Source organism: Mustela putorius, unplaced genomic scaffold (assembly GCF_011764305.1).
Source record: "Mustela putorius furo isolate JIRA1106 unplaced genomic scaffold, ASM1176430v1.1 tig00000578_pilon_pilon_pilon, whole genome shotgun sequence".
Taxonomy (NCBI): domain Eukaryota; kingdom Metazoa; phylum Chordata; class Mammalia; order Carnivora; family Mustelidae; genus Mustela; species Mustela putorius.
Genome location: NW_025421422.1, coordinates 4066403 through 4206733, shown reverse-complemented (window position 1 = coordinate 4206733; position 140331 = coordinate 4066403). Strand labels below are relative to the sequence as shown.

Sequence of the window (140331 nt, the reverse complement as noted above, 5' to 3'; positions counted from 1 at the left end):
TCAGGGTCCTGGGATCGAGTCCCGCATCGGGCTCTCTGCTCGGCGGGGAGCCTGCTTCCTCCTCTCTCTCTCTGCCTGCCTCTCTGCCTACTTGTGATCTCTCTCTGTCAAATAAATAAATAAAATCTTTAAAAAAAAAAAAAAAAAAAAAAAAAAGAATCACATAATCTACCAACTAAACCAGAGAAAAGCCCCTATACCATAGAACCTTCGAAGGAATCCCAAAGTTCTAAACCACATGAGCTAAAAACTGGCTCTCTGATCCAACGCAAGGTATCAAGTGGGTTTTGTTGTTTTTTGAGTTTAAGATTTTATTTATTTATTTATTTATTTGAGAGAGAGAGAGAACGCACAGGGGCAGAGGGACAAACAGAGTCCCTGCCGAGTGGGGAGCCCTATCTAGGGCTGGATCTCAAGACCCTGAGATCATGACCTAAGCTAAAGTCAGAAACTTAATCAACTGAGCTGAGCCACTCAGGCACCCCCTCAAGTAGCCTTTAATAACTAATGTTATCAACCATCACAACTTCTTTCCCCCATTTCAGCAGTCATAGACAATTAAAGACACACTTCATTATCTCAACAAATATCTGAGAGCACAGTATACGCTGTGGGAACTATGGCAGACACTGGAGACACCCTGAAAACAAAACAGCCTCTAGCTCTCAAACTGGACAGTAGGATACACTTCTCTAAAACACTATTCCATGATTTGACAGGATATTTACCAAACTCCTTCACTACTCTACATAACTATGATTTTTTTTTTTAAAGATTTTGTTTTATTTATTTGACAGAGATCACAAGTAAGCAGAGAGGCAGGCAGGGGCAGAGTGGGGGGAGGAAGCAGGCTTCCTGCTGAGCAGAGAGACCGATGTAGGGCTCAATCCCAGGACCCTAAGATCATGACCTGAGCTGAAAGCAGAGACTCAACCCACTGAGCCACCCAGGTGCCCCAACTATGACACTTCTCCCAATTCTTCCAAACTTATAACAAACTTCACAACATGAATACTTCTTGGGTAATTCACCACTCTGCTTTACCACAGAAGGTGTTAACCATAACTACAACAGATTTAAAAACTGACTTTACTACTCCTCATGGCCTGGGGCAAATTTCAAGAACTTTTCATAATCCACAATAAACCTTCCAGGTGCACAACCCTCATCTCAAATGACTGCTAACCCACCCACCCTACCCTCACTTTACTAGATACCTGAGTCAGCTGGTTTAGGAGCAAGTATGTTGAGATGTTGGGAAGCACCTTCCATGGACCTCTTTGTGAGCCAAAAGCAGATCTACTGCTTCTCCCTCTCCTTTTCATTCCTCTAGATTCTTTTATGTATCTCTAGATATACCTCCAATCAAGCAGCATCTAATTTTATCACATGTGTTCCCAAAGACTGGCACAAATAACTTCTAGCAACAAATCTAATTCCCCTACCTAAATCCATTATATTTTAAGAGATGTTCAATCTTCAGTTTTAAATTTCCCAGGCTTCCCCTTCTTCCCTATCAAATTCTTAAAGCTCTATAAAGAACTAAAAGCACTCTCAGAAGTCATAATTAATGGGAACCTTATGGAATACCAAAGGTGACCTAAAGCTGACTTTCACAGGTTCACAAACCTGGCTGACCAGAATCATTCAGGGAGCTTTGTAAGGATGAATTCCCAGGCCCCACCCTCAAAGATTTTAATTCACCAGGCCCTCCTGAATGGAGTTCAGGGTAATCTATACTATTTCTTATGACCATATTGAAGTAACCACTGAACTAAAGAACCTAGCCTACAAGTTGAGAAAGAGGGGTTCTCCTATGGCTTGCTATTAACTACAAGTGGGTCTGCACCACTGTGCTGGTCACTTGAATTTCTCTGGGTCATCTGAAAATGAGGGAAGTAATTACAGCTGAAAGAGGCCTTCATAGGCAGCTAATCTAAAATTCTAGAATCCTCCAAATTTAGTTTAATATCACATACCGTACGAGGCTTACTCAAAACTTGGTCATTTTGTAAGCTCTTCTACCCACGCAAGTCACAGACCCTAGAGGGAAGACTTTTTGCATGGCACCAATCCACCTTATTGGGGTCTCCCAGTAAAAATAACACATATCATGTCTCTAGCCCTACAGAAACACTCTTTAAAAAGGAGAAAGTCCCTGTCACCTCTCCATGTAAAAATCACAAACGTTTTACAAAAAAAAAAAAACTCGTGTAATTCAACCCAAGCCTTCGATAGAATCACCATTCAAATTGTGAGAACAGTTGAACCTCAACTAGAAGAGTATGAATATTCTTTTTTCATTATGAAAAATTAGGTTGTGAGATAAGCAAAGTGGATGTCAATATATTCAATCAGTCAAGAATTCAGCCTCTGACCGGAGAAGACACCTGCACATCAATAGGTAACTGAAGACCAAGTGCAAAACTCAAGCAAGATTATCAGACCCCGAGAAGTTTATTAAAGTGCCATAAAATCGATCCCATTATTTTGAGGTAAGTTTTCCAGCCCAAAGTACAAGCAACAATATTATCGCAAGGGTCCTACGCCGCACTATTTCCACCTGAGAAATAATCTCTCCCAGAGCAGCTAGACCAGTGTTCACTGAACTCTCAACCGCCTCCAAACCATCCTTCCCACCCAAGTACTACCAGGTCAGGAGGATGCCCGGCTGCACAGTCAGTCGGCCACTCCTCCTTCCCACAAGTCCTGGGCCCGCACCACTCGCCCCGGGGGCTCTCCTGGCCCCCGACCTCCGGCCTCTCGCCACAGTGGACTCCCACAGACCTGGTCGTGCGCGATGGAGGCACACTCACCTCCCGGGGTCCGCGGGCACTTGTCGGGACGCTCCGGGGGCAGCACTTCACAACCCCAGCCCCATGGGCCCGTCCCTGCCAGGTTCGGGACGGCCGCCCGGGACCCCGCCTCCCCCTCGCCGAGCCCGGCCGCTACGCTCCCACTCCCCACGCCTCCCCCTGGCGGCCGCGGCCGCCACCCAGGACTCCCGTCCCCGGGCCACGCACGCTGTCCCCAGCCCCCCACGGGCCGCCGCCTCCTCAGAGGGTGACAGCCACTGCGCCGGGGCCGAGGCCGGCCCCTCCTCCAGCCCCTCCTCACCCCCAGAGGAAGGGGAGGGGGGGCGTCCTTACCGGGCGGCAAGACATGGCGAGGCCCGCCACGGCACGGCCACCTCCGCCACCCCACTAGGCTCCCAGCCAGGGCCGGCGGGGGTCAGCGCCTGAGCCGCTGGAGCCTCTCCTCCGGCTGCTCCTCCGCTGCCGCCGCCGCCTTCTCACAACCACAACAACATGGCGGCAGCGGCCACACAGAGCGCGCTCCCGACGCCGAGCCGGGCCGCGAGCGGGGGCGCGCGCGCACGCTCCGGCCCTCAGTCCGCGGTCTGGAGAAAGGAGGCAGGCCTTCGCGGGTTCGGCAGAGGCGGGGCCCGGACCGGTGGCCACGCCCCGGTTGTGGGCGGGGCTACAGACCAGCAGAATGCCCTCCGCGGGAAAAGCTGGAAGAGCAGCTCAGGTGGAGAAAGAATTAGAAACAGGTGGGAAATAGACAAGGAAGAAAACCAATGGTGGCCCTAAGATTTGGGGGAGGCATCTTTTCCCTGCCCTATAGCCCTGAGCAAGACAAAGCCTCACTCTACTTAACCAGTACAATGGAACAACAGTAGTATTTTTTTTTTAAGATTTTATTTATTTGACAGAGACCACAAGTAGGCAGAGAGGCAGGCAGAGAGAGAGAGGAGGAAGCAGGCTCCCTGCAGAGCAGAGAGCCTGATGCGGGGCTCGATTCCAGGACCGCTGGGATCATAACCTGAGCTGAAGGCAGAGGCCTTTAACCCACTGAGCCACCCGGGGCGCCCCAACAACAGTAGTATTTTTCACCTGTAGTTATGGTGAGGCTAAAACTAATTTAACATAACGCATATAAGTTTTGTGTGCTCAAGGCTCTCAGAAATACAATTTCAAACTGCTTCAGCTGAACCTCAGCTACAAGAAATGAGTTTTCAAACACACAAAAATTGTACCCTACCCACAATAGCCTGAATGGAATTATTTTAGGCCCTTAACAGATTAACTTCTTCAGAGTTGCATTTCAACATTATACCATTGACTTTTCTGGAAAATAGCTAAGAGAACCAGCCAAATGAAATCTGTGTTTGCAATGTTATATTTTTTAACCCCACAGCACTCCCTGCACTTATTTATCCATCTTTCATGTTTATTGTGTTTCTATCCCATTCCAATGTAAAAGCTACTTTAGAATAAAATTCTTGTTTTGCTCATTACTTTATCCCCAGCACCGGGAACTGCCCATGGCAAGTAGTAGACAAATGTCTTTTTTATTTAGTTATTTTTATATTGTATTTATTCAGAGAGTGAGCGCTGGTGGGCTCCCGGGGCTCCAGATTGCAGGAATAGGGGTGAGGGGCAGAGGGGGAGAAGCAGACTCCCCTCTGAACAGGAAGCCCTTGCAGGGCTGGATCCCAGGACCCTGAGCTCACGATCTGAGCCAAATGCAGATCTTAACTGACTGAGCCATCCAGGCACCCCTGAAATTTCTTAACAGCTAATATTTAGTTATACAATTCATCTAATTGAATCTTCAACAGCTTTAATAGGCAGATACTGTTATCTCCATTTTACAGATCAAGAAACTGCAGCCCAGAATAAGATGCACTAAAACAAAATTCAAACTCAACCCCAACTGACAACAAAAATTACCCCTAAAATAGAATCCCAAGTAAAAAGTCACATTAGAATTCAAAGTTAGGAACAGCTTTGCTCTATTCCCATAGAATGAGGTATGCTTCCTTTCTCATAATTAGTGTTATGCAGCTAATTGTGTATCTTTTCACCTTGGCTTCCCAAAACCCCAAGGCTAAATCTGAAGTTCAGTGGTAGCCTACTGTTGGCCCTTCCAGTCTGCATATTTTTTTCTTTTTTTTTTTTTTAAGATTTTATTTATTTATTTGACACAGAGAGAGCGGGGGGGGGGTGGGCGGCGGGGGGGAAAGCATGCTCCCCGATCAGAGAGCCCGATGCAGGGCTCGATCCCAGGACCTTGAGCCGGAGGCAGAGGCTTAACCCACTGAGTCACCCAGGCGCGCTCCAGTCTGCATATTATCTGTGGTTTTCTCTCCCGCCTCAACTTTGCCCTTTTATTTATATTTTAATGTCTTGATTTCTCCTTTCCGTTATGATTATAGCCTTTACCGAATGAGAGAGGAAACAGTAGGTACATAGAATAAAAGAATGATCACACACACACACAGAGAGAGAGGTTTCTCACCTGTTTTTCCAATTGTCTGATAAAATAAGGCTCCCAACAGGTTTGACCTCTCTCTGTGCATATTCGGCTTCACAGGCCTCTCTGTTCAGGCAAAGACTAAAGGATGGGTTTCTATAGTTGGGTGGCCTCTGATTGGATTGAAGCTAGCACCTGACTCCAGTACAGCCTGCCCATTGGCTGGCTAGCTTCCAATGAGGTGTGGCTAGGGGCAAAGATTCAGCCAATGCGACAGCTTCCCTGAATCCACAGGGAAAGAGGTGCCTTTGGTGTACCGCTTGGTTTTCTGTTTTAGGCAGAATATCACTGTTATTTGTCCTTTAACATGGGCTAAGGAATTTTAAGCTAGGTCCTCAGCTCATACATAGGACAGAGAAGGAGTTTCTCTGTGCCCATGAAATCACTATTTGTGTCTCCTCGTTCTCAAAATGGCTAACATGGATTGAATCTTAAGACGTGCTGACGCGATATGAGTGCTTTACATGTGTGTGTAATGTAATCTTAACAACCCTAGGCGCAGGTATTGTTACTCTACCTGATTTTACACAGGAGGCAGTATAAAAGGCAGAATTTGAACCCAACACAATTCCGATTCGGAGAGTATGCTTTTAAGCTTCAGCTACTTGTCATCCTCCACCACTGCCCACCTGCTTTTCATTAAGCAGACCTTAGTAAATTGTCTTTAAATGAGAAAGAGAAAACTACTGCATGGCCTTTAGAACTCACTTCAAGGGGAAAGGCCTAAAAAAGGAAAAATAATAGAAAACTGCTTTGGGCCTAAAGATGAATTTGAATCCTGGCCCCTCCACATACTTGTTCTTTATTACCTTTTCTATGCCTCAGTTTCCTCATTGGTCTTCTGAGGTCCTAATCACTATTCGGCTCACCTCACAGAGGTGTGTAAGGGTTCTTTAAGGTAATGAGTTTGAAAACTTCTTGTAATTTATGGAAAGCTAAACCAGTGCATGGAATTCCTCTTGGGCTTTGGCTGAAAACAAAGCCTTAAATTTGTGCAATGAGTCAAGAAGAGAGAGAGAAAACCAATCCAGGCTCAGTGAGGGCTCATCACTGCCCTATTTCTCATGTGAGGTGCCCTCTTCTACCCGCCTGCCCTCCCTCCCCTCCTCCTGCTACCCTTTCAGCCTCCTTCCCCCCACCCCTGCTATCTTCAAAGTTGAAAATGGTCTTCCAGCTATTCAGGGACTCTTTGAAGTAGCCTAAGACAGATGGAAAGGTTGATTGATAGAGGCCTCCTGAGGTCACAAAGGGCCCCTGAAAGGAGGAGTCCCTCAAGTACCTCCAAATGCAGGCTTTTCAAAGCTAGATCCTGCTGCTTCATGATAAAAGTCACTTCTTCTGTGAGCTCTTTTGTGAGGATTATCCCCAAAGGGTTACAACTGCAGCATCTCCTTGGCCTCCTCACCCACCTAGCAGACAGGGATAACCGGGGGTCTCAGATTTGGAGGAACTGGTTGCCCAGGGTCAGCTAGAAACTAGAATTGAACTCAAGTTTATGTGATTCAACATCTCCAGGGTTTCCGGTGTCCACATTGTACCCTGAGAGCTGGGGTGGATCAGCTCAACGACAATTCAGCATAGAGCAGTGGTCCTCAAAGTGTGGCTCACGAATTTCTTTGGGGTCCTGAGATTTTTCAGGGGCCCATATGGGTCAAAATTATTTTAATAATAAATCATTTACCTCTTTTTTTTAACCATGATGCCATTTGCACTGGTGATACAAAAGCAGTGGTAGGAAGATTGCTGGCACAAATCAAGGCAGTGGTACCACCTGTATTAGGAGTCATGGTAGTCTTCACTTAATGTGTACTGGTAGTAAACAAAACAAAATGCCAGTTTCACTTAAGAAGATCCTCAAGGGGCGCCTGGCTGGCTCAGTCGGTGCAGCATGCAGCTCTTATTCTTTTATTTTTTTTTTTTAAGATTTTATTTATTTGACAGAGAGAGATCACAAGGAGAGAGGGGGGGGGTGGGGGGAGGAGGAAGCAGGTTCCCTGCCTAGCAGAGAGCCCAGTGCGGGACTCAATCCCCAGGACCCTGAGATCATGACCCGAGCCGAAGGCAGAGGCTTTAACCCACTGAGCCACCCAGGCGTCCCTCACATAAAGCACTTTTAAACTTTTTGCTGAAGTAAAATTCACGTACATAAAATCAGCCATTTTAAAGTAGCCAGTTCTGGGGGGCCTAGCTTGCTCAGTTGGTGAAGCATGGGAGTCTTGATCTTAGGTAGTGAGTTCAAGTCCTACATTGGATGTAGAGATTACTTAAAAAGAGAGAGAGGGGAAAAAAATAAATTTAAAAAAATAAAGTGACCAGGGCGCCTGGGTGGCTCAGTGGGTTAAGCCTCTGCCTTCGGCTCAGGGTCCTGGGATCAAGTCCCGCATCGGGCTCTCTGCTCATCAGGGAGCCTACTTCCCCCTCTCTCTCTGCCTGCCTCTCTGCCTACTTGTGATCTCTCTCTCTCTGTGTCAAATAAATAAATAAATAAATAATCTTTTAAAAAGTGCATTAAAAAAATAAAGTAACCAATTCTGTGTTGTTTGTTTGTTTGTTTGTTTGTTTGTTTTAAGTAATCTCTATAGGCCACATGGGGCTTGGAACTCACAATCCCGGATTCAAGGGTTACATACTCTGCAGCACCTGGGTGGCTCAGTTATTAAGCGCCTGCCTTGGGCTCAGGTCATGATCCCTGGGGTTGAGCCCTTCATCAGGCTCCCCATTCTGGGGAAAGAGCGGGGAACCTTCTTCTCCCTCTCCCACTCCCCCTGCTTGTGCTCCCTCTCTTGCTGTCTCTCTCTCTGTCGAATAAATAAATAAAATCTTATTAAAAAAAGAAGTTACACACTCTTCCAAGTGAGCCCTGGCCAATTCTGTGTTATTTAATACATTCACAGTGTTGTGTAACACCTCTATCCAGTTCCAAAACACGTTCATAGCTCTAAAATAAATCCCATACCCGTTAATAAGTTATTCCCCACACAAAAAGCACTTCTGCTATGTGTAGAAGTAGAATGGATGTTGCAAGGGAAAGCATTTATATGATCTTTGAGTTGCAAGCTAAACTAGCCTCTTTTTTTTCAAGGGGAGGGAGGAGTGTAAAAAAACCCCACTATTTTTACTTTACCTGAAAGAATGGTCAACATACAAACTACAGTTATTTAGATTTGGGTATTTGGCAAACTTTTCTCAAAAATGTATGAAATGAGGAGTGCCCAACTGGCTGAGTCAATGGAGTATGCAACTTGTGATCTTGGGGTTGTAAATTCAAGCCCCATGTTGGGTATAGATATTACTTAAAATCTTTTTTTAAAAAATGTATTGGGACGCCTGGGTGGCTCAGTTGGTTAAGCAGCTGCCTTCGGCTCAGGTCATGATCCCAGCGTCCTGGGATCGAGTCCCACATTGGGCTCCTTGCTCCGCAGGGAGCCTGCTTCTCCCTCTGACTCTGCCTTCCACTCTGTCTGCCTGTGCTCGCTCTCCCTTGCTCTCTCTCTGACAAATAAATAAATAAAATCTTAAAAAAAAATGTATTAAATGAGTTGTCATGCCAAGTAAAATAACTGCTAGTATTTGTTACAAATTATAGCATTTCAGATTAATTAGAATTTTGGAAAAATTAGAGGGGTACCTGGGTGGCTCAGTCGGTTAAGCATCTGCCTTCGGCTCAGGTCATGATCCCAGCGTTCTGGGACTGAGTCTTGTGTTGGGCTCCCTGCTCAGTTGGGAATCTGCTTCTCCTTCTCCCTCTGCTCTTCCCTCCTGATAGTTCTCTCCTCTCTCTCTCTTACTCTCTCTCAAATGAATAAATAAAATCTGAAAAAGAAGAGAAAATTTGAACATCCCACTATGAATTTGACAACTTCCCAATCCCTAACATCTTTTCTACTCAGATGGGTAGTAATATTTAACAAGTGGATTTTTTGATATTGTATCATGAACTGTGCTGAAAACTGGAAGAGCTGCATAACCCACTGAACCAATATTTTCCAAATGACCAATGCATGATGTTACCATATCACATGCATGAATAAAAAATCCTTTCACAATGCAAGATAAACCAATGGATTTTAGGAAAAATTCATTCATGTGACTTATGCAACTAAATTTGAAGAAACTTCCACTTATGTTTTAGTGTAGGATCAGAAAAGAATCTGCTCATTTATCTGAATTGTATGATGCTGGATTGTCCTCATGTACTTCAACTAAAACAAATTGCCACAGACTGAATGCAGAAGCAGATATGAGAAAGCAGAATTTTCCTATTAAGTCCAACTTTAAGGAGACCTGCAACTGTGTAAACAATGCCATTCTTCTCACTAAAATGTTTGTTTTAGAAAACAGAGTTTAATTATTTTTCATAAAGATACGTTATTTATGTCAAGGGTCATGTGTTTATAATTTTTTTTTATTTTTTATTGTTTTTTATTTTTTAAAGATTTTATTTATTTATTTGTCAGAGAGAGCGAGCGGGAGCGAGCACAGGCAGACAGAGTGGAAGGCAGAGTCAGAGGGAGAAGCAGGCTCCCTGCGGAGCAAGGAGCCCGATGTGGGACTCAATCCCAGGACGCTGGGATCATGACCTGAGCCGAAGGCAGCTGCTTAACCAACTGAGCCACCCAGGCATCCCTATAATTTTTTTAAAATCATGCTTATTTTTTTATGCATTTAAAACAAATTTTTAAGTAAGTTCTACAGATCAAGAGTCCCTAACTGAGCAGGCCAGGCTATTTTTGTATTGCTATTTTTGTAAATTAATATATAATTTAATATTTTGTCAGTTTTATTTCCTAACAAGATAAATATCAATTGACATAACTTACATAAACAAAATCTCTTTACGGTCTTCAATAATTTTAAAGAAACTAACAAGTTTGAGAACCACAAGTACAAAGTATTCATTGGTATTTCTCAAATGGAAAGGCATTTTTAGTCCCTACTTGGATTTTTTGTTTAAATAGTTATTTAATACATATGGTAAAATATAGCCAACCAAATTCAGTCGTCACAGGTATCATTGCTTGGGAATGAGGCTAAATTTATTTATATAAAATTATGAACTGCTTTAAGGAAAAATATGAAGTGTTAAAAAAAGAAACAAGCCCAGAATGAAGTCATTTGCCCCGCACAACAGAAAACCAGACTGTGTTACAGTTTCAGCCTCTCCCAGGAATGTGACCTTTTATTAATTTTTGTTTATTGTTTTTTGGTGCCAAAACAAAAATTGAACAGAAATGTGACTTTTTTTTTTTTTTTTTTTTTTAAAGTAAGCTCTACACCTAATGTGGTACTTGAATCCATGACCCAGAGATCAATAGTCACAGGGTCTACAGACTGAACCAGCCAGGTGCCCAGGAACATGATCTTTTATTTATTTATTTGTTTGTTTGTTTGTTTGTTTGTTTGTTTATTCGACTCTTAGGTCGTGATCCCAGTTCCTGGGGTCAAGCCCTGGGTCAGGCTCCCCGCTCAGGGTAGCCTGCTTCTCCCTCTCCCTCTGCCTGCCGCTCTGCCTACTTGTGCTGTCAAATAAACAAATAAAATCCTTTTGAAAAAAGATTTTATTTATTTATTTGGAGCGGGAGCGGAGAGAACATCAGCGGAGGAGGCGGGGAGTGGGCAAGGGCAGCAGACTCCTCGTTGAGCAGGGGACCTGAAGCCGCCCAGTCTCCCAACCAGAAAATCATGATCTGCAGCTGAAACAAGAGTTGGCCACTTAACCAATTGAGCCAAAGTCTGAAATGTTCTTAACAGGGCTACTGAAATTAATCTGAATAGTAAAAACTCTGCATTCCCTTCTTCCAAAAAAGTCTGCGGTCCTGGCAGAACAATCTTTTCTTTTGCTAATAACTTCCGCGCCCCACCCTTCTTCCTATAAAACCTTCCATTTTGTAGCGTTCCTCTGAGTACCTCTCTCCGTGCTAAACGGGCTGTTTCCCAATTCTGAATTGCTTAATAAAGCCAATTGGATCTTTAAATTTACTCAGTTGAATTTTGTTTTTTAACAAAGGTAAATATTAGTACAAAGCTGATGGTGTCAAAAATTCATGAGGCTGTGGGGCGCCTGGGCGGCTCAGTCGGTTATGATCTCAGGGTCAAGAGATGGAGCCCTTAGGTCTGGCTCTGTGCTCAGCGTGGAATCTGCTTGAGACTGTCTCCCTCTCCCTCCTATTCTGCCCCTCCCCCTGCTCGCATGCATTCTCTCTCTCTCTCTCTCTCTAATAAATAAATAAATAAAATTATTAAAAATTTCATGAGGATAGTACCCAAATGACTGGACTCTGAGAAACCCTCAAACAGTGATGGAGTTTTTGAATAGACAAACCTGCCACCATACCTTACTACGTGGGTAACTTCATCTGGAAAATGAATTATTGTCTAGGTTAAATGAGTTAACGCATGTGCGGTAGAGCTCAGGAGATGTGCTTCCTATCCTCCTCCCAGGGAAAGGTACCTGGTAGTCCAGTGTTCTGGAAGCCTGCTGCAATGAGAGGTAGGAAGCCCAGATTCCTGACACAGCTGAGCCACTGACTCACTGACCTGACTCCACCCTCCCGGCCTCAGTTTTCTCATCCAGAAAATGACGGGGTGGGATGTCATCCTCTCCGGAGCCTCCCAGTTCTACCAACCATCCTCTGATTAAAGGAGCCAGCCTTAACCTCTTTGATCATTGTGTCAGAGAATCACAGAACCGCAGCTGGAAAGGATTCTGTACCTCTCCCTGGCATGCCCCCCACCAATTCCAAAAACAGAGAAATTTGAAGCCCAGAGAGGTGGAGAAGTCAAGCCACCTGCTTAGCCACATGGGGGAGGGGCAAGGGAGGCAGTAATGCCTCAGGGTCCAGTGGGGAAATATGAATGCTTCCTCTTCACTTTGATAAATGATATAGGCATTTGGTGGTTTAGACACCATTCACGCCTTAACAAATACCCTGCAATTACACTGGGGGATACAAATCCCACTTCAGCTTGAGAAAAATCGATGCTGTGGGCTGGGAACACTGTGTTAACTGGATTGATGGACTGCTTGGTGTTACTAACTAAATCCACCTTTGAAAAGTCAGTCGCCCCCCAGAGAAAGCAAAGGAGATGAAATTGGCAAGAAGAGGCTAGAAAGGGAAAGGGTGGTGGGGGTTGATGAGGAAGACTCAGAGAGGGAAGGGGCAGCCTTCCCTTCTTCTCTCCATTTCCCCTCCTTTCTTTCTCCTCCCCCTCCTCTCACCACCTTCTCCTCTGTAAGACAACACACCCCTCTCAGTGGCCAGCTTTCTCTACCCAAAGCTTCCCTGCAGCCTGGGCCAATTCGCAGACACAAATAGAACCAGAACCCACTGAAAATAGCTCCTCCTCCCTCCTACCCAGAGTTTCCAAATGCTGGCAGGGATGCCTTGCCCCTACCAGCCAGGCCCCAAGCAGGGAATTCAGGTAGAGTGACACCAAGGCTAAGGTTGGGGACCACCTAAGGAGCAGCAGCCCCAATAACAGACTCTTATTAAGTGCTGGCTCCGTGCCAGTACCACCAGGAGCTTTTGTCCCCAGCAACCCAATGAAGAAAGTCTATAGGGAGGTGGGGAGTTTGCCTAGAGCCACATAGCCAGTGGGAAGTGGACCCAGAGTCCCCGTGGTTAAACACTTCACTATACTCCAAGGCCGCTGTACCATCTAGCTCCACATTCCTGAGGCTGCGGGGAGCTCAAGGCATCCAGATTCTCCTTAGCCAGTTGGGGAAACTGAGACCCAGAGAGAGGAGAAGCACTCAGTAAACACATAAAGCAAGCACCTAGGTCTCTCAGCACAGAGCATGTGGTTTTTGCAGAGGTTGAAGCAAACAGAGACTCCCTTGTTCCTTTTCTGTGAAAGCCCCATGGGTCTTTTTCTTTCTTTCTTTCTTTCTTTTTTTTTTTCCATATTTCAACCTCCTCTCCTTTACCCCCAGAGGAGAAAGCCCACCCCAGACACCCGTCTGGCAGCCAGGCATCCCGAGATAACCTCTTCTTCCCCCTCTGCTCAGGGTGTTTAATGTTCTAGGGGAAGAGAGCAAACAGCAGGGCATAAATCATGGGTGACGCAGGCTGGCTTTCTCCTTTGCTAAATATGAAGCAGACGGGACCCAGCAAGGGAAGAGAATTAGCAGGGATTTGCTGGCTCATTTAAATCCGAGGTCCAAAGGCACACATTTCTCCAACTCCTGAGAGTGAGATAAATTTTCTTCTGCCTCAAGATCCCATTTGTTATAAAATAATTCTCCAAAACAGTCTTAACCTCTACAGCGATGACAAGAAAAACTGAAATAGGCTGTGGAAGCTCTGTTGGCAAGGAAGGAAGTTATTTAAAAGAAGTGGTTGAGGGGTATTTGAGCACCTGGCTGGCTCCGGAAGTACAGCATGAGACTCTTGATCTCAGGGTTGTGGGTTCAAGCCCCACATCGGGTATAGAGATTACTTAAAAATAAAATCTTAAAAAAAGAAAGAAAGAAATGGTTGAGGGGTATGAAATAGAGCCTCACATCTAGTGTCAAAGAATCTCAGTTCCATTCTGAGCTTTGCCACACCTCTACAAAGTCTGTCAAGCTGCCTCGGTTTCTCCAATGTGTCTGAGAACCAAGGAGTTCAAAGAGTATACACACTCAGTCAATCTCTGTTGCAAGTGTATCCCCCTTTGTCTAGCCTCAGGCCAAGCTCTACAGATGAAAGAGTGACAACAGTGACAAGAGAAAACCAAACTCACAGTCTATTTGGAATAGACTCACAGTCTATTTGGAAAGACAAAGTCAACAGAAGGTCGGCTGAGTGCTCTGATGGAGAAGATAGAGGACTTATGGCAGCAGTCATGTAGGGAACCTACCCCACACTTACAGGGTGGGGGCAGGTAACATTGAAGCACAGACTAGAAGGAAAGGTAGAACTTAATCAGACAAAAGAGAAAGGATGACTCAGGAAGATGGAACAGCATATGAAAAGACCTAAAGGCAGAAGAGAACTGACCTATTCATTAGACCAACCAACTGGAGCAAGTACGGGTTTATTTGGACATCTCTCTGTGAGACAAGCTTACCATTCATTCTAAGGCTAGAATCTTGCTGAAATTCAATGATTTAATGTTGTGTTAATCATAGAGTGCAGGCAGGATCCCATAATGGTTGCATTCTTTTAATATGACAAATTTCTCCATCAGCACCCCTAGGAAATAATCAACCTTGTTCCATCAAGTCTCTGGATGTTAACAAATCCTTTTTATTGGATGTGTTCCATCTGTCTCCCTGAGTCCTATGTTCTTGACTTTTTAAGGTCAAGTATTCTAGAACCTGACCCACTCCATCCTCCTTTATCAGAACATACATGACATAAAGGGGCAGTGAGTATAATCCAGAGGCCTCTATTATTCTGGGAAATCACAGAATTTTTACCCAACCAGAGAGAAAAAATAAAGTCCAAACCTCCTCTACCAGGAGCACAACAGCATGGCAGATTGCCAATGAATGCCTTGGTGAGAAACGTGCCTCCAAAGGCAGGAAACAGGATCAGAGATGTCTATGTATGTGGAAATGAGCTTTCACTTCTGAGGCTCAGAAAAGCTGGATCACTTGCTCAAGTTTCTACAACCGAGAAGGGGCCTGCCTGGTCAGTTTTCAAACCAAGTGATTGGCCTACAACTTCAGAATTTCCCGAATGTTTCAGGTGAGTGATATTACACCACTATCATTGAAATAAATAGAACAAAATAAGAGTTTTCTAGGCTGATAAATTGGGGAATATGCTGAGTTCAACAAAGGTAACCAGGTTATTTTCTCTGCTGTTGAACTTCTCAGAGCTTGGTATGCTGATAGACCTGGTGACGTTCTAAGAGGAAGTTAAAGAGTTTTCAGTTTCCAGAAGTCATTTGAGTGGAGGACATGTTGTTTCTGGGCAATTCCTGGAATCTGGGCTCCTTGGAATTCACGTTGAAAATTACTGCCCTGGGGCACCTGGGTGGTTCAGTCTGTTAAGCATCTGCCTTCAGCTCAAGTCGTGATCCCAGGGTCCCGAGATCAAGCCCTGCATTGAGCTCCCTGATCAGCAGGGAACCTGCTTCTCCTCTCCTGCTCCCCCCTTCTTGTTCTCTCTCTGTTGAATACATGCATTTTTTTAAAAGATTTTATTTATTTATTTGACAGACAAAGATCACAAGTTTGCAGAGAGGCAGGCAGAGAGAGAGAGAGAGAGAGAAGAAGAAGAAGAAGCAGGCTCCCCACTGGGCAGAGAGCCCGATGCGGGACTCGATCCCAGGACCCTGGGACCATGACCTGAGCCGAAGGCAGAGGCTTTAACCCACTGAGCCACCCAGGCGCCCACATGCATTTTTTTTAACCTTAAAAAAAAAAAAGAAAAATGCTGCACCATCCCATGATTTTGGGAGCATGTTATCCTTATACAGAAAGGGAGTCCAAATCTATTGTTGAATGACAACACTGATACAATTTAATAATGAGTTGAATGTCCTTTATTCAAGAGGAAATAATCCATGGATTGGGAAAGTACAATGCCTCACAAGCAGTGGAGCTCTCTTCCCAAAGAGCAAATTTTATAGAACGTTATAAGCAATAACATGGAAATAGGGCACGATGGACTAGGAAGTCAGGGATTTCCTGGTAAGGGTAGCAGGTCCTATTTTCTAGGGTAAGGGGAGCTAGCTTAAACTGAACTGGAGGATTGTGATTGGTGTGTGTTAGGGTTCCAAGCCAGTTTTGAAATATTTTTCGTTTAAGTGGGGGTTGACTTAAGTTTAGGTTTATGATGTGGCTCAGGCCACTGGGACAGCCTCCATTTTGTGAGTCCCAATACACAAATCTCCTTTATCACTATATATTTTGGAAGGATGGATGAACACATAGCTTGACTATTTCCTTGTTGTGTGACCAAGGTATGTGACATCCTTCTCTTCTTGGAGCCTCGGTTTTATTCTCTATAGCAGGGGCCAGCAATTTTTTTTCTGTAAAGGGCCACATAGTAAATATTTGGGGATTTACGAACCACATACATCTTTGTGGGCCTTCCCTTCCTTCCTTCCTTCCTCCCTTCTTCTTTTGAACAATCCCTTAAAATTTGGGGGACCTGGGTGTCTCAGTTGGTTAAACATCTTACTCTTGGTTTCAGCTCAGGTCATGATTTTGGGTTGTGGGATCAATTCCCACACTGGGCTCCGGGCTCAGAGGGAAGTCTGCTTCTCCCTCTCTCTCCTCCTCCCCTCCCCCTGCCCACACATCTGTTCTACCCCTCTGTGTGTCTCAAATACATAAATCTTAAAAGAAAAAAAAAAAAAACAGGGGCAGCTGGTTGGCTCAGTTGGTTGAGCATCTGACTCTTGATTTCAGCTCAGGTCATGATCTCAGGTCATGGGATTGAGCCCTGCATGGGGCTGCATGCTCAGTGCAGAGTCTGCTTGTCCCTCTCCCTCTGCTCCTCCCCAGCTCACTCTCTCTCTCTCTCAAATAAATAAATAAATGGAATCTTTTTTAAAAAATCAAAATGTAAAAATCATTCTCAGCTCTCAGGCCATACAAAAACAGGCTGAGGGGAGAGAGGAGGGCAGAACTGGGGCCTAAGCCATAGTTTACGACCACTGGTGAACAGTGTTTAACACAAAGAAGGTATGAAGAAGGCACTAGGTATTCTCCATTTTGTTTTTTATTGGTTCTCCTAAACAACCTTAGGAGATGGGCATCAAGTTTCTACCCCTTTCCAGGGAATAGCTGATGTCCAGAGAAAGATGATCAACCTCATTTGGAGAGTGAGTCAGTGGCCAGATAAAGTTGAAATGGGGACCTTTGAATGCCAATCCTGAGGACAATCCCACCACATTCTGATATTCTGGGGAAAAGATGTCCAGTGTATATAGTATGCTGTACTATGTACTGTATGTAATTGTATGTATACCGTACATGTATAGAATCTTTGCAGTTTCTATAAGAGGAGAATTTAAGAACAGTAGCTTGGTTGAAGGGAGGGACTCAGTGCTGTATTTGGAAGGAATATTGACAAAGTACACACACTTTTTACTTAGAGTGGATGAGTGGGTTAGGGTTGATAGAGAATGTGAGATAAGACCTCCAACCCATCCCTCAGATTTGTCTCTGACATAGCTATTGTGGACCGAGTTCATTGTCAACCATTCTTCAGACCCCCATCTCACTGGTTTACAAACTAGTCCTGAGAGGCAGGTAACATGATCTCCATGAAGAAGGGGAAAGGCGAGGCCCCAGGTTAACTTGCTTATCTGCTCAATGTCTCTCAGATGATAAATGATGGACTCACAGTCTGATTGCAGAGCTCTGGGACCCAAAGTCAGGGCCTGTTTCAATACACCCTGCTGCTTTGGATCACTTTCCTGAGCCTGTGTTTGAATGATCAGGGTACTTACAGCCAATTTCTTCCAGTGTCACGCTTAATTACATAGAGCATTAGGTTGTTTGATAAATGCATCACATGTTAGTCTTCATTCAGTCTTTGTATGGATTGGTTTCTTGTGTGTTTCTTGTATTGTTTTTGGTTCTGGGCCCAGAAATAGATAGTTGCACAAATATGGCAACTGATTTTTGTAAAAGCAATTCAATAGGGAAAAAAATAGCCTTTAAAAAAAAATGTCCTGGAGGAATTGGTCATCAATAGGCAGAAAAATTGAACAGTGACCTAAACCACACACCAAATACAGAAATTAACTCAAAACAGATCAAGGACTTAAACATAAAACGTAAAACCATAAAATTTTTAGAAAAAATATGGGAGAAAATCTTTGAGATCTAGGACTAGGAAAATGACTTGACACTAAAAGCATAAGCCCCAAAATGAAGAGTTGAGAAGTTGGACCACATCAAAACAAAAAACTTGTGCTCTTTGAAAGACCCTGTGAAGAAGATGAAAAGGCAAGGTACAGACTGGGAGAAAATATTTACAAATTACATTCCTAACAAAAAACTCAAATTCAACAGTAAATGTGAAAAATTAGAAAATAGGCAAAAGACCTGAACAGATATCCCACTGAAGGGACATATATGGATGACAAATAAGCAGAGTTTCCACATCATTCATCAGCAGAGAAATGCAAATTGAAACCAAAATGAGATATAACCACACATGTATAAGAATGACTAAAATATAAACTAATGAACCCCAAATGCTGATGAGGATGTGGAGAAACTGGATCACTTAAACACTGCAGGTGGAAATGTAGAATGGCAGAGTTCCTCTGCGAAAAAGTATGGCAGTTTCTTACAAAACTAAGTGTATGCTTATCACTACTCAGCAATTTTGCTCTTGGACATTGATTCCAGAGAAATGGAAACTTATGTTCACCAAAGCCTGTGTGTGATCATCCAGAGCTTTCTTTATAATAGCCCCAAACTGAAACAAATGAATGTCATTCAGTGGGTGAATTTAAAGCAAACTGTGATACATTCACACTATAGAATACAACTCAGCAATGAAAAGGAAGTAAGTATTGATCCATGTAATAACTCCAGGGGATCTCAAGGGACTTATGCTTGAGTGAGAAGGAATAACCTCAAAAGGGCTACATACTGCATGATTTTGTATATATGCATAACATTCTTTAAAGGATAAAATGCAAAATTAAATACATGGAGAATAGATTAGTGGTTGCCAAAAGGTTAGGGAAGTGAAGAGGAAGGGAAAGGCTATGACTATGAAGTGTGACCCAAGCAACCCTTGAACTGCAATAATTGGAAGTGTTCCATATCTTTTTTTTTAGTTTATTTATTCATTCAAGTAATCTCTACATGTAACGTGGGGCTCGAACTCACGACCTGAAGATCAACAGTTGCGTGCTCTTCTGACTGAACCTAGAAGTGTTCTGTATCTTGATTGTGGTAATGGTTAAACAAATCTACACATGTGATAAAATTGCAGAGAACTAAGCACACACACATACACAAATGAGTGCGTGTGAAACTGGTGAAATCCAAATAAGATAGATGGGTTGTATCAACATCCATTTCCTGGCTGTGATAGTGTACTATAGTTAGATAAGTTGCGATCATTAGGGACAAATGGGTGAAGGGCATAGGGAATCTCTGTTGCTACTATTTCTTACAATTAGCATGTAAATCTATGATTGTCTTAAAATAGGTGTTTGGGGTTTTTTGTTGTTTGTTTGTTTTGTTTTGTTTTTAATTCTTTTGACTGCTTGACCCAAGATGGTTTCTTTCTGGAGAAGATGCATTTACCCAATATAGGGGCACCTGGATGGCTCAGTTGTTAAGCAGCTGCCTTTAGCTCAAGTCATGATCCCAGGGTCCTGGGACCAAGCCCTGCTTGATGGGAGCCTGCTTCTCTCTCTCTCACTTCCCCTGCTTGTGTTCCTTGTCCCACTGTCTAACTCTCATTCTCTCTCTCTCAAATAAATAAATAAATAAAATATTTTAAAAAAAGAATGGTCTATATATGTCAGGCACTGGGCTCTGTGCTCTCTCCATAGATTATCTCTTTTAACTGAACCTAGCAAGAAGAAGACACTGTTATTAGATCTCCATTTAACAGATGAGGACATGGAGATTCAGTAGAATAAAGTTTCATTTGTCCAATCCATGTAGTATTACAAGCCAGTAATTAATCCAGAGCCTGAGTTCAAGACTCATACCCTTAAACTCTACGTAACTCCTTTCTTGGAGTAGAAGCAACATGGCCTTGATCTTTGAGCTAAGCTGGCTTAAACCTGGGACAAAAGGCCAGGGCTGAGTAACAACCAGGTATGACAGTATAGTGGAAAGACCACTAGATCCTTCCACTAGATTCCTCTAGACCGTCCTAATTCCCAAGACTACGTTTAAGAACCAACACCATCACTTGCGAGCTGTGTAGCCTTAGAAAAGTCACTTCTGTCTGAGCTTTCTCACCCTCACATCAGAGCTTGTCATTCTAGCACTGTCGGTGGATCAAATGAAGTAAAGCATTTCAAAAGGCTATGGACACTCCAAAGGGGGGCAGTTATTATTAATAACAGGGCACCATGAAATAAATTCTAAATATAGGCCACTCGTTCCTATTTATCCTCCAGCTTGATGATAAATGCTCTGAGGACATGGGCTGAGTTTTAGCTTTTTATTTGATCCTACCCTCCCTTATAAAGTGCTCACACAAATGGTAGATTTCTTTAAGAGTCCTTGTTAACTGCTATATTGGTGGAAATGTGATCAGAATGCAAAAAGAAAAAGCGAAGTGTTGACAGTAAAAATAAAGAACCCTGTGCTTTAACTGCATTTTTCTTGAAAATTGCAAAAAGAACCATGAATGAACTCAGCCAAAAATCGGTCCCTGAATTTCCTGCCTTCTAACCCCAGGTAACTCCTTGTTTTCAACTTTGGAAGTGTGGGTTCTATCTTTTAGGGGCATGGAAGAATATGAAATTTGTGAAGTCCTTTGAGGTACAACATGTTCTTGCTATTTATACAGACCAACCAGGATCTGTGGCTGGTTTTGGGCAAGGTTTTTCCACATAAAATCAACTTTTTTTCCCCCTCTCCCAGTTATGACAATCTTGCAAACTCACAAACAAATTCCTCAGCTTTATTACTAATGCCCATAACATGGACTTTGAAAATTGCCTTTCATCTCAACATCTTAAGCAATGCTGCAAACAGTAATTAAAGTTCAACACCCTAGTGAGGTAGGCATCTATTATTCAACCCATTTCCCAAACAGGTAAACCCAGACTTACAAATTAGAGACCTGGCCATAGGTTACTAGGGGTCGGAGGAGGGAGGAGGGTGAAATGAAGAGTTCTAGGCTCCCCAGCTCTTGGATTCAGCAAGTGGATAGTAAGATGTTATGAAGATGTCTTCTCAGGGAAGGTATTCACCAAGGTGGGGTGATACAGAAGGGGCAGAAAAGAGGAACAGGCCAGGAACAATGACACTCAAAAAATAGGGGGTGCCTGCGTGGCTCAATGGGTTAAGCCTCTGCCTTTGGCCCAGGTCATGGTCTCAGGGTCCTGGGATAGAGCCCTGCAGCAGGCTCTCTGCTCAGCAGGGAGTCTGCTCTCCCCCCCCCCCCCCGCCGCCTACCTCTCTGCCTACTTGGGATCTTTGTCAAATAAATAAATAAAACCTTATTTAAAAAAAAAAAAAAAAAGGAAAGGAAGAGGGGCACCTGGCTGGCTCAGACGGTGGAGTGGGCAACTCTTGATCTCAAAGTCACAAGTTTAAGCCCCATGTTGGGAGATAAGCCTCCTTAAAAAAGAGGGGGGGGGCGTGTCTCAGTGACTCGGTCATTAAGTGTCTGCCTCCTGCTCAGGTCATGATGCCAGCGTCCTGGGATTGAGCCCCACATTGGGCTCCCTGTTCATTGGGAAGCCTGCTTCTCCCTCTCCTGCTCCCCCTGCTTGTGTTACTGCTCTTGCTCTCTCTCTCTGTCAAATAAATAAATAAAATCTTAAAAAAAAAAAAAAAAAAGGTGGGGGGAGGGAGAAGAGGGCCTAAAACTACTTGGAAAAGAAAATAAATTTATTTGATTCATAAGTTTGGTTTAAGGTAAGAAGGAGGGTGATTGAAAAAAATATATATGTTTTTTAAAAAAGTAATATATTGGGATGCCTGGGTGGCTCCGTCTTTTAAGTGTCCGCCTTTGGCTCACGTCATGATCCCAGGTCCTGGGATCAAGCCCCATGTTAGACTCTGCTTGACAGGGAGCCTGCTTCTCCCTCTCCCTCTGCCTATCACTCCCCCTGCTCGTGCTTTCTCTCTCTCTCTGACAAATAAATAAAATCTTAAAAAAAAAAAGTAATATATTTACAATGTCTGATTTTGTAATGGAAGTAGGGAGCATACGAATTTTTTTTTTACTTTCATATTTTGAAATCATTACAGGCTCACAAGAAGTTGCAAAAATAGTGCAGAGAGAGTCTACGTACTTCTCCAGCTTCCCCAATGGCAACATCTCATGCAACTACAGTGCATTTTCAAAAACAGGACATTAATAAGACTGCCTACCTTACTCAGATTGCACCAGTTTGGGGAGCATAATATATTTTTAAAATTTTATTTCACAGAGAAAATACACAAATTTTTTTAACTACATTTTTTTTTAAAGATCCCACTTATTTATTTAACAGAGAGAGAGATTACAAGTAGGCAGAGAGGCAAGCAGAGAGAGAGAGAGAGGAGGAAGCAGGATCTGGCAGAGCAGGGAGCCCAATGTGGGGCTCGATTCCAGGACCCTGGGATCATGGCCTGAGCCGAAGGCAGAGGCTTTAACCCACTGAGCCACCCAGGTGCCCTGAGAATACACAAATTTTAAGTGTCCAGCCCAATGAAGTTTTACGTATCTAATCATTAATGTAACTAACATCTCTATAAAGGTATAGAATGTTATCAGCCTCCAAACCTACCTAAGTACTTTCTAAGTAAACAGTAATGACCCCTCTAAGTAAATAGCCTTCCCCATAACCTATTTTGTGTAAACTTTTTATGTAAACCTATTTTAAACTTTATGTAAGTAGAATCATATAGGGATGCCTAGGTAGCTCAGTGGGTTAAACCTCTGCCTTCAGCTCAGGTCATGATCCCAGGGTCCTGGGATTGAGTCCTGCATTGGGCTCCCTGCTCAGTGGGGAGCCTGCTTCTCCCTCTCCCTCTGCCTGCTGCTCCCCCTGCTTGTGCTCACTCTCTCCCTCTGTCAAATAAATAAATAAAATGTTTTAAAATAATAATAAGATAAATAAATAGAATCATACAGCATATTCTCCTTTATGTCTATCTGGCTTTTTCACTTAACATTGAGCTCATGAGATTCATCCATCATTTGACACATAGTAGAGCTTTGTTGGTTTTCATCGCTGTGTAGTATTTTATTCTATGATGATACTGCAATTATTTCTCCATTCTACTGTGAATGGACATTTAGGTTGATTCTAATTTTGAGTTACTATGAATAAGGCTGCTGTGAATCTCCTTATACGTCTCATTTGATGGACCCAAGCACTCATTTCTCTTTTTTTATGATTTTATTTATTTATTTGACAGAAAGAGACACAGTGAGAGAGGGAACGCAAGCAAGGGGAGTGGGAGAGGGAGAAGCAGGCTTCCCGCTGAGCAGGAACCCGGCTGGATCCCAGGACACTGGGGTCATGACCTGAGCCAAAGGCAAATGCCTAACAATTGAGCCAAGCACTCATTTCTTTTTTTTTTTTTTTTAAAGATTTTATTTATTTATTTGACAGGCAGAGATCACAAGTAGGCGGAGAGGCAGGCAGAGAGAGAGGAGGAAGCAGGCTCCCTGATGAGCAGAGAGCCCGATGCGGGGCTCGATCCCAGGACCCTGGGATCATGACCTGAGCCGAAGGCAGAGGCTTTAACCCACTGAGCCACCCAGGTGCCCCCAAGCACTCATTTCTGATGGGAGTGTATGTAGGAGAATTTGGGGTTATAGGTGGATGTGCAGCTCTGGGAAGTAATCTCAGCAAGTTTCCCGAAGTGGTTGTACCAGTGTCATTTACCCTCCCACCAGCCGTGTGGGAGAGCTCCAGCAGAAGTAAAAAACTATATGTCATTAAATCCTGAAAAGCAATTGCATACAAGTCCAATTATGATCCATCCGTGCTTCCAAATCCTCTTTTCAGAGTATTTTCCTGTTTAGATCCAGAAGTAGAGAGTACCTGAGAAAATCTCAAAGGCTATGGGGCAGGAAATTGACATCACATATCAGGAAGTTTAGAAACTAGAGTTGTCATTTTGTTAGGTGATTCTGAGCCAGTCATGGCTCCAGGCCTCAGTTCCTTTCTCTGAAAATGAAACAGATGGATGAAACCATTTCTTAAGTTCCTTTTAGCTCCAAAGGCAGTGATTCCAAGATGAAAAAATGTTGATGCTGTAATGTTAAGTGAAGGGTAGAAATAGCTCTTGCTGTAATTGGGGTAAATATGCCTGCCCAAAGGCGAAGACTGGAGGAAAATACACAATGCTCGTGTTGTTAGGTAGTTGCGTATTTATTTACTTTCTGTTTTTAACAGTGTTTTTTTTTTTAATTTGTGGCCATATGAGTTTTAAAATATGTGTCTGTACAAATATATATTTGACATATGAATATAACTTAGTAATTCTTTTTTTTTTTAAAGATTTTATTTATTTATTTGACAGACAGAGATCACAAGTAGGCAGAGAGGCAGGCCGGGGGGGCGGGGGGGGGAAAAGGAAGCAGGCTCCCCGCTGAGCAGAGAGCCCAACGTGGGGCTCGATCCCAGAACACTGGGATCGTGACATGAGCCGAAGGCAGAGGCTTTAACCCACTGAGCCAGCCAGGTGCCCCTAACTTAGTAATTCTTTTTAAAACTTTTTAAAGATTTTATTTCTTTATTTGACAGAGAGAGAAACAGCAAGAGAGGGACACACAAGCAGAGTAGGAGAGGGAGAAGCAGACTTCCTGTTGAGCAGGGAATCCAATGCAGGGCTCAATCCCAGGACCCTGGGATCTTGACCTGAGCTGAAGGCAGATGCTTAACCAGCTGAACCACCCAGGCGCCCCTTAACTTGGTAATTTTTTTAAAAGATTTTATTTATTTGAGAAAGAGAACATGAGCAAGGAGAAGGGCAGAGAGAGAGAGAGACTATCTGCTAAGAAGGGAGCCCAATGTGGGGCTTGATCACAGGACCTCAGGATCAAAATCTGAGCTGAAGGAAGACTCTTAACCAATTGAGCCATGTAGATGCCCCTGTAACTAGGTAATATTATTAATACTCCCTATTAATGCATGAATTATTTTTCTACTTTTAAGTGTTATATAAAACCTGAAATTTTATTGCCTTTAATAAACTCTCAACTCAAATTATGAGACACTTTGAAGTCTCCTAATATTTATTCAACAAAACTTACTTAGCACCTTCTCTGTGTCAGGCATAGTGCTTGGCCCTGACGGAATGATGGTAAACTAGGGATAGTACTTGAATGTCAAGGAATTTATTGCCTGTTGTAAGAAACAAACACATAAATAGGTATAGGGCAATGTGCTAAAGTTTATGTGGGGTAATTTGGGGGCCTCCAGGAGAAACCTTGCTCAGTTTGAGAAAGTAAGGAATGCTTCCTGGAGGAGGTGGCAGTCAACTGAGACCTGGAAAATGGTTCAAAGTAAGCCAAGTAATAGGGGACTAGGAGTGAAAATGCCTCCTGTGCAGTGGGGCCAGCTGAGGGATAAGCATGGGAACTAGAGGGAGTGTGGGATGGTCATGGAGCTCACTGGTTGGAGGTTATGCGACACAGATGAGACAAGGCTTGAATACCCTACACAGGCTCTTGAACTACCATGGGCTGCCGCTGAAAATTATGAAGCCAAGAAGTGGCACAGTCAGATTGGGGTTAATCAGTAACCGTTCAATCCTGCCCCAGATTCCTCTGATAGGCCTGTCCATAATCTGAGATACGGCCAAATATGTGTAAATTGGTCTGCTTTTGTGCCCTGTCGACTCTGCTATGTGTTTCTGTTAGGGAGGTAGAGAATTGTGAAAAGACAAGATGCACTGGGCCTGTTGACCTTATTGGCAGCCAGGAGCAAGGGTTGAGCCCAGGAGAGGTGGATGAAGGCCCTATGGGAGGGGGGTGTGGAGCAGAGCAAGTATTGGGGCAAGGGCCAGAGGATCAAGAAAGAGAGGTGTTCATCCAAATGATCTCAGGGATTGTCAGTGGGCATCAGTGGAGGAAACTGAGCCCCGGGGAGCAGGAAGCAGAGACATATGATGACAAGTCTGTAGCCAGCTATGCAGAGGCAAGGCTGCTAGAGAAAGGGAGACAACCCATTCTCCAGGCCCTTCTCACCGTCTCTGCAAAGGTTTGTTTTGTGCCTTGTTTCTGGCAGGCCACCCCAAGAGAGCACTTCAAGCTCTAGTGGAGGTGGGGATGTGTCAGTGTCCTGCCACATCAGTCAGAATCATAGGGTCTCAGCTGAGGCAGGGCAGCCTTCCCAGTTTGCCTGGTAACATCTTGATATAGTTCCCAAGGCCTCCGGTCAGCCTCTGACAGCTCCTCGGGAAAACAGTTTCATCTTGGGCTGCTCTTGCTGCCTGCCTGCCCACCTAGCTGTCAGGCTGCTGTCTCCTGCCAGCAAAGGCTTAGGACTCACTGGGTTTCAAGAGTTTTTTGACTTTCAGTCCCTGAGTGCATTTTCTTCTGTGTGGGCTCCCAATCAGCAGGCAGGAGGTTAATGTAAAGGCATGAAACTTACTTTTGTTAATGTCTCACATGTTGCCTAAACATCATAAAGCCTTAAATCTAAATCTTGGACTAGCTCAAATCTTTGACTTATCTTGGGTTCCCCTAGAATTAGAGTCTGAGATAAAGGTTTCTGTGTGCATAGTTTATTTAGGAAGTAGCCCCAGGGAGCAGGAGTGAAGGACAAGCAAGGAACTCAAGCCAGAACAAGGATGAATCATGAGTATCCCTCGGGATCTTTTGAAATCCCTTAGGAAATATATCTCAGGAGCATCGACTCCAAGAACAAAGGGGGAAGACTTTAAATATTTTATTTTAATTAATTAATTTTTTTAAGTAAGCTCCATGCCCAACATGGAGCCCAGTTCAGGGCTTGAATTCACGACCCTGAGATCAAGACCTGAGCTGAGATTGAGAGTCAGACACTTAACCAACGGAGCTACTCAGGCACCCCATAAAAACTTTATTCAGGGGCGCCTGGGTGGCTCAGTGGGTTAAGCTGCTGCCTTTGGCTCAGGTCATGATCTCAGGGTCCTGGGATCGAGTCCCGCATCGGGCTCTCTGCTCAGCAGGGAGCCTGCTTCCTCCTCTCTCTCTGCCTGCCTCTCTGCCTACTTGTGATCTCTCTCTGTCAAATAAATAAATAAAATCTTTAAAAAAAAAACTTTATTCATAAGTAATCTCTACACCCAACATGGGGCTCTAACTTACAACTCTGAGATCAGGAGTCCCATGCTCCACTAACAGAGCCAACCAGTGCGGAAATATTTAACCATCAGCTCCCATTCCCCATGGTCAAGAGCTGATTCACGGAGCATTAACATCTCACACTTTTGGGCTATACATGGTGAGTACCAAGCCTGACAAGTACCCCCCATCCCTTGTGGCAGAAGAGAGAGTGGTGAGGTGTTGTCAAGCTGCACCTGGGATCATCTATCACAGGTCAGAATAAAAGGTGAGCCCAAGAGGACCTGAAAAGGTACACAGAGATGTTTGATCTACTCTATAGATATACAAACATCCCCCCTTCCACCACCATCCACGGGCCCTCTCTTAACCACCTGCAGTAGACATCTTGCATTCTTGCCTGCTCGGCACCTAGTCCTCCTTTTCTGGTAGCAGCATCCCTATTTGGGGATTGGAAAACCAAGCCTCCCCCATTTTCAGTTCTTATAACTGGGTGAAGGTGACCTCCCCACCTCCAGACACCCTCAGCTCCAAAGTTTGGTCAAGTCCCAGGTCCAGCCAATATGCATGGTCTGTTCCTCCCCTCTAGCTAGAATGATTGGTTCAGGAATGGTTACTAGATCCTATCCATGCTTAGATCTTCATTTGGGTATCTGCATGGCCATATACTGGGGGAGGTGATTCCAAGTTCCAGAGGTGGGACTTAAAGGGCTTAAGCCAACCTACACCCCCATTCCATTAGATGTAGATGCTAATTTCAGAGTGGGCTTGTGACTAAGTGGCCCAGCCAGGCTGACACCAAGGGTTCAGTCATGGAAAGCAGGAACAGATGTGTTCTTCTGGACACTAAAATGAATAAGAAGGCCACAGTGCCAACTACTGCTGGAGGTCATTCTGGATCCTGAGGCCCCAGTACCAGTTCTCACTTGTATACACAGAAACACAGGAAACACAGAAAAAAACTGGTCTCTGAGGATGAGGACATGTGCGAGTTGTCAAATCAACCAAACCTGAAACTCCACCTACTTCTGGTTCTCAGTTACCGGAACCCCTTGCTCTCCTTCACTGCCAAGTCAGGTTAAGGTGGCTGTCCCATTATTTGCATGTGAGCGCAATCCTAACCAGGACTTTGACTTCAGCATAAAAAACCATCAGTTCACGCAGCAGACAAGTCCCAGGGTGGAGACACTCTGATTAAACCAACACTTGACATCTGTGATCTCCTGTGATCACCATACTGCACCCTTGCAACTACTACTCTGATCCCCACTTAAAAGACAAGGAAAAAAAAAAAGGCTCAAGGAAGAGAAAACGCTAACCCAGTGGCTCTCAAGTGGGAGCAACTTCCTCCCCACTCCCTCTGCCCAAGGAACACTTGATAATGTCTAGAGACATTTTTGGTTGCCACAACCAGGAGGAGAGGAAGGTGTGCCACTGGCATTGAGTGGGTAGAGGTCAGGAATGCTGCTCAACATCCTACAGAACAGTCCCCAGCAAAGAACTATCTGGGCCAAATGCCAATAGTACTGAGGCTGAGAAGCCCTGCTGGACTACTCTGGGACCACTGGGATTCTAGGTTCAGAATCAAACTCAAGTCACTCTGCCAAATGTCCCTGAGCCCACTCTGGACATGCAGGGCAGCCCAGCCCTGGACCCAGGCAGGAGGGCCACAGCTAAGACCCAGTAAAGCCAGGGGCCTGAGAGTCAGGGGAGAATGGAGCCCAGTCATTTCATGGGCACCATGATCTTGTGCAAACTTTGCCCTCAGTCAAGTGCATTCCAGGAAGAGCCCCTTGCAGATTCCTGCATAATTTCCTGGACCTGGTGGCCTTGTTGCTTCAGGGGACCTGGGGAGGTCTGTGGCTCCATGCCCAGGGTCTCAACTCCATTTCTACCTGTTTGCCAGGCATTTGCTGTACAGAATTGGAAATTAATAATTTATCTTGCAGGATGAATAATTCATCAGAGGGGACAAAGGGCCGCCAGCGATGATTGTCATCACAGAAACAACCCGTATTGCCTCCTAAAGGAAGAGGGAAAACAGGATTCTACAGCTAGGCTGGTGTCTGGACCAAAACAACTCTGATACTGAGCAGTTTAAACAAGCCTTCCTTTGGGGAATGGGGAGTTGATGAGGACACTGGGGCCACCAGAAGGGAATCTCGGACCCTATCCTCTTCCCATCTTCCCAGTCTCTCAAACTTTCACAGTTCATTATAGGCCACCTATTCCAGGACACTCTCCCTGATATCCCCACCCAACTGAAGCTGAACATCTACGTATTTATTTATTTATCTATCTATTTATTTACTTATTCAGAAAGCCACTTTCCCTGAACACTGCTGACCCCACAGCCTCACATTAAGCCATGTTTCTGCTACCAGAGATTCTTGGGCTGTGGAGTGACTTTTCCAGCTAGAAGGAGATGAAAGGTTTAGCAGAGAGCTGGTGTGCAGGATTCTTAGCATTTGGGGGATCTTATTCTTTTGAGGATCAGAAGAGAGTGTTGCAGCCTCACTACTGAGAAAAGAAAAAAAACTACATCTGTATGCAATTCAGGAGGTACATAGATCTTCGGAGCCCCTCCATGGACCCATCTTTAGAATTCCTACCTCAAAGGGAGTCATCTCTTGAGGAGAGGGACAGACTACAACGGTCCAGGGCATGGAAAACAGCTCAGCCCCTCAGCTTTGCATTTCCCTGAAATAGCCCTGTTTTAGGCACTACTCTAAGTGAATAAATAGCAAGGAGCTATTAGACACTTCTTCTGTAAGCCTGGCCCATCTCTCTGCCATATTTTCTTCACTTGGAACTGGAAGAGTTGGTCTAGATTAACTTGTTGCTTTGATTCAATCATTCCTTCTGCAAATATGTGTTTTTTTATTTTATTATTATTATTATTATTTTTTATTTATTTATTTGACAGAGAGAAATCACAAGTAGATGGAGAGGCAGCCAGAGAGAGAGAGAGAGAGAGATAGGGAAGCAGGCTCCCTGCTAAGCAGAGAGCCCGACGCGGGAACTCGATCCCAGGACCCTGAGATCATGACCTGAGCCGAAGGCAGCGGCTTAACCCACTGAGCCACCCAGGCGCCCCAAATATGTGTTTTTAAACGTTCATTTTAAGTAAGCTCTGCACCCAACATGGGGCTCAAACTTACAACCTAGAGATCAAAAGTCAGATGTTCCACCAACTCAGCCAGCCAGTACCCATCCTTTTGCAAATATATATATATATATATATATATATATATATATATATATATATAATTTATTTATTTATTTATATGACAGAGATCACAAGTAGTCAGAGAGGCAGGCAGAGAGAGAGGAGGAAGCAGGTTCCCTGCCAAGGAGAGAGCCCGATATGGGACTTGAACCCAGGACCCTGGAATCACAGCCTGAGCCGAAGGCAGAGGCTTTAACCCACTGAGCCACCCAGGTGCCCTGCAAATATATTTTTTTAAGGTTTTATTTATTTACTTCACAGAGAGGGAAAGAGAGCACACACAGAGGGGGAGCAGCAGGCAGAGGAAGAGGGAGAAACAGGCCCCCCGCTGAGCAAGGAGTCAGATGCGGGATTTGATTCCAGGACCCTGGGATCACAACTGGAGTTGGAGGTTAACTGACTGAGCTACTCAAGTGCCTCTCCTTCCACAAGTATTTATTGCACTCTATCAGGTGCCAGTTACCAAGCTAAGAACTGGGGATGAGGTTGGGAAACAAAACAGAGGAGGTCCCTAACTTGTTAGAATGCATAGTCCAAAGAGGGAGGTGGTCACTAAGCAATCACACAAGAAATATAAGATGATGAAATGTGATCAGTGCTGCACAAGGGAAGAGCAGGGAGCTAGCTAGGAATGTGTATGTCAGGGAATAATTATAACCTGGCTGCATTCTGGAGTCCTCTGGGTTCTATGCTTGGAAACATGAGAAGGCTAGGGTTTCCCTCTTTTTGTGATGATCAAGGCATATAGCTTCTAGTAACTTCGTTTTCATGCCCTCCCTAGGAAAGCTAAAGAGCGGGCAATATTGCGTGGCATGTAAACCCCAGGTTCAATGGTTAAGAACGTTAAGTACTAACCTCTCTCATCTCTAAGTAGCTGAAACACCTTCTTCTCAGGTCCTATATGAGAAGCACAACATGGTACTAGATAAAAATTGTTTAATCTTAAAGTAGCAAAGATCTCCCTGCCCCAGCCCCCTCTGCAATTTAAACCATGTCCCACCCTTTGAGAAATTATTTCCACCTCCTGGTTGTGTGGTTCCATCGTCCTACACTGATGATTATGGAGAAGCCCGGACGTGCCAATTGCCACTTTGATGGGTGGTCTGAGCGCAGTCTCCAGGCTGCATGGGGCAGACAGAGCTACCCTTTCATCTCCTTGGGTGGAGTTTTAGGTTGGAGCCTGCACAGAAATTTTGGTTCCAGTGCCCATTCTGCCACCCACCAGTTACAGGGCAACTCTAAGCAAGTTTCCTCTTTGGGCCTCAGTTTCCTTATCCATAAAATAAGAAATTTAGACTATGTGTTTAATAAGATTCTTTCTTTGACTTGGGGATTCTCTAACCTCTTCTTTCAAAAATGGGCTAAATCAAACATTTTTTTCCCCCATCTTTTCAACTACCGTTCACAGACCAGCAACAGAAGGCAAGACAACAACTATTTGTAAATGATCATGAGTGGATAATTAGTGGCCTTCAAATTAGTCCTCCCTTCTTGGAAGCCAGGAGGCTTAGTTTCTAAGTTGTTTATCATTATCATCATTTAACACTGTTTTCTCACTAAAACCCAGAGGGGGAGAGGAGAATGACAAGCAGATGTTTTGTTATTAGGGGCCCTGGGGGATGATTTGAGACTTTTCACTGCAGCGATCATTCTCTAGATTCTTCTCGAGTCAGCAGAAGCTTTGATGCTTTGATCAACTCAACAGAGGGCAGGGGGATTGGACAGGCACAGTGCAGAGGCCTGTTGAGAGAAAGCCCAGCTTAGCAGAAAGCTGCTGGGGACAGCAGTTCCTGGCTGGGGACAGCATGGATTATGAAATTAGTATTTTTATGTAACACTTTGCAAAGAGATTTCACTGCTATTGTTTCATTTTCTCCTGGGGAAACTGCTACTGCCTGAGCTCCAACCACTATCACCTCCCACGTGAATCTCTCTCATTGTGTAGTCTCCCTGGCGGTGGTAGATTGCCTGGAAAAAAAAAATGGCTACCCCAAATCAGTAGAGGCAGGAAGTAGATTAGTGGTTGCCCATGGATGGGGGAGGAGGGCTCATTCCAATCTCCTTGAATCAGAGCTGGCCTTGAAGCTTGCTTTGACCATTAGAACGTGGAGGAAATAATTCATGAGTTTCAGAATCCAGGCCTCAGAAGATCTGGCAACTCCCACTATTACCATCTAGAGGTCCAGTCACCACGTAAAGAAGCTTGGGCTAAGACTAAGGTCTCTCAGCCTTGGCGCTATTGACGTTTTGGGCCGAACGGTTCTTTGTGGTGGTTCTTCTATGATGGGCTATCTGATGCAATGTCAGAGGGTTAGCAGCCCCTTTGGCCTCTGCCTTCTAGATGCTCCACTTGTGACAACCAAAGTGTTTCAAGGCATTACCATGCATCCCCTGTGGGAGAAAAATCACCCCTGCTTGAAAACCGCTGGGCTAGACTAGTGAAGAATGAGAGGCTATGTTGCCAGAAAGGCCCAGCCAGCCACCAGCTGCTCCAGCCACCCCAGTCAGACATAGGAGTGAAACTTCTTGGATGTTCCACCTTCGAGTGAACACCCAGCTGAATGTAACCAAATGATAACCTTAGCCAACAGCACGTGAAGCAGAAGAACTGAGCCTAGTCAATTCACAAAATCACAAGAAATAATATGTCATTGGAAGCCATGAAGATTTGGAGTCACGTGTTCTGTAGCAACGGATAGTGGCAATACAAGCCTATGTCTGTTCTTGCTACCATTCATTCTCTGCACTTTCAAAGCTGCTAGAATGGCCTTTCTAAAATACATTTGTGGGGGTGCCTGGCTAAGTTGGTGAAGCATCTGCCTATGTTTCAAGTCATGATCCCGGGTCCTAGAATCGAGGAGCCCTGTATCAGGCTCCCTGCTCAGTGGGGAGTCTGCTTCTCCCTCTCCTACTACCATCCCCCCTGCTTGTGCTCTCTGGTTTTCTCTATATCAAATAAGTAAATTAATAAATAAAATAAAATACATTTGTGAAATTCCTCAATTCTATTCAGACCCTTCAGGGCCTTCACCACCATCAACAGGAGGAGGTCCAAACTCCTCAGCATGGTCCACAGAGCCCTTTATAATCTGGTCTTTCCTTATGATACCCACAAACCCTGAGATTCAAGCTATACAGGTCTGCTTGCAATTTCTTACTAGTCCATTCTTTTTTATACCTCTAAGTCCTTTCCCAGGCTGTGCTCTTTGCCTGTTATCCTCGTCCAACCTGTAAATTCCCACACTCCCTGAGAATTCAGATTAAATAGCATCCTTTTCAGAAAGTCCAAGCAGATCCCACCATCTGAGACACTTTCTCCTTTGTGACCTCAAAATAACCATGTATATATCTCACATTATGTACATTTACCTCAAAACACATTACATTTCATGTTTTAATCATACTTTTTAAAAAAGATTTTATTTTTAAGTAATCTTTACATCCAATGTGGAGCTCTAACTCATAACCCAAGGTCAAGAGTCACACGGTCTACTGACTGAACTAGCCACATGCTCCATGTCTTATTCATACTTCTGAGGAGACTGTGGAAACCTTGAAAACTAGAACTGAGTTTTTTGTTGCTTTGTTGACAGTACCTGGGACATCCTAGGTCCTCAATGAATGTTTGCTGCATGGACATAGTGGGTTGAATAAGTATTACTATTTCTATTATGTAGATAAGGAAATGGAGAGTCAGAAAAGCTGAACATCTTGTCCAAAGTTGCCTAGCGAGTAGGCGGCCCAAATCAGGTCTTCAGGCTCCACCATCAAGCTATTTCCCACATTTTCTTAACCAGCTTTACTCCTGAACACACTTGGTCTACTTAAAGGACACCAGATGGCACATACCCAAAGTGTACCTGGTCAATCCACAAGCTGGATCTCATTACTATGCCGTGACTTGTAAAGCTAGCAACTTGCAAGCTTGAAAGTTAACAAGCAACCTCTCCTTCTTGTCCCAGAGGGTGCCAATCATAATCTTCAGAAAAAGCTAATGAACTAGACACAAGAAGGACTCTGCATCTAGAAATTGTGTAGAATGGAAACCCAACTCAAAATGGCTTAGGGAAAGCAGGAATGAACAAAGTCTGGGGAATCTGGGTTCAGGTGCACCTGCATCCAGGTGCACCTGGATCCAGGGATCAAATGACATCATCAGGCTCTTTCATCTCCCTCCACCCCACTCCCCACTTGCCATTTCTTTTCCCAGCTCTGCTTCCTTTGTAGCAGTTTCATTCTTAAGTTCCAGGTAGTAGCCAGCTCTAGGCTTAGCTCTTTCTTACTGTCATCAATCTCAACAGAAAGAGAGTTTTCTATCACTTTGGCTCCAACAAAGATCCCAGAATTAGTATCATTGGAGAGGCGTGGATTACATATCCATTCTTGAGCCAATCACTATGTCTGCAGGTTTGGAAAATGACAATTGGCCAGACTCATCTGAGATGGATGTGATGGCCAGCTTCTGAATTGGCCCACAGCAACCTTGTCTTCCGATATTCATGCCCTAAACCAAGGCTGGCCTATGTGACCAATAGAAATACAGCTGAAGTGATACCATGTGACTTCCCAGGCTGGGTCATACAGGTGTTGCTGCTGCTGCTGCTTTTTCTTTTTAAGATTTTATTTATTTATTTATCTGAAAGAGAGAGAGAACGCACATGCAAGTGGGAGAGGAGCAGAAGAAGAGGGAGAGAGAAAGTTTCAAGAAAACTCCCCACTGAGTTGGAGCTTGACACAGGTTCTGGCTTGAACCCAGAACCTTGAGATCGTGACCTGGGCCAAAATCAAGAGTCAGACACTTAACTGACTGCACCACCCAGGTGCCCCAAGGAGAGAGAGAATCTTAAGCAGCCACCATGCCCAGCATGAGCCTGACACAGGGCTAGATCTCACAACCTTGAGATCATTACCTGAGACAAAATCCAGAGTTGGATGCTTAACCAACTGAGCCACCCAGGTACCGCTGTATTTTATTCTTTTTGATGTTATTGTAAAAAGAATTGTTTTCTCAATTTCCTTAGGGCTCAAACTCACAACCCTGAGAGCGAGTCACGTTTTCTTCTGACCTAGCCAGCCAGGTACCCCATGACTATTATTGTCTTAAGTCACAGAGTTTTGGGGTGATTTGTTGCACAGTAAGACATAACAGGCACAATTTCTTATCCCTCAACCCTGGGTAAGGAATCAGTTCTACTCCATGTGGACTGAAGTGGAAGGAATGATTCCCTGAGGAGTAATCAAGTTGCTGTTAATGGGAAGGTGAACAGAGGAAATGAACTTTGGGTGGGCCACACAACAGCTAACCCAACTATGGGTTCTCCATAGACACATACTTGCTGGAAGAGTGAAGCATTAAGATGATACTAATTCATTTTAGGTGGCTCTGAGCACCTGGGTCAGGGGGATTCAGGCCCAGATATGCCTATGCCAATTTTCCAGCTCCAACTACTAACAGGTTTTCTTCCAAGTTATCCCAAGACTTGATTGGTTATGGGCAACACAGGTGATTTGCCTTCATTGTCAACCCAAATATTTGCTCTTAAAGTAAGCTACCTGTTTTTTTTTTTTTTTCTTTAAGATTTCATTTATTTATTTGACAGAGGGAGACATTGAGAGAGGGAGTACAAGCAGGGGGGAGGGGGAAGGGAGAAGCAGGCTTCCCACAGAGCAGAGAGCAGAAGCAAGGCTCCATCCCAGGAGGCCAGGATCACTGCTGGATTGCAACAGGAGCCAAAGGCAGACGCCCAAGACTGAGCTACCCAGGCATCCTGTTGTTTTTCTTTTAATCTAGAGAATCGAAGCCCCCAGATTCCTCGGTATTGTGACTAATGTATGGCTTAAGGCTTCTTCTGTTACAATGACTTTCTAGTTTAATTTCAATTGGACACATGTAGGTTTAGACAAAGATGTCTCCCTTGAAAGTTCACATTCCTTATTAATCTCTTCTGGCAAAGAAAAGAAAACAGAGATAAAGGAAACATAAGGGTTAACACTCCACCTGATAGGGAGTCTCCTTTCTTCCTTCCTCTCCTATACATTTCTTGAGCATCTATCCTGTGCCCGGAATTGTCTGTATTGTCTCATTAAACTTCTTGATGATGATGAAGTAGGTATTAATGACCCCTTTTAACAACTGAAGAAACAGACGCCTTTGGAGAAGTTAGTTGTCTTATTGGCTGATTTGTCCTTTTACAGGTCTGTTATTTAGCTTGTTGATATTAATACCCATAAGTAAAGATGAAACTCACCCATACATTTTTGCCAGAAGTCTTATTTTAAGTTTTCTCTGCGCCACAGACTGCTATTCATGATTTCCTTCCAACCAATCACCAAGATACAGATTATATTTCCTGTGTGTCCAATGTGTGTGGTGCCAGAGGGAAAAAAACATGGTGTTTCTGGCAACTTTTTCTGCCCCTTCTGTTACCAGACCGAAGTGGGTCTACTCCTTGGCGAGTTACAAATCAGAGACTACATCAAAAGGAGTTGTCATACACGTCATCTGTATTTGTACAAATAAGGAGATTATAGGGAACAACTTCCAAAACTGTGACTCTCCAAACAAGGGAAAGTAGGGTCCTTTGTTTTTTTTTTTTTTTTTTTTTTTTTTTTAATTTTTTTTTTTTAATTTTTTTTTTAATTTTTTATTTTTTATAAACATATATTTTTATCCCCAGGGGTTATTTTTTTTTTTAATTTTTTATTTTTTATAAACATATATTTTTATCCCCAGGGGTGGTCCTTTGATTAAGGCTTGGGATGAATACTCAGAAGGGGATTTCAACATTATAAGGAGGCTGAGGTAACTGTTGGTCACTTTTGGCACTTTCTGATTCATCACTGCAGGCATCTTCCTCAAATGTTTCTTTTTCTGTCCTGGCAGTTTGTTAGTTTGTTTCTAAAAAGTAAGGTAGACAGAAGAAGCTAGGAGTTTAGTTCCTAAGAGGTAAGATGGACAGTGACGCAGGCCCTTCTACTAGAAACTTCCTGAGTTCCTGGGTCAGTCTGGTGTCATTTCCATTTATTAGATGGTCAGCCTTGTTTGAAAAATGACAGCAATTAAGGGACACACCCACTCTTTGTGATGAAGTCCCAGAACCTAAGTCAGGTTCGGTGGGGTGAGGAAGTTCGGAGCCGACGACTAAAGAAAGAATTCTTAAGACGTCATTGGTGCAAAATGGTGGTTTATTAAAGCACGGGGACAGGGCCCGTGGGCAGGCAGAGATGCGGCTGCCCCGGGTTGTTAGGAGTGGTTGGTTATATACACAGGAGTTGGGTAAGTGAGGACAAAGGGGTGTTCAGAAGGGCTATTGGGGCAAAGAATACTATCAGGATATTGAAGGCTTAGTTGCTATCAAGTAAAGACAATTGGAAGTCTGGTGGAATGTTACATTCCTGCTATCAAGCATCCTTGTTAATGAGATTTAGGTTTAGATGAAATTTAACTTTATTTACTTTTCCTTCTACCTCCACCTCCTTCGGTTTTTCATGGAGGGGAAGGTGACATTAGGGCTTGAGGAACTGAGTTCTGTGTCTTTGGAAATTGGGCTATTGATAAGGTAACTTCTTTGTTGTAATCTCAAGGACATTTGCAAACCAAGGGAGACTCCTATCGTGCAGGATTGTGATCTCAGCAAGTTAACTATTTATCATTTTATGGCAGTCAGGGGTGCCTGAGCAATGCTACACCTATGGAGGGGAGCGGATGAAGGGGGGGGGGTTGCAAGGCGCCAGCTCTTGCTTTGTCCTCAGCCAGCCTCCTGCTCCCTCATCATTTGGACTCAGTCTGCAGCATTTGGTCACAGAATTCTTCCTGGACTGGAGACCCCCAAACTTGTTTCATGGAGCCTGGGCAAGTCCTTGGTACAGAGCTTATGAGAGCAAGCTCTGGAGCTAGACAAAGCTGGGTTAAAATCCCCAGTCCATCAATTTATAAGCATTGTGACCCTGTTTTAATCTCTAAACCCCTCTATAAAATGGTACAATAGTTTTTATCACTTACAATTCTTTTTTTTATTTTATTTTATTTTTAAGTAATCTTTACACCCAACATGGGCCTCAAACTTACAACCAAGATCAAGAGTCACATGCTCTACCAACTGAGCCAGCCAGGCATCCCTTGTAATTCTCTCTCTCTCTTTTTATTAAAAGATTTTATTTATTTATTTGATAGAGCACAAGCAAGGGGAGCAGCAGGCAGAGGGAGAGGGAGAAGCAGGCTCTCCACTGGGCCAGGACCCTGGGGATCATGACCTGAGAAGAAGGCAGATGCTTAATCAACTGAGTCACCCAGGTACCCTTCTGGGTTTCTTTTCTTTTCTTTCTTTTTTTTTTTTTTTTAAGATTTTATTTATTTATTTGAGAGAGGGAGAGAAAGAGAGACAGTGCGTGTGCACACATGCAACACACACACACACGAGTAGGGGGAGAGGCAGAGGGAGAGGGAGAAGCAGACTCTTCACTGAGTAGGGTGTGCAACATGGGCCCAATCCCAGGACCCCAAGATTATGACCTGACCAGAAGGCAGACAGTTAACCAACTGAGCTACTCCAGTACCCTGGCAGTGGTGGTTTTTGAATCCTTACTGTGTGCTAGGCACAGAGAGAAAGCCAGGGTTGTGTATTTTTAACTAGCTTTCTGTGATGATTCCGATGCGCAGCGGGACTTGGGAATACCAACCTTATACTTATACCACCTAAGACATTCTGTGGAAAATTTGCATTTTGCTTTTAAGATAGCTATACCACATGGGGGCTCAGCCTCCACAGCTGAGCCTAGAGCCTGCTTCTCCCTCTATGTGCCACTCCCCCTACTTGTGCTCTCTTTTTCTGTGTCTGTCAAATGAATAAAATCTTAAAAAAAAAAAAAAAAAGATAGCTATAGCACAGCCTTCTTGATTTAAAACAAACAAAAAACAAAAACAAAACCTATTTGTATTGCATACACACACCAATGTGCACAGCTCATAGGTGTACAATTTGATGACTTTTCCAAGTTGAACACATTTATGTAGCTACCCAAAGATGAAGACATGCAATGTCCCAGTCTCACTTGTGGCCACTTCCAGTCACCAGCCCCAGAGGTAACCACCATTCGAATCCCATCACCGCTCACTAGTCTTGCCGGTTCTAGAAATTCCTGTAAACAAAATTGCAGTCTGTACTATTTTCCTTTTTTTTTTTTTTGCTCAACATCATGTTCATGCTTCTGGCTTATTAAAACTACTCTTTTGGATGAAATGTGTAAAACGATGATTGAGAAGGTTAGTAAGGAGATGGAAGTCTGAGATTCTGAGAGACCAGGTACAATACTTGCGTTTTCCAAGAGGTGGAATCTCTTGAAAGAAAGGATAGGGAAGGGGGCGTGGTTACCGTCCTGCCTGTTCCTGGTGGGGGCGAAGTCTTTAGGCTGGGGGCGTGGCCATGGGCCCGGCTTCCCGGCGGCTGTTAGCACCGGGGGCGGGGCCGGTCGGGGCTTCCTGTCTGCGCCTGCGGAATCGCCGTTTGACCCCGGAAGTGCCAGCACACTGGGAGCTGTCACCGTGGACCGCGGCAGCGGCGGCGGCGGCGGCGGCGGTGGCGGCGGCACAGCGCCGGTAGTGGAGCCGCCGAGGTGAGTGCGCGGCTGGGCCCTGCCGAATAGGTGGCATCGGGCCTGGGACGAGCCGCAGCCATGCCCCCGGCGGCCACGATCCTCCTCGCCTGCTTGGCGGGGCCGAGACTGATGATGCCAGAGGGACTGTTAGTCGCACCTGAGGCCAGGCCGCTAGAGCTGGGAGTCTCGGGTTCGAGGTTCAACCCCAGAGTGACCTTGGACGAGTCACAATCCTCCTACCGGCACTCCGGGTTTCTGTTTCCTTGGTGTTCATTCATTCGTTCAACAAATGCAGGTCCATCGCCTCCTACGTGTCAGCCACAGATCTAGGCACTGGGGATACAAACAGCCAGACAGATAATGTACCCTCCTTCATGGAGCATACAGTCCAGTGGGAGGAGACCGTTAACGACAAATAAAGGCACAATATAATTAAAGATATGACAATAACTGCGGAGTGAATACTTTAGACTGGGGAGTCTGGGAAGGCCTTTGAGGAAATTAATATTGAATTGAGACCAGAAAGGTGATGACAGTTAGAGAAAGTGAGGCAGCAATGGCCCTGGAAATGCTCCCAGGCATCCTTGTTTGCACCAAGCTCGCCTTCTAAAGAAAGCCCTTTTCTAAGTTTTAGGCTTCTGCTGCCCTGCTTGGCATGAAAGATGCAGTGGTGGACATAGATGTCATCGTGATCAGTGTCCTTTACCTTTTGGAACTTAGAGTCTCATCTTTGCCTAATTTCTACCTGTACTTTAGATGAAAACTCGGATCTTCCTTGCTTGACATGCTCCCTCCCTCAAATCTGTTCTGTTAAATGCTGTCACAGCCCCATGTGCCTGATCTACATAGCATACACCATGGTACTCTTTTTGATTCATATCTGTCTTTCCCATAAAGACTGTAAGCTCTGTGAACGGCAGGACCAAATCTGTAATTTGCCCACTTTGGTATTCTCCAGGCTTCAGTGCCTGGCACATAGTAGGTGCTCAAAAAACTTTTTGAATGGCTGAGTGAAATTATTAACATGGTCTTTGCTCTCCAGTGGTTCATAGGCAGTGTCTCTGCCACTGGGTTGTTGTCTTTTCTTTCTGATTATATCTCTTTTCTACTTAAATGACTCCTCATTGCCTTTAGATGAAAGACCAAAATCTTTAGCATCACACTGGATGTTCTTTTTAAAATGGCTTCATCTTTCCTATCCAACCTCCCCTCTCAAGTTCTATCATCCCCCCTACCTGACCTTGTGTTTTCAGCCATACCAGATGTCTCCCTCTTCCTTCAAAGCCACTGGTTCTGAGCCTGTGTTCCCACTTGCTCTTTGCTTTGAATGCCCTTCCTCCCCATCTTTTCCTCCTATCCTTCAACAATCAGGTTGTGGGTCACCTTCTCAGAGACTTCCTCCCTTTCTCTATTGTGCTTGCTTTGAAAATTCCCTGTTACAGCTCTGATCACACTGAATGACAGTCATTTACATGCCCAAGACCCAGAATGTATTCAGTCAGCCTTTGCTGAGTAAATGAGGAAGTCCAAAGTGTTCTGCCTATGGTTGGGACTTGAAATCACAAGTAAACTTTATTGAGTGCTTATTATGTGCCAACTACTGTGTTGAACACTTAGCATTGATTACTTCTCAAGTCTCAGTTTTATAGATGAGGAAAGCAAGGCTTAGAGAGTTTAAGGAACTGTCTCCAGGTCTCAAAGATGGGTAGGAAAAGGTGGAGCTGGGATGTGAATCCAGACTGAAGAACTATAAAGCTCTCTTTTAACCATCATGCCCGCCTGAGTCGGAACCGCCTTTACAAGCACTGGCTTGTAGGAGTGGATTTCTTCTGAAATCAGGTGCTGTGTCTACCTGTCTAAGCCTGGCCTCTGGGGCCTGGAAGTTAAAAGGTTGAAGAGGCACCACCTACTATGGCTCTTTCCCCAACCTAGGTCCCTTCACTGGACACTCCCACAACCCTCTTTGGCAGGTGAACATGGAAAGAACTGGACCCATGAGTCATTTAGACTTCTGGACTGGTGAGCAGACCCTCTGGTGTTCCCAGCTGCCCTCCCAGCATCACTGGGTGGTTAGGAAAGAAGTATTTTTAGTCTGTTGAGCACAAGAGATCCAGGTGCCAAAGCAGACAGGCTGGGCTTCAATTTCAACTTGGTCACTAACGTGTCTGTCCCTCTTTGGACCTCTGAGCATCAATAATCCTTGTTGTCTGTAGCTAGGTTGTTGTGATATGCTAGTACAATCATAACTTGATTCAAACTAACATCTGTGCAATATGTGCACAGATTACCTATGTTCTGGAAAGCTGAAAGGTGAAAAGTCACCCCAGTCCCATTCATTACCTCATACCTTATAATTTTTGGCAGGCTACCTCACATGTACAGGGACCTTGTGGCTGACCCGCGGAGATCCTAGAGTTGGCATTGAGGATTAGACATAGTGGTCCTGTCTCTTTTACATCCTTCTAGAATGGATATCTTCACAGTCTTTTAAAAAGCCCATGAACTAAGGTTCCTTTTGTACCAAGCTGCTTCCAACTTCCTTACCTTTGCTCCTGCTCTGTCCTCTGCTTGCAGCACCCTCCTTCCTGGCTACCCTCCACTACCAAGACTCAAGGCAGGCTCTCCTGATCATTTAGGCTCCCCAGAAACATTTTCCTGACAGCAGCACTCCCTACAAGCTCAAGTACACTAGACTCAATACAGCAAATGGTTAAGAGCCGGCGAGCTTCACCAACTACGAACTAAGTCCCTAAGTCCGAGGGCAAGTTTCTTATCTTCTCCGCATCTCTTATTTCCTCACTGATAAAATGAAGATAAAAATAGACCTAACCTTAGAGTTTTTCTGAGCACTAATACATGCATAGCAGGTTAATGCTGAGAAAAGCCCTAGGGACAGTACTAGCACATGTTAGAAGTGTGTTGCTACTACTGCCATTATCATAATTATTGGGTTGTAAATTCCTGTGGGGCAGAAACCCTGCACTATCGCTCTGTCTTCATAACACCAGGGCCTGGCCTGATATCCGAGATATGGGACATCCCATAACTCAGTGGCTGACCGTGCCTCCTCAGCTCATCTGTGAGGTTCTCAGGAGGTGACGGATGGTTTCCTCATTCCAGCCTCAGTATGTCTTTGTGCTGGCCTCATATGGCATGTGTTTTAAGGGGCCTGATTCACTTTCACTCTGTGATCCAGCCAGTATGTGTGTCCCTTTCTGTGGGGCAGGCGAAGTAGCATTGTGGAAAGAACATTGGATGGGAAGACGAGAGATGTGGCATCTACCACTCACTGGCTTGGAGGTGCTTTTGGGCCTCTGCAGAAAAGAGCTCACACTGGCTGTTTTCTGTGAATTCTGTCATCCTCTCTGGTCCTTCTGTTCATTCACATCCTTCTTCCCTGAAGCCTAGGGAGGTTGTAAAATCTTAAAACCCCCTACAAGTGAGGAATGGCGGGGCACCTGCGTGGCTCAGTCGATTAAGCAGCTGCCTTCGGCTCAGGTCGTGATCCCAGGGTCCTGGGATCAAGCCCCACATTGGGCTTCTTGCTCAGTGGAGAGTCGGCTTCTCCCTCTCCCTCTGCCTGCCGCTCTGCCTACTTGTGCTCTCTATCTCTCTGTCAAATAAATAAATAAAATCTTAAAAAAAAAAAAAGTGAGGAAAAGCCCATTCCTCCATCCCTGAAAAGACTGCAGATCTGCTTAGAATTTTAAGAAAAATGTCCTTATATTCAGTCATTCATCAAACATTTGATGAGGCCGACTCTGCACCAGGCCTGTGCTGGTCACAGAAAAGATAATAAGAGGAGAGACCAGGCATTGTCTTCACAGAGTTCACAGGCCAAGTAGGGTACAGAGCTGGAGCCATAATAAAAATAACCTAGGTCCCCTTAGCCAGTACTTACAAAGAGGGCGGGAGTATTTCAGGAGTCACCTGGTGAGTGTTTTCCTCCTCAGCTGAGAGCTCTTGCTTTAGGCAAAGTCAGCACCATCTGGACTGTAGGTGCAGGCTCTGGGTCTTCAGGGCTCAAGTCAGGAGCCTCCTGAGACCAGAGGGTGAAGCTTCTCTCCTGGCTCTGGGATCAGTTCCAGGGCAGGCCCCTTCCACCAGGAGCCTATGTGTCTGCTCTCTTCTTCCCATCCATATTCCTTTCAGGAGGGTCACGCAGCACAATGCCAGCTCTGCCCTTGGACCAACTTCAGATCACCCACACGGACCTGAAGACAGGAAAACTGAGGACTTCCCCAGCGCTGGTGAGCCGGGACCTTGAGGCCGTTCAGCCTGATACTATCGTTCTTGCAATTTCAGAAGCAAAAAGCAAATTCCTCCTTTATCTGTTCCAAGAATGACCCGAGGGCCACAGTCAGCAATTCAGAAGCTGGGACACTACTAGGTCCTCCCACACCCAGTGCAGAAGTTTCCTTTCTGAGAGCAGCAGCTTGAATTTGAGTCCTATTTTCCATGTTGCCACCCCATACCTTGCCCCCAAAGCATTTCATTTTGAATCAGAGTCTGATGGCAGTTGTGGCTCAACCTGAGCTGGCCTAGAAAAGGATCCAGCCCAAAGCCGGGTTTGGGGATTTGACCCTGCGGGAAGCGTTCAGGTTTCAAATAGGCCTTGTTTCAGAGCTATCTCACCTGCTATCCACACTTCAGGGGGGAACACCAGTTTCAGAGGTCAGGCTGTCTTTTATCGCACCAGGCCACGAAGCGCCACCTGCCACATACCGACTCTGCAGGGCTTGGGAGACTGAAAAATAAGGAGGCTGTGAGCGTGCTGATTACCAGCTGCAGGGTAAGATTAGGGCTACGGAGAGGTGCCAGACTGCTGAAGGAGACAGACGTGGGGACCGGAGTCCCCACACCCATTTACTGTTTTCCCAAGAATATGAGCTTACTTGAGCAAGGTGGGAGGAAGTATTTTCTAGGGGGGCTTGAGTAAAGTCGTGGGAAACAAGAGCTTGGTGTTGGGTTTCCTGCTCTCTGGATGGCTTCTTATTACTTCCTAACTCCTCTCTGATAATAGGACTTAATGTTTATAGAGCACTTGCTCTGGGCCAAATCTTTCTAAACACTTCACCTGGATTATCTCTTTAAGCCCCGTGAGGAGGTATTTTGATTGTCCCCACTTTACAGATGAGGAAACTGAAAGTTCAAGGTCACAGAACTAGGAAATTAAGGGAGCAGGAATGGGAAGCCAGCTAGACTGACTCTGGATCTCATACCCTTAACCTTTCTGCTATAAGCCTGCCGTTTCTTTTTCTTTTATTACCTTTTTATGTGAGAAGGTATTTATCAGAAAATCCAGATCTGTTCTGCTCAGCCTGGTAGCCACCTCGTGCAGTAGTCATTCGCCACAAATAGGGGTTACACATTTGAGTTGTAGACATTTGAAGGAGCTATATTTTATATTTAATTTTAGTTAATTTGAATTAAAATAGTCCATGTGGTGAGTGCCTACTGTATTTGCCAGCACAGATAGGGAACAGTTCCATTAACACAGAAACTCTGATTTTCCACCTCAGTCCTTCCCTGTGTACTTAATACCCGGGTTGCTAGGGTGTGGGCTCCACAAGAACAGGATCCTGGTCCCTTCTCTTCATTCTGGTTTCCCGGGTGCCAGGTGCTTTTCTTTCAGGAAACATTCAGTAAATGAGTCAAGGACTCCAGCCAGCCCTTGTGCCAGATCCTGGAGCTACAGAGAAAAAAGACATGGTTCCTGCCTTTGAGGAGTCTATGAGAAGACCAGCAGTGAAGAGAAAAGCAGACCAGTAGTTTCTCTACGGTGTGATCAAGGTGGTGTTAGAAGTGGCTACTTGAATGCAGAGCCCAGGGCACTGATCCAGACTGAATGGGGTCTAAGGGGCAGGGATGCCCTGAGGCTGGTGGGAGGGCATGTGCAGCTAGGGAAGGCTTCATGAAGGAGGGGAGGGACCCCAGACTGGGTATTGAAGGGGGAATAATCAGTAGCCATGAGAACAATGGGAGAGGATGAAGCTGGCAGGCGGACCCAAGTATACCATCCCAGAGTCCTGAGAGCCCGAGTCCTACCCAACCACCACTTCCTTGGGGTGGAAGCAGTATCATTCAGTTGGAGCACAAACTTTGTGTTAAATCTCACACATACTTAACCACATAACTAGAACATTGTAAGCACTCAGTGACAGTGATGGTAGCAGTGACAGTGGCAGAAGGTTCGAATGGGGAATAAGGTGGGAAAAAGATGAGCTGAGGGAGACAGCTGCCTGATGAAGGAGCGGTCTTGTGGAAGAGATCTGTACTCTATTTGTCTCGTTAGTCCCAACTTAAGACAAGGAGATCTCTAGCAAAGGGACAGCCACCATGTTGCCTTTGCAGGGTGATAGGTGGAGCTAATGTTTATTGAGTAGCTACTGTGCACACAGCTCACAATTAGTGCTATTGAAAACCCAAAGGAAATAAAGTCTTGAGCCACAATGAGTGAATGAGCTCTTGGGGAAGACAAGACTCATGTAAGTGGAACATGGAACAGGCAGAGAACAGGGCGAAATGGTTTCTTATCGAGATCGGCAGAACAGAAGTTTGATGGGCAGAGAATGTCCAGAAAGCCTCACAGAGCAAGTAGGACCTGAGCCAAGCTTGAAGGGTGGAAGATAGAGCTGGGCCTGGTAGTCTCTGCCCTGACATCTCCCACGGCTTCTGCTACCTACAAAATTAAGTCCCCACTCTTGACTTTGGCATTCAAGGTCCTTCAGAGAACTTGGTGGGATCTGGTCCTTCTTTACCCGCATCGATGCTTTGTCCAACCAGCATGTAGATGGAGAGTCTGCTCCATGCCAAATGCTCATCCAGGGACTGGGAATGCCATGGTGAGCAAGGCCCAGACTGCCTCTGCAGACCTATAGGCTAGGAGGGGAGACAGAGAAGGCAGGCCCTTCCTTTTCATATAACTTGATGGGGGCATGATTGAAAGACAGTCCAACTGCACATACTGAAAGTATACAATTTGGCTGGTGTTGACATTAGTATGCACCCAGGGTACTGTCATCATAGTCAAGGTAATGAACATTTCTACCCCTCCCAGAAAGATTCCTTGTGCCCTTCAGTGACCCAACCTTTCTTCTGCCCCCATGGGCAGCACCCACTGATCTGAAGGTACTTTTGATTCAGTTCGACAGTTGCCGTGATTGGGGGAGCCCAAGTGCACACCCTGCCTGGTCAGGGTTGGGAGCTGGGAAGACTTCCTGGAGTAGATGAGGTCAGAGCTGGGATCAGCAGGCCAAGCAGAGGGAGCAGGAGAGCACATGGTTACTGTGGGTCATTGAGTAGGTCTGCAGCACAAGCTTTGGTTTAAATCCTGCCTCAGTGGCCTCCTTAGCCCTGTGACCTTAGCAAAATTCCTGCCCCTTACTGATCATTTCCTCCTCTGTAAAATGGGGAGAATACTATCTCCCTTTTAAATAGTTATTAATGAAAAAGAACTAGCCTGTGGGGCATTCGCACCCAGCAGCCAGCACAGAGCAGGTCTTGTCAAGTGGTGGCCTTTATTTTCACCATTCCAGTGTTCTCTCCCTCCATATCTGTTTCCCACCACCCAGTGCAATCCTGGCCCCTTTTTTTGGTTCTCGACCCATTTTTATGCTCCATAATGTACCATTTTTTCCATCAAAAAAAAAATCCTTCTCATTTCCCAAGGCCCAGCTTAGATGCTGCTTGCTTGCTCTGGGAAGTTCTCCCTTGTCCTCTGGGTGCAGATAATCACCTTTGCCTCCCCGCCCTCCATGGTCCCTCTGCCAGATTTGGGCTGTCACTTTCTCTGCTTTGTGCCCACTTGCTGGCTTAGATGTGCATCTCCTCTCTGGAGCATAGTCTCCATGAGCATGCTGATGTTTTCTTCATGTGCCTTGCCACACCTGGCCTAACGTTGTGCCTGTAAATGTTTGTAGGAATGCAAGGACGGTAGAATCTTGGGTCGGGGTTGTCTGTCTGTCTGTCTGTCTGTCAGAGGAATAGGGGGTGATGAGGATCCCTGATTGAGAAGTAACCTAAGAGATGAGGTGTCGACAGAAAGACGAGGGGAGGAGCTTGGAAACCAAGGAGATAATTTAGGTCCAAGAAAGTAGTTTTGAACTTGTTTCAATTGGCAGGAGTCCCTTTTTCAAAAAGCTTGTCCCTGGAAGCCCACTATATAAATTCTGATTTCCATGGGGGCGGGGTCCCGAAGACCCACCTGATGGGGACCCCCTTCCCGAGGAATCCTTATGGAACCCAAAGACTCCACAGTTTGAAAACTCTTATCAGGCTGTACTGAGGCATAGGGGGTTCTTGAGGAAACTGACCAATCCATCATGATTTTCCTGTCCCACTGGACTGACAGACCTGGAAGTAGGTGGATTGTGGTTGATAACCACTGAGACCTTGCCCAGCCTTCCTCCTCTTTCCACTTCCCCCGGAGAAAGCAGCCGTTATGTAGTCAGAGGAGAAAACTGAGCTCATCATCTCATCTTAATGGTGAACAAAGTAAGGTTTGTTCATGGCAAGGTAAGGGTTGGGAGAGAGAACTTGTGATTCTAAGCTGAGACCTGCAATTACTTGATTAGCGTTCTTTTCTTTAAAAGAGAAAAGTTACCAAGTTTTTTTTTTTCCCCCAATTCTAAGAAGGATATAGCATGATACATACAGTATGGTCCTATTTATATAAGAGAGAAAATAGATCTCACATATTTATATGGGCATATTTTTCCCGTAAAAGCCTAGAAAAGGTTTGCAAGGACACTCACCTGATGCTGAGTGGTCACTCCTGGGAGGATGTAGGGACTGGGCGTGTGGCCCCAGGAATCTCACCTTCTCTACAGGGTTGTAAGTTTTGAAAGAAAAGATGTGCATGCCTGCCTTGTAGAATTGCAAAATAACTTAAAAAATAATACGTGTATGTGTTTTTTAAACTGGAAAATGTATTCCAGTCATAATATGGTCATAATCTCCTCCACCAAAGATAACCACTATTAGCTTTGGTATCTTGAGCCCCCCACCCCGCGCAGGTCGGTTGTTTTTTTTTTTTAATCTGTGTTAAAAATATATACTTCTTTAAAAATTCCCCAAACTGGTTTTATTAAATAGGTTTATATCCCTGCTTTCTCTTGCCTTGACCTTTCCCCATGGCATTAAAATATCCTCCAAAACACATGGTTTTTAATGCCTGCCTAGTGTTCCCTGGGTGCAACCAAGCCCCCTTTGTTAAAGACACTTGGTTCTTTATGCTTAAAAACTCCTTGGAGGGTCACCGGTTGGAACAGCCAAGTGTTGTCATTGCTGTGGGTTGGCAAATGGGCCCTCGCTGACTAACCTCTGCCACGTTAACACGTGGTTTTTGGATCCGTAGCACCCCGAGCAGAAGGCAGACCGGTATTTTGTGTTATACAAACCGCCCCCTAAAGACAACATTCCCGCCCTAGTGGAGGAGTACCTGGAACGCGCCACCTTCGTAGCCAATGACCTCGACTGGCTCCTGGCCTTGCCTCACGATAAATTCTGGTGCCAGGTAACATTCTATCAAAATTAACACTAAGACAAAGCACATGACATGCCGTTGGTTGGTTGCTGTTGTTGTTTTTCTCCCCCCTAGGAGATGCTTTTTTCCCTACTTCTTACACTGGATCCTTAACAGCAAATTGTGGTTTGGATTGCTCTGTCTTGTATCACAATCTTAACGATGTTTACACAACGCCTTCCCACGTGTTTAGAAATTTGTGTTTAGCCCTCATTCATACCTCCTTAGTCCCTCGGGGTTGGAGTGTTTGCCTTAGGCCAGGGCTGGTAGGCCTGTGAGCCCCTGCACAGTCCACCCACAAGCCCTTGCGCCTCAGTGACAAATCCTCGCTCTGATCTGTTGTCTGGCACAGGTTATCTTCGATGAAACCCTGCAGAAGTGCCTGGACTCCTATCTGCGCTATGTCCCCCGAAAGTTCGATGAGTGGGTGGCCCCGGCCCCTGAAGTTGTTGACATGCAGAAACGCCTCCATCGAAGTGTTTTCCTCACTTTCCTCCGCATGTCCACTCACAAGGAATCCAAAGTAAGCCCCTGGCCCCACGACAGGGTGCTGCCAGACACCCAGCACCTCTGTGCCAGACTCTCCCGCCCCTGGGAAGGAAGGCTCTGGAAGTATCGAGTTTCCTCTTCGTCTCCCCTCTGCCTTCATTTCCACCTTTAGGGAAGAAATCTGTGGCCACCCCCCTTATCTGTGAATTCACTGGGTCTGCGTTACATCCGGTGTTTTCATCAATGGGAGCTGAGGGCCCTTTGCCAGTTGATGTGTGACTGTGCCATTTTTCATGCGTCAGAGGGTGAAAACATTGATTCTGATTTGTTAAAGGAACTTTTATGTGCTTTTTAAAAACCTTTACTTTTCTCCCCCCAGTTTTCAAAATAATGTGCTCTCTAAACAACTCAAACATTGCAGAAATATTTTGTAGGTAGTGAAAGCCACCAGAAAATCCCTTTCCCCAAATATAACCACCGTTATGGTATGTGTTCCTTCATGGAATTATTTTCCTTTCAATATGCTTGTGTGTGTTTGAGTCCATATTTATTTTTACAATAAGATCTTGCTTTTTTTCCCCAAAAAAACTTATTGTAGTGTGGAAACTTTCAAATATATGCAAAGGCATAATGAACCCCATGTACCTACCTATCACCCAACTTCAACAATTATCAGTATTTTGCCACTTTTATTTTCTTTCTTCCCCTGAGGGTCCCCCCATCCTGGAATTTTTTTGTTGTTGTTTTTTGGTTTTTTTTTGAAGGAGAGAGAGAGAGCATGAGAGTGCAGGGGCAGGGTAGGGGAAGGGCAGAGGGAGAGAGAGAATCTTTTTTTTTTTTTTAAAGATTTTATTTATTTATTTGACAGAGAGAGAGAGATCACAAGTAGGCAGAGAGGCAGACAGAGAGAGGGGGAAGCAGGCTCCCTTCGGGCAGAGAGCCCGAAGTGGGGCTCGATCCCAGTACCCTGAGATCATGACCTGAGCCGAAGGCAGAGGCTTTAACCCACTGAGCCACCCAGGCGCCCCTTAAGCAGATTCTACACCCAGCACAGAGCCTAACACAGGGCTCAGTCTCACCACCCTGAGATCATGACCTGAGCCAAAATCAATAGTAGATGCTTAACTGACTGAGCCAGCCACTTAGGCACCCCTTTCCTGGAGTATTTTATTTTATTTATTTATATATTTTAAAGATTTTATCTATTTATTTGACACACAGAGAGAGATCACAAGTAGGCAGAGAGGCAGGCAGAGAGAGAGGGGTAAACAGGCTCCCTGCTGAGGAAGAGAGACCAACTCAGGGCTTGATCCCAAGACCCCAGGATCATGACCTGAGCTGAAGGCAGAGGCTTTAACCCACTGAACCACCCAGGCGCCCCTCCTGGAGTATTTTAAAGCAATTCCAAACATCATAGTAATTTATCCACAAATATATATATATATATATATATATATATTTTTTTTTTTTTTTTTTAGTAAGCTCTATGCCCTATGTGGGGCTTGAACTCAAGACCCCAAGATCAAGAGTTGCATGCTCTACTGTCTGAGCCAGCCAGGCGCCCCAACCCATAAATATTTTAGAATGAATGCCCAACCAACTATTTAATAGCGTGTTTTTGCCTCTTTTTACATTAAAATGAACAGCTGTTGCTTCAGGTCAATATATGAGGCTCAGACATGCCCGCAGTATGGATGGACCTTCATTTATTAGCCAGTCCCCCATTGTTCCTTGTGAGCTTGCTATTACTTTACCAAGAGTATGCTTTTGAAAGGTCTCTCATCCTCTCTCTCTGCACTGTTCCTTAGGATCACTTCATTTCCCCCTCTGCATTTGGAGAAATCCTCTACAATAACTTCTTGTTTGACATCCCAAAGATCCTGGACCTCTGCGTGCTCTTTGGAAAAGGGAACTCCCCTTTGCTCCAGAAGATGATAGGTATGTAGGGCACAGGGCCTGGAGGGCTGCACAGAGCTGGCCCCCACAGGCCAAACTAGAGCATCTAGATGAGCACAGGGGAATTCAGAACTGCAGTGGCAAATGGGGTTTGGACCTGACTTAGCAGGTATGTGTCTTTCAACTCCGAAAGACACAACTAGGTGGCCATGGGAGAGTGGAGACCATACTGGACCCCACGGTCCCTCAAGGGTCTTAGTATTAGGCCACATGTCAAACTGTTGAAGGAGTGGGCAGGTTTGTTTCTGTGGTGACAATAAGAATAGCAGTGATTGCTCACCTTTAGGTGAGCACTCACTGGGGGCCTGTCACTCTGCCGAGCTCCTTGTATGTGATCTTAATTAATCCTCACGGCAGTCCTGGGATTGGCTCTGTAATCATCCCTCTTTACAGACAAGGAAACTGGGGTTAAAATGTAAGGCACTTGCCCGAGAGCTCATGACTGATAAGTGGCCAAGCTGGGATTTATGTCACAGAGGCCTGACTCTCCAGCTCTTCCTCTTTGTCACTCCCTGCCTCAGGGATATTGGGGCTGCCTCAGAAGTCTCATGATTTGCATTGTTGCTGAGATCAGTTGGAGACTGAGTTCAGAGAGGACTCTTTTGGGTTGAGAAAGGAATGACTTCAGCAGTTGGATCCCATCATGAGGAAGTGGGCTGGAGGGGGTCAGTCAGAGACTGAAGCTTGGTTGGGATGCTGCAGAGGGAACAACACCCTAGCGTTAGGCAGGACACCACTGTCAGCCCTCCTCACCCTGAGATTATAGGACATAGTCTTCCCAAATGCCCAATTTCAAAGCTAACTTGTCCCTTAAAATGGTTTCCTTTCTTCCTCCTAATGAAAAAGTAATAATAAAGGTAATACAGGTTAGTTTAAAAAGTTTGGGGAGAATATAAAGTAAAAAGAAGCAGGAAAACGATTACCAAATTCTGGCACCCATAGACAATCATTGGGTGATAATTTCCTTCCAGTCTTTTCTCTGCGTGTTTTTGAAAACCATGTCAGAGCATAACGTATATGAAATTTCACATCCAGCCTTTTCATTGAAATGGTGTCTGGTTTTTCATTCAAATCTAATTGTTCCCTGATCATCAGTTCAATTCTTTTATTTTCCCAGAGAAAAGCTCTTCATAATGTTACTATAGACAGAGAGCATGGAGTGAGTGAGTAAAATCAGGCATGAAAGATAGTTAGCAACAACAGGAGATGGGGAAAGAGGGCAACAACAGGAGATGGGGAAGGGGAAGCTGGGGCCGGATCGGGGAGGACTCTATGCCAGCCGTTAGCACTGAGGGAACGGTATCGCATGGTGGTTCAGAAGGCAGGCTCTGCCCAGTTCACACCCCAACCCTATTCCTGGCTGTGTTACTTTGTCCAGATCAGTCAACCACTAGAGCCTCAGTTTTTACATCTGAAAAATGGGAAGACGAATTCCCTACCTATCTGATAGGATGGTTGTGAGGATTAGTATAGTGCCTGGCTCGTTATAAGTTCCGGGTTACTGTGAGCTCTTACTGGAATGAGGCCACGGGAGCTGTGGAGAAGAGCTGTCTGATGGTATAGTTAATTTGGCAGCGTGCCAGTGGGAAGGGTGGTGACAGGAGACTGAGGAGGAGGCTAGTACTTCAGCGTGGGTTTGAAGGTGAGAGCCTGGGTTGACTGAAGAGGACATCCTGGAGGTAGAATAAAGCAGAGTTTAGGGAGGTGAGCTAGAGCAAGACATCAACAATTCTAGAGAAAACTGGTGTCAGGTGCAGGAAAAGTGGAGGGTGGAGGTGGGGGGGGCCGTGTTGCAAGTGGAGGTACAGTCAGTGTTAGATCTGTGGGGTGTGAGATACTGTGCAGATTTAGGGGGAAAGGACTTCTGCCTGCAATTCCAGGTGGGCAAGGGTGGGTGAGAAAGGTCCTAGTTTTTTGAGTCAATGACTTCTTTGAGAATTAAATGAAAGTTTGTCCCTAGAAGAACATACTCCCTTATAAATTTTGAAGTGTTGTAGAATGTTTTTGTCCCACAGATTGAGAACCCTTAATTGCCTCATTTAGGAGAGTCTTTTCTTTGGCTCTTAGAGGGTGGTTCATGGAAAAGAAGGCAGACCAGGCATCAGGAGCCCCTTCATCATGTGTGCATTGGGGGGGGGTGTTGGTGTGGAGGAGGGGCCTGGAGACACACGTGCACATACACGCCCCCCACCACACACACACACATACAGCAGCTGTCTTTCCAGCCCTTGAGCGGAAGGCACAACAAGGGGCAGCCTCCAATGTCTCTACTTCAGAAGCTTTTGAGCCAAGCAAATCAGCTGTAGTAAGAGTGTTGACAAGGGAGAGAAGGAGGGAACAAAGGGACTGGACATTTGTCCTGTGGGCAGAAACCCAGTCCTTACCGGGTACCCTCCCACCCCCCTCAACCTTCCTACACAAACACACCTTACTTTTTTTTTTTTTTAACCTCAAGATTAGTGTACTAAATCAGGAAGTGTGATTTTGAAAGCAGGGCCTTCCAGTTAGACTCTTGGAGGTATTTTGTGAAAGCAGGAGTACGTCAGGCCTTGGCCCCATCAAGGACTACACTGATCTCTTTGGCAATCCCTTCCCTTCACCCTGCATTACTTAACTGCTTTAGTCTGAGAAGGATGCTACCATTGTCCCTTACTTCTTAATTGTTTCTTTAAGAGATCTCAAGTCAGATCTTCACCATCACCGGATCAGATAAAGGAGAGGAAAGGGTTAGTTGTGAAATGTTATCTGTTTTAATGCTTGTAAAACATCCCTGTTACTCAGACACAAGCACTAGAAGGATTATGAAAGAGTGCCCTACCCCGGGTCAGGTGGTTAGGGTGCAGTGGGGTCTACTGTATGGTACTGTGGGGGGAGACTGGCTCCTGACGCCAGAGTCAGGAGGCACTGCCTGAAGGAGGTGACACCTGCCTTATGGTGGACTCAACTCTGGGAGGTCACTCCAGGCAAGGGGAGGGGACAGGGCTTGTTCTCTGAGGTTGAGGAGGTACAAGAGAGAATTAAGCCCAGGAAATGGAGAGAGGGTGCGTGGAGGTGCTTTCTGGGCCAGATCTCATATGGCCCTCTGTGCTCTGGTCAGGAGTTCAGACTTGACCTTGAGGATGCCATTGGCTGGGAGGGTTTTATGAGAAAGAACAGAAGTTGGTGGGGAGACAGCTCAGTCCCTGCTTGCTGTTAAGAGTAGGAGGTGGCCACAGATGGTCAGGGACTACCTTCACAGGTTGAGGGATCAGCACCCTTCTGAAGGTGGGATACCCTGAGCAAGCTCGTGCTTGGAAAACTCTGCTTTGTGGAGTCAAGGAATGAAGGGGCATCCAAGAAATCATTAACAGAAAGTTCAGCTACATAGTGACTTGCTTCCTCACCCAGTCCCATCTGGCCTTTGATCCCATGGATTTTCAAATCCTCAAGGATGGGGCAAGGGCGTCCCTTGGTTTTCATTAAGGAAACCAAGGACAGACCTGCCCAAAGACAAAGGATGGCTAGAATTCAGCACAGCCTGACAGCCAGCCTTTGCCATTAGGATTGTGGTGGGCTGAAGAACCCTGGCCTCTTCTTAAGGGTGTTGGTATTTTGCATTAGCATGTCTCCTGGCTAGCTATGATTTTCCCTTCCCCCCGCGCCATTTGGGCAGCCGGAACACTTGGTCTCTGTTCCAGTTACCATATGCTCTAACCTACGCACTCACAGCAACAGCAGTGCTCGGAGGTAGTAAACATTTGGAAAGGAGCTTTGTTTTATAGGAGCAACTGCAAATGCGTGGTAAACCTGTCTCTAGGTCCCTTCCAGGCCTCTCCCCTTGGAGGAAGGTAGGTTAATATGGCTAACATATTCAAAAACAGAGGGTAAGAGAATTTCCAGACAAATTTCTCCGTAGAGTCTCCTCACATTATTAGAGGTGTGGCCTGCAAGAGTCCTGGATTGTAGCATCCAGGTTTCTTGAGCAAAGAGATCATATCTCCTGATTTTCCTGGATGACTAACTCCCACTTCCAAAGCCAATGCTGTCATCTAAGGCACGGTGCCCAAGTATGATAACTCCCTGGGGATTTCAGCATGAGCTGGTTTGACCAGGGCAGACCTTTTTTTTTAAATTTTCCCTCTTTCTTTCTTTCTTTTTTTTTTAAATTAGAGAATGAGAGAGAATGCAAGCAGGGGCAGAAGCAGAGGGAGAAGCAGACTCCCCACTGGGCAGGGAGCCCGAAAAGGAGCTCAATCCCAGGGCCCCAGGATCATGACCTGAGCCACCCAGTTGCTCCCAGAGTAGGCCTTTGATGTAATTCGCTAGGCAGAGGTGCTTAAAAGGTTAAATTGTACTGAGTTGGGCCAAAGCTCTGTGCCAGCAGGGCCTGGGGCCAGGACTGCTCTAGTGCAGACAGGCTTAAGAAAGGGGAGAAAGGTCACAGAACATGCTGGCAACCATTTGTAATGTGTCCTCCCCTCCCCCACCCTCTTTTCCGAATCCCTACCTTTCTTTTCTCTTTTCAGGAAACATCTTTACGCAGCAGCCCAGTTACTATAATGACCTGGATGAAACCATGCCCACCATCCTTCAGGTACCAGCTCTCATCCCTGCCCACATCCCCTCCCCAACCCTATGGCATGGCCCTGGACTTTCTTAGAATAGCGTGGAGAAATATTTACTCCCCACCCCTCTCTAGCCCCATCTCCAGACAGTCTCTGGTCTTGTGCCTCAGCACACCCTTTCAAATTTGCCCTTTTCCCCACTTGAACAGAACTGGAATCTAAGGGCTGTCTAGCATTCATACAAAAAGAGCTTAAATTGTGTGCTGTTTACCAACAGCCACAAGCCTCTAAGGACACCCCTTTAAGAGGCCTGTGTTGCTCAAATAAGAGTTTTAAAAGTCTATAAAACTATTTTAGAATATAATAATGTTCACTGTAGAAAATTTAGAAAATATAAACAACCAATAAGAAACAAAAACTCGAAGATTAACCCATCATCCCACCACCAAGAGACTCTACTATTCATGATAACATTTAGGGTAGTTATGTGCTAGCTTCCTTACAGATGGTACAGTGAATTCAGGACTTATGTGATTTTACGATGGGCTGTTTTCTTCACACCATTGATTTGTTTTTTATTTCAATATATTTCCATAAATTGCCATCTCCAGAGGATCCAAAACATATATTGTTGAAAGTGTATCTTAAATGTTCATTACCATATACTTGCCCAGCATATTCATTCAGATAATTTCTGAATAATTTGATAAATTCTGATAATTTCTGGGGGCTTTTCATACATGTGTTGTTTGTTTGTTTGTTTGTTTGTTTTTTAGTTTTACTTAAGTAAAATAAATTTTTTTTATTTGAGCCCCCATCATGGGACTTAAACTCACAACCCCAAGATCAAGAGCCATAAGCTCTTCCGAACTGAGCCAGCCATATGCCCCTCTACATTTTGTGTTTTTAATCCTCTCCACAATCCTGTAAGAAGAATAACCCCTATCATCCCGATTTTAGTGTTTCCACTCTAACCCAGTGTCCTGGCATTCTCTCAGCTGGTTTCTTGGAAACACTGGCCCATACTCGAAAGATTCTAAGGCAGCTTCCAGATCTCCCATCCCCGATTGCAGGTCAAGGGTCCTAGCTGCTGGTTCGACAGGATGTAGGAGGACCCCTTCTTGTGTTTCACAGGTTTTCAGCAATATCCTCCAGCACTGTGGTTTGCAAGGGGACGGGGCCAGCGCCACGCCCCAGAAACTCGAGGAGAGGGGCCGGTTGACCCCCAGCGACATGCCTCTCCTGGTGAGGTTGCCCTTCAGCCCAGCCTGGTTTGGGCCAGCAGAGGACCCCACAGCTCCTTCCCCTGCTTGTGACCCTTTTCCCCAACTCCAGAAGCAGCTAGTCCCATCACATAGGCTTAGAGCATTTTAGTAGGCTTTGTATTTTTCCCTGGGAGCTTCTTTATGAGGCAGTGGAAGGAACAGGGAACTAGAGTTCTGAGAGGGAGGTTCAGTCTTCACATAGCTCAGCACAATGAGCTCATTCGTGTTATTCATCGAGCCCTGTGTTGGGTCCACAAATTTGTACTGAGGAGGCTCCAGCAGGTGCTGAGCCTTCAGGGTAATGCAGCAGGGCAGAAGCAGGCATGGGATTTGCAGTCTAAGCCAGAGGTGAATAAGGAACACAGACCTGTGTCAGGCCTTACGCTAAACACTGGCGATAGAGCAAGAAAGAGGCAGCCATCGGCTGCCCTCTTGGAACTCACAGCCTCGTGGGAAAATGGGCATTAAACAGGTATTTCAGAAGGAGGCACACCAAGTTCTGTGGGAACAAGTCATTTTACCTGCTGAAACCTCAGTTTCCTAATCTGTACGATAGAGATCCGAATAGCTGCTCAGCCTACCTTTCAGAGTGGTCAAGAGACTCCAGAACACATGTAAGAATGTACTCCGTGTTCTGTATGGACTTGATATTCTTGTCGTCAGTGGGACGTACCTTCTGTGTAGGAGCACAAGCGTTGTCTTCAGGTCTTTCAGCTCAGAAGAGAGAACTCTATTACGCTAGAATTAGAAGTAATTGGCTGCCCGTCGGAGCTAAGGTAGCAAGACCTGAGGTAGGAAGGTTGAGTAACTGGTCCAGATCGTGCTTCTAGAGACGGACCAGCCAGTCTTCACACAGATCTCCACTGATCTCTCCCCCTCCCGCCTCCCTGCCCGCCCAAGGCAGCTGCCTTTTGGCTCCCACTAGTTTTGTCAACTTTGTCTCATACCCACCACAGAGCTGTGTATGGGGGTGGAGGAAAATAATGCAGTGTTTTCTTTTGGCAACAGGAATTAAAAGACATTGTTCTCTACCTTTGTGATACCTGCACAACGCTCTGGGCCTTTCTGGATATCTTCCCCTTGGCTTGCCAAACCTTCCAGAAACACGACTTCTGTTACAGGTACAGCGGTAATTCCAACTCCTCAAGTAGAGGTGCTAGTTGACATCCTCATTCAGCAGATATTTAGTGGGTACTTAGAATGTGCCAGGCGTTCTTCCAGCCTGGAGATACAGTAGTGAAGAAGACAGGTAAGGCTCCTGCTTGTGTGGAACCTGCATTTTATCTTTTTTTTTCTCCTAAAACTTTTAAAAATTTATTTGAGAGAAGAGAGCAAGAGCAAGCACGAGCAGGGGGTAGGATCAGAGAGAGAGGGAGAAGCAGACTTTTTGCTGAGCAGAGAGCCTGATGCAGGGCTTGATCATAGGACCCTATGATCATGACCTGAGCAGAAGGTACACACTTAGCGACTGAGCCACCCAGGTGCCATGGAACCTGCATTTTAGAAGCATTCTCCCCCCTTTTTTTAATAAGATTTTATTTATTTATTTGACAGAGAGAGCAAGAGACACAAGCAGGGAGAGCAGCAGAGGGAGAGGGAGAAGCAGGATCCCCACTGAGCAGGGAGCCCAATGTGGGGCTTGATCCCAGAACCCTGGGATCATGACCTGAACCGAAGGCAGTCGCTTAACCAACTGAGCCACCCAGGCGCCCCAAGAGTTCCCATTTTTGGCTAAGAACTAGATAAGGGAGAAAAAAAACCCAAGTTCAGTTCCTTGATTTCAAAGCCCCTCTCATGGGCAGGCACAAAGGGTAACAGATCATAAGAAGTGGTCTGAGGTGGGCGTCTGGGGGGCTCAAATGGTTAAGCGTCTGCCTTTGGCTTGAGTCATGATCCCAGGGTCCTGGGATCGAGTTCCTGCATTGGGCACCCTGCTCAGCGGGGGGCCTGCTTCTTCCTCTCTCTCTGCCTGCTGCTCCCCCTGCTTGTGCTCTCTCTTGCTCTTTCTCTCTCCCTATCAAATAAATAAATAAAATCTTAAAAAAAAAAATGGGTCTGAGGACTTCAGCATCTGGTCTCGAGCAGAGCACACTCAAAGAAACAAGCAGATAAGCTCACATGTGGGTCTGGCTGCTGTGGCCATATTATGAAGCACTCTGGGAACACAGAGGAGGGAGGCAAAATTCCACCTGGTGAAGTAAGAGATTTCATGATGGCCTTTAAGTTAGAATGGACAGGAACCTTCCAGATGGAAGGATTACTCCAGCAGGCAGAACAAGGGTAAGAAACCCCAGAGGGTGTTCAGGGAGAGCCAGGGAGTGGAGTGGGATGAGGCAGGGCCCAAAGCAGCAGGAAAAGGAGCAGCTAACAAGAGACACTCTGGAGAGGTTGGTAAAAGCTGGATTGTGAGGATCCCTGACGTCACTGGCAGGGAGTGGGGCCTCTGTTCTTTAGGCAATAGGGAGCCACTGGGAGCTTTTATCCAAAGGAGTTATAGAAAGATCCTGCCAGGATGAGGAAAGATGTAGGGAGGGAGACCCTCCTTGCACACTTAGCTTCACAGGCATCTGTCTGTTCCTTGTGCAGCGAGAAAGGGGTGCACAGGCCTGGGCTGGTAACCTGCATGTTGCCAGGGAACGATGTGGGGGTAGTGCTGGCCTGTTCTCAGTGGCCTCTGGCTGTTACTCTTGCCAGACATCTCCCCAGCGTTTGCAGGAGCTCCTGGGAGCTGCCCAACTCTATGTGCTCAGCCACCAGTCCATTCAGTCGTTTTACTCACCCACTCAACAAAACTTATCTAGCACTGACCTGTGTCAGAGAGGGCAGCTGGTGTTCTGACCCCTCCTGGGTCCCCTCAGCTCGAGAAGGTCGCATGTGAGGACTAATCAGCCTCCCAGAGGTTGTTAGAATAAAGCACCAGTCAGCACTCCTCCTGAAGAAAGGTGTTAGGATAGGCCTGTGGCAATCCCCACTCCCCTTTTTTTAAGATTTTATTTATTTATTTGACAGAGGCACAGCGAGGGAGGGAACACAAGCAGGGGGAGTGGAAGAGGGAGAAGCAGGCTTCCAGCTGAGCAGGAAGACCTGATGCGGGGCTTGATCCCTGGACCCTGGGATCATGACCTGAGCAGAAGGCAGAGGCTTAACAACCTTGCCACCCAGGTGCTCTGCCATCCCCTTTTTGAAAAGGTATCTTTTCTCATGGTTAAAATGGCAAATGCTCATAGGAAATTTGGGAAATCTCCAAAGGTAAAAAATTAAAATCACTATGAGGGATCATGCTATTTTTAGGATTTTGTATCCTGCTTATCTTCACTTACATAGGCATTTTCTTTTCTTTTCTTTTCTTTTTTTTTTTTAAGTAAACTACCCCTAGTGTGGTGTTCAAACTCACAACCCCACGATCAAGAATCACATGCTCTACCGACTGAGCTATCCAGGTGCCCCCATAGGCATTTTCCTGTTTTGTTAAAGCATCTTCCCAAACATGGTAACAGATTGCTTTTGAAAGGGTCTGTGTAAACAGAGGGTAATTTTTGGAAGAACTGACTTTCCTGCAAGGAACAGTAAAGGCCGGGGAGCGGCTCCACCCATGTCAGAGTGAGGAGGGAGGAAGAAAGGAAAACAGGGTTGGCTACAAGTGACACTGCCTTTGACCCACAAACAGCTCCGGGCTGGCCCAGAGTGTTCTCACTGTGTCGGAGGCCAGGAACGCCCGGTGAGCAAACGCAGCCATCTCAGTGCCCGCAACTTTCTAGAAGGGTCTACAGCCACCAAATAGCTCTGTGGCTAATCCTCTCAGGACAACCTCCTTCCTCCCAGATATCCTCAAGTATATCTGAGTAACTCTTTGTCATGTAATCTTACGAAAAAGTAATACATTCACGTGGCTCAAAACTCAAAATATATAATGAGGGGCTTCTGGCTCAGTCAGTAGAGCATGAAACTCTTAATCTCTAGGTCCTGAGTTCAAGCCCCACATTTGGCGTAGAGCTTACTTAAAATAAGTAAAACCAATAATAATAAAAGTAAAGTGTATATATGAATACATAAAATGCAGTCTACCTCTTCCCCTTCCCCAGTCCCGTTTTCACACACCACCATTGTTGTTAGGGATTTTTGGTGGCATTTTCCAGAGATATACATATTACATATTACCCCCGTCATCCTTTCATTTATTTATTTTTTGAAGATTTTATTTATTTTATGGAGAGCACAAGCAGGGGTGGAGGCAGAGGGAGAGAGAGAATCTCAAGGAGACTCCCTGCTGGGCGCAAAGCTCCGTGTGGGGCTCGACCCCACACTCCTGCAAATGAGACCTGAGCTGAAACCAAGAGTCAGATGCTTAACGGACTGAGCCACCCAGGTGCCCACCCCCACCCCCTGCCTTTTTTTTTTAAAGATTTTATTTATTTATCAGAGAGAGGGGGGGAGGAGAGCAAGCACAGGCAGACAGAATGGCAGGCAGAGGCAGAGGGAGAAGCAGGCTCCCCACTGAGCAAGGAGCCCGATGTGGGACTCAATCCCAGGACGCTGGGATCATGACCTGAGCCAAAGGCAGCTGCTTAACCAACTGAGCCACCCAGGCGTCCCCACTCCCTGCCTTTTAAATTAACTGCTGACCTATTATGAGTACTATATGTACTGTTTGCATTTTATTTAATTAAATAATTCATTTGTTCAGCGATAGAAGTTTATTTCTCACAGTTCTAGAGGCTGGATACATTTTATTTTTCAAATTAATGTGTGTCAGGACACAAAACAACCTCCATCTTTGGTGCAGCTGGATAGAATTCTGTTGTACTGTATGGAACACCAGACCCCATAGACTGACCTTCAGATTTTTTTCAGTTGTTTGCTATTCCAGAAAAATGTTACAAAGAATAGCTGCACATACATCATTTTGCACCTTTGCAAGTACATCTGAGGAATATATTCCTAGAAGTAGAAACACAAGAACAGATGGTTTGTATATTTTAAATTCTCCTTGATCTCACCAAATGGCCCCCCAAAAGGGTTGTTCCAGTTTACACTCCCACCAGCCATGTATCCTGGCAACACCTGAATCTGCTTGGGCCAGACTGCCCCCTCTGTCTTTTTCTGGGTGCCATGCCATGGGCCTAGAAACCCTGCCTCTTTGGGCCCAGTTACCCTCTGCTGCGTACGGGACTACACTAGCGTAGAAGCTGCCAGAATCCAGCCAGTGGGTAGTAAAGTGTTTGCAGAGTGCCTGCCACAAATTCAGCAGCGGTTCTAGGCCCTGAGGTTACAGTTCTGCCTTCGGGAAGCCTAAGATGTTCAGAGGAAGAATTTGACCACAGAAGAGAGGCGGCTACATTTTAAGTTGTAAGGGTAACATATATCGGGTGCTGGGCACCTAGTTCCAGGAAGGAGTTATCACATGGGTGAGCATCACCAGGAAGCGTGTGGCTGGGACAGGGAGTTGGAATCTGAGTTGGGAAGAGGGTAGGTGTGATGTAGCTGAGGTGAGAAGCAAGGTTGGCTGCTCCGTGCCAGCTATGCATGGTACCAGAGAGAGTTGTTAAGAGTTCGATGTCATGGGAGGTGGGGAGCTCCTGGCAGGGTTGAGCAAACAAAAAGAGTGATCTCATTTGTTTTGCAAATCTCAGTAGTTCTGAGGAGCTCTCTCATTGCTCTGTGAGAAGGAGCCTATCTGGGCCTCAGTTTCCCAGGTGAAAGGGGACAGGAGCTACAGGTCACTTCTCACGTGGCTCTTCCTGGACCAGCCACAGTGGGGCCCAATCTGGGGTGAGCTTGGGGGAAGAGCCGGGCTGGTTCTGGGAGCAAATTGCTGTGGTGACAACTCGGGAGCAAGAAATGGGCCTTTCCCCTTCCCATGGGTTGCTGTTGATTTTTCTGAAGAAGTGTGGTATTTAGGAATTAACCCCACCCTCTCCCCATGTGTGCCTTCACAGACTGGCTTCCTTTTATGAAATCGCAATTCCTGAACTGGAGTCCGCAATGAAGAAGAGGAGGCTTGAAGACAGCAAGTGAGCAGGGGACAAAACTAAGTGCCTTGTCATCAGGGAGAGAGAGGCCCTGCTTTCCCCGGGCTTCAGCATCCCCATCTCTAAGAACGAGGGGGTAGCCCCATGGAGTGTCCCTGCCTAGCAGCCTCCCAGCCCCAGCATCCTAGGCTTTTCCCCTCCACTGTTGCTCCAACCTCTTAGTAATCGGTGGGCCGGTTTCCCACCCACTGTTTACAGAGAAGCAGCCGGGGAATCCACTGGGCTCTGGGGGCCTGTAGCCTTTTGCCAACTGCTATCCAGAGCACATTGTGATGCATTCTCAGCCCTAGGGAGGGACACCTGCTACTGTTGAGAATAAGCTCCCTCTGGGCCTTTTTAATCTCCTTAATCTCTCTATATATTTTTCCTTCCCTCTCTCTCTCCGGCCTTCAAAGGCTGCTAGGGGACCTGTGGCAGAGGCTATCCCATTCTAGGAAGAAGCTACTGGAGATTTTTCACATCCTCATAAACCAGATCTGCCTTCTCCCTGTCCTGGAAAGCAGGTAAGTCCTTGGTGGCAGCTGCCTAGGTGGCTAGCCCAGCAGAGGTATCCCCCTCTCTTCCTCTGCCCTCTTCCTCGTTGAGCCGAGATGGGAAAAAGAGACCCGTGCCTCTTTCCTCTCACTGGCCTGAGGCCTTGCAGAGGAGCAGGGAGGGAAGTTCCAGATCATTTGCATCGAGCGAGCTCATCTGCCCTACTGTCCTGTTCCAGCTGTGACAACATTCAGGGCTTCATTGAAGAGTTCCTTCAGATCTTCAGCTCCTTGCTGCAGGAGAAGAGGTGAGTGCAGCCGAGCTGGGACCGGTCGGCATGAGGCCTTACATACTACAGCCTCTGCCAAATGCTTATCCTGGTCTGAGGTTCTTGGTTGGGCAGCAGACCAGTGCCCCTGTTGCCCCAGCCTTGTCCCTTCTGTCTGCTCCCTGGCCAACAGGTTCCTCCGGGACTACGATGCACTCTTCCCTGTGGCCGATGATGTCAGCTTGCTCCAGCAGGCCTCGGCAGTCTTGTATCCTTCTCCCACAGCCTCTGGGACAGGACCTGGCCTGACCAAGTTGGAGATGGGCTGCGAGGACTCTGGGGAGCAGAGGGAGGTTTAGCTCCAGAACCCATGGGTCTCCAGAATGCCCGCCAAAGTCCCAGCCCCTGTCTCTGGAGGAGATGACTACTCTGGTCCTCAGAGCTGAGTGGGGTCAGAGGCCTGCGTTCTGCAGGTGTTTACTGAGTGTCTGGGCCTGTGTGACCAACATGGACTCAGCCCTGCTCTCACAGACCTCATAGCAGGAGGGGAGACAGACAAGGAAATAAGCAAGCTCGGGGTAAGGCTATGAGACAGAAGTGCTGTCCAAGCTGAGAATAGCAGAAGAGAATGGAGGAGGCCAAGACCAGGGCTAAGTGTTCCCAGTAGATGGAGGACAGAGAGGCCCTTCTGAGGAGTTCTGAGACATTTTATGTGGCTTAGGGGTGTGGGGTTTGGGGGACCGGGGTCTAGCAGGAAGAAACTATGATGTGGTAGGTGAGCAGACCTGCATGGCTGGTCTGCATGGCTCTGTCCTACAAGCACTGGGGTGTCATCGAAAGGTGTGAAACGGGGAGTAACAGGGTCAGTTTTATACTTTGGAAAAGCTCTGTCTGGCACAGGGAAGAGAACAGACTGGCCTGGGACCTCTGTGAGGCCCAGGGACTGGTGGGGATGCTGTGGCTGGCATCCAGGTGTGGCCAATGGGAGTGCGGTTTAGAAGGGGTGGGAGGGCATCTAGGGCAACACCCAGACGTCGGGCTTGGCAGTGCTGGAGTGGTAGAGAGTGAGGAAGGGCAGGGAAGAGGGCCTGTGGGCCATGTTGGAGGCTGGGTTAGGTGGCTCAGGCTCGCGTCAGGGATACCCGCTGGGCCCCCAACCTTTTTTTTTTTTAAGATTTTATTTATTTGACAGATCACAAGCAGACAGAGCAGCAGGCAGAGAGAGAGGCAGAAGCAGGCTCTCTGCTGAGCGGAGAGCCAGGCCCCCAGCCTTTGTAGGAAGCCCTCAGCTAGTTGGACAGGAAGCCGGGTGGCAGGACCCACATTAGGCCCTCCTCCTAGGGGTCAGTGCAGAGGAGGAGCTGCTGGCTCCCCCAGATATCACATCCCAGAGTGCCCCTGGCCCTGTCTTCATCCAGACCTGCTCTCTGCTGAGTGTGAGGCACTGGGTTTTAAGGCCAGGATGGTCGTGGCCTGACCTGCTTCCCCACGCAGCCCAGGTGCCCATGATGCCCACTGGGTACAGTTCAGATAGCCCCTAACACAAGTCACAGGGTCAGGTGCCAGAAAGGGATTGAGAAACTATGCTGCCTCAGAGCAAGGGAGGCAGCGAAGGCCCCCGCCCCCAAGAGAGAGACACCTTAACCCGTGTCAACAGGGACGAAACGCGGACTGCCTACATCCTCCAGGCCGTCGAAGGTGCATGGGAAGGGGTGGACCGTCGGAAAGCCACAGATGCTAAAGACCCGCCAGCGGCTGAGGATCCTAATGGGGTCATTGCACTGGCAGAGCCCGTTGAGGGACCGTCCTCACATCTGGAAAACTCAGAGGAAGACGAGGTGTGTGTCCGCAGCGGCGTTTTCACCGGCTTCCCTTGCCCTTTCCGGGAAATCTCTCCCCCTACTCTGTTACCGCTCTCAGAGAAAAGGGTTTCTTTTGGAATTGACAGCCTCGAGCTGCCTGTGGAGAGTCCTGCAAGTTACTTCAGCTGCCAAAACCCCAGTTTTTCCCCTCTGAAGTGAAGTGCTGGAGCTTTGGGAAATCCTTCCTGGAGCGCTCCTCTGAGCAGATCGCCGCGGCACTACTTCGGCTGCAGTGGAGAGCTGCGCCTGGTCTCACTGCTTGGCCAGCCTGGATTCCCCACCAGAGCACAGCACAGCTCCACTGAGCGAGTTTCGAAGCCCCCAATCTAGCACTTTCTCTCCAGGCTTTTCCAGAACTCACCCAGTCTACAGCTGTACAGATGGGCCACTGAGCCCAGGACTCTTCCCTGCATGTCGGGAGGCTGTGTGATGTGGGGATCAAGGCCACCCAGTCTCTGGGATCTGGCAGCTCAGGGCTCCTGCCACTCACCAGCCGTGTGGCCGTCACTCCCTTCTAGCCTCTGTTCCCCATCTCTAAGTGAGGACGGTCACCATCCCTACCTCCTCGAGTTTGTGGGGATTCCCAGAGGGGTTGTGTGGAGCACCCCAAACCCAGCCAGCCCTCTGTGCTCTGTTAACAGATGCTATTCTCCTTCCTGTTAGACTCAGGCCCATGACTGCCACAGGGCCTTGGAAAATGACAGTCCTTTTCCACCTTTCCCGCACTCTTCCCCATTTGGGCTTCTTAGCAGAGATATGGACGATTCTTTTTTTTTTTTTTTTAAGATTTTATTTATTTATTTGACAGAGACCACAAGTGGGCAGAGAGGCAGGCAGAGGGGGAGGAGGAAGCAGGCCCCCCACCAAGCAGAGAGCTTGATGCAGGGCTTGATCCCAGGACTCCAAGACCATGACCCGAGCCGAAGGCAGAGGTTCAACCCACTGAGCCACCCAGGTGCCCCTGACATGGATGATTCTTATTGTTGTTTGTTTGATTTACAAATTTTCTTAAAAGGAATATAATCAAAGGGGAGCAGCTCCCCATGGTCCAGGGCTGGTGATTGCCATTCCTCTCCAGTGCTATTCCTCTCCATCAACGTGTTAGAGCTGGCTAAGGACGAGTAGAGGCCATGGCCATTTACATAGTGTCTAGTTTTCTCCATACACTGTGCTCGGTGCCTCGGGTGAATGATTCTCTCCGAGCCATCTGAGACAACCCCATGAGCTGTATGGTAGTAGGCCTATTTTATATGGAAGGAGCTCGGGTTCAGAGAACGGAAGTGCCCTGCCCAAAGTCACACAGCTAGAAGTAGCTCTGCCAGTAAGTCACAGAACCCTCCTTTTCCCAGGGGAGGAATGAAGACTAAGGCCTAAGTCACTAGGCTGAGATCCTTGGCCCAGGTGTGGCAGGGCCAAGGCTCACACCAGGTCCTGTGCTTTTCAGGGCCTGTGGCCCTCTCACCCACCTGGCCCGGTCTTCCCCCCCCTTCACTCCAGCTTTCTCCACAGTGCATGGGGGCAGCAGCTGCCCTGGGCCCTCCCGTGGGTGGTGTGGAACTGGATTCGCTCATCTCCCAAGTGAAGGACCTGCTGCCGGACCTCGGTGAGGGCTTCATTCTGGCCTGCCTAGAGCACTACGGCTATGACCCGGAGCAGGTGATCAACAACTTCCTGGAGGAGCGGCTGGCCCCAGCCCTCAGCCAGCTGGACCGCAGCCTAGACAGGTGGGAGAGAGAGGTGGGAGGTGGCTCCTGGTGCCCAGGCTGTGGCATGGCCCCAGCTGGAGGTGCTCTGGGGGTCTTGTCTGGGACCCTTCTTGGCTTCTCTGCTTCCCCCTTCTGTGCCAGAACTCAGCCCTCTGTCTCTTGCCCATGGTAGCGTTTACCAGCCATGTAATTGATTGCCTCCTCTGGAAAACCTCAAAACTTTAGGTCCCTGGGGGGTCCTCATGTGCCCCCACAGCAGCACCTCACTGGAGCACCGATGTGGCATGTGACAAAGGGGTTGCCGAGCCTTTCAGAGTGCCGAAATTTCTGGCCTGCCCCTGTCATTGTCACCTTTCTAGTCAATTCCCAAGGGAGGATGGCCAGCGCTTCTCACTTTCCTCACACCTCCCTTTCAGAGTTTGGCCCACTGCTTCTCAGAAGGCCCACAGGGCCGCAATGATGGGTATGCAAATGGGTGTTTCTCCCATGAACAAATTACGTTTTTTGAATGAATGAACTTAGCTCCATCTCTGGACAAGTTCCTTAGCCACTTTGTGCCCATTTTACAGAGGAGGGCACTGAGGCCCAGAAGGGTTGAGTGTTCTTAGGGACCCATCTTGTCAGACTATTGCAAGTGTTCGGTGAGGGAGGGAACTTAGCTCCATCTCTGGACAAGTTCCTTAGCCACTTTGTGCCCATTTTACAGAGGAGGGCACTGAGGCCCAGAAGGGTTGAGTGTTCTTAGGGACCCATCTTGTCAGACTATTGCAAGTGTTCGGTGAGGGAGGGAACTTTGAAGAAAATCCATATGACCAGCCCATGGGACCAAGGGGGAGCCTTGAGTGAGGGATGGCTGTGTCCCCAGGGAGGGGCCAGATGGAGCAGTGCTTTAGATCGTGTCTTGTGTTGAGGGGGAGTGGAGAATCTGATGGAGGTAACGTGGTGGGTGTCCATAGGGCACAAGGTAGGTATCAGCTTACCAATCAGTCCCCCTTAAATTGATTTCTGGGTCACTTCCAGGCAAGTGAAGCCAGACCCGACTCCCCTGCTGACATCTCGTCACAACGTCTTCCAGAATGACGAGTTTGACGTGTTCAGCAGAGACTCAGTGGACCTGAGCCGGGTGCACAAGGGCAGGAGGTGAGTACAGGGGGTTGGGGGGTGCCAGGCTCCCCTACTCTGTATGTGCAGAGAGAAAATCAAAAGACAGTAAGGCCTCCGTCTTTATGGAACTGGCCTGAGTTTCAGTTTAGGGTCTGCCTGAGAAGTTCAGGACCTCTGTACTCCCAACAGGCAGGGCCAGCTTCTACACTTGATCTTAGCCAAAAGGCAGAGAAGCGATAGGGCCAGCTTCTCTAATGGTTACATGTTAAGCTCTGACTCTGCCCGGGGTGGTTTTTAAATGAATCCCCTTGTGGATAGCAAAAGGCCAGAGGAAGCTAAGCTGTCCCCCTCCTCCCTTCCTATATCTTTGGATGTGTCAACCGTCAAATCTTTGGACAATAGAGCCGAGCGTTACTTCTAGAAGCTGCCCCTCCACGTGATTTTCTCTGTTCTGTGACAAAATGAGAAAATTAAGGGCCTATACTGAGTTTTTCAGAGGGTGAACGCATTCTATTTTAAGGCCTTTCTACTTATTTTTAGTGTATGTCCTTTGTACTTTTTTGGGATTGAAAAGCCCATTTATGATTTATTCATTCATTCAACAAATATTTGCCTGGCGCTTACGGCATACTAGGGCCTGGATTTATTAGGTGCTGGAGATGTAAGTGGGCAGTGAAACAGACACGTCCCCTGGTCCTATGGAGTTTGCACTAATCAGTTGTTCAAACAAGCAGATCAGTTGTTCAACATTGCAGATCTAACAGGCACTATAAGGTGAAGGTGTACAGACTTCCGAGCTTCCAGTAAGGGATTTGATCTGCGTAGGAAGGCTCCTCTGAGGAAATGACATGGGACCAAGAGCGGAAGGATGAGGAAGGGTCAAAGGGTCAATTCTGAAAAGAGCGGGCAAGGAGAAACTTTCTGGGCAGAGTAAACAACAGGGACGGTGACCCCGAGATCGTGGGGAGCATGGTGATGGTCCGTGAGCTGACACATTTTATGCTTTGGAAAGAGGACCTGGCTTTGGAGTAGAGGCCCATTGGAGGGACCACGAGTCAGTAATGATGATGGTTTAATAGAAAAGGCAAAGTAGGACATTGACAACACTGTGCTAGCCCCCAGGGTTTCTTTAAATGGTATTGGTTCATGAAATCTGGGAATCTGGGAACTGCAGGACAAGTACAGGCTACCCCCATCTCTCTCCCTCATTATATACATAGGGAGACAGTGAAGTTTATCGAGGGGCAGTGAGAGACCTGCCCCGTTCTTATGATAGGAGCCTCGGCAGCAGAATTGCAAGCTTCTTCAGTGAGGGCCCCATGTGGCTTCCTCTCCCCAGGGCCATCTCCTGCTAGAAGCTCAGCTGGCTGATGGCTTCGGGGAGCGGGCACAGGGCAGCTATAAAGCCATCTGGCTGGCTGGACAGGAAGCAATTGTAAACTGCTTAGTCACACACGTTGCGACATCCCCAGATCCCGGGCTAGAGATGTTATCCTGCATCAGCGGCCACTGTTCCAGACTAGCATGACCCTCGCAGCTCCTGCTGTGGAAAAAGGGGCAGATGAGGAGGGCTGTGCCTTGCTCTGAGGGTACTCCAAGCCACTGGGCAGACAGACTGGGCGGCAAATGTTTACCAAACTCGTGAGGTTGGGTCGCCTGGGGGCTGGGGATTGCAAAGAGGCAAAGCCTCCATTTATGCGTTCATTATTTATTTATTCATTCAGCAAATATTTATTAAGTGATTTACTAACTCCAGATCCTGTGCTAGACACCAGGGAGACAAGGTGAGCAGGGCACTCGGGGCCATGCTCTCAAATGGTAAGGAGACCGTGGGAAAGACTCAGGCCATTAAACGAGTAGCAACAGAGTGAGAGAAGTGCTGGGGTGGGGCATACAGGGACCGCAGTGGGGACGCCTGTCCTAATCTGGGCAGGGCAGTCAGCAGGCACACAAGAAAAGTAGCACAAGGTAGGTCACACTTGAGTTAAAAGGTAGGTGTGTGGTTAAATCAAATAGCTGCACTCAGTGGCTCAAGTAATAGGGAAATCTCTTCCTGGCATGACAGGGAGTTACAAGGTAGGGCAGTCTAGGCTTGGTTAACCTGTGGTACAGCCTCCTCATCAAGGAAACATCTTTGCCATCTCTCGGAGCTAGTTCCTTTGAAGCCACTGGGCAGCTGCAGCTGTTTCAGCCGCGACCTCCAGAAGTGACAGTGCCAAGAGGAAGTCTGGACCAGATCTTCCTGTATCTCTTTTAGAGACCAGGAAGCCTTTCCCAGAAGTCTCCAGACTCCGGTCTCATCCCAGTGGGGAGCTGGGTCACAGGGCCAAGGTCCAGGCCTCTAGCAGAAGGGGGAAAGGTCAAAAGACCTGAACCAAGTGAGGGTCTGTTAGGAGTGGGGTGTGGTGGACGATGGCTGTTGGGTAAATGCCAGGCACATGAGCCAAATGAAGGAGGCAGTGTGTATAAGGTGGGGTCCCATAACTCCTTTGGACTAAACTCATAATCTGGAAGATTATGAGTGTTTTCCCTCAGAAAAGGGTCTCTGGCCAAAAAAATGTCAGTGCGCCTGGCTTCTTAGAGAGGCGCAGAGCCCATTAGCATGTTAAAGGCCCTGACAAGTCCTGCAGTGAAAAGAAACAGGATTCACTTTGTTGAGCTCAGTAGGTGCCAGGTTCACTTTTAGTCATCATCTTATTTCATCCCTGGGATGTAGAATTAAGACTTGGCAAGAATAAGAGGCTTACTTGTGATGGATCATACAGCTCAGGAAGTTCCTGAGCAGATTCGAGTTGTTAGACCTGTATTCTGGCCCTGGCTCGGCTGGTAGAAGCTGGGTGACCTTGGGAAAGGTGCTATGCCTTTTGGGACCTCCATTTCCTCGCCTGCAAAAGGAGGGTTTTTTTGCCTCCTCAGGTCCTTTAGGAGTTCAGAGGTGGGAGTCATCCCCCAAGGGCCAGTTGCGCCTTGAAGGATAGGCTGAAGGAATTGAGGAGGGGGAAGGTGGCTGGGCTTCAGGGGAGCCCACATGGTCCCTGGGCTCCCTGTCATCTTGTAAGAGGCCAAAGAAGCACCTGCTCCAAAGTCTCTGAAGTCACTGTCGCTCGTGTTTCCAGACTTGACTGGAGTTCTGGGCCTCGGATGGGTCTTTTCCTGGCTGGCATTCATTGCCCCTGACTTTTCCTTCTTGGCTCTAAATGGGGTCATGTGGCCGAAATTGCACCTCCCTGGATGGGATACCCAGGGCACCAGGCTCCACTCTCCCTGCATGTGTCCTCTCCAGGACTCTGGGTGGGCAGAGTTGTCAAGGCTTTGCTGGCCCTGCCAGGGAGTCACATAACCAGAGGCCTACAGTGGGACCTTATGCACAAGAGCCAGGGACTGGATGGACCAGGAGCTGTGGGGTGTGGCAGAAAGGACTGTGACCTCTATTTATCCCTGGACGCCTGGCTCAGCACAGGTCCTAGCACCTAGTAGGCCCTCAGAAAATATGTGTAGAAAAAGGGGATATGCTCCTTCCAGTGGCGCCAACCACTTGGATGAGCTCGGGCCCCTTTGCCTTGCTCCCCTCTTCTTTCCTCTTTAGCCCCCAGCCTGATGAAGAGGACCAGGTAAGGGCTGGGCCCAAAGTCACAGGCCCCCTTTCTTGGCATGATATGAAATTTTCCTGTGGACCAAGAATTTTCCCTAATCTAGATCCAGTGCTCCCCAATGCCCCCCGCCAAGAGCCTCCATTCCCTCGTCTTCCACCCCACCCCCACTAGACCCCCCCGAAGCCAGAGGTCATGTTTCCTTTCTCTGTGTTCCTAGGGCATGCTTACCTTCATTCAGCACATTTCATGATAGCTGCCATTTGGTCGTGACCCTCTCTAGACTATGAGTTCCATGAGGCCAGATCCAGACCTTACTCTTTTCTTGCTTTTTAAGATTTTATTTATTCATTTGACAGAGATCACAAGTAGGCAGAGAGAGAGGGGGAAGCAGGCTCCCTGCCGAGCAGAGAGCCTGATGCCCGGCTGGATCCCATGACCTTTAAGATCATGACCTGAGCTGAAGGCAGAGGCTTTAACCCACTGAGCCACCCAGGTGCCCCGACCTTACTCTTTTTTGATTCTCTCTCACAACTCAGCCTTAGTACCCTGCCTGCCACCTAGTAGGCCCTTAGTAAAAACTACTGAAAAATCCAAATCCTGACCTGCCCCAGGCTCCCAGGCAGACAGCCGGAGTGACGCAGGCCCTTGTCCCTCCCTGCATCAAAAGCCAGTTAATAGAAGATTTTTATGGAAGCTGCGTATGACTTTGTACCTCTTTTTCTTCTTTTTTTTTTAACCCCCCCCCCCAAACCCTTGATACCTTCCAGAAAACCGATTTCACAGCTAAGCTGGATTTTCTTGCCTGGCATCTCATATTGATTTTCCCCTGCAGGGCTAGAAACTACATTCCACAAGCCTGCTATGTGTCTGACAAGCCAGGTTTTTCTGCGGATTTGCAAAGCCACAGTTAAGAGGCCTGAGTCCCCACTGAGGCTGTGCTACAGTTCACAGATCTCAAGCACATCCCTCTCCCCTCCACCGTGCTCGAGTTTCCTCACCTGTGATATATAACAGGAGTTGAACTTTTGGACTTTTTCTTCCAGTGCAATCTGACGTGGAAGATTGAACTGTAGAGCAGATAGAAGGCTACTGTGAGGAAAGCAGGGGTGCAAGGAAGAAGGCAGCTACCCCTGCTCTCCCCTCACCCCCCTGAGGTCTCCTGTGGCTCCCCTGAGCTTAGTAAGTGGGCCATATATGGCCTCGCTCTTTCTTAAATTTTTTTAAATTTTTTAAAGATTTTATTTATTTTAGAGAGAGACAGCATGAGTGGGAGGGGCAAAGGAAGAGAATCTCAAACAGACTCCATTCTGAGCACGGATCCTGACCAGGGGCTTGATCCTGGGACCCTGAGATCATGACTTGAGCCTAAAGCAAGAGTCAGAGGCTTTAGACTGTGTGCCACCCGGTGCCCCTAAATTCTTGTTTTTTACTTTTTAATTTCTTTTGTAGATTTTATTTATTTACTTGGCACAGAGAGACAACTAGAGAGGGAACACAAGCAGAGGGAGTGGGAGCTGGAGAAGCAGGCTCCCTGCTGAACAGGGAGCCCAACACAGGGCCGATCCCAAGACCCTAAGATCAGGACCTGAGCGGAAGGCAGACTCTTAATGACTGAGCCACCCAGGCGCCCCTAAATTTTTGTTGTTTTAAAAGGTTCAAATAATCCCAGGCCCGACCTAGGAGTAACCATTGTCATTTGACAGGGGACTTAATAGCTCTTTGTGCATTGACATGTAAATTATAATCTATGTGCTCATAGGAACACATAGTTTGTCTGGTTTGCCTTCTGCTTTTTATACAGCTGGGATCTTACTGCATACATTTTTCTGTAGCTTACTCAGGAGTAAGTCTTAGAATTCTTTCTGCATCAGCACAAATAGATGAATGTCATTCTTGATAACAGCTGCGCAGCATTCTGTAATATAGATGTGGCACATCATTTGGCCATTTCACCTGTGATGGACACTAGTTGTTTTCTATTTTTCACTGTCACAATCAACGTTGAAAAGAAAATTCCCCAGCAGTTCCCTAGGGTGGGTGCCTCTGAGAAGAATTTCCCAGCCGAAGGGTGGGTATGTTTTACATGGCAGCATCACTTTTGGGATGCCTTCCAGAACAGCTGGACCAGGTCACAGGGCCACCAAAAGCGGGGACAACAGCCCCCCCCCACAGCCCCGCCCCCCCTTTGACATGGCTGCTTGTCAGTTTGCACCAACCCAAGCCCGCGGTGCGTTGGACACTCACGCTCACAGCCTCCAAGGCCTGATGGTTTTCCTTCCTCTCTCTGCGCTGTCCCCGCTCGCCGACGCCAGGAAGGAGGAGAACACGCGAAGCCTGCTGAACGACAAGCGGGAGGTGGTGGCTCAGCGGCAGCGCTATGAGCAGTACAGCGTGGTGGTGGAGGAGGTAGGGACCTCAGGCCTTTGTGGGTGGGGGGCAGAGGGAGCAGGCCGGCCCCGGGCCCATCGGCCCCACACTCCTTGCAGGTACCCCTGCAGCCTGGCGAGGGCCTGCCCTACCGCGGGGACGACTATGAGGATGAGTACGACGACACCTACGATGGCAACCAGGTGGGCGCTAATGATGCGGACTCAGATGATGAGCTCATCAGCCGCAGGTGAGGCTTCAGGGCGCTAAGAGGGTGGAGTTTGGGGGCGGGGCCGGGGGCGGGGCACAGCTGTGCTCCCGAAGCCTCTTGTTCTTACAGATGGGGAAGCAGAAGCCCCAATGGCATTAGCAAGTCAGTGGTAGAGCCAGGGCCTAAACTGAGCCCTTTTGACTCCTGGTGCAGTGCTCCCTCTAGCCCCAGACACCCCCTCAGCCAGTTAGTCCAACCCATCCCCAGTGGGGCAGCATTTATTTGATTTCATGCAGTCCTTTCAGATTGTTCTTAAATGCAGAAAACTCTTAGCCATGGAATCTTAGATTTCCCAGTGTGGATAAAAACAGAGCTGCCCAGCTCAGCCTCCCCTAAGCCTCCGCCTCAGATTCTGGTACTCTCAGACAGTCTGGGGGCTGGAGCAAAGCTGGCTTAAAAGCACCCAGCCGCCTGAACCCATCCCCATCCTGATACCCCCTCTCACCCAGCCCCATTGCCTCCTCCCCGAGGCTCCCTTTCAAGGTCTAATCCAGTCTTTGATCTCACTTTCTCTCTAAACCCTCAGGCCCTTCACCATCCCTCAGGTGCTGAGAACCAAAGTGCCCGGAGAAGGGCAGGAAGAGGACGAGGAGGAGGAGGAGGAGGCTGAGGATGAGGCCCCCAAGGTACCACCTTGGCAGGTGGCAGATGAAGGGCAGAGGGTGGTTCTGAAGGGCAGATTGGGGCCACTGCGCCCCTGCTTGCCTGCAGCTGGCTTTGAGGCGGCCTCACTGCCCGGGAGAAGAGGGGTTCCTCTGAGCCTAGGATGTCTGCTTGGAGAGTTGCTGGCTTGGAACTCACCTCAACTGCCCAGTGTGGGCTTAGGGGACAGGTTAGAGGCCAAGCCTTTGAGCGGCTGGGTTTGTCAGGCCCATGAGCCTGGGGGCTGAAAGAGGGACAGCTCTGGGCCACCGTGCTCAGGATGGCAGTTCTTCGATTTGTTTGTTTGTTTTTTTAAGATTTTGTTTATTTATTTGATTTGTCAGAGCAAGACAGAGAGAGAACAAGCATAAGCAGGGAGAGAAAGCAGGCAGAGGGAGAAGCAGACTTCCTGCTAAGCAAGGAGTCCAATGCGATACTCGATCCCAGGACCCTGGGATCATGACCTGAGCCAAAGGCAGACGCTTAACCAACTGAGTCACCCAGGCATCCCAGGATGGCAAATCTGAAACTCACAGAGATATTAGAGCCCAAGGGCCCTTGGAGGTCATCTGGGCTAGTTGGTTTGAAAATTCTGGTTTTTGGCAGCTGAACTTTTTCCTCAAATGAAACCTCAACTAGAACGTCAACATATAAAACAGGTTAAGGGTGGTGCTGCTCAGGTTGAACAGAGTGGCACCCTGGGACCCCTGTATCCCCTCGTGCCCTCCCACCAGGGTGACAAATTCTGATGCATCCAGGCCTGGCTCCGGAGGTAACGAGTAGCAGAGACTGCCAGAGACCGTAGCTGGTGGGGCAGAAGCACACATATACCCTGTCTGAGGGGTTTCTCAGCAGAAACGGAGGCCCAGAGCTTCCAGGGCTTTCTCTTCTTCCCAAGCAAGCCATCAGCCCAGATTTTTCTATAAAATCTTTCAGTTTTTGAATGTTATGGTTGCACTTGTTTGTGTTTCTTTTTAAATAGTACAGACTTTGGCAGCCCGTGTGTCATCCTTCAGTCCCAGCTCTCCCCACTGCTAGGCCAGGCTCCTTTGCTTACTGGCCAAAAAAACGGTCTTCAGGAGTGGGTACTCCGGGAGCACCCGGGGGGCGGCCCTAGAGTGAGGACCAGGCAGTTCCCAGGGGCAGCTCTCTTGGCTTTCAAGGCCCTGTGTGGCCTCTCGTGGCCATCCTGTCCCTCATTTGTCATCCATGCTCCCATCTGTGGTCCACCTGCTCCACCCCTTGTACAGGAAGCCTTCGTCCCTTTAATGGCTTCTAAAGGACGAGAGAGGCTTCTCGTGGAAAGCTTGGACCCAACAAGGGTGGCTGCATTACAGGGCCTTGCCCTGCCACTCTGTGGCATACCCGCACTCCTGGCCCAGAAGCGTCTACAAGATTCAGCCAGGCTCAGCTTCACAGCTACGTGAGGCTTGGGCAAATGGGGTGGCTCCTGACTCTAGATTTTTTTTCTCCCCTCCTCTCCACAGCCCGATCATTTTGTGCAGGACCCTGCGGTGCTGCGGGAGAAGGCAGAAGCCAGGCGCCTGGCCTTCCTCTCCAGGAAGGGGTGAGCATTTTGAAGAGCTGTGTCTGGGGGGAAAGGGGCCTTCAGGGGGGAAGGGACCCATCTGGGGAAGGCTCAGCCAAGCACCTAGTGTGTCACGTGTGTTAGTTTAATCCTCACGACAGCCCCATGGCGTAGCCACTTTATTATCATCCTCATTTTACAGAGGAAGAAATAGACCCATCTCCATCCCCAAGCCCTCCTCTCCTTGCTGTGGGCTGTGCTCAGCCCACAGCTGGTCCTTCCCGCAGATAGGGACCCTCTGGAGGCAGGGTTCAGAGAAGAGAATTCACCAGACACAGGACCGGCCAGTGCCCCCAGAGCCCTTGTGGGGCTCCATTTCTTCTCACTTGCAGTGGGACAGGGTTGTCCTGGCCCCAGCTGTGTGTCTGTTCCCAGGGACCTCTAAGAAAGGCAGTGGGCTCTTCCCATTCCCTGGGTGGCTTGTTCCTCCCTTAGGTACAGGCATGAAAGCTCGACGGCAGTGGCTGGCAGCCCCCGGGGCCACGGGCAGACCCGTGAGACAACCCAGGAACGCAGGAAGAAGGAAGCCAACAAGGCAACGCGAGCCAACCACAACCGGAGAACCATGGCTGACCGCAAAAGAAGCAAAGGCATGATTCCATCCTGAGGCCGCCCTGTCAGGGCCAGCTGGGAGGGGGCAGCAGCAGACCTGCCAGGCTGAGTTACTATAGCCTCGGGTCTCCTCACCCGTTGGCCTCCTGCCGGGGCCCCAAGTTCAACTCCACCCCTCAACAGCCTCCGCTTCGCAGCTCCTGAGAAGGCCGCCTCGTCGTCCACCAGCCAGCCGTGAGCGCCTTCTTGCAGAACACACAGTGCCTTATCCCACAGTGGAAGAGCCCCTGGGCCCAGCAAGCAGGCGAAAGGGATGGGGACAAAGCCCCAAGGCAAGCCTCACAGACCTCATGCAGCAAGACACCACTTCTCTTGGTGGTTTCCTTCCCGGATGGCAGGAAGCCTGTAAATTCAAAAACAAAAACAGAAAAGGCCTGCAAATAAAGTTTTTGACCCTTTCAAGCAATGATCCATGAGTGCCCCCAGCCTGCTCCCCCTGTATCCCATTCTTCAGTGACAGCCACCATCAGGAGAGTGAGAGAGCAGGGTGATCGCCCGCTCTGCTCATCAGCCTGGCTTGCTTACCTCTTGCTTTAACCCCTCCTGAGGTTGCCCTGCTTTGTCATGTGGCCCTGAGCACATTACTTCCTCCTCCGAACCTCTAGTCTCTGCTTGTGGAAAGAAGAGATGAAGGTGTGAGGCCCTCTGATCCCCTCCATGTCCTCATTCAGTCCCTGCAACCTCCACACCTAGAGGGAGGGAGTATTTCCAGCCCTGTGGTGTAGGTGAGGCGCTGAGAGCTGGAGGTGCCTGCCCAGGCAACAGGCAGGGGGGTTGGGGGAAGAACAAGGATCAGACCCTCAGTCTGACCGCTGGCCTTTATAGAGTCCTAGACTCCCATAGGTGGTGTCATTGCCATCTCACAGCTGTCCCGAGGACACTTGTCCAGTAGCAAAGCCAATACCAGAAGTCAGATCCTTCAGAGTCAAGGAGTCAGAGACCAGAAGACGCCTGTGAAGGAGGTCCGTGCCAAGCCCTGTTGAAGGACTTGGGCCTAGTTCCTCAAAACCCCACCTGGGTGTGGTCAGTTGGTTGATAGTGTGGCAGCAGGTGCCAGGCATCCCGATTCCTGGTCTCCCCTCACCCCCAGATTGTTGCTGATCAACAGAGGATCGAGAGTGCAGTGTTTGCCGGCCTGATCCTCCCCAGCCCGGCCTGGAGTCCATCCATGGGAGCCAGGGCCCCTGCCCAGCTGGACCTTGACAAATCACCCGAGATGCTTGTGTAATTTATTTGCACGTGGTTTGGATGAGTGTCCGGAGCAGCGAGGCAGATAGGCACTTGACGAATTGGTTTTGTTAGGTCAGCCGCACAAGTGAAAATCAATAGCAATTCCTCTGAGTCACGCCAGTTTTCTTGGTGCATTTGAGATGCAGACCAGAGAGGGGAGCGGTGTCTTCCCCTCCAGCTGCTGAATTAGCTGAGATCGGGCTCGGGTCAGCCACTCTGACAGGCAGCAGGAAGACTCTGTTTCCTCCCAGAGGCCTTTGCCAGGGACCACACAGGTGAGGGTCATTTCTTTACTGTCTCCCTGAGCTCCTCAGACCCAGCTCTTGGCCCTGGAGCAAGGCAGGGTGAATTGGGGGAGTCCTGGGCTTTACCCACCTTAACTGTTACTGTTCAAAAACAGCCCTTTTCGCCTTCATTTTGTCATACGTACCTCCTGACCTCTGGGAGCGGCGTTCGGGCCTTACCTTGGCATCCTGGTCTAAAGGATTAGAGAAGACAAACGATTTTTCAAACTTTCCAGAATGTACAGCCAGGTCAAACTTGATCTCCCTTGAAGAACTATTCTTCCTCATTGCAGGTCTTGAGGGCGCCCCCTTCAGGGATGCTTTGCAAACACCTCACTCAGGAGTCCTCCAGAGCAGTGCTGGCAAGCACAACCCTTCGCCTCTCAGGGCCTCAGTTTTCCCATCTGCAAAGTGGGTACATTGGGCCAGGTGAATGGTTTCCACTTGGTGCCAATTATATCCTTTGAGGAGGCCCCAAGGTTTAAGATGGGTAATGGCAAAAGTGTTACAAGTGAAGTGGGGTAGGAGCCCTGTACCCTGCTCACTTGATCCCTGGGCCCCACCACCCCACCACTGCTCCTAAGCAGGAATTTCTAAGTGCCTTCTCTGCACCCTGTTAGAGAACACGGCTATCACAGGCATTTCCCAGGAAGCTTTTACGACCCAGTACCCCCAAGAAGACTTAGGATTTCGAGTGCCATTGTTTCTAGCTCACGAGAGGCACTGATGGCAAATGTGTCTGTCTGAACAGGGCTTCTGGGCCTCTGTGAGGTGGGGAGGGTAGGGCAGGGCCTGTCATTGATTCTTTAAAAAGGGACCCGGGAGCCCAGGGAGGCAAGTTAGCAGAGGAGCCTGGATGCAGGTCGGTCCTTAGCCCCAGGTGCAATCCGGAAAAGGAAACGATTAGCAGGAGCCTGCCTGTCCCTGTCACACCGGGAGCTTGAGTTGAATAATGCATAATGCACAGAGGGAGACCAAGAACCACAAACAAAAATAAACCCACCAAAAATGCAGGGGGTGGTTATGGAGCCCTCTACTTTAAATGATGTCAATGAACACTTGGTAGCAATGTGAGAAAATATTGAAGAGTATGTTTGTTGGTGGTGGTGATGTTTTTTAAGAGAAGGAACTGGATGGTAATGCTCCACGATTGTGGAAAACTTCGTGTACAGACTAAGTCTGTAAAGCAATGTGCATAAATGAAAATGACAGTAAGACCATGATATTTGTAATGAGAATAAAAGCGCTTACCGAGAACTCACCGTGGCCAGTTTTCTGCTGGACTCTTTCCTTGTGTTATCTTGTCAAACTCATACCAGGTAGGTTCAGATGAAAAAACCAAGGTCAGAGAGGGCAGGTGACCTGTCTAACGTTCCACACTTACCACATGACCAAGGAGGGCTTCAGGCCCAGGATTTCCTAAAGCCCACGCTTCTACCCCATGCCACGTGCCATCCTTTCTTTCCCCACCTCCGCATCCTTGTCACTAGTGTTCTTTTTTTTTTTTAAGATTTTATTTATTTGAGAGAGAGACAGTGAGAGAGAGCATGAGTGAGGAGAAGGTCAGAGAGAGAAGCAGACTCCCCATGGAGCTGGGAGCCTGATGCGGGACTCGATCCCGGAACTCCAGGATCATGACCTGAGCAGAAGGCAGTTGTCCAGCCAACTGAGCCACTCAGGCGTCCCATCACTAGTGTTCTTAAACAAACAAAGAAGAAAATATAAGCCCAATAGCTATAGGACAAGAGGATGGGAAATCCCAGTTCATCAGACCTTTTTTTTTTTTTTCACTTTGTTTTCAGATTGGTTTGTCCTTCCCCTGTGTGTCCAGTCTGCCGCGAAGCCCACTGAATGATTCTTCATCTTTATGTCCAGGGGAAGCAGAGAAAAGGCTTGTGGGGCGGGGGTGGGGGGTGAAGAGAAAAGAGCTCTCTCAGCAGAGATGGGGACAGCAGACCCTGAGGAGCACAGAGGCCTGGGAGGAATTCCTGCAAAAGGGTCCAGGGTGAATATGGAAGAAGGGTGGGAAAGAGGATGGGAGCCCCAGAATTAGGACCACAGGCCAGGCCATGGCCCAGACATTTGTCCAGAGCAGCTCCTGGTATTAACTGGCTGTCCTCAGGGCTTGGGGCATGGACGGTCAGCCTGGTTGGGAGGACCAAGGGAGGAGAGGCTAAATGCATCCACTCGGCACATGTTTACCAAGATCTACTAGGTGCCAAGCGATGAGTCAGGCATGTGTGAGAAAGACCAGCCCCCCACCCCCTGCCCTCGTGGAATTCACAGTCCAAGGTGGGATCTGGATGTTAAGACATTTTGGGAAAGGGATTTAGTCACAGTTGTACTAAGCCCTAATAAATGAATGAAGAAACAAACAGACAAGATGAACAGAAAAAAGCCAAGAGCAAAGAGACTTTCCAGAAGCAGCAGGTAGTGAGGGTGCCTGGGTGGCTCAGTTGGTTAAGCGTCTGCCTTCGGCTCAGGTCATGATCCCAGGGTCCTGGGATAGAGCGAGTAGTCAGGATTTCTGCTCAGCGGGGAGCAGAAAAAAAAAAGCGGGGAGCCTGCTTCTCCCTCTCCCCTCCGTGCCCCCTACTACCTCTGGCTCTCTGTCTCTCTCAAATAAATAAAATTATTTTAAAAAAAAGAAAAAAAAACGGGACGCCTGGGTGGCTCAGTTGGTTAAGCAGCTGCCTTCGGCTCAGGTCATGATCCCGGGGTCCTGGGATCGAGTCCCACACTGGGCTCCTTGCTGGGCGGGGAGCCTGCTTCCCCCTCTGCCTCTGCCTGCCTCTTTGTCTGCCTGTGCTCGCTCGCTCTCTCTCCCTCTGTCTCTGGCAAATAAATAAATAAAATATTTTTAAAAAAAAGAAAAAAAAAGAAGCAGCAGTAGCAAAGGGTAGTGGTCATAGTGTCAGGCAGCAGCTGGGAGTCAACCAGGCTAAGTCAGTGAGGCTCACGGGGGCCTTGCCCCACCTCCCAAAGAAGGGAAGACATGGAAAGAATGAAAGGTGAGGAAGAGAAGGAAGGAGAGTGGGCCCCTCTTCCAAGGAACATGGCTTCAGGAGGAAAAGAGAGCTGAGAGGAGAGGAAGGAGCCTTGGAACCCAGACTGGGTTTTTTTGTTTGTTTGTTTGTTTTAAAGATTTCATTATTTTATTTATTTATTCGACAGACAGAGATCACAAGTACACAGAGAGGCAGGCAGAGAGAGAGGGAGAGGCAGGCTCCCCGCTCAGCAGAGAGCCCGATGCGGGGCTCAATCCCAGGACCCTGGGATCACAACCTGAGCCGGAAGGCAGAGGCTTTAACCCACTGAGCCACCCACACACCAGACCCAGACTGTTTTGATGGGATGTCTAGAAGGAGGAGGGGGAGGCACCAGGGCTCTAGAAGATGTGCTTGGGGGAAGGCTAGTTCCCAGTAGGAGTTCCCCAGGTCAGCCTGGTGTCCTGTCCCAGCTAGATCTCTGAGTGCTGGGGCAGGAGAAAGGGACCTTACTATGGCCTGAGACTGGTGTTACAATTCTGCAGCCTGAAGAGAGGTAACCAATGTAATCTAAAGGTTACTATCTCCAGCCCCGGGGCGGGGGAGGGTGGGTTGGTATGTGTGTCTTAAAATGAGAATCAAATTCTGACTTCGCATCATACTAGAAATTCTCTCCCAACAATCGATAATCATCAAGAGAATTTCACACAGCTGGCAGTCCTCGGAGAGCCTTAAAGGGCATTTTGTCCAGTTTCTCAACCTATTTAAACCCCTAGCCCATCCCCACAAGTCTCGGACCCTGGGATTTCAGTTACCCCACCCCCACTCCCAGGAGTCAGGGAGGTTCGCCCTGCTTGAGAATTCACTGGGCTTCCAAGGTGCTCTCCCAGCCATGGAGGTTATATCTTCGAGCTTTACTCACTGCGGTCTGAATTACAAAAACAACAGGCACTTAATTCTAGGTTTCCCACTATGAAATTATGACACTGACTACGCCTTTTCTGGCTACACAAGCCCACCCTCAGCACTCTGGCGGGTCCCTTAAGTGCTCTGCCATTCCAAGGGGGGTAATTTGGGTTTTCTTCTGAAACTGGTTTTCGCAGAAGGGCCAGGCAGAAAGGGGGCCCTTCAGTGGGATGAGGGCCAACCATGCCCGTCCGTTTAGGAATTTTATGGGCAGAGCTTCCACGCAGGCTCCTGCCCCCATCTTCCATCCTGTGGTCTAACGTGCTTACATTGTGTTCTTTCACGTGCACGTTTGCAGGCCTCAAGAGCCCATCATTTTTATTGTTATTTTATTTGTAAAGCGTGGCGAAAAGAGCACTGGACTGAGGGTTGGGAGCCTAGGGTCTAGGCCCTTAGATTTCAGCAAGCTTTGTGACCTTGGGTCAGTTCCTTGTCCTCTCTGGGCCTCAATATCTTCTTAGAGGAAATTCCCTCATCTCTCTTGCCTCATGAGCATGGGTAATTGTGAGGGTCAGCTGAGATCATGCTGGGTGGGGGCAGAGGGCACTCTGAAATTGGGGAATCTTGTTCAAAGGGGAGAGAAGAAAACCGATGGCAGTTTTCTGGCTACATTGCATTTGGGGCAGTTTCCTCTTCTCTCTTTTAATCACCCTGCCAGAAACTTCTTTGCACAAATCACCAATTTCCAACAGGCACATTTCCCATGGAATGCCAGGGTCCCAGGGCCAGGAAAAGTTTGAGAGCTGCCACTGTCTGGATTGTTGCTGACCGTTCTCCCTGGTAGGAGAGAATCAGGGAATGGCCTGAACTCCAAAGCTTTTGGCTCCATGAGCAAGTTCTGTCATGGAACAGCCTCCTCCAAAAGGCCCCTGCTTCTAGGGGAGTCTGGGAACTCTCACACTGGGACCCCTCTGGCTGGTGAGATGGTTGCCCCTTTCTCCTGACTGGTCTACCAGATGCCACAGATGGGCAGAACGCACCCCAGGTCCAGCTGGCCTGTGTCACAGGAAAGCGGCAACAGACCCATTCTGCAACCCGCCACAGGGGTGTTTGCAGCCTGTCCCAACTTTAGAGTCTACACGGGAAGGCACTGGCTCCTCCCCCAGAGTAGTAACTCAGAGTAACATGCAATGGCCAGGGGCCTATTTGAGTTTTGCCATTTAGAGCAGGAGCTGAGCTCTGGGGTTAGAAGCAAGCTGCTAGCCTCAGCCACTCTCCGGCTTTGCGACTCTGAGCGAGGTGGCCTCATTTTTCTGAGCCAGTTGTCTCTACACTGAGATGTTGGCAGGATGGCTGGGGTAAGGTATATATATAGTGCTGGCCCATGGTGAGGCAGGCACACGAACTCACAGGGCCCTGCTCAGTGGGACCCGGGAGAAGGGGGTGGGTGCCTTCCACCAATGCCCCAGTCAGATTTCCATGCAGCCCACCTCTCAGTCTCTTAGCACGGCTGCTGTGACTCCTGTACGGCACTCCTTCCAGAAGCTTCTGGGCTCAGGGTGATCCAGACACACAAGAGAAGACATTTGGCACAATCCACCCTGCTAAGTGTGTGATGGGTGCCCTGGGAGCACAGAGGAGGTATCCTGCTCAGCTTTGTGGGACAGGAAATTACCAAAGCCAGGTGATAGGTGTGATTATATAAGCCTCGTTTAGAGGTTCAGCCAGTTGCTCATGGCTGAGCAGTGGCTGATTCAAGATTCAAACCCAGGTTTACCAGCCTCCAAATCCAGTATTTTCAGCCTCCTGGCTTTCCTGCTACCCTATAGCTTGACACTTAACTCCATGCCTGGTTAGCTCTGCATGGAAAAGAGGACCTATCACCTCCTTTGTTCTAAACACCATACTTCAATGAGTACAACTTATAATCAAGTCATTCCATTAACAGATATGAGAGCGGGAAGTTGGGCAGGATATATTTTCCAAATCTCCACTTTAAAATAGTTTTCCCTGTCTGCGAGCGGAAGGAAGGGCTACTCCTTAGAGGGTCTAACTTGAAGGAGGTGTTTCATTAGGAAAGATTAGTGAGCCCAGGAGATAAGACACCGCTCAGACTTGCAGCCTCAGGGCAGGACTTAGCCTCTCTGTTGGAGGCCTGGACCGAGGGAGAGAGAATTGTGCTCAGACTTCTGCAAAGGAAAAAGACGAATGCAGATAGGAGTCGGTTGTGTGGTTAAAGGTGTGGGGAAGAGATAAGGACCACCCGGAGGAATGCACCAGTCAGCTGGAGTTTAAAACAGTGTTTTAGAGACACTAAAAACAAGATGTATCACAGGACACGCAAGAGAGCGCAAGAGGGTGATCAGGCCTTAGAGGGATAGAAAGGATGTCAGGAACACGGTTTCAAAACAGCTAGGACAAGGGGTGGGGCACTTCGATGATTCAGCTGTACAGTCATCCCCAAGGCTCTCAGCCCCTATTTTGTGGATCAAATATGCTAATTAGGCACTGTTCCCAGAAGACTGTGCAGGGAGTGCCACCCCCCCCAAATGTACTAATGGTAACAACATAACAAAACCATGGCTGGTAGGTGTGTGCTAAAAACATTAGAAGCATTATGTCACATAGCTTCCCAACCACCCTGTGAGGTATTGCTATCATTAACCCATTATCCCATTTTCCACAGGAGGAAACTGAGCCTCACAGAGGGGAAGCAACCTGCCCAAGGTCACCTAGCCAGAGAGTAGCAGAACTATAATTCAGGGGCACTTGGGTGGCTCAGTCAGTTAAATGTCTGCCTTCAGCTTGGTCATGATCCCAGGTCCTGGGATCGGGTCCCACATCAGACTCCCAGCTCTATAAAAAGCCTGCTTCTCCCTCTCCCACTCCCCCTGCTTGTGCCCCTTTCTCTCTGTGTTTCTCTCTGTCAAATAAATAAATAAAATCTTAAAAAAAAAAAAAAGAACTAGAATTCAAAACCAGGCATACCCTATTTCCATAATCCATGCCTAGAACTGAGGCAGGAGAGTAAAGGGACCCACAGCAAGGACCGCATTTGGAAAGTTTGTAAGGTGAGATTTAAGGTAGCTTGGATCTTAAATGTCAGGTTAAGAAATTTGAACTTGCTCTTAGCAGTAGTGGGGAGCCACTGAAGCTGTTTGAGCAAGGGAGTTGATCTGGCGGTCTTACGAAGGTGCAGTGGAGAAGTGTCCAGAGTAGCTAAGGAAATTTTCTGTGCAGGAGTTTTGAAGGGATGAAAGGCCGGGAACAGCAGGAAGACAGTCAGTTCCTCTGTACTCACAGGGTGTTGGCTAAGTGTCTCCCAGCTGACACTTTCACTACATTCCATCATTGCCTTGTCCTTGATGCCAGCGGGAGTCTGCCCTTGGCATTCAGTCTGTGTATAAATCCAAGCATATCAGTCCAAGGCCCCAGTGAAGAGAGCTAAATGATTTTTACACAGCACCGAGCTGTGGTTACGAGCACAGCCTCTGGAGCCAACTATCCTATATTTGAACCTCTGCTCTACTTTCTCGAGCTGGGTTACCCTGGGCAAGATACGTAACCTCTCTGAACTTTCATTTTCCACCTGTACAGTGGGGTAGAGAGCAGTGCTCACCCCGGGCTGAGGAATCTAGTAACATAAGGTATGTTAATGGTACCAGGCCCAGGGGTGTGTGTGTGTGTGTGATCCTCTGGGTGGGCTGGTGCCTGCCCCTTTTCCCGTGTTCATCCTTTGCTCACACTGAAGCAACGGCCATAACCTCTATTTTGCCTGCGGAATTTGTATTCCCTCCAACTTTGCACATTTCTCAGACATTTTAAATTCATTGATTCCTGTCCTTTCCTCACAAGACTTCAAATTCATTTGTAGGACAGACTTGTTCCTTGTCATTGGAAGAGCTGGCTGAGTTACGGGATGAAATCTATTTCTGTTTAATAACTTACATGGCTTCCCCCCCCCACCCTTATTACAAAAGCGGTAACATCCTTCTCAGTGTGGTTCACATCAGTAAGCAAAGAGAAAGAACATCTCCACCACCCAGAAATAATTGCCGTTAGGATTTTATCTCTTTATCCCTATGACATTATTTTAGAAAAAGGAATATACACAGGCACTTGATTTTTTTTACATATGCATTTTCCGCAAACATGGGATCATATTACATAGGCGCTTATCCCTGTTTTTTGGTTAGTTGGACATAGTGAACATGTTTCCCTTTTCATCTGTATCCTCTTTAAAGGGTTAGCAGTGTTCTCCCGTGATACTGTCGTGCCTGGAGTTGTGCATGTTGGTTGTTTCTCATTATTTGCTATTAAGCTGCAACGATCAACCTCCTGGCTAAATACTTGTCCAATCCATGGTTATTTTCTTTCTTTCTTTCTTTCTTTCTTTCTTTCTTTTTTTTTTTTTTTAAAGATTTTATTTATTTATTTATTTGTCAAAGTGAGCACAGGCAGACAGAGTGGCAGGCAGAGGCAGACGGAGAAGCAGGCTCCCGCCGAGCAAGGAGCCCGATGCGGGACTCGATCCCACGAGGCCGGAATCTTGACCCGAGCCGAAGGCAGCAGCTCAACCAACTGAGCCACCCAGGCATCCCCATGGTTATTTTCTCAGGGTAAATCCTTAGAATTGCTGAATCAAGTTTCTTGACGATCGAATTAGCCCCTCCCACCAGCTGAATTTCAGAAAGATCATGTCCTGCATCTTTGCTCATGCGGGGTATTATCATAATTTTTACAAATCTTCTACGAGTTTAATAAGTAAAAGGGTTTCTAGCTACTTTGATTTGACAAATCTGTTCTTGCGGGTCCTCAAGGAGTAGATGGGTCTCAAGGTCTAAAATGGATCTGAGAGCGTGTGGGGGATGGGCAGAGTGGGTGAAAGGTGGTGGGAGATGCAGACTTCCAGTTATGGAATGAGTAAGTCATGGAAATAAAAGGCGCAGCATAAGGAATATAGTCAATTCCATTAGAAGAGCGTTGTATGGTGACAGATGGTAGCTACACTTGTGAGCATACCATAAAATATAAACTTGCCAAATCACTCTGTCGTACACCTGCAACTGATGTAACACTGCGTGTCAGCTACAGTCGAATAAAAAATTAATTAAAAAAAAATTAAATGGGGCGCCTGGGTGGCTCAGTCAGTTAGTCATCTGCCTTCAGCTCAGGTCATGATCCCAGGATCCTGGGATCGAGCCCTGATTCGGGGGTCCCTGCTTGGCGAGGAGCCTGCTTCTCCCTCTCCTGCTCCCCCTGTTTGTGTTCTTTCTCTCTGTCAAATAAATAAATAAAATCTTTTTTTTTTCTTTTAATTAAACAGACCAGAGAAATAAACCCCTTACACACTAACCCCCAGCCCAGAATCTGCTTCCTGGGGAACACAGCCTGTGATAGGCAGCCTCTCTGTGTCTACTGGGGAAAAGCCTAGAATGTTCCAAGGGCTGGGCCTTTCTTCTTTGAGCTGCCAGGCCAACTTGGACTCCACCCAGTGCTGCAAAGTTTTGAACCTTGGCAGGCACCCCTAGAGTGCCAGCCTGGATAGCCCCTGGCTGGGTTAATTAAGCAGTCAGCTGGGTAAGGATTTATTGCACTTACTCCTTACTCCCCTTGACACCCCTCCAAGATGACAACATCTCCAGAAATAACAAGAATCATAGCTGCCATTGTGCAATATCATGGTGGGTATTTGACAGTTGAGGACACTGGCTCAGGAACAGTAAAGAACTTGCCTAAATTCACACAGCTGGTGAGTGGCAGGGCTTGAATTCTAACCCAGCACTGTCCATTCTAAAATCAGTGCTCTTTACACCTCACTAGAGCTCTTCAGTGGGAATAATAAAACGACCTTTTGGATCACTGTTCAAATAAATTGACACATAAACTGCAAAGCACTTAGTACAATGCCTGGCTCACGGTAAGTGGTTGATAAATGTAAGCTATTCATCAGAAACCCTCCAGAGGCTTACGTGTCTTTTTAGAATGGAATCCAAACTCTTGCAGCATGACCTATAAGACCTATAAGACCATGACCCTATCTATTACTGCCTCACTTCCTTCAGTTCCGTGAATAAACCAAACCCACACCCACCTCAGGGCCTTTGCGCTGGCCGTTCTTGTTTCCTGAAATACTCTTGATCTTTACCTGGCTGAGATTTTCATTCAGATCTCAGCTCAAATGCCATCTCCATGGAGAAATGTTCCCTGACTTCCTACCTGAGCATCTCACACTGCTCTTTAAGTCTGAGTCAGTCCCAAATGTCACCCTGTTTTATTTTATTCATAGCCCTTAATGTGTGCTGACGTTTTTATTTAATTTCTTATTTACCATCTGTCTCCCCTACTAGAATGCAAGCTGCGAGAGGGTAGGGATCTTTCTGTTCTTCACTGTGTATGGGGTCTAGAACAGGGCCAAGCAGAGTAGGCACTCAATAAAGATGTATTGGTTGACTGACAGACTGACTGAATAAATGAGAAGTTTCTACCAGTTTGGAGAGATTTTTGAAAACAAGAGAGAAGTGAGGAGAATAGGACATTAGCTCAAATACACTTAGCTGAGAGAGTGGTCCTGCTTGCTCAGAGGAGAGCTATACTGGATGCCAACTTCTCAGAAGAGGATTTCAGAGGCCTTCAGTAACTAGCTTATTGAGGTTTCCAAGTATTTAGCTTTTCCTGACACCTGTGTGAGGGGAGCAGGTGGGGAGTCCCCAGAACTTTCTAACCATAAAGACTGTCCCAGCTCTTGCCTCCAGGAAATGCCTCAAGCTGAGCTTGGGAAGGAAACTTTTTCCAGTAATAAAAAGCTTCTTGGTGCCAGTCTGAGGGGGGTGCTAATCCTCACTTCCCCCACCTGTGAGGCACACCCACCCAGGGAGTTCTGGGGAGGCCCAGCTCCCCGTTGGCAGTGCCACGCTAGGACGAACACTCACTGGGAGCTGTGGAAGGGGAACCCTGGGCTTCCCAGCAGCTGGGTTCTAGGCCTGGAGCCAGAGCCAGAGGCTCACATTTTGCATTTCTCTGTGTTCACACCCTCTCTGGGCAGCCCCCTTCTATTTGATTCCTCCCCCATTATAAGAATAATACATGCCTAATGCAGAAAACTTAGACATCAGAGAGAAACACAACAGGAAATGACTCTCCCGGAGTTAACCACTATTAACAATTTGTTGTGAGCATTTCCAGTTTTATCTTATACATGTTTACCAAAAAACCGCATGGTACTTTATATGAATCTACAGCTTGTTTTTTCCACTTAGCTTTGTACTTTGATGCTTTATGCGCACCTTCTTCTTAAGCATTTTTTTACTTTTTCTTTTCTTTTTTTTTTTTTTCTTTAGAAGACTTATTTATGGAGCACCTGGGAGGGTCGGTCAGTTGAGTGTTACGTGGGTTTTTTTGTTTGTTTGTTTGTTTTCTTTTTTTTTGAGAGAGAGAGGGCACAGGCACCAGGAGGGGTAGGGGAGGAGCAGAGTGAGAGGGAGAGAGAATCCGAAGCGGGTTCCATGATGAGCACAGAGCCAGTTTCGGGGCTCAATCCCACAACCCCAAGATCAGGACCCAAGTCACAATCAAGCATTGGATGTTTAACCAATTGAGCTACCCAGGCACCCCTGTTGTGTACTTTTTAAAGATTTTATTTATTTATTTGACAGAGAGAGAGAACTCACACAAGGAGGGGGAGCAGGAGAGGGAAAAGCAAGCTCTCCACTGAGCAGGAAGCCTGATGTAGGACTCAATCCAGGATCCTGGGATCATGACCTGAGCTGAAGGCAGACGCTTAAACGACTAAGCCACCCAAGCGCCCTTATGCGCATTTTTTTTTTTTTTAAAGATTGTATTTATTTATTTGACAGAGAGAGAGAGCACAAACAGAGGAAATGGCAGGCAGAGGGAGAGAAAGAAGCAGGCTCCCGTTGAGCACAGAGCCTGATGTGGGACTCGATCCCAGGACCCTGGGACCATAACCTGAGCTGAAGGCAGAGACTTAACCCTCTGAGCCATACATGTGTCCCTGTATTTCTCGTACTAATTGCCTGTTTGTGTTATTAGCCTTAGCTTCCAAGTTATTCACCTTTTTCTTAGTAACTTGGCAGACTGCTTCATGTATTAGTGAGGTTGGTACTTTGCCACATTTGATGGGTATTTTCTTCAAGCCAAACAAGGTTTTAAATGACTGCATATTTCACCAAAATAGTAATTCCCATTTTAGATGTCTTTTCATTTTTCCCATAATATAATACACTACAATGAACATCTCTTGTGGACACCTGCATTTTTAAAGGAAAATTTGCCAGAAGTAGGATTTCTTAGGTCAAAGGTATACACATTAATGATTTTAATACATAGATGCAAAATATCTTTCAGGAAAATGGTTCACACATGCTTTCCTATAGTATAAGGGTCCCATATCTTCTTTTTTTAAATTTAAATTACTTTAATTCAATTAATATATAATGCATTATTGGTTTCAGAGGTATAGGTCTGTGATTCATCAGTCTTTTTTTTTTTTTTAAGATTTTATTTATTTATTTGACAGACAGAGATCACAAGTAGGCAGAAAGGCAGGCAGAGAGAGAGAGGGAAGCAGGCTCCCTGCTGAGCAGAGAGCCCGATGTGGGGCTCGATCCCAGTACCCTGGGATCACGACCTGAGCTGAAGGCAGAGGCTTAAACCCACTGAGCCACCCAGGCACCCCTCATCAGTTTATTATAGAGTAACCAGTACTCTATAATTACATCACATGCCCTCCTTCATGTTCACATATCTTTGATATAGAATGGCATTTACAACATCTCCTGTAGTTCAAGCCTCATGTTTGCCACCATGGCACCACTAGGTGCCTAGTGGAACCTAGCACAGTGCCTCACACACAGTGGCCATCTCGATGTTTGTTAAATGAATGACTGAACTATGGTCCTTGAACACCTCTTCCTCAATTCCTGCTGCTCCATAGCCTGCTAGCAGAATCTTCTGGTTCTCCAGGTCCTTAAGCATCCCCCCATGTGTCTGCCAGCAGTTATGTCCATGTGCCAGGGTCTACGACTATGTTAATTGCATTTAACAACTCTTTTAACACTCAAAAAGAACCTATACAGAAGGCACTCCCATCATCCCCATGTAATAGACCAGGAAACTGAAGCTCAGAGAGGTCAAGTGCCTTGCCCTTGGTTCACACAGCTAGAACTGGTAGAGTGAGGATTCAAACCCACCAAGTAAGCACAATGATAAACCCAACTTATTAGAGATGGAAACTCTGGCAGGATGGTCAAGAGTTCTGGTCCAACTTCATCATCAGCAGATGGACTATGGCCCAGAGAGGTAAGCCAACTCGTCTGAAGACACTCAGCAAATTAAAGGCAGAATGGAGACAGGACCCTGGGGCAGGGTTTCTTTCCCCAGCTGAATCCAGGTTTTCCCTATGGTTAAGCCAGTTAGCTCTCCTTTGTATGACTTAAAAATGGAATTACTGGCTCCTGGCTGACTCAGCCAGTAGAGCATGTGACATTCTCTTAATCTTTTGTTTTTTTAAGTTTTATTTTTAAGTAATCTGTACACCCAATGTGGGGTTCAAACTCAACACTGAGATCAAGGATTGCATGTTCTACTGACTGAACCCCCTATGCATACAATTCTTTTTTTTTTTTAAGATTTTTATTGGTTTATTTGTCAGAGAGAGACAGCATGAGCACAAGCCGCGGGGGTAGGGGGTGGCGGGGAGGGGCTGCAGGCAGAGGGAGAAGCAGGCTCCCTGCTGAGCAAGGAGCCTGATGTGGGGCTGAATCCCTGGACCCTGGACCCATGAGCAGAGCCACAGGCAGGTGCCAAACCAACCAAACCACCCAGGCGTCCCTGCTGCAACCCTTGGTATCTCAGGGTTGGGAGTTTAAGCCTCTTGTTGGAGGGAGAGCTTGGGTTGGGGGGAGAAAAAGAAGACTGGAATTACTGATTTAGAAGCAAAAATTGAAAGTAATACCTCCAATTACAGCTCATGTTTTCTAAACCAGAGTTGTCTGAAAGTTAATGGAACCCAAAAGAATGAAATCTGCCCTTCAGATGTTTGCAGAGGACTCTAAAGTGGTCTCAACTGAAAAGTGAAGATTAGGTAGCATTAACAAAGCACTAGATACAGAAGCCATGTCTTGAGGACAATTTCCATTTATTTGCTGATGACTCTGACTAAACAGACTTCAAACACAGCAGAAGTTAAAGAGTTTGTCAGGTGAAGCCGCTTCTTGCCAACAGCTACAGGTGGTCAATGAAGAGTAATCTGAGCATCATCTTCAGGCTGAGGCCCTGGTTCTGGGCAAACAGCTGGTGGGTGGACCTGGTCCTTTTGGCGTGGGGAGGGATCTCTGAGGAACTACTCCTTATTCTCATACTTGTGCTTGATGTGTTTCCACAGCTTCTGCATTTTAAAGACAAGAACCACAAAGTTTGAGCTTTGTCTCTCACATTTTGCAGCTACTCCCACTGTCCTGGTCTCTAAAACTGGCTAGAGAAAAACATGTACCATGTCTGGACAGCTGGTGTGGGCAAACCAGAAGCAGCACTGGGCTCAATGCACATTCCTAACACTTGTAAACTGCTCTGATCTTCTCAATCGCCATGTAAAGAGAAGTGGAAAAGGATGATCCCTCTTTTACAGGAAATTGAGGTTATTATTCAAAAGTACTAAGTGTACTAAGGAACAGAGCCTGGAAGAGGTCTTATTTCCTCAACTCCCAGGTATTACTCAAGAGGTCCTAAATGCATAGCCCCAAATACTTTACGTTGACTCATTCTTTAATAATTTCCTTAAACCTGTGATCCTTGGGTCAGGAACTAGTTGGATTCTCATTCCCTTTTTTTTTTTAATGGTTTTATTTTTTTTAAGCAATCTCTACACCCAACTTGGGGCTTGAAATTAAACCAGGTGCTGGGCATTCTACCAACTGAGCCAGCCAGGTGCCCTTGATTCTTGTTCCTAAAAGCACAGATTGGTAAATTATGACAGCACACTTAACTGCCTTTCCCAAATATTGGGAATGGCCCACAGAACTGCCTGCAGGGGATGGGCAGAAAGAGGTCCTGATCACAGGCAGTACAGCATCAGTGGACAGGGCTGTAGGGTCAGACAGCTTCAAATTAAAAACACAAGTGAACGGTGTAACAGGGCTATCTGCAGGAGACCTTCCCTAACATGAGCCACAATGTAATGATGAAAAGCGTGTACAGCAGTTAGCACAGTGTTGGCACACAATGAGTCTACAAGGTGTGGTTATGTCCTACCTTCCGCTTTCACTTTCTCTTGAGGAATGTAACAAATGTTATTTTTTTAGTGCACCACCTACCAGGTACTCAGCATCTTGCCTACATCTCATGTAATTCTCACAGGAGCTGCTTACTGCGGTTACTATCGTCTCCACATCACAGATAAAAGTGAAGCTCAGAGAGGTTAAGAAACTCACCGAACTGAATGCCACAGTTATCAACTGACAGGGCCCAGTATCCCCATCCAGGGGTCTCTGATTTTATATTCCCGTCTCCTACCCATTATTACTACCACAATGCTTGCATAGGAAGCCTGGGAAAGTGAGGAGTGCTATGTGAAAAGACCAAGCACAGTATCTAAGGAGATGTCCTTTTCACGACCCTCGCCCGCTCAAATCTGCCCTTGAAATCCTCAGAGAAGACTGTGGGCCCAGGTTCCAGCCCAGATTCGCCACTGACTTCCCGAGGGTAGCCACAGTAAATCCTCTGCTCTCACTAAGCTTTAGTTTTTGCTCCTGCAAATGGACAAGTGGGTATCTGGGGGTGTGAGATATCAATACTTATAACCCGCACAAAGTGGGATCATTTAACGTTCTGGGATTCACATCCGATGGAGAGGATATATGGCACTCCACTGACAGAAGACGTGCAGCCTTCCCCCCTCCCCCCATAGTAAAAGGCAGACTGAGTCCCACCTCCACTCCCACTGTCACCCCTCAGGCAGGCCCAAGGTCAGGGATGGCCCAGTCCCTCACCCCCTGGTTGATGTGTTCGTAGATCGCGTCCGCGCCTTGATCGAAGGCGCGCTCGAAGAATAAGGCGCCCACAGCGATGGTGAGAGCGAAGGTGGAGGTCCTGCGGAACAGCAGGGAATACAACCTCGCAGTAAACGTCGGGCCCGCCATGTTTCTCCGCTGTCAAGCCCGCGCCTGCGCCGCAGCCGACCATGCGCTCCCCCCCCCCAAAAGCAGCCCTCGTCGTGCAATACTTTATGGGATTTGTAGTTTTACTGAAGCTCATTTCTTATCTTTTTGAAGGAGAGAGGTAAGTGATGGCTTTGCGGGGAGGAAAAGTATCGTAGAATTTAGATCAGGGCAGCCCAAATAGTGTGTTAAGATTTGTTACCCAATATTTCTAAAAAATTTCTTGTTAAGTGAATATACTGAACTACAACACCCAGAAGTTCTCGCGTTTCCTTTCCCTTCCCCAACGCCCGCCCGGTCTTAGCTATGATTCCCAAAGGTTTCTGGGAAGGGCCGATTGATACTCAAGGAAGGACTACGAATCCCAGCAAGCAGTTCGCGACACGAGGGCGCAGAAGGAGGAGGAGCTCGGAGCCGTCGGGCCCTGCGGAACCAGGTACTGTCTCTGGCAGGACGTCGAGGAGCTAGTGTTAGTCGTCTCCCCTCAAGGGGGAAGACATGGGCTCTTCTTTTTAAGTCCCTTACCTGCTCTGTGGGCCGCACCAACTTAAATAACGGGGAGTGAACAAAAGGGCGAGCGGGACTGGGTGCCCAGGTCCCCAGCTCATCTCTGCCTGTCTCCTCTGTTGGATCCAAGTCCAGGCCTAGCGTTGGAGCCTGTGGCAAAGTTGGGCCCTGGGGCTTGAACCCCTTTACCGGGCATCGGGGGAAGGGACGGTTCTGCACATGCTTCCTGTTCCCCTCACCCCTGGGATTCGCCCACTAGAACCTTGACCTAGAAGGGGGAGATCTGGGCACCGCTCATTCCTTCTTGGGGATTAAATAAGGGTTTTGATGTACCAGTGCCACTCAGCTCATATTTTCTGAGTGCTGCTTCTGGACCATGACCTGGGGACCTGGCGAAGAACAAGCCCCGCTCTCAAGGAGCACTCAGTGTGTGGGCAGATCGGGAGGTGCGCTAACCACAAACAAATAATACTTTAAAAAGCAAAAGACAGGTTGCTTGAAGAGAGTCTGGCGGTGCTATTTTAGCCAGGGTGCCCACTGTGACACTTTAAGCAGAGACCCCAACGAAGGGAAGTTGGTCAAACAGGAAAAGGTTGGTGCGAAAGACTTGAGGCTGCAGCAGTCCTGGAGTGCTTGAGGGAAAGCGAGCGGTAGGGCGAACTGTGAAGAGGCGGGCTTCAGTCAGCTCAAATAGGGCCTTGTAATCCATAGTAAGGAGTCTTACTTCTTTTTAATTGCTCTAGGAAGCCACTGAAGGGTTTTAAGCTGGGATGTGACATGATCCAATTTACATTTTAATGTCATCATTCTCGCTGCTCTCTGGAGAACAGATCGAAGAGAGGAAGTTATTGTGTTGCGTCAGTTGAGACAGGATGGTAATTTAGATTAGTTTATGGATTAGAGTAGTGATCAGATTTGTGTTGTATTTTGGGAGATCGGACAGACCGAACAAGCTGACCTGTGTAGAGAGTGTGGGAAAGAAGAATGGAGGATGAAGTTTTGACCTTAACAACTTGAAATCCAGCGGGATGACCTTAAGCTCTGTTTGGTCATGTTAGATTTGAGCCACCCCTTAGACATCAAGTGGAGATGCCCAGAGGCCAGTGGGGATTTGGATCTGAAATTCAGAGAGGTCTAAGCCAGAGATAAGTCATCAGCATAGGTACTGAAAACCTGGGATTAGAGGTCTGGGCCTGATTTGGAAAAGCAAAAGGAACGCCTGATTGGGGACTGGGAAGAAAAATGTGAAAAGCTTTAAGGTCTAAAACCATGATGACTTAACCATAACTGAAGTTATTTTCTATTTGCAAAGCATCCTGGTAGCTCCTTGGGACACAACGTTGTGAGGCTTCTAGGATAGAATACTTTTGTCCTGCTAACAACAAATCTGGCTGATGGGAAGTTAGAGGAGGAAGGAATTGGTTTAAGTAGGATGGGTTAGGAAAGTCCATGGGGAGTTAAGGTGTGGCTTGTTTTATTTTATTTTATTTCATTTTGCAGCAACAATTTGGAAATACTGAATTTTCTTTAAGCTGCTTACTTCAGCTTAGAAATTACTCTATACATATCTAGAAAAATAAGAAAAATGACCTTCACTTTTCCTTTGATGTTTGAACTCTCTTTGAACTAACCTTAAATTCCTTTAAACAATCAGCCCCATTTATAGCCTAATTACATTCCCTTACACATTTATTTCACTTATAATTTAATATATTTGATTTTCCTTTTAAGTACTTCAGATATATAACCTAACAAGTATAATTTCCCAAGAATATTTAAATGTTACTAGAAAATCTAATAATTTAAATTTACAAACATAATGAATTTCAAGTTCAATACTTTCAACATACTTAGTTAAATTCTTTTATGTCTCTGGTTATGTCTGGAAAGCTAAAAAAAAAAAAAAAAAGATGCCATCTCTGACATGAAATTAGGATATGGGGGGTACTATTAGTAGCTTTCACAGCATTCCAGATGATTCTAACAGTGGAGCCAATGTTTCTAGTTATTGCTGACCTTTCAGCTTGAAATGATAAATCTAATATCATTTACTGACATATGTTTTATCAGTTACCTAACTGTATATATGAAACATTTTTTTTTCTTAAAGATGTTATATATTTATTTGAGAGAGAACAGAGAGAGCACAAGCAGGGAAAGGGGCAAAGGGGGAGGGAAAGGGACAAGCAGACTCCCCACTGAGTGCAGAGCTCACAGAGCTCAAATCCCAGGACCCTGGGGCACCTGGGTGGCTCAGTGGGTTGAGCCTCTGCCGTCCGCTCGGGTTATGATCTCGGGGTCCTGGGATCGAGCCCCACATCGGGCTCTCTGCTCAGCAAGGAGTCTGCTTCCTCCTTTCTCTGCCTGCTTGTGATCTCTCTGTCAAATAAATAAATAAAATCTTAAAAAAAAAAAAAATCCCAGGACCCTGATATCATGACCTGAATGGAAGTCACACACTTAACTGACTGAGCCACTCAGGTGCTGCCCTACCTATATATTAGAACCTCTGTATTTTTTTTTTTTTTTAATAAATTCTATGTCTAGTGTTGGGCTGGAACTCAACAACCCCCATGAGAGCAAGAATGTCATGCTCTATCGTCTGAGCCGGCCAGGTACCCCTAACTTCTGTATTAAGTAATCTCTACAGTCAACATGGGGCTTGAATTTACAACCCCAAGATCAAGAGTTGCATGCTCTACCAACTGAGCCAACCAGGCACCCCATATATTTCTCAATTCCTAACTTCTGTATTTTAAATTGGAATCACAGTGCTTATCTGTCATACTCAACATGTCAAATTCTTTTCAATGTTACAGATACTTTTAAATACCAAGTATATGCTGATTATTACTAAACTGAGGTCAGGAACATCAATAAGGTTGATTTATTTTACTACCTCTATTTTCAATTCTAAACTTACCTGGAGCGTGACAGGACACTTAGGTAGTAGGAAAACAGCTTTATCCATTCTAATGAATTGTGTTTAGCATTCCAGTCAAGTTGGGTTTATCATTTTCAGTGAGCTGAGGTTATTTAAAATCAGACTGGTTTCTGACCAAGACAAGAATCCAGGTGTTGTCTACCCAGAGTGACTATCCCCAGCCAAGGCTGCCTTTGGGATGCAGGGAATAGAGAGGTCTTTGAGCAGAAGCTTGGTCCCCCAGCCTTTATATTTTAAGGGGTACCTACTAGAGGGTACTAGACTCCATGAGTAAAATCTAGATTTCTGGGCCCCGCTCCAGATGAGCTGAGTCTGAATTCCTGGAGATCTGACGACCCAGGAGACTTCATTTGTATTAAGCTCCCCACTAGGAGCTATGGAAAATCTTGAGCAGGAGTGGTTCTAAGAGACTTGATCTTCTGCTGCCCAGGGTGGGTGAAATGAAGAGGTTGGCTCAGATGCTGGAGATGAGACCTGACTTGGGCAGAAGTGAGGGTGGTGACGGACCAGCCTGGTGGCAGAAGAAGGGGGAGGCAGGGGCGGTTCCGAGTCCAGGTTTCTGGCTCAGAAGCCTCCATCAGACTATTTTTACCTTTTCTGTTTGGAAGCTCTGGCCTCCTGGGACCTGTAACTATATGATGAGAAACTGTGTCTCCATCCTGCAGCTCCCTGGAGCCCAGATTCAGGTTTTGCCAACCTGCCCTGAGCCAGGTCTGCTTGGAATCATGGTGTGCCCTATCTGCCTTCAGCCAGGGACTGAAGGCGGATCTCTTTCCACACCAGCCCTGATTGGTCCATCCAGGTGAACCAAGTCATTGGAACCATCTACAGTGGCCTCCTAAGGGAGAAGGAATAGTATTTATCCTAGTTTGGCAATTTTCCCACTTTTTTGAAGGGAATTTTTTGAGCAAATTTAAAACAATATATGCTTAATGTAGAAACTTAGAAAAATAGAAAAACACAAAGGGAGAAGAAAATTCTGCATATAATCCTATTATCCAGACATAGTCGCAATAAATATTTTGTGTCTGCTTGTGTGCGTGGGTGTGGGTATGTGGGTGTGCTGGGGCAGGACGTTCTTTCTCCTTAAAAAAGTGGTATCGTGTTGTACAAACTGCTGTGATAAGGAGCCATTTTTTATTTAGCTAAAAGGGAATAGTCTCCTTTGACTTGAATTTTTTTCCTTTGACTTGATTGTTTTTCTTTTTTTTCCCCCAAAGATTTCATTATTTGAGAGAGGGAGGGTTGGAGGAGCAAAGGGAGAGAAAACATCTCAAGCAGACTCCCCACTGAGTGCGGAGCCCTACACAGGGTCCATCCTATGACCCTGAGAGCATGACCTGAGCTAAAGTCAAGAGTTGGACACTCAGCCAACTGAACCACCCAGACACTCCTCCTTTGACTTGATTTTTAATGTCTGTCTGGTAGTGCATTGAACAGATGTGGCTTGTGCCCTGCTCTTGATCCTTGCCAATGTGGACTCCCTCCTTGTCCAGTCTTTTTTAGGTAAGATGTGAGTCATGTCATTGAACCCTCCCACTCCTACCTTGTTTGGGAAACCAAGCTGCCTATCTGCATATAGTGAGCATTGTCTGTCAGCTGTTCTTACGGTCCAACATTTAGATTTCAGTTTTCAGACAAGCTATGTTGCAGTGACCATCTTAGTATCTAGATCTTTTTTTTTTTTAAGATTTTTTATTTATTTATTCGACACACAGAGAGAGAAATCACAAGTAGGCAGAGAGGCAGGCAGAGAGAGGGGGGAAGCAGGCTCCCCGCTGAGCAGAGAGCCTGATGTGGGGCTTAACCCCAGGACCCTGAGATCATGACTTGAGTTGAGGGCAGAGGCTTAACCCACTGAGCCACCCAGGCGCCTGGTATCTAGATCTTTGAGATCATCTCTGATCATTTCCTTGGAGGAACTCCTATTGGACGTAGGTACCCTTCCTTGGTGCTGTCTAGCACACAGCTTATCACCTAGTATTACTGGGGGCACATCGGCCAGCCATCCCAACATATATTCAGTGCACTTTCTTGTGAGAGCAGGGCCTTTGTGTCGTGAGGTGTGAACCCCATTCTGGCAGAGAGGGAGGATCAGCAAATGTTTGGCTAATAAATATATGGCTGAAGGGAACCATAGAAAGTTCTGGAAGGTTGTGCCTGTGTTCAGGGATTGGCTCATTTGACTCAACTCAGGAGTGTTTTGGAATATGGGGCACTTTGTACCCATAGCCATCACATATTTTAAAGTGATTCAGTTTTTTCATTTGTTTATTTCACTGTATCAGTTAGCTATTGCTGCATAACAGATTATCTCCCCAAACTTAGCAACTTAACACAACAAATATCTTGTATATCTGAGGGTCAAGAATTTGGAAGTGGGAGTGTGGCTGGCTGACTTAGTGGAGCATATGACTCAGGATCTTAGGGCCGTGGATTTAAGCCCATGTTGGGTATATAGCTTACTTAAAAAAAAATTTTTTTAAAGATTTTATTTATTTATTTGAGAGAGTGAGCGAGAGAGAAAGAGAGACAGAGAAAGCATGAGTGGTGGGAGGGAGAGAGAGAAGCAGGCTCCGCGTGGAGCAGGGAGCCCGATGCTGGGCTCGATCCCAAGACCCTGGGATCATGATCTGAGCTGAAGGCAGACACTGAACGGACTGAGCTACCCAGGCACCCTAAGAATCATGTTTAAAAAAAAAAAAAAAAAGAATTTGGGAGTAGCTTAGCTGGGTAGTTATGGCTCAGACCTCCCAGGAAGTAACAGTCAAGTTCTCTGCTGGGGCTGCCCTCATCTGAAGGTTTGACAGGGCTGGAGGGTCCACTTCTAAGCTTGCTCACACGCTGTCAGCAGGGGGTCTTAGTTCCTTGCCACATGGGCCTCCCCACAGGGCTGTTCACCATGTGGCACCTGGCTTCCCCCAAATTAAGTGATCAGAGAAAGAGACCCCAGGATGGAAGGCATATTGTCTTATCACCCGATTGTGGAAGTGACATACGATCATGTCTACTCTGTTCCCTTAGTCCCGCAGATCAGTCCTCCTATAGTGTGGGAGCAGACAACACAAAGCATAAACCCCAGAAGGTAGGGGGTGCAGAGGCTGGCCGCCATATCCACAGATGAGTACTGAGCGCTGTCAGCGTGCCAGGCACTCTGCTAAGCACCTCATATCCATGATTTCATCCTCACAGTGATCTTATGGAATAGTTTTAGTCCATCATTCCATAAGAATTATTATGCCTGTCTCCCCCAGTTCAGAGGGTGAGTAGTTTGCGGAGAGTTTCACAACCCAGAAATGGCAGAGACGAGATTCAGACCTGAGTTGAATGATTATAGAGTAAGAACTGGCTTGGGTAGTCTGTGTGACTTTGGGTAAGCTCTCACCCTCTCTGTTCTTCAGTCCCTCATCTACCTCAGATTAGCATTTCTCTGAGCATGGTCTGTGGACTATGCATCATTTTCCTTAGATCCTGGCCCTGCCTCAGACCTGCTGAATCAGGAATTGCTGTGGGTGGGGAACCCCCCACTGCCTTAGAGGGCCAGGAGTATGATGCCACATGTGCCTAACACCCAGGGGTGACATAAATGAGATCAGGGTGAGAGAGGTGTGTGGTCATTGCTAAGCACTGAGGTGTCTGAGGGAGACCCCTGACATAATGGGGCCCCTATCAGGGAAGACGTCTGGATCTTCCTGGCACTTGTGTTGGAGTTGGGCTCTGAGTGGATAGCCTGCAGGCCACCCCCCACCTCCCTGAGGGAGTTCTGATGCCATCAGCTCCAGACGGCAGGCATATGTGCCCCTGGGACATTGTTGAGCTCCTAGCGGGCGTGCAATAACGCCGTCCTCTGGCTGCCGTTTACTGTTTACCTGGGGTCTGGCAGTGCCATAATTAGAAGAAATGACAGGTGAGCTTGAGGGCAGCATGTGGCGAGCACAAGGCCTGGGTAATTATTATGATGTGTCTCCCAGCCCTTGGCCACGGCCAAGCTGTTGGCTTATTTTAGCCCTGTGCCAAAGACAGCTCTACCTGAGACACACACGATGAAAGGAACCAAGAATATCAATGAAGCACAAACGTCTGCCCCATGGGCGCATCACAGCGGAGCAGTGCGATGGGAAGAGAAAGGCTTCAGGACTCATCCGGACCCCAGGGGCAGTGCTGGCTCTCCACGCCTTTTGGCTTCATGGTGAGGTCTCTCCCAGAGGGTGCTGGGGGGTCCTCTGTGCCACTGGCCCACCAACAGCACTCAGGCTGATGAGAAATGACTATTACGGGAATCTGTCTCGGTTTTGGCTTTGAGCAGATGAGGAGTATCTCTGAACCCGTGTCCCCATCTGTGAAATGGACACCTTGACATCTGCTCAAAGGGTCCCTGTGATGATCAAATAAGGGAACGAAAGCCAGGTGCCTAGCACGCAGGAATCTGATGCTGTCTTCCCTCCCCCCATCCCACCCCCATTCTCTTTTCTTTCCTCCACCCCAAAGTGTCTCCTTGAGGGAAGACTCAGAAGACTGAGGTCAGGTGCCACAGGATGGCCGGGTGTGGGTCAAGTCAGTAGAGCAGGGCTCTGCTGGAGACAGGAGTCCTGCAGGGAGGGCGGTGGTGGCCTCTGCCCATCCTCGTCCTGGTCCCTAGATCCGCAGTGGAGGAGAAGAGGGTCTGGGAGCTATAGGTAAGCAGAGGGCAAGAGGCCTCAGGTTCTGTGGGTAGCTCCTTCCACAGGCAGTTGCATGTGCAATGCTGTGTTCCTGGTGGTGGGGTGCAGCAGGACAGATAGATCTCTCTGCCTTCACGGGACTCACATACTAGTGGGGAGGCAGACACACATGACAGTAAAGCAGCAGGTGAGGTGAGACGAGCTAGGGGAACCAGCAGGTCATAAGGAGGAGAGAAGTGCCTGCGGCTGCCACTTTTAAGTCCAGTGGTCTGGGCAGGCTCACCGGGAGAGCGAGGGAGTGAGCCGCCTGGATGGTTGTATTACCAGCAGTTAGACCCTCCATTCTCTGAGTACTAACTATATGGTAGGCGTCCTAATATACCAATGCCTTTGTCAATCCACAATAGCAGTGGGGGTCCCTAGATTAGAGCTAAGGACACGCACAGGGGGATGAAATAACTTTCTAGAGTACACCTAGCTGATGAGTGGCAGACCTGGGATTTAAACCCACACCTGTGTGACCCCGGAGGTTGTCGCACTGACCTCAACCTGCTGCCCTTTGGCCATAGGGAGCCACCTTGTCACCTGGTGAAGCTCCAGGGAGCCAGCAGCTGCTGTTGCAAACATGGACCCGATCCCTGAGAATGGGCAGGTGGCGCTGTCTCCGTTTCCAGCAAGGCAGGATGGTGCCTTGTTCACAGCCGCTGAGCGCACCAGTCCCAGAGGATGAGGGTGAATCACGGCCGAGAGGGCCAGCTTAGTCAGCACCCCATGCTGGTGTCTGGGCGCCTTCGGAGATGTCCAGCTATCTCCACCACCCCCTTCCTTGACCTCCCACTCAGGGCTTCCAAGTGCAGTGGTGCAGGCTGTGCCTTGTGCAAGGACACCTGGCTGAGGGGTGAGTCGGAGTGAGATACTCTCTGCTTGCCAGATTGCCAAGTACGCAGTGGCAGGGCACCGTATCTGTCTGGAGGATTCTGCACCAGCATCCTTTCCTAATGTGTGCCAAGGCACTAGAGAGGGAGGCGGTTGGGTCAAGACCGCTAGAAGCTCACACCTGGCTGCTGTCGGAGCAAGGTCACCTTGCTGAAGTCCAGCTCCTGCCCAGGTCCTTGGCCTCCCTGGGGACTGGCCCGCTGGGAGGTGGGACGCACAGATTGCCCTGGAGCTCATTTGCTCCCCTTGACACCATACCTGGGCCATATGGGCTCTGCAGAGCTGCTGTTCAGGGCAGGTGTCAGAGCCCATCATGAAGGCTGAAGTCCGGTCCCACCTCTGCCTTGTGCTGTGTGCTTTGGGCAACCGACATACCCACTCCTGGTCTCACCTTTCCTCATCTGTCATACAGACCAGCTGCCCCCAGTTGTCACTTGGACACTGACATCCTGTTCCTTGTTCCGAGCCTCAGTTTTCTGAAATACAGGCCTTTGGGAGACCAATAATAATGATGGGGGATGCTGGCTGTTGTTTCTTGAGGGGCCCCTGGGGGCCAGGCTCTGCTAAGTCAAGTATGTGTGCACAGATGAGCTGATTCTCAGAACAATCCCTGAGTTGGGCCCTGTCACTATCCCAGTTTTCATAGGAGGAAGCTGAGCACAGAATTAGAAAGCAGTGGCACCTGGATTTAAACGTGGCTGTCTAGAGAGGCCCTTGGAGATCACCTGGTCTAGCTGCTCGCCTCCCCCTTCACACATGGGGAGACTGAGACCCCGAGTGGGCAAGCGATGGAGCCACAACCTCACCTAGCAGAGCTGGGATTAGAGGCAGGGGTGCTTTGACCCGCTGTGGACAGCTAAGTGCCGCCCCGGTGCCAGGTGCAGGGTAGGCAGAGGAAGGAAGGTGTGGGTGGGCACCTCTCCGCTGAGGTTCATACATGTGAGAGAGAGGAGGAAACATGTTTCTCTCTCTCTCACACACACACACACACAGTGTCCACTGCCAAGAGGCTCATTATATGACTTCAGGGAAGCTTTCCCAGCAAGTCCAAGTGAGGAGGAAACTTCACACACACACACACACACACACACTCTCTCTCTCTCTCTCTCTCTCTCCCCTCCCCCACTGCCGAGGGGCTCATCATTGCCAGTCTAAGTGCAGGCACTGCGAGACCTGATTTGACTTTCTTTCCTGAAAGCGTGACTCGGAGCCCCGTGAGGCACCACTCTGAGCCCGTCTTCTCCTTCGCAAGTGGGCTTATAACACATACCTCTTGGGTTTGGAGGGGGGCCCATGGTCCCCAGGGTATAGTGACTGATTAAAAAGGAGAGCAGTCAGGGGTGGCTGGGTGGCTCAGTGGGTTAAGCCTCTGCCTTCGTCTCAGGTCATGGTCTCAGGGTCCTGGGATTGAGCTCCGTGTCAGGCTCTCTGCTTGCAGAGAGCCTGTTTTCCCCCCTCTCTACCTGCCTCTCTTCGCTTGCCTCTCTGCCTGCCTGTGATATCTCTCTCTCTCTCTCTCTCTCTCTCTCGGTCAAATAAATAAAAGCTTAAAAAAAAAAAGAGCAGTTAGCAGCGTGATTTGTTGGAAGGAGACTTTCCTAAGCCATGAGGAGTGTGGGCTCTAGAGCCACCCTGCCCAGATTCTGAACCCAGTTTGGCTGCTTTCCAGCTCTGTGACCTTGGCTAAGGCACTTTGCTTCTTGGAGCCTCAGTGCCCTCATCTGAAGAAGTGGAGTAGGTCCTGCCTCACAGGTTGTCCTTAGGATTAAATGAGATGATGCATTGTAAAGCTCTTAGCCTCATACCACACTAGTAGGTGCTCAGTAAATCAAATAGAAAGTGACATGTCTTTAGCACTTGCTACATGCTGGACATTATTAGTGTCATTTGTGTTTCCATTACTCTCATTAACATTTCAGTTGGGTTACCAAACTTCTGTTTACTGCTCTGCAGGCAATCAGCTAACCCGTCAGACCCCCTGTCTCACATTGCTGCAGAGCCCCTGTCTCACATTCCTACAGCGAAAGGAGAGGGCGGGAGAGGTCCAAGGTCACCTGGCCAGCCTTGTGCCCTGTGTGGTTTTGTTCAGCTAAGACCGCCGCAGAGCCAGCGCTTCTATCTCTGCCTCCCAGAGGGACACCCACCCCTCCCCATGACTCTCCAGAGCCAGCAGCTCTCCAGAGCTTGAGGCTTCGTGAATGGCTTGGTTAAGCACTCGGCCGTTAAACGTTCATCTCTTACAATTTCAATCCAATTCCTATAAGTTTATTGGCAAGACGGGGTGTATTAGAGCTGCCAAATTTAATATATCAAGTCCATGTGTCTGGGATGTGGTTTCTCAGCAGTAATAGAAGAAGAGAGGTTTTATACGTTTTTATTTTGAATGACTGTTCCCGCTCCCATTACAGCCCTTGACTTAATGGCTGCTATCCCTGTCTGCCGCAGGAAAGGCCTCCATCGACCCACCTGACTGCCTGGACTGTCCAGGGGGCTTGTTTGTCTCTGTCTCTCTCCCCCTTCTCTTCTTCCCAAGATGCATTCCCCCATCCATCTGCCCTGTGGTCAGGTCCCAGCCGTATCTTTAATTTGCTAAGTCCTGTGAGTTGTGCTTTTGCTGTTAGCCTGGCTTGCTTAGGGAAGTCATTTTCCTTCCTCTTCTGGGCCCCTGCTCTGGGAAACGAGGGATCAGACTGTAGGACCTGAAGAGTGAGAGGGTAGTCTGGGCTCAGCCTTTGCATATCCCACTTGGTAGCCCAGAGTAGACCCATTCATCCTCGTGTCTCGTGTCAGTAAATCTGGGGACCCAGGGGTGGCCCTGACACTCAGAATTGCCCCTTGCCTATGGCCAGGGATCTCCTGGGTCAGGTGTGGCAGCTGTGGTCACCATGGCTGAGGGGTCTTAAGACCCTGAGACATTCTCATTTCCCTCTCTGGGACCTGCCATCTAAGAGTTTCTCGCTAATCTCCTGGTGAAGCTGTTTGCATTTCTGCCTGAGCCTTCTGGCTTCTGTAAGCTGGCTCAGGAAGAGAGGACACCCAGCAGTGGGATTTTTAGGGCATCTGGGTTTTGCGTTTTCATCAGCTGTGTGATCTTGAGCAAATCACTTCCTTTCTGTGAACCTCAGTTGTCCCGTAGGGAAAGTGGGAATTAATCCGTTTACTCAACAAATAATGGTTGCCTGCTCTGTACTGTACACCACTTTGGGTAGTGGGGCTCCAGCAGTAAACAAAACAAAAATATCCCCGCCTGCGTGGATTTATAGTCCTGTTGGGAGAAAAAGATAATAAGCATAACAAGTAACTTATTACTTCAAAGGTGATAAAAATGAAGAAGAGAATGGGGAAAGCTAAGTAAATTCTGCAATTTTAAATAAAGCCCTCGTAGGAGATTACTGAGAAGATAGTATTTGAGTGAAGATTGAAGGAATCCAGTGAGCAGGGTCACAAGGGAGAGTATCCCGGCAGAGGGACCAGCAGGACCAGCTGTATGAGGTGGCCGGGTGCCTGGCGGGTGCGAAAAGCAGAGATGAGGCTGATGTGGCCAGACTGGAGAGAAGGGGAGAGAGGAGGTCAGAGGTGTGCTGGGGGGCTGGGGGGAAGGTGGGGAAGTGGCCAGAGGGTATAAGGCGGTGGCTCTCCAGCCTGGTTGCATAGAATTCCCTGGGGAACTTTACAGAAATGCTGAGGCCTAGGTCTCACCTTTGAAGTTCCGTCATCACTGGCCCTGGGCTGGAGGCTGGGCATCAGAATTGTTGCCTGGAATGAGGCCTCGCAGGCGTACTCATTGGCCCGTGTAGTTCCTTCTGGGCTGCTCTGGGGTTTAAATGAGGCGTATATAACCAGAGCCTTCCATACACTGGCCTTCAGGGCATGCTCAGTTGGGGGGCTGTGCTGCATTCTGTTGTTTTGTAATGTAGGTGAGGTCCAGAGCTTACAGCCAAGAAGAATTCTTTGGTGCAAAAGAGGTGATCTTATTAAAGCATGGGGACAGGACCAGGGGGCAGCAAAGCTGCTGCACTGGGGTTGTGAGGAGTGGCTGGTGATATACTTGGGAGTTGGGGGATGTAAGGAAAAAGAGAGGGGTCCCAAAGGACTTTCATATGCTAAAGAAGACCCTAGGGATACTGGAGGTCTGGCTATTGTTTTTCCTTCTAGTAAGGATAGTTGGGAGTTTCCAGAAGGAATGTTACTCTCTATGGATCCCAAGTATTTGTGAATGGGCTGCAGGTTATAAAGAAATTTAATTTTATTTACATTCCCTTCTGCCTTTGTTTCCCACATCACTATGGAGGGGAGGGTGATGTTCAGGCTCCAGGAAATTGAGTCTTTGGGTCTCTGAAATTTAGGCCACTGGTAAGAATGCTTTTTTCTTGTGAATCGCTAAGATATTTGTACACTGAGGGAGACTCCAGTCCCACATCCCGCAGGATAGTGATCCCTGTCAGTTAACCATTTGTTTCTTCCTTCCCTTCGTTTTAGGGCAGCCGGGAGTGCCCCGAGTCACGTCACACAGATCCCCCCCGACGGGTGCCAGGTGTCAGCCTCTGCTTTGTCCTCAGCCTGCCTCCTCCGTCACCACTGCAGGCTTTGGTGCCTGGAGCTTCCTCCCCACTCTTGACCGAGTGCTTCGGCTTCTCCGGCAGCAGCACCCGGCATAGCCTGCCATGGGGAAGCATTACTTCTGTGACTACTGCAACCGCTCCTTCCAGGACAACCTCCACAACCGCAAGAAGCACCTGAATGGGCTGCAGCACCTCAAGGCCAAGAAGGTCTGGTATGACATGTTTCGAGGTGAGAGCTGGCTGGCGGGGCAGCTGCGCCGATGGAGGCCAGCTCTCTGATCTTTCTTATGGGCAGACAAGGAAGTACCAGGGCCAGTGATTGGCTTGGTCAGGGCTCTTGGATGAGCCAAAGAAAGGAAAGCTGGGGCCACCAATGGGCCATGCAAGGGGCACGGTGGAATGTGAGCTCCGTCCCCCAGTAATCTTGACCGAGATGGAGGCTCCCTTCTGCCAGCCTCTGGGGATACAGTGGCCAAGAAGAAAGTTTTTCCAGGGAGATAATGTTTGAGCCAATGGTGGGAAAGACAGGGAAAAGCCAGCCTCAGCGCTTTGGGCAGAGAGTATGCGGAAGCAGGCGGCCACGAACAAAGCATTAGGTGCTGTCCGAGCAGAGGAGAGAAGGTATGGCTGGACCCAGTAGGAGAGGAGGGTGGTAGGGGCTGAAGCCAGTGGCAGGACTGGGGCTGGCTGGTAGAAGTGAAGGCAGTGCTCACGAGCTGCATTTGACAGTGAACCCTTCCTGCTGCGTGAGTGTGGGGTGCAGAAAATGGCTGTTGAATGACTGGCCGGCCAGTTGAATAACCAAGCTGCGGGAGGGAGGGCTTTCCCGGGTAAGGCTTCTCAGAGCAGGTGCTACCAAAGCCAGTGAGTTCACGCCACAAGCACCTAGTGCAGAGCCTGGAGGTGCTTGCTGCAAGGGAGCTGCTGGGCAGCGAGGGAGGGAGACGTTGGGGTGGCCAGCCAGGAGCCGATGAAACAGACAGGGGGCTTGGCCGGGGGGTGGGGGGTGGGAATGGGCCCAGATCTAGAATGAGCTGGGGCAGGGCCGTTGCTTCATGAGCTGGGGAGCAGGATTCCCAGAGCAAAAGGAGGGAGCTGAGTCTCAGCAGCCGAGAAGGGAGAAGGGCAGAGTCTGCCCTGGTCTGCGAGTGGGAATTCGTAAGAAGGGAGTGGGCGTTTATGGAGTGCCTGCTGCACTTTTGTGGTTTGCCCTTTGCTTCATCAGCAAATCTCTAAGGCTGAGCTCCGCCCTTCAAGTTAAGATCACCTGGAGACCTTGAAATAAAAACTTATTGGTCACCTGAGCCCATCCCCAGAGGCAGGTTTGTGGTGGGGCCTTGGCACAGTATTTTCAGAGCTCCCCAGACTCATTTCTGAGGAGGAAGCTGAGGCTTGGGTGAGGGAGGGCGGCCAGGCTGTGCAGCAGGCCAGGCATGGCTGAGGTCACTAGGGGCTGGGAGTGGGGACAGAGTGGTATCAGTGGCAGAGGAGGGTTCTCTGAGGTGCCTGGGAGGCGTTTGACTCTGGTGTCAGGCAGAGGCTCCCTGCCCCCCAAATCCAGTGGGGACTGCGATCTGGCAGGAGCCAGGCCTCCAGATTACCTTGGTGTTTGCTTCCAGCCCCAGAATCTTAGCTGAAGAACAGGTGGGTCTTTGGGTATAGGGCTGATTGGCAGAGACTGTTGTATTACTTAAAGAAAGAAAGAAAGAAAGATGAAAGAATCGGTACCGTAAGCTCCTTCTTGGGGACCCTGCATTCCTTTCACATCCCCTGGCATATTCAGTCCTTAGAATAGCTCTACAAGGGAGGCTGGGCAGGCGGGCATCCCCACTTAAAGGTGATGACTTCAGGATTGTAGATGATATTCACCTGGGGTCCACAGCTAGCGCAGGAGCTCTTTCCACTTTATTAGGCTTCCCCGGGGCTCCAGCTTGCTGAGCAAACTGCACAGCACAGACCTTGGGGAGGCACGTGGCACTCCAGCCTGGACTAGGATTCAACACCCACTTTGCTCCCAGTTTCATGGCCTTAGACAAGTCCCCTCACCCACAGCGGGGCTGACAATGCATCTGCTGTGGCCAGGACAGGTATGAGTGTTGGAGCTAGGCTGGCTGTCTGGCTGTCCCAAGGTGTCACTCACGAACAGTGTTGTCCTGATTCTACCCTGTGTAAAAGAGCCCTAACAACAGTACCCACCTCCTAGGGATGTGACAGGGGGGTCAGTGTTTTCATGACGACTGTGTGGCAGTAAGGGTTCACTCAGTAGGAACCATGTGGGTCCACAAAAGGATTGGCCTCAGGCCCTTTATCTCAGTGAGCACTTAGTATGTCCTTGGCTCCCAGGGCCCCCTCTCCTAGGCAACTCCACTCCCAGTTATAACGGTGTGTTCTTGGCAGAACCCCTGTCTTGTACAGGCCTCCGTGCCCTGCCCACCTGGCTCTCCAAGCCCCAACCACTCTGGCCATTACAGGTAGTGTCCCCTCAGTGGGCATGCCTTTTCTGCTGTCCTGATGCCCTCAGCCTAGCCCTTCCATCTCAGAACTCAGCTCAGGCACAGTGTCCTCAGGGTTGCCCTCTCCAGTCCCCAGGCGAGGTCAGGTCATTTGGCTGCATGCTAGCTATTCCCCTGTTTATGTCCACATGGCTTAGTGTGACTGTTGGACTGGAAGGGAGAAGCAGGTCTGACTTATTCTCCACTAAATCCTCATCCTGGCATGGTGCCTGGCACACAGGACGTGCTCAGTAAATGTTTGTTAGATGAATATCTAAACGAGCGAGCAAACAAACACCAGGCACCAGGGCAGCTGTTAATTTTGCAAGATGAAGCAAGAAGGACCAATAGGGTCAGATCATGAGGAGCCTTGAATACCAGGTTGGAGGAGCATGCCTTCTTTGCGCAGGCCCTGGTTTTGGGTTCTCAGTCCTGGGTGCCTTTCAGAGTCCCTGAGGAGCTTTTAACAATTCTCATGCTCTCCCTGCCAGATGAATTAAAGCAGAACCTGAGAAGTATGGGCCTGGAGATCCCTGTATTTTAAAGGCTGCCTGGTGATTCTACCGTGTGGCTGGGGTCAAGAACCAGGGTGCTGGGCAGCCTAGAACTTTTCTGCCACACTGAGTCCCCAGGACGCCTTGGCTAAGACTCAGGTGCAGACCCCCACCCCAGCTCAGCTACCCTACCTCTGGGATGTGGAGGTGGGACGGGGCAATCTTCACATGCCCCGACCAGCGCACCTCTTGTGGGAAGGTCTGTGGGACCAGCTAGACGGGCTGAGTCTGACAGGCCCAGTGCTGACGGAGGACACCCCCTACCCTACCGGCCCCACCCACACTCCAACGGGTCACCCCCGGAGGGAGTTCTCTCATAACCAACTCCTGACCACAGCAGCCCACCCCACGGGCTGCCTGGTGCCGGGGAAGGGAGGAAGGGCGAACCTCCCATCAGAGCCCACCACTGCACCCGCCACCAGGGGAGCTGTGGCCACTGGGGCACTTGGCCTTGACCATGCCATGGAACCACCTGGGTACTGAGTTCTGTGGGCAGGGGCTTTAGACTCACACCAGGGTTCAAACCTGGCACTGCCACTTCCTGACGATGTGGCCTTGCCCCTGTTCGAACTTCAGTTTTCCCCTCTGCAACGTGGATATGTTAGTGCCGTGCCATGGCTCCTGAGGAGGACATGAAACAAGAACTGCCACCGCTCAGCGTTGGTCGAGCGTCCATGACAGAGGTTCTGAGACCCGGCCTCACGTTAGTGTTACCTGGGGAATGTAATGCCACATCCGCTCCCAGCCCCACTGTCCTGGCAATTGTCATGTGCCCTCAGGCTTGCAATCACCAGGGGCCTCTGCCAAGGGCTCTGTGTCTTATACGTTTTTCACAGCAACCCTACCAGAGGAGAATTGTTTTCCCATTTTACATGTGGAACAACAGAGACTTGGAAAGATAAAGCCACTTGCCTGGAGTCCAGTATATGGGAACTTGGAAACCTGTGGTCTTTCCTCTGCTCCAGTGGCCTCTAGAAAAGACAGTGGGCCCATGCGGCAAGTGTCCAGCCCAGGCTCCCAGGGCAACATCAGAGCCTCTGAGTCAGAGCCCCTTCCTGTCTTACTCACAGATTTTTACTGATTGATTTTTTACCTACCAAGAAACACACAAAACTCAAAGCATAAGTATATGATGAAAATAAAGGTCAAAAAATTGGAGGAAACCAGGGTTAAGGTTTGCTTCCGGAAAGATAGCTGGGAAGTCCTGCGGAGGCCTGCAACTGGCAGGGCGGAGGAGGGAACAAGAGAGCAGCAGGTTACAGGCTTGGCCGTGGCCTGAGCCCTGGGACTTACTGGTGGGCTTCCTGGGCACCAGGAGGATTTTTTTAGCTTTCTATTTTGAAATAATTACAGAGTCACAGAAGTTGCAAAGACAGTATGAGAAGTCTACCATACCAGGATTTAAAACAAAACAAAACGGTGCCTGGGTGGCTCAGTGGGTTAAGCCTCTGCCTTCGGCTCTGGCCATGATCTCGGGGTCCTGGAACCAAGCCCCACACCGGGCTCTCTGCTCAGCAGGGAGCCTGCTTCCCTTTCTCTCTCTGCTTGCCTCTCTGCCTACTTTTGATTGCTCTATAAAATAAATAAATAAAATATTAAAAAATAAATAAATAAAACTACCTAGGTGGTTCCATGGCATGGTCAAGGCCAAGAGCCTCAGACCTAAAACTTGGTTCTTGCCTTTGGCTAGGTCTGGGTGGGAAGGAAGGGGCTGAGGTCACCTGAAGCTCTGATGCTTCTGCCCAGCATCCCTACCTGTGGTCATCACTTCCTACACTCCTCTGTGGGTGGAAACTCTTTCCTTTTCTGATTTCGGGGATAGGAAGTGCCTGTGTGCAGCCTGAATCTGAACCAGGACCCTCTCTCTTCTTGCAGATGCGGCTGCCATTTTACTAGATGAACAGAACAAGAGGCCTTGTAGGAAGTTTCTACTGACAGGTAACCTGTTCTACTCAGTTAGGGTCCCTCTTAGGACCAGCATGCTCCATCTGGCCTGCTCAGACCTCTGCGGAGCCTCTCCCCTACCCCAGCCACCACCCAAGCCCAATTTATGGTCTTGGTGTGTCAGCTAGCTGGTCAGTTGGGACCTTCCTAAGGGTTGTGCCTTGGGAATGACTTCCAGGGCCTAGTTCCTCAGCTCTTTGAACCTAGAATATGATTTTACCGGCCCACCCAGAATAAGCAAGCACTGGGAGATTGCAAATAAATCTAGGAGACATTGATGGCTGTGATGGACTGGCTGATTAGGTTAGCCTGGGAGCCCAACCTCCAGCAGGGAGGACTGGAGATGGTAACAGGTTTGATGAGAAGCTTCAGAATTAGAACCAAGAATGCTAAGTGTTGATTTGCTCAACACTCACCAAATAAAGGTGCATTATACTTCAAAGAGATGAAAACCTCAGTAAGTGAAGGAACCAAGAGCAGATGAAGATAAGGGTAGGAAAAAGAAGACAAAGCCAAGAGAATGATTCATTTCCTCCATGCTTGCTTTGAGTTCCCATATACTCTCTAGGTATTTGGCCCTAAGCTTCCTAATGGCCAAGGCAAAGAGGCAAACCGTGGTGATTACCATTAAGTGTGTAAGAGAGCTTGGCCCTGGGGAGGGGTAATGCTGCTGGCTTAAGGAAGACGGGTGAATGGCTGTTTTCCCCTCAGGAGACAGTGCTGCCTCTAGAATGGTCACCAGGACCACAGGTCAAGGGCCTCCCCAGCAGACTTCATTTGGCTGTGAAAACACCACTGGGAGGTTCTGCTGGCTTAAGATACCTGCAGGCTCCTGCTATTTTGAGACATAATTTGGTCTCCCTGGTTGGGATCCAGAAAGCTCTCCTGGGCTTTGGTGCCTCCTTGATTGAAGCTACAATTGAAACCTTTCTGGGGAGCAGTCCAGTGGCTCATGCAAGCCAAATGGACAGGTGGGTACCAGGCAGAGAGCACAGCAGATGCAAGGGCCTGGATTGAAGAGAGGAAGCATGACCCTTTCAGGGACCCCCCCACTGTGGTTTGTTGAGGCTGGGGAACAGGGGCCAGGGGCCAGGAAAGTGGTGACAACAGACAAGCCTACAGAGGCCAGTGCACCCCAATCACGGAAGGCTTCACGATTTGCTGCCCAGGGTCGTGAATGGGGCAGAGTGGACCAGACAGGTTGCTCTGGCTGCTTGGGTGGGTGGAGCTAGAGAAATTCCAAGTTTTTCCTTGGGGCGTGGGATTGTTACTCTGTAGGCTCTAAAGCCTTTTGCCCCCACAGGGTGCCCCTCTGCACACAGTGGGAGCTCTTCCAAGTGGTGAGTAACTGTCTTCCCTGTCTTCTGTTGCAGGCCAGTGTGACTTCGGCTCCAACTGCAGGTTTTCCCACATGTCAGAGAGAGACCTCCAGGAGCTGAGCATCCAGGTGGAGGGTGTGTTTTGGCAGGGACCCTGGGTTCGGGCGTGAAGTGGGTTGCTGGGGGCGGGAGGCGGGGGTGCCAGATCTGAGGACTGCAAAACCGCTCTCTGCCTCCCCACCTCCTTTTCCTTTTTTTTTCTTTTTAGATTCTTTTTTTTTTTTTTTTTTTTTCCTCTCAAAGATTTTTTTTATTTGCCAGAGAGAGAGAGAGAGAGAGCACAAGCAGGGGGAGCAGCAGAGGGAGAAGCAGGCTCCCGACTGAGCAGGGAGCCCAACAGAGGGCTCAATTCCAGGACCCTGGGATCATGACCTGAGCCAAAGGCAGATGCTTAACTGACTGAGCCACCCAGGCACCCCCTCCTCCTCTTTTGTGGTCATCCTGTGGGAATAAGCTGAGGGCTGCCCCCAGGTGATGGGGTGGGTGTCAGAAAGGCCTCCACATCGCTGCAGGCATGAGTGGAGAAGGAATGGGGGGGGGGCATCTGTGTTCTCTGTGGGGTTTGAAGTGGTATGTGGGGCTCTCCTGTCCAGCAGCCCTGAAGGGTGTGTCTCAGCCTCATCTGTGCCCTGCTGGGTTCTCATTCCTGCATATCCTTTTTCCTTCCTTCCATCAGGAACTATCTTTCTCCAGCCCTTACTCAGCACTAGGCAGATCCCCTATTGCATCCTGGGGACAAAGGGATGTCGAGGACACCTTCCCTGCCCTCAGAACTCTCAGGTCTAGTAATTCCAGGGAAGAACAAGTTTAGTTCCCCGTGGAAACTGCTATGTCTGCTTTTGGGAAATTCACTTCCCATTTCTCCAGTTAGAGAACAAGGCCATTTGCACTTAGATGGTCTTAGTCAATCTTCTCATGCAGCCCCTCATGGAACAGATGGAGAAACTGAAGCTAGCCCAGGGCAGAAGGACCTCACATGAGCCCCCCGCAGTGAGAGGCTGATTCTGTCCTCCCAGGGTGCTGCTGCCCACTCTTCCCTCTGTCCAGGTGGCCGCAGGGCAGGCAATGAGTGTCCAGGGCAGCTTGGCCTTTTCCCTAATCCCCAGTGGGCCTCACCGCCCCCCCTCTCCCGCTACTGACCAGTCATAACCTTCAGGCCACGCACTGCTCTGGCCCAGACACAGGGTTTCTAGGAGCTCTCCCAGGGCAGAAGTGAGACCCCACAGGCCTTGCCAGCAAATCCTGGCAGTGGTGGCAGCTCTTCACTGGCCGTGGGCTCTCAGGGAACCGTTGGCCCATGGTGTGGAGAGCCTAGGCCTGTGGGCCTGCAGCGGGAAATGGGGCTTGGTAGACAGGGATGGGGGAAGCCTGAGGGGCTGGAAGCAGAGGTGTGCACCCCCTCACCCCCCGGTTGCACCTCTGATAGTCCTCGCTCTGCCACATCCCCCGTGACCTTGGCACAGAGCTAAACCTCTTAGAGGTAATATCCTGACACGTTGTAAAGGTGAAGTAGGATGAAGTGTGTGCGGTGCTAGCCCAGGCCCTGGTCCCCGTTGGTGCCCGAGTCAGATTGTTTTCCTCTGGCCCCCAGGCCCTATCCCACAACTCCCAGAGATCCTGACCCATCTCACACTCAGCTTGTTTGAACCGTTGACTCACTTTGAAGTGAGCAGAGGTTCTTACAGGATATTTTATGAGAAGAGAAACCAGGATGGGGCACCTGGGTGGCTCAGTTGGATGGACGTCTGCCTTCATCTTGGGTTGTGATCCCAGGGTGCTGGGATCGAGCCCCACATCAGGCTCCCTGCTCAGCGGGGAGCCTATTTCTCCCTCTGCTGTGCTCACTCTCTCAATCTCTCTCTCTCTTTCTGGCAAATAAGTACAATATAAAAAGAAAGAAAGGAAAAAGGAAAGAAAAGGAAACCAGGAAGCTGAGGCTCCTTCCCCTGCCAAGGGTCAGAGAGACCTGGCAGGCAGCAGGGCAGAGACCCAAATCCTGCTCTGCCCTGGTCTGCAACCCATGTTTCCTCTCTGCCCCCAGGTTTGGGCCCCTCTTGAAGACCAGGCTCTCTAATGCTTTATCATGTGTCCCAACTGCAAAAAGCTTGGGAGGCAGCCAGTGTTTTATCTCCACTTAATGAGGAAGCAGAGTGAGACCCAGAGGGGCAGGAAGGGAGCTGCGTGGTAGGGACTGCCCAGTGGCTCTGCTCCTGGCCTCCCAGCTTGTGCATTCATCCCCAGGAAGGTTCTGGCTGCTTTGTGGGAGGTTGGGGTCCAGCCAGGGGTGACTGTGCCCCTCACTCACCTCTGTTTCCCTATCTCCACAGAGGAGAGGCGGGCCAGGGAATGGCCACTAGATGTCGTCGAGCTCCCTGAGGCCCGTCTGGAAGACTGGTTGGAAAAGAGAGCCAAGCGGCTGAGCTCAGCTCCAAGCAGCAGGTACAGTCTCGTGGGTCCACGTCTCCTATGCCCTCTGGGAGAGTATGCTAGCCAGCCTTCCCTCGCTGGAAGCTGAGTGGTCTCCATGAACTGCCTTGGCCCAGGGACCAGATATGGATGCCCCCACAGAGCTCCTCAAGGGAGGAGCCACACTGGGACTCTTGGGTCCCCAGGCCCAGGCCAAAGGCTGAGGAGCATTCATTTAAGGGTTCTTTTCCCAAGCCTCATTCTCCCGCCTTGGTGGCTCCTCCCTCAGTTGGCATCTGTGCTGGCTGAAGGGGAGGCAGGTGGCCAGGCCAGCCTGACTGGACATCACCAAGTCCATTGCCAGAAGGAGGGGCCTGATTGTGGTTCTGGAAACCCACAGGGTGCCAGTCACTGAGCTGTCTCCTCTCGGGCCCTGCCAGATAGGCGCAGTTACCCCAACCCTATAGAAGGGGAGGTAAGGGTGTGACTTGCCCAAGGGCACACGGCCAAAAGGCAGAGCTGGGATTACTCAGAGATGTGACTAGCTCACTCTCACTGTCCCACTGCCTCCTTGAGGAGGGGGCTGGGGTGGCTGGGCCGAGCTGCTGCTGGGGCCTGGCACTCAATATGCTCAGAAGTAGGTGGAGCACCCTGGGTCAGGGGCCCTCAGGTGTGTGCTGCCTATGGTCCCAGGGCTCCTGAACTCTTCTGCCGGGTGTTGAAGGAGGGAGAGAGCAGGGAAGGGGCTACCAGATGTGCCTGTGAGCTCCCTGCGACTTTGTAAAGCTGCTTGCACTGGGTTGCCTTACTTTGCCTGTCTTGCAATGGGGCTTCAGACCCTATTGTCTTTGTGGTATGGTCCATTGCAACAATGGCCTGGCCTGGGCTGAGGGGACCTGGCTGGACAGTTGAGGGTAAGGCCTTGCCTCTAAGAGCTCTGCCAGGAGGTGGGGACTAAACTTCTGGCGTTCTCTCCATGTCCCCGTGGAGAGAGCTTTTTGTTAAACCTTTTTTTTTTTTTTTTTTTTTTTTTTTTTTTTAATTTATTTGACAGAGATCACAAGTAGGCAGAGAGAGAGGAAGGGAAGCAGGCTCCCTGCTGAGCAGAGAGCCCCACGTGGGGCTCGATCCCAGGACACTGGGATCATGACCCGAGCCGAAGGCAGAGGCTTTAACCCGCTGAGCCACGCAGGTGCCCCTTTGTTAAACCATTTTAAGATTAACCTTTAGTTGTTGGGTTTTTTGTTTTTTGTTTGAGAGAGCGTGAGTTGCAAGTATGATGGGGCACAGCAGAGAGAGGGAGAATCTTAAGCAGGCTCTGCACCTTGCATGGAGCCTGATGCAGGGCTCAATCTCACAACACTGAAATAACTGTCTGAGCCAAAATCAAGAGTCAGGTCCTCAACTAACTGAGCCACCCAGGCACCCCAACTTTTAGTTGTTTCTTAGCTGTTTTAGATCTGCGTCGTTTTGTCCCCTTACCTTAAACAATACAGTACAGACACATATGTTAGAGTATGATGTCCATCCCTTTTGATTCTGTCTGAGGTGGTTGTGATTTGGGTCAGGGGAGTGCTCCTTTGGGACTTGTCCAGGGATCCATGTCTCGAGCCCCAGGCCCCATCAGCTGTGTGTCAGAGGGCTGGGGCTGGTAGGAGACATCCAGAGAGTTCTAAGGCCTTCCCCACTCTCCTCCTGCTTGGACCTGGCTACCTGTGGGTCTCAACTGTGTTCCCCACTCGCCTCCCTGCTCTGACTTGGTGTGTATTCTGTTGGGAGTGAGCTCTGAAAGCCTGGGTACCTCCGGAGCTTTTCACAAGGGCTCAGGAAGACCCAGTCCCTGGGCTGGCCCAAGTGTAGGAGTGGGTAGAGACGGGTGACCAGAATTCCCCACCTAGGGACAGATGTGTCCCAGTGCTATCCAGTGCAGGATGCTTATGACCATGAGACTCAGGACTGGGGGATGAGGTGGAGAAACTGAGGCTGAATGACAGGCCCAGAGTCTCAGGTAGAGGTGGTGAGCATTGATAATTAGGGGTGCTGGGTGCCATGGTGTGCCTGGCCCTTGGCCCTGGGCATTTAAGGGGATCATTGCCCCTGGTTTGTGGCTGAGGGATCTCAACCCCTCCAGGAGAGTGTGAACGTCCTGGTCTCACACCCGCTATCTTCAGCAGCACTGAACTGTCTCTTGAGAAAGAGCTGAAGCCCCTGTTTGGTCTAGACCCTAGGCTACCTCTGTCACCAAGGGCTCCCGCCAAGCTGGAGGTCTGGAGTAGTCGTGGCAGCAGCAGTCTCCCAGCTGGGAGAGCAGTAGCTATTTCTGGGGTGGGGCCTGCAACTGGGGACCACCCTAAGCTCTAGGGAGTGTCAGGCCTGTCCTTTGTGCCCCTCACACACCTGGGCACCTGAGCTGGCCCCTTCCAGAGGACCTGTTTTTCTCGGCAACCCTTTGTCCTCTGCGCCTGTGTACCTTTCCACCTGCCTCCCAAGGGCTCAGAGGCAGAATGGATTGCTGTTGGGGCAGAACAGGCCTCTCTGGACTCAAGAAAAACGTTGCTGAAAGGGAGGTGACCATTTATTACCTTGGCCGTCACTGCTTCGGTGTTCCTCAAGCCCTCTCCCATAGGGCGGTCTCAGGAAGGAGAGCCCTTTAGTCTGCAGCCCATGGGTATTGGGCTCTGCCCGTCCACTTGTGGCAGGGCCCCTGCTGGGTCAGGGGAGGTGGATTCAAGTCCCCAGGCTGCTTTGTCCTGGTCCCTGAGTCTCTTACCCTGGAAGCAGCCCCACAGAGACCGTTCCCTCTGTGCCCTTCATGTACCCCAGCTTCCCCCACAGACGCAGCAGTCCCTCCCGGTCTCCCACCTGCACTCTGCCCCTCCTGACTGTCCTCCACAGAACAGCCCCAGCCCGCTTCTAAAATACTCCGAGGCCTTGACCTGGCCCCGACCCCTTCGTCAACCCTCCTGGGCTTCCTCTACCTCAGGGACTCTGCACTCTGCCACCCAGCTTGACCCCAGGGAAGCCCAAGCGCATGCAGTCTCCTCACCTCTCCCATCTGGCTTCTGTCAGTCCCTCGGGATGCTGGCGGCTTCTTGGATGTGGTGGGCATTTCTGGTTTGGTGCAGCACCGGTACACTACTCTGTCTGCCTGGAACTGCTTCCCCACCTCTGCCTGGCAAAGCAGACTCATCCTTCAGGCTTTAGCTAAGACGCCCTCCTCTCAGCGCCGAGCTCACATTGTTGCCGTTCAGGCTTGGCACAGGCTCAGGCCATGTTGCCTGCTTCTGAGCATGTAGGGGAGCAGGGTCCCTGGCCTGGAGGACTATTCCCTGGGTGTTGGTGCTTTGGACCCCTTCTGGGGACCGGTCTGGTGGCTCCTCTTCTCTGGGTGTGTTTCCTCCCCTGAGGTACAGGGCGAAGATGGCTGCCCGGTCCTCATGGGGCCTCCTGCACCTGAGGTCTCCAACCCCGTGGCCTGAGCCACGGCTTCGAGGTGTACCAGGCCAACCCTTCTTGTAAAAGGGAGAAATAGAGGCCCTGTGAGCCCCCAGCCTGGCACGTTGCACCGTCCTTCTTGGCCCATTGATCCTGAGGGATCTGCCCAGAGCAGACAGTGGCAAGAGGGAGAGGCTGGCCTCAGACGTGGACTAATTCCCCGGCAAGGCCAGTGCTTGTCCCTGTTTTCCATTGTTGGCTCTTCAGATTGTGACTTTATCCCTCTTAATCTCCCCTTTTGCACCTCTCTCCGGACTGGCACCTCTGTTCCAGCCCAGGCGCTTCCCTAAGACTCTTTTCTTCGGCTCAGAACCGTGACTGGGGAAAAGCAAAAGAGCTGCTCCTGTCCTTGCACCGAGGGCACACCGGCCACGAGAGAGGCCACAGTTGGCCTTGTGTACCCGTGTCCCGTGCACTCTGTGTGGGACAGGAGGGGTATGCTCCAGGAGCTCAGGGGCCCTGAGAATGTGTCCATGTCTGAGCCCATGAAGGGGCTGCCCTTATGTTGGTGGGAGGCCCCAGCTGCCCAGGAATCGGCCCCATCTTCTAGAGAAGGATCTGGGGCTCACGGGAAGGGGTTCGCCAGGATCACACCCTCTCTGCAGAGAATTGCAGTCACTTTAACCCTGCGGGAAGCCCGGGGTTGGCTGGCAGCTGGGGCTCTCCCTTCCAGCAACGGCGGAGCTCCCCTACTCCCACCCTTCTCTGCAGCTGGTGGAGTTTATGAAGTCTCCTCAGTGCCATAAATCACGCTGGGAGCTGCTTCCCGGACTCTCCAGCAGGCAGCGAGCAGCTAAGCAGGGGATTTCCCTGGCCTCTTGTACCAGGAGGCCGCTTGAAGTCCTCGAGTGGGCTCCCTCCTGCCTGTCAGGCCCCAAGAGTGTCAGGCTGGGGGGCAGTGGTGGCGGCAAGGCAAACCCCCAGGGCTCCTGACCCCATCCACCACCTCTGCATTGGAGGCCTGAGGCCTCTCCAAACCTCTCAGAGGCCCAGGACTTTCCCCCTTGGCAGAGGGCTGGTGTCTGGATCCCAGCCTCCACTGAGAGCTGGGCCTGCGGCCTGGGGGCAGTGTCTGGAGCACACATTCACGTTGCCCGTTAGCCCCTAATCCCCCAATCCCTGACTCTGTGTGACTGACTCTTCACCCCTCATTTGCCTCATCTATCAAATGGGGTTCTATGAAGGTGCTTGAGGTTTCTCTAGACCTTGGTGTCTGGCCCAAGGCAGTGCCTAGTCAGTAAGGGCACTTAGCGAGACTCCTCGTCATCAGCAGAAATTCACTGGGTGGCCTCTCTGTGCCAGGCCTGGCTCCGGCTCCTGGGGGACCAGCGGACACCACCCCTAGCCTCCTGGTCTCTTCCACATGAGAGCTCCAGTCCCACAGGGGAGACATGAGCTCTCCAGTGAGTTCAAAGTGCTCCGTAGCCTGTGAGGGGCCTGGAGGCCCTGCAACAGCCCACTGGGTGGGGATTAAGTCCAGAAGCATTGGAATGTGGAGCTAGGGGGCGGGGGGCAGGGGCCAGGGACTGCCTTTGCACCTCAGTCTGCTCCCTGAGGACAGGCAGCCCCTGGCTGGGCACCCAGGGCAGATGTTCCACATAGGCCCTGGGTTCCCAGGTGGCCGCTCCAGGGGAAGGAGAGTGAGCTGCATGAGAAATAAGGCTTTTAAAAAAAAAGTTTAGACAATATTTTTTCTGATTTCCAAGGCTTGCATGCTTGTAAAACTTTTCTTGAAAAGTATAAAGGAAGTAAAAAAAAATCACCCATAACTACACCACGCAGATAGAACCACTGTTAACATTTTGCTTTGTCTTCCAGGGTTTTTTTTTATGCATTTATATATGTTATATATCTTTAAACAAAAATAGTATCATGCTATATACATTATTTTATAAGCTGCTTTTTCTCTCTACTCACACAGTACATCATGACACCTTTCCGTATCAGTGCATACAAGGCTGCCTTCTCCATTACTCGGGCTACTTAGTATTCGCTGCTGTGGTCGTGCAGGTGTGTTTAATCAGTCCCCCACAGGTGGACACAGGTTTTTTTCTGTAGCCAGTCTCTCCCCACAGCCCTGCTGTCCCATCTGGGCTCATTCCTGGAGGTGAGATTGCTGGCTCGAAGGGTCTGCATGTGTTTGAGGCTCCACCTTCCAGAAAGGTCACTCAAGCAGCTGACCATAGCTGGGGTGGTGGGGAGAGGGGGTACTCAGAGGAGGTGGCCCAGCCTGGGCCGGGGCTGGGCCCCATTCTCATTTTCTGACTTTCTCCTCCTCTCTAGGGCCGAACCCATGAGAACCACCATCTTCCAGTACCCCATAGGCTGGCCGCCAGTCCAGGAGCTGCCTCCATCCCTGCGGGCACCCCCACCCGGGGGGTGGCCCCTGCAGCCCAGCGTCCAGTGGGGCTGAGCCTCTCATCCCCACCTGACACCCCTCCGGTCAGCTTTGGTGTCAGTCACGATACAGATAAGGGCTCCTCCTGGGGACACGGGGGCCCCGCCCGCTGCCTCCTGAAGCCATCGGTCCTAGCCCCAGTCCTAGCTTTGCTCTAGGCAGTTACACCTCCTGCCCTCATGGGACATCCTGAGAAGATGGATGAGAAAACTTCCTTCTGGGTGTTTATAAAGAAAGTCTGTCACCATGGTGGTGTGTTTCGTCCTTGGCCAGCGCCGTCAGCTCTGTTCCCCAAGCCCCCGGTCCGAGGACAGGCAGGACTGGGGTTGAGATGAGGTTCTCTGCTGGATGTGGAGCGCTTTTGCCCTTCTCCTGGGAGGGCCGGTGGGGGCTCAGCATGGCTGGGCAGAGGGTGTGCCAGTGTGGCTGGGAAGGTCACCCGGGTGTAAGGGGGCTCTAGATCTGGGAGAAGAGCTCAGGGACTCCGTCCGCTGTCTCCAGTCCCCACATCTGCCCATACTGAGCTGGTGCCTGAACGTGAGATGGCAGAACTGGGGCGCGGTGGGAGCTGTGTCTCTGGCCTGTGTAGAGAGGTTGGGGGACCCAGGAGGACAGGCCCTGGACTTGGGGGAGTGGCCTCGTTGAGTTTCTTGGCACCCACAGTGCTGGGCTACACCAGCCCCTTGGCCCAGCAGTGACACTGGGCCCTCCCCCAAGGCTTCTGCCTGGAAGAGGCCCTGGGCTGGTGGGGCGGTCGCACAGGCTCTTCGGCAATATGGAGCCTCTAGGCCCCTGGTTTGCCTCCTGCCTCACTGCACGCCAGTTCTAGATTCTGTGCTGGGTGGTGGTGGGCAGTGTGGCCCTCAGGCCGGTGGGGCTCAGAGGATGCAGAGACTGCTGGGCCATCTCAGATGCCCCATCTGCTGGGAGCTTTTGCCCTTTCTGAAAAATTCCTGTTGAAGTGGGCACCGTATCTGGGGGCCCTCTGGGCCTCAGGCTGCTCATCTGTGAAATGGGCAAATGCTCTGCCCGCAGTGGGTGCCTGGAGGAAGGCTGGGTTTGAGTCTAAGGAGGGTCAGAGAAAGGGACCCTAGAGAAGGCCAGGGGACTTCTCAGGTTTGGCCAGGGAATAGGGCCCAGGAGACCCCAGCCTTACCCCCTCTCCAGGAGGAAGCCTCCTGCTCCCATCTCCACCAGGCCCAAGGCCCTGGACAAATCTCAGGGAAGGGTCAGGTTGGCTTTGTGGCCCCAGGCACAGGGTGCTGCTACTTCCTGTCTAAGTGACCATATCAGCTAGCGGACCCTGTGCAGATGCCTCCTAGATTTCCCAGGAGCCCCTGGACAGTGGAAGGGAGAGTGAGTGCTACATACAGGCATGGGCAGGTGCAGGCGGGGCCGGGGGCCACCTTGGAACCACCACCAGGCCCTCCGCAGCCAGGCCACGGGACCATGCAAGGGCCCTCAGGTCAGGAGGGGTAGGGTTGCTGGACGTTCGGGCCCCGAAGTACACGTGGCGGTGGCCCAGGGAAGCCGAGTGCAGGAGAGGACCGCAGGCGGTGGGGAGTGTGGAGTGGGCCCCACGCACCGCGTGTGCCTACTTCATGCCGCTGCGCAGCACCTGGTTGGCCGCGATGAGCATGACGCTGATGATGAAGGCGATGGCGAAGGCGCAGATCAGGCTCTTGCGCACACACGTCTGGCGGATCTGCTGGTTGGAGCAGGCTGTGGCCACCCGCCAGGGAGCACCAGAGAGAGACAGACAGGGACAGCGAAGCAGGGAATCAGGAGCCGCCTGCACTGCCGGCACGTGGGCTTGTCCCACAGGGACACAAGGCGTGGGGCGGGCAAGGAGGCCCCCAGCCATTCCCTGCAATCCCCGGGGCCTCCTCCTCCCCCTGCCCCCAGCAGTTGGCCTGCCCCTAGGTTGGGGGAGGTCTGGGGGCCAGTCACTCACTCTCCACATCCACAGGGCACTCCTCAGCGGTGCCCAGGTGACTTTCCTCCTCCGTCATGATGATGTTCTCAATGTCCTTCATGGACAGGTGCTCACAGAAGGTGTCGTACAGCAGCCGCTTCAGCTCATCCACGGTCAGCTTCTGCATGTCGCACTTGGGTTGGGGAGGAGACACAGTGCTCTGGCCACTGCCACCACCACGGCTGCCACCCAGCACCCTGTTGCCACACAAGCCCAGTGACAGGCCTCTGGATTCTGGAGGACTGGAAACTACTCGCTCCATTCCTTGAGTCCTTGACCACACCAGCCTCCCCGGGCTGGCCCCTGGCCCTCTGGAAGATAAGACCTCCAGGGGACAGATGCCCTGGCCATTCACTGACCCTGTACAGCCCTCCACAGTGTGTACAACCCTAAGTCCCAACCAGACAACACTTACCTTCCAGAAGACAGTGTCAAAGTCAGTGCCATGGAACTTCTCTGGGATCCCCGAGGTGGAAAGCTTGGGTCCCAGGAGGGTCACAAACTCCTCAAAGTCCACTTGGCCATCACCTAGGGCAGGCACAGGTCCAATCAATGGGCCAGCTGACAACCAGGCTGGGTTCTGGGCCACCTCAGGTCACAGGGTACCTTGGGCAGGTCCCACCTCCTCTGAGCCTTGAGTTATTTTCAGGGACTAAAACCAAATATGGTGATTGCAAAGTGGAGATGGGGTGCAGCAGATGGGCCCGAGCACATGGGAGAGCCTTGCATTTTACTCAGAAACGTGGCTTCCCAGCAGGTGTGGGGCCTGACATCCTCACCCCACAGACAGGAACTGAAACTCAGGGCACAAACTGCACAGACCACCACCTGCTCTGTGGGTGGAGGGAAGGCAGGGATGGAGGCCCATGGTGGGGGTGGGGGGGACAAGAAGAGGAGACTGGATATTACCAGCCTTTTTTACTAGGTTTTCCTTAATAAAATGCCGGGTGGCAAATACGACTAAATGGTATTTTATTTGGGGTGATGGGACCTGGGGTACTTAGTATAGCCTTTCTACTTCTCTGTGCTTTAAAAAAATTGCTCGGGAGGCACCTGGCTGGCTCAGTCCGTACAGTAAGCAACTCTTGGTCTCGAGGTTGCAAGTTTGAGCCCCACATTGGGCGTAGAGATGACTTAAAAATACTATCTTAAAAAAAACAAATTGCGGGGGTGCCTGGGTGGCTCAGTTGGTTGGACGACTGCCTTCGGCTCAGGTCATGATCCTGGAGTCCCGGGATCGAGTCCCACATCGGGCTCCCAGCTCCATGGGGAGTCTGCTTCTCCCTCTGACCTTCTCCTCACTCATGTTCTCTCTCACTGTCTCTCTCTCAAATAAATAAATAAAATCTTTAAAAAAATTAAAAAAAAAATTGCTCAGAATGCAGAGCTAGAGAGGCAGAGTCTCTAAACCTCCGTGTGTGGGTGTGGCTGGGGCCATCGCACTCTAGTGTCTATTCTCCAGGCTGCGAAATGAGGCCAGATCATGGGCTTGGAGGTACCTGGAGGGTGGGCTCGGCCTCAGAGGCCCAGGTGAGGGGTGAGGAGACGGAGGCAGGGGTTGGTGCTCACCATCCATGTCCAGCCTCTGGATGATAACTTCCAGCTCCACCTCATTGGGCATGTAGCCCAGGGAGCGCATGGCCGTGCCCAGCTCCTGCTTGGAGATGAAGCCATTGCCATCGCGGTCAAAGACTTTGAAGGCCTCACGGATCTCTGTGGGGGGAGCAGAGCAGGTTGGGACCTCGCCTCTGTCCCCAACACCCCTTCCCTAAGCCACCGGCATCCCCAAACCTGCAGCCTGAGCCCGGCTCTAAGAATCCACCAGGGAGCCTGCAGGTCTTGTCAGAGACAAGTGGCAGGTGGTGGCCCGAGTGTCCACCATAGCACTGCCTTCCTGGAGCTCAGGGCCGGCCGAGTCAGGCGGCAAAGGTATGCCCAAGCCTGCAGCACGGCCAGGATCACCCTGGGGATGGGGGGTGGGGGCGTCCTTCTTCTTCCAGCCAGGCTCCCACAGCCTCCTAGGGCGTGCTCACGACGACCCCGAGTGGCGGGTAAGCATGAGTCCCGCCCCCAGAGCGGGCTCCTGGGGCCTGGCTGCAGTGGCCACTCTGTGAGGGGCCAAAGACTTCCCTGTCCACCCCTCATTCCTTCCATCACCCACTCCCCCTCATCCTTATCACATGCTTCCTCCCCTGGGCTCGGCTTGGAAACTCCAGCCAGCACTCCTTAAGGATGCCCCATGAGGCAGCCATCAGCTCCCCGCTCAGAGTCAGGCTGACAGTTCCGTGCAGAGACTGCCTCCCCAGCCCGAGGTTAGGGGGAAGGTGGAGGCTGGATGGAGGGGCCCCAGCCAGCCCAGGCCTGCTCAGATGTGGAGATCGTCCCCTGCATCGTACAGAAAGGGAGACAGAGACCTGAGGATCTGGGTGACAGGAACAGAGAACAATGCACTGGGCTGGGAGCAGTGAGTGAGCTGGGACCAGTCCCACCCACAGTAGAATGCCCAGTAGTGATGTGGGTACAACAAGGGGTTTTACCAAGCATGTCCAGGAGCTGTTGAAGGGTCCTAACCTCTCCCTGCTCACCTTAGTTCTACCTGCTATCCCTTCGTGGCCACTCAGCCCAGGAAGAGCCCTCAAGAGCATTTTTCTTTGGCCAAGACGGGAACCTCACCCCACTCACACCGCCTGCTCCAGCACCCTTGTTCACCTGCCAGCCTCTTGGCCTTTGCCTAAGCTGTCCCCTGGCTGGGATTCAGCAGACAGAATCCTGTCTCTGGGTGTGAGTGTGGGTGTATTTGGAAGCAGAGACAGATGAAAATGGTCCACACTGCAGACCTGGAAACTGAGGCACAGAGAGGCAAAGCAGCCAGACTGGGGTCAGTTTGGGGTCAAGGCAATTTCTGGTGAGAGCAGGAATCAGGCTGGCCCAGGCCTGGCCTAAAGGGACTATGAACCCCTAAAACAGACTGTGGAATCCTGTGCTATGGGGGCCCTAATCCCACTGGCCCCATCACAGACTAGGGGCTGGGGCAAGGAAGCTTGGGTCAAGGGCCCAAAATCTCATCCAGCTCCTCCTACCTGGTGTCTGCACCCAAGGCCTGGAGGTTAGACCAGACGGCACGCAGGCCAAGACAGAGACGGTGGGCGGTAGCCAAGCGGACCCCCAGATCCTCTGACTCTGGACCATACCCACCCACCCTAGGCTGGGCCAGAGAATCTGGTCTGACCAGGGGCCCCCTAGGCCGGAAAGCAACTGGGATAGGAGATCTGGGCCACAGGCCCAGGGGTTTCTATAAATCCCAGACTTGGAACTCCAAGCCAACTCCCACCTACCATTCTCCCAGGCCACTGACAAGATGGTAAGCTCCCCACCACCAGAGATCTCTAAGGGGGGCCCCGGCTGTCATGAAGGTGGCTAATGGGGTCCTATGGCTTAAGGGTCTCCAGGTACAGACTAAGGCACCAACAGAGCAACAAGACACACCGTCCACCACTTCTACCACCCTGACCCAGTCCCGGGCTCTCCCAGCTCAGGTGTCCTGAACTCTAGCCCGAGGGGCCTTTTCAGCCCTGGTGAGCACCAGGAGGGTTCCACGTCCAGGCCTTTGAACAGGGAACTCCTTGCACTTAGAAGTTCTTCCCCAAACCCTGGCAAGCTTGGATACCTCTCAGGTTCCTGGCATAAACAGCATCACCTTCCTGGTGTCCTCCCTGAACCCCAGCTGAGTTCAACCTGCTTCTGGGCGCCCACAGACCCTGCCCTGCCCTTGCATGGACCACACTGGACTATGAATGAACTATGAAGGCTGCCGCTGGGGCCCCATGATGGGAACAGTGCCTGTCTGTCAAGCATAAACGTCACCGAACTAGTGAGTGAATGCATGAATGACTGATTTGGGGAGCCTACCCTTCTCCAGCACAGACAGAAAAGATCTGGGCAGAAGTGCATGCAATACCCAGTGTGAGGTCATCATTCGGAGCCCGGGTACTCCTAGTTCACTAACAGTCCTAGTAAGAGTAAGTGTTGGCCACCACAGAAGAGAGGAATCAAGCTGAGACCTGGGCTGAGGGTACATCCCCAGATTTCTGGGTGAGGGGCTGGTTTTGGAAGGAGGAACCCAGAGTCAAGCACCCCATCTTTCCGGGTCCCTCAGTTTCCTCCTTGGTAGAGACCCACTGGGAAATTTGTGGTGGGTATGGCAAAACCCTTGACTCACAGTGGGACTGCCACAGATGCTGGCCCCCTCCCCTGCAAGGAGCTGGGGTCGAGGCTGTCCCTCCCACCCTGGCCAGGTGTGGCCCCCAGAGCCGGGTGTGGCCCTCAGAGCCCATGGCCACTTCAGTTGGAGCCCCTGGTCCTCTTCTGGAAGATCTGAGGAAATGCACGGGACTGGACAGGAGACAGCAGAGGGCAGGGGAATCTTGGTGATAGACCCTGAGGCAGCCTGACAGGCCTCAAGGCACATCAGCCCTCCGTCAGGAAGCTGGAGGCCAGAGACGGGGTGCACACGCTGGAGGTCACTCGTGAATGGGGGGGCAGCGCCTGTCCTCTGCCGCAGCTGCCATTCTCCGCGGCATTGGCCCCACGCCCCACCACTTTGGCGGCCCTGAGTCTACGCAGAAGAGGCTGTTGGGCTTGCAGGGAAAACGGTCAGGTCAGGGGCTCCCCCACCCCCACCCCCACACTCCGAATGCCCTATTTGGCCACTCTCAGTGTGGGCTCCACTGTCTGACTGAGCAGGCCAAGTGCCAACCTCAGAACCCTGCCCTGGTGACTGTCTGCCTGTCTGTCTGTCTCCTTCCTCTTCTCTCTGGCCAGAAAGGGCTGGCCTAGGACTTGCAGCCACTGCACGCCTACCCTCAGGTGCTCAAGTCCGCTGATGCCCCTGGGCCAGCCTCCATGCTCCCGCAGACCCTGGGAGGCTTGGCTGGGTGTGTGTGTCATGGCAGGGATGAGACGGGGTGTGAGATACAGGGAGAAGCTGGAAAGCCTGTGTCTCTCCTTCTCCAGGGTCAGACAGGCTCCGGGCCAGCTTTGCCCAGCCGCGTCTACCCTGCCAACTGCCACCCACGGCTCCCTAAGGCCACAGGTCCCCAGGTGCCTTTGCCAGACCTTCAAGGACTCTTCTACCCAGCCTTTCGCGGAGGCAGCCTTCCTGCCCTGTCCCCCCGTCCATCCTGGGTTCTTAACTCAAGAGCTTCACCAATCTCTCCACACTCCAGGATCTTACTCCTGCAAGAACCCCCTACTTGGCCACCCCTGCGGCAGCATCGGGGTCAGCAAGCCCCTGCTGCATACCAGTCCCTTCGATAAGAGCCTCCATTGTGTCGTCTGCCACCAGCAGCCCTGGGGAGGGACGATGCCAAGCCCCTTTCACAGATGGAGACACCGAGGGGAGAAAGGCCAAGTGATAGTCCAAGGTCACTCTGTAAGCGGACGGTACAGAGATTCGAACCCAGGCCTGCCTGGCTGGAAAGCCCTCATCCACCCCTTGCGCTCTCCACCTCCCTTGTCCCTCTCCCCCTCAGACTAACCGCCCCCTGGATTTCTGCGGCAGGCACATAATGTCTGCAGCATTTCATCCCAAGCTGCCGGGCTTCCTCTTCTCTGCACGTGTGGGTCCCCCACTGGTGGGTGTCCTTTCCGCAAAGGGCCTGGTCTTACCCAGGCACTGGGCGGCAGGGGGACGGGGGTCTGCCACCTTTTCCATCCAGCCCCGGCACTCAAGGACCACCGGGGCCTGCAGAGACTTGGTCCCCCAGGAGGGCTTTTGGAACGCCCACAGGCAAGAAGGGGGGGTCAGCCATGGAGGACTTCTTGCCCTCAACTACAGCTGCCCGCAGGCTAGGAGATGGGCTGGGGTCACCCAGGCACCTGCTTGTTCCCCGACCCCCTCCTGGTCACCCCAAGGAGGGCCCTGCCCTTCAGATGCCCCTGTGCCACGGTCCCTCTGCTCCTCAGGGCCCAGGAGAGAGGAAGAGGAGAGAAGCAGGGAGTGCGTTTGGTGTGGCTGGTGACTAACACTGCTGGGTTTCTGCCAGTGTGCCCGCCAGGCAGCCCAAGTGGAGCCTGCGGCCTCCTCACCCCTGCACTGCCCTCCCTGTGCCTGCTCACCCCTCTATCCCAGCCTCTTCTCAGCTTCTCAGGTCTGCACCCCAGGGCTGGGAGAACAAGAGAGGAGAGACCCAGCCAGGCCCATAGCCGGGCTACCAGCGTCAGAGTGGGGTGCTGGGAGCAAAGATAGGGAATGAGGCGGAAGCTGCGTGGGTTTTGGGGGGGAGAGTGTTGTCCCCTGCCCAAGTGGCCAGGAGGAAGGGACAGAGGGCCCCTGGAGGGAGACACTGGCAGGTCACGGGGTGACCTAGGGCAGGAGGAGACAATGGTGGAGAAGAGATGGCTGTGCCCCATCCCCTGCCCTCTTGGTCCTCATTGCACCTCCTCCTTGTCCCAGGCACTGGACAGACAAGGCAGACACTTGGACTTTGGGATTCAAGGCAGCAGCACTCATCTCTCTGTTCTGCCTGATTCAGACACCAGACCCTGTCTCCGTGGCTCTGCCAGCCTCTGGGGACTTTCAGGGGACTTGAGAGGAGCAGGTGGCTCATAGTCTATGGTACAGGGTGTATATGTTGGGGGAAGGGTAGCTACCTTCTCCCTCTTGATCTTCCCTTCACCCAGTCTGACTCCCCCAAGATCTACCCTCTCCAGGGCTGGGGGATGAGGGAAGACCCCTCTACATGACTTCCCCTGTGTTCCCATCATCATCCCTGACTGCATTGGTGTCTCAGCTGCACCCCCCAATCCCTGATGAGCTCCAGATCACAGAAACCCTTGGCCCCAAGATAACTGAAGAGAGGCCCGGCCTCTGGAGATCTCAGCCCCTCACGAAACAGCAGAAAAGTAGATCCCAGGGGCCCAAGACTATCAGCCTCAAACCCCCACTCCACTCCACATGGGGCCCTAAGAGGTCTGGGGGATGGAAGGCCTGAGAACCTGCCCCCATCCCAGGAGGGAAAGAGCTTGCAGGCCCCAGGGTTCTCACAGCTCTGCAGAATCTTCCGTCCAAGGACCCCAGCCCCTGACCTCTGCTCTCATCCTGCCCAGCCCCTTGCCTAAGGTCCCTCTTCATGCTGAAAGGCAGAGGGACTACTGGGGGAAACAGATTTGGGTCCCAGCCTCTGCCTTTCCCTTCCAGGCTTGGTTATCGAGACCAAGCCGCCCAATCTGGCCACTTGTTGTCGCCACCACCTCCTGGGCCACCCTCCCAGCGCTCTGGGCTGGGGGTCCCCGCAGGGTTGTGGGGAGGGGGCCAAGGCTGCAGGAGGGACTGGGGACAGCCCCGCAGGCGGCAAGAGCAGGGCAGTCGCCCTCTCCCCCTTCTCCGGCTGCCCTAGCAGATTGGATTTGAAAAGCGACACGAGCGGAATGTCAATTCGAGCGCAGAGCCGCGGGCGGGCGCCGCGGAGGGGATCAGGATGCGGGTGCTCCGGCCGGGCCCTCGCTGGGGGCGCAGCTTGGACCCCCACCCAGACCGTCGCGTTGCCGCACCGTCACCGCGGACTGCGCGGCCCCGTGACCCCGCTGCGGGGCTCGGCAAGTTTCCGCAGCGCGGGGGACCATGCGGGTAGGGGCTGGGCCGCCCCTCAGCCTTGGCTACCCCCACCGCGGCACCCAGAGGTGCGAGTTGGTCCTGCCTCCCCGCGCAGCTGCTCTCTGGAGCGTCCACCTGGCAGCCGGCACCTGCGGACGGCCCCCCGCCCCCTGCGCCCCTAGTCCGCGCTTCACCTGGGCGCACAGGTAGGAGGGCCGGCGGTCAGGGGTCCCGGCGGGGCACTCACCCTCCAGTTCGTCCTCAGGGATGTCCACGGGGCGCTGCTCCGACAGCAGATTGGGCACGGTGTAGATGCCCCGGTACATCAACGCCGCCGTCACCGGGTGGAACGGCATCTTGGAGGCTCCGCGCCCGCCCGCCCGCCGCAAACTTTGAGGTCGGGGCTCATGGGCCGGCGGCGGCCCGGGGGGCGGCTGGAGCGGGCGGGGCTCGCGGCTGCGGAGGGCGGCCCGGCGGCACCAGCGGTGGCTAGACTAGGGGCGCCCCTCCGGGGGCCTAGCGCCCCCGCGCCCCGGGCCGCCGGTCCATGCCGCCCCCCTCCCTCCTCGGGCTCCCGGCGGGGGCCCCGCAGGGGCGACGGGGGCGGCGCCGCTCGGGCCTCTCCGCTCGGGCCGCCGCGCGCTGCGCCCGCCGCGCCCGCTCCTCGGTGCCCCGCGCGCTCCGCGCTGCTCACCGCCCGCTAGTCCGCTCGCCGGCGCGGCCGCCCGGCCCGCCGCTCCGGCTCTCGCTGCCTCCCCTGCTCGCTCGCTCGCTAGCTCGCTCTGTGCAGCGCTGGCTGCGCTCCCCGCCTCCCCCGCCCTCCCGCCCGCAGCCTGCCCGCCCCCTCTGCGCTCTTCCCCCCCTACCCCGCCCGCCCCTTCCCGCCGCCGGTCCCTGAGCGCTCGCCCCTAATCCGCCGCGGGCTCCTTCTCCTCTTCGCCCTAGGTTCCCCTTTCTCCCAGCGGGGGATCACTTATCTCTCGCCCCAAGTCCGCAGCCACCGGGACCAAGGTGGGGGTGGGGCCCTTCCTTCCAGCCCCTTGGCCCGCCCCCACCCCGCACGAACAGAGCAGGAAACTGACGACTTGGCAAAGAGGTGAGATGGGCCCCAGGCGCCTGGGTCCTGGAGGAGAATCATACAGTATTGGTGCCAGGAGGGGCTCCAAGGTGGGGAAACTGAGGCTGAGAGAGAAGGGCGTTGACCAAGGTCATAAGCCGCTGGTGGCAGGCAGGAGCTTGGGACAAATCTGGGGCAGGCTCTCCTGCCTGTGGCTGAAACTTGGCGGCTGACCTTGCTCCCCCCCACAGTAGAGCCCCAGTCCTGGCTCCTTTCCAAGCCCCCACCACTCTGCCTGGGGAGCTGCCAAGGGTCTGCTTCATGCCTCTCCCCACCCGCAACTCAGGGCACTGAAGAACAGAGAGGTGGCTGGGTGCTTGTAGGGCCTGGTGTGAGAGCCTGTCTGTTCACATGGCTGGTTAGACCCATGTGTGCTCAAGACTCACCCAGGTCCCAAGGCACGTGTGTGCATCGAAGTGAGGGGGCAGGTGTTTGTGGGAGCAGCATGTGTGTGCATATATCTGTTACCCAGGAGGGTGTGTTCATGTGTTTTTGAGTCCACACGCAGATGGATGCATGTTGGGAGTGTGTATGGAAACCTACGTGTGCCAAGGTTGTGAGCTGGCAGGGGAGGGGAGGGCAGGAGCTTCTGGGTAGGAGCCTGTGGGTGTGGTAGGGGGGTGGTGTGCAGACCCATGGACTAGGAGTGGCATGGGCATGGGAACACAGATGTGCATGCATATATATGGGGGAGGGCTTGACCCCCTGGCCTCTCCATGGCCCCAGCTGCTGGACCTGTTCCTGGAGGCCCTACTGGAATCACCTTCAATCAGCCAACAGCCCCAGCGGGAAAGCTGATTGCCACGGCCCAGCCCAGCCCTGCCCTTCCCAAGCTGATTACATTTTTCTGTTTGTTTCTGCTTTTGTCGTTGATTAATCACAGCCCTATCTTGGGGCCTGGGGAGAGGGGGCTCAGGGACAGATGTCAGCCCTGGCCCCCAGCACTCCTCGGGCATGGCTTGGGAGGGAGATACCAGCAGCGTCCCCAAACTGCAGAAGAGCCAGGAAAAACCTCAGCTCTTTGTCTGTCTCCCCAGCCTCTATGGATCAGCTGGGTGCCCCTTAGAACCAAGGGCCAGGGGTGGGAGAGGCCCCACAAAAGCCCTACCCCAAAGCCCTCCTCATCCATCTGTCTCCCGGTCTGACGATGTACTGTCAGACTGGAGTGTTTTCAGTTTCCTAGGTCTTCTGGTGCAGCAGAGGAGTGGGGAGGAAAGAACCCAGAACTTGGAGCCAGGCAGACCTGGGGCTCCTGTCTCTACCACCCCCTTGCTGCCATGGGACCTTAGTCACCTCCCTTAACATCCCGGGGCCTTGGATCCCCCCTTCATGAAGTGAGGGTTGGCAGTGCCACCTTCCAGGCAGTGGTAAGGATGGAGTGATGTAACATGGGAGAGGTGCCTGACAGAGTATCCCTGTAGCTCTTGGGAGTTTCCTATTAGCATGAAAATTCCCCCCAAGGAATATGAATTAATAATAATTATAGCTGCTATGTATTGATCAAGAGCTTGAGCTACAGTGGCTCTCTTTCGTTTTTTCCTGAGTGCTCAGGCTGCACCAGCCCAGGACAAGTAGTTCTAAATCAGGACCCCCGCACCAAGGAAGGCTGGGCTGGAGCTTGCCAAGGGGCTGATGGGAAACCCGGCTCCCAGCGGCTTCAAGAGGGGCTGTTAGAGAGCACGTGGTCACCCGCCTGACAGAGGGACAGTGCCAGCTATATCCTCTGTAGCTCCCAGCCCAGAGGAGAATTTCCAAAGGATGGGGCAGAAAGGGTCCCTGAATAAATTAAGCAAAAATCAAGTGAGTGGGTCTACCCAACACAGTCCAGTCCTGAGAATCTGCCCTGAGGGAGGGCATGAGTGTCTAGGGAGACAAAGCCCTCCTTCTGGTCTGTAGATAAGGGTCAAGTTCTACCTCTTGTGACCAGGCTGCTTCCTCAGACTCCCATCAGGCCAGAGGGACAGGACCTGATGGGGTTTATAGCCCCAAGGTCTCGGTACGCCCCACCGCTTGGGCCATCCCTGACATCCTTGTCTCTGGTGACTCAGGCCAGTCCCTGTGTCTCCCCTGATCCAAAGCCATGACCCACAGAGCTGACTGTGGGCCCAGGCGACTTCCATGTGTCACCAGCCTCACCTGTCCCCCTTTCTTGATCTGCCCGTGGGTACTTGGGCTATGCACATAACCTGAAAGCCATCCCCCGAACCTCTGAAGGCAGTTTGTCCTTGCCTCCATGTATGGTTGAGGGAAACCCTGCTAAGGGACAAGGATGGGTCGTGTATCGTTGTGAGGCAAGGCAGGGGTTTGAGCCCAAGGCAAGAGCTGGGTTAGGGTAAGGGTGAGAGCTTCAGGAACCAGGCTCTGGGTCATTCTGATTACATCCCTCGGGGCTCGGAGGTTGGCTGCCTCTGCCGGGAGCCATCACAGACCTCCTCAGCCCTCCAGCACTGTTACCCTCAGGTCACGGGGCAACCCCTGGGTGCTAGGTCCTACAAACAAGTCAGGCCAGGAGTCAGAGGATGAGAGGGAGTTGCTTGTACCCGGAGCTCACAGAACAGCATCAGAATGTTGAGCAGCGTGGTCAACCTGGCAGCTCGTTGTCTGGTGAAGGGCGGGGGGAGGGAGGGCAGCTTGTGTAGAGGAAGGTCACAAAACCAGCTTGAAAAACCTTGGACATAGAATGGGTGAGGCAGTGCCACAAGGTCGCCTTGAGAACCCAGGCCTGGGCATATGCCTTTGGGTGACTACACTTACCTCTCTGAGCCTTAGCTTACTCACCTGTTAAATAGAAACTGATCTAGTTCCCAGAATGAATGCTTAGATCCTTCATGTGAAGTGTTCAGCGCACAGTACTTGATAGTTCTTACTACGAGTCAAGGGAACTCTAGGAGGAAAAGCCAGGGTAAGCAAAAGTTCAGAAGTGTGAGAGGACCACCCTTAGCCCTGGAGGGCGGGCTCTGTATGCCCCAGATCTGCTGTCTGGCACATGACTCGACTGGGCTTGGGAAATTGACAGGGGCTGCCTGAACCTCTGCCGGATGAATGAAGGAGAGAACGAATGAATGAATGATCACCCACCAGCCCACCAGCCCTTCGGCATTGCAGCCCCGTCCTCTCCTCTGCACGTCACTGGGGAGCAGATGGCGTGATTGCAGGGTGTGAATTATGTCTGTCGCTCCCCCATCTGGGGAAGGTGCTGCCGCCATCACACTACACTCCCTGGGGTGCCATCGGGAGACTCAACTCATGGGCCCCTCCAGAGAGGGATCTCCACAGACTTTGCCCACAAGTCCTTGGCTCAGGCTGCTAGAGACGCCAGGAGAGGTGAGACCCAAGAGACCCTGGGAGAATCCACCCAGTGGCAGGGAGGAAGGGGAGAGGAATGGGGACTACCCTGTCCAGAGGCTAGGTGCCTCCCTTCCAGAGACTGGAGCCCTCTCCTCTAAAAACTAGCAGGCTTGCCACCCTCGCTGGCTTGGAAGCAACTCCTCCGAGGCCAACATTCTCTTGCCACCCACGTTCAGCACCAGGGAGAGCTCCTGGCAAAGCCCTGGGCCCAGCCACGTAGGGTGCAGTTGTGGAGGCATGTACAGCCTGACACGGCAACAAAGGGGCCCACTGTCCAGAAGAGGATATCAAAGTGGAGGGAGGGCAAGTGCCAAGCTCAAGGTCAATCCGGGACTGCTAACCACAATGCTGTCCAAACTGTGGGGCCTGTGGGGGGGAGCTGCTGAGGGGAAGGGGGTTTCCAGGGAGGGCAGAGGCTCTGGCCTCTGCCCCTTGGCTAGGGAGCAATATTGTTCCAAGAAACCTCTGGGGACAGTGTCTGGAGGTGAATAAAATATTCATCGTCTAGGCAAACTCACACAGTCACTTGATGAATAATGGAATTTATAGACTTGCAGAGGCCGACCCAGCTAGGAGGGTGTGTGGGCCAGAATCTAGGGGCCCCTGTCTGCTCTGATCCCGCCCTGCCATGGGCACCCAGTCTAAGTCTTCAGATTTCCAGCTGCTGTAGGTGACAGGGGTAGACAGGACAGAGCACGAGACAGAGCCCATCAGATGGACGTAGAGCAAAGGGGATAGATCCTTGACTTTATTGCTCCTTGAGAGGAAACTTGGTGATGGAAAAAGAGCACTGGACTCAGAGTCCGATGTGGCTGAGATGAATGCTGACTGCTGTTACCAGTTCTGTGTCCTGAGTATGCCAGTTCTGCCTCAGTTTTCTCTGCTGTGAAATGGGGTTGACGCAGCCACCACACAATTAGGGTTGCTGAGATCTGATGGAGTGAAGAAGGTGGCGGTACCTGGTGCCCCTGTCCCTGGCACACAGTACTGAGACCTGTTGCTGAAAGGCTGGACCTTTAGAACCTCTTTCTCTGGCCCCAGACTCTCCTGAGCCCAGGAGCAGTCTAGAAGGCAGAGAGAGGCATGGCCACAGAAGTAGACAAGCTTCTAGTCCTCAGGGCAGGGTTTGCTGTCAATATGTGCAAAAACTTGGCCCAGAAGAGATGGGCACAGGCACTCATGCAGGCCCCCACCCCACCTCAAAGTCAGCTTCCACTGGGCTGGGCATGGGCCTGGGCAAAGATATTTTTAAAATGCTCCCTGGGAGCTTCTTCTAAGGTATAACCAGGGTTAGAACCACTACTCCAGAGGACGAAGGCCTGGAGGGGAAACAGTCTAAACAGGGATAAGAAGAACTTGGGAATGTCCCACCCAGGAAATGACAGAGATCCTTGTCCTTCATCCCCTTTGGGCCTTTGGCTCCCCTTTTGGGAAGTGGGAGCCTATGCCCAGGGTATGGTCAGTCTGCTGGCCGGGAGTGGGACATGGGTACCTCTGGTCCAGACCCTGCTCCAGCCCTACTTCCTGAGTGACAGCTGTGGCAGCTGGCAGGAGACAAGGCGCTAGCCAGCTCCTAATTGCTCTGGGCTCCCAGTTCCCTGCCTCAGTCTGTTGCCTCTGATGAGACACTCAACTGACCTGCCCAGGGCGGCTGCTTCACCCAGAAGAGGCCCCATCTCTGGCTGGCCCTGGCATCATGGGGGTGGGTGGCAGAAGTTACCTCTCCTTGCAAGGTCTTGCTACCTCTGGAGTTGGGTGAGGTCGAGACCCTGCAATTCCCCATGGGCCTGCCCCCTCCTCTCTGCCTCTCTCTGTGCAACATGAAGAGCTGGGTGTAAACTTCCCTTTGAACATCAGCTACACAGGGCCTGTGGGTGAGCTCTGCGGCCTCACCTGGCAAACCCCGCCCCTTCCAAGGGGGCTGGAACATGTCCTCTGGGGTCAGACACAAGAGAAGAACTGTGTGATCTCAGGCAAGTCATTGGGACTTGGAGTCTTGGTCTTGGTCTTGGCGCATTTATCTGTGAGGGTAAGCATGGCCAGAGAAAGGCACGGAAGGCGCTGAGCCCTGGGCCCGGGGTCCTTGAAATGCTGCAGACCGGCAGCCTTTAGCATACCCCCTGGAGCTG

General features: G+C 49.7%; 4 protein-coding genes across 16 annotated transcripts; 2 read left to right on the top strand and 2 right to left on the bottom strand.

The window, feature by feature from the left end:
• The first annotated feature begins 39908 nt into the window (after positions 1-39908).
• ASCC2 (activating signal cointegrator 1 complex subunit 2) lies at positions 39909-81087 on the top strand. 12 transcript variants are annotated; one of them, XM_045081519.1, is made up of 21 exons: positions 39944-40029; positions 41944-42030; positions 44164-44261; positions 49370-49528; positions 49890-50060; positions 51835-51964; positions 56488-56555; positions 57661-57771; positions 58800-58912; positions 63728-63802; positions 64216-64323; positions 64533-64601; positions 64756-64830; positions 66220-66400; positions 67934-68148; positions 69151-69270; positions 75140-75233; positions 75314-75444; positions 75992-76091; positions 77595-77674; positions 78131-81087. In XM_045081519.1, exons 2-21 carry the CDS (start codon positions 41988-41990, stop codon positions 78300-78302), a joined length of 2313 nt encoding a protein of 770 aa, XP_044937454.1. In that variant the 5' UTR covers positions 39944-40029; positions 41944-41987; the 3' UTR covers positions 78303-81087. The 12 variants fall into 12 exon arrangements, with proteins under 12 accessions (XP_044937452.1, XP_044937458.1, XP_044937461.1 ...); XM_045081518.1 differs by having other exon boundaries at positions 67922-68148; XM_045081516.1 differs by having other exon boundaries at positions 64455-64601.
• Positions 81088-93856: 12769 nt separating this feature from the next.
• LOC101677535 (cytochrome b-c1 complex subunit 9) lies at positions 93857-95919 on the bottom strand. 2 transcript variants are annotated; one of them, XM_004766463.3, is made up of 2 exons: positions 95663-95919; positions 93857-94122 (listed from the first exon to the last, which is right to left on the bottom strand). In XM_004766463.3, exon 1 carries the CDS (start codon positions 95870-95872, stop codon positions 95684-95686), a length of 189 nt encoding a protein of 62 aa, XP_004766520.1. In that variant the 5' UTR covers positions 95873-95919; the 3' UTR covers positions 93857-94122; positions 95663-95683. The 2 variants fall into 2 exon arrangements, with proteins under 2 accessions (XP_004766520.1, XP_004766519.1); XM_004766462.3 differs by having other exon boundaries at positions 95723-95915.
• A 297-nt stretch (positions 95920-96216) lies between these two features.
• On the top strand, positions 96217-124417 carry ZMAT5 (zinc finger matrin-type 5). The gene is made up of 6 exons (XM_004766465.3): positions 96217-96326; positions 109418-109729; positions 114422-114484; positions 115864-115944; positions 118197-118308; positions 124054-124417. The coding sequence occupies exons 2-6, from the start codon at positions 109603-109605 to the stop codon at positions 124181-124183; spliced, it is 513 nt and encodes a 170-aa protein (XP_004766522.1). The 5' UTR covers positions 96217-96326; positions 109418-109602; the 3' UTR covers positions 124184-124417.
• A 114-nt stretch (positions 124418-124531) lies between these two features.
• CABP7 (calcium binding protein 7) lies at positions 124532-134278 on the bottom strand. The gene is made up of 5 exons (XM_004766464.3): positions 133985-134278; positions 127713-127856; positions 126559-126671; positions 126123-126276; positions 124532-125890 (listed from the first exon to the last, which is right to left on the bottom strand). The coding sequence occupies exons 1-5, from the start codon at positions 134091-134093 to the stop codon at positions 125763-125765; spliced, it is 648 nt and encodes a 215-aa protein (XP_004766521.1). The 5' UTR covers positions 134094-134278; the 3' UTR covers positions 124532-125762.
• Between the last annotated feature and the right edge of the window lie 6053 nt (positions 134279-140331).

Coding starts and splice junctions, on each gene's coding strand:
- ZMAT5 (XM_004766465.3), top strand. CDS start 109,603: ATGGGGAAGCATTACTTCTGTGACTACTGCAACCGCTCCTTCCAGGAC. Junction 114,485..115,863: donor TAGGAAGTTTCTACTGACAG/GTAACCTGTTCT, acceptor CTTCTGTTGCAG/GCCAGTGTGACTTCGGCTCC. Junction 118,309..124,053: donor AGCTCAGCTCCAAGCAGCAG/GTACAGTCTCGT, acceptor CCTCCTCTCTAG/GGCCGAACCCATGAGAACCA.
- LOC101677535 (XM_004766462.3), bottom strand. CDS start 95,872: ATGGCGGGCCCGACGTTTACTGCGAGGTTGTATTCCCTGCTGTTCCGC. Junction 94,123..95,722: donor ACGAACACATCAACCAGGGG/GTGAGGGACTGG, acceptor TTTAAAATGCAG/AAGCTGTGGAAACACATCAA.
- CABP7 (XM_004766464.3), bottom strand. CDS start 134,093: ATGCCGTTCCACCCGGTGACGGCGGCGTTGATGTACCGGGGCATCTAC. Junction 126,277..126,558: donor TTGACACTGTCTTCTGGAAG/GTAAGTGTTGTC, acceptor CCCCAACCCAAG/TGCGACATGCAGAAGCTGAC. Junction 125,891..126,122: donor GTGCCCTGTGGATGTGGAGA/GTGAGTGACTGG, acceptor GGGTGGCCACAG/CCTGCTCCAACCAGCAGATC.
- ASCC2 (XM_045081514.1), top strand. CDS start 41,988: ATGGAAAGAACTGGACCCATGAGTCATTTAGACTTCTGGACTG. Junction 64,324..64,454: donor CTCCCTGTCCTGGAAAGCAG/GTAAGTCCTTGG, acceptor CACTGGCCTGAG/GCCTTGCAGAGGAGCAGGGA. Junction 66,401..67,921: donor AAAACTCAGAGGAAGACGAG/GTGTGTGTCCGC, acceptor CCTTCACTCCAG/CTTTCTCCACAGTGCATGGG.